Source organism: Pseudorca crassidens, chromosome 13, assembly GCF_039906515.1.
Source record: "Pseudorca crassidens isolate mPseCra1 chromosome 13, mPseCra1.hap1, whole genome shotgun sequence".
Lineage (NCBI taxonomy): Eukaryota > Metazoa > Chordata > Mammalia > Artiodactyla > Delphinidae > Pseudorca > Pseudorca crassidens.
This window is the reverse complement of record NC_090308.1, coordinates 34,479,220-34,623,398: the sequence shown is the minus strand read 5'-3', so window position 1 is coordinate 34,623,398 and position 144,179 is coordinate 34,479,220. Positions and strand designations below refer to the sequence as shown.

At 37.6% G+C, this 144,179-nt stretch overlaps 1 protein-coding gene across 1 annotated transcript; it reads left to right on the top strand.

The window, feature by feature from the left end:
• The first annotated feature begins 54,151 nt into the window (after positions 1-54,151).
• On the top strand, positions 54,152-131,629 carry RSPO3 (R-spondin 3). Its single transcript, XM_067702167.1, has 5 exons — positions 54,152-54,756; positions 86,297-86,488; positions 88,059-88,205; positions 92,834-93,031; positions 130,385-131,629. Exons 1-5 carry the CDS (start codon positions 54,660-54,662, stop codon positions 130,576-130,578), a joined length of 828 nt encoding a protein of 275 aa, XP_067558268.1. The 5' UTR covers positions 54,152-54,659; the 3' UTR covers positions 130,579-131,629.
• The last annotated feature ends 12,550 nt before the right edge of the window (positions 131,630-144,179 follow it).

Sequence of the window (144,179 nt, the reverse complement as noted above, 5' to 3'; positions counted from 1 at the left end):
TTTGTCCTTTTTCACCCTATTCATATTAGCAAATACTCATTTTAAGTTGACAGCACTAACCACCACCTAGTGGCTAGGATGGGGAACTATATGATTTGATATATGTTACCTGGCACCTTTAAGGAATTTGGGAGGTCCAAATAGTTGGAAATAGAGGTTACCAATGACATCAGAAGCAGCAAGTAAACCCCAGCAGAATCCAATCAAGGCTCTGGATAGTCTTGCTCCTGGACTCCCCTGTCCTAGGTTTAGATCATTTAATCCTCTTTTAAGATGTCTGCATACAACAGTGAGGGACCCAATACCAGACTTCCCAGGTTCAAGTCTCATATCTGACATTTACCCTCTGAATGATCTTAGACAAGTTATTTAATCTCCTTATGTCATAGTTTTTTTATCTATAAAATTGGGATAATAATATTACTGTATGGGCCTTCATGATGGTACTATCCACATTGAGGTTCTTGTGAGGAATAACTACAATAACTCATGTGAAGAAATTAACACAGTGCCGGGCACTTAATTAGAGCTCAATAATTGGGTATGGTTTCTATATTGAGCTAGTTCATCTTCCTGGCTGGGTTTGAAACCACCCTTGATTATACTCATTACACTCAGGCAATCTTTCTCCAGTTCAGGTCCTGGTTTCTATTTTCTTCTTTGTCGGCACTGTTATCTGCTTCTGGCCTACCCTGGCCTTGTCCCTTTGTAAGTCCGATGCTTGACTCATCATCTCCTCCCCACAATCTACTTCTTTTCTGAGAAGATTTCTGCCTGCAGTGAAATTCCCATATTTTCATTTCTGTGGCAATAGACATAATTCCATCTTAGATAATTTTCCTCGTTTATAAATATACCACTTTGACCCCTTTACCCCTTCTTATATATCTCTCATTGCACTCTCTGTTTCTTCAGAAAAAAGAAATCATCTCTTTCTCCTACTCTTTTCTTCTGTTGTATTGTCATAACAAATAACACAGGTGTGGGTCTGTGGAATATTACAGGAACCAAGGAAAGAGGAAAGTTAAAATTTAAAAATAAAATTAGGCCTAAATTATATGAATGCTGTTAATCTTTAAATATCTTGAAAATGCCCATAAATCCACCTAAAAACCTGCGCAAACTTGCCATTTTCTAGCTTCTCGTATGATTGAAATAACTTTTCTTCAAGCACCAATCTATGAAGAAATATTTTTAAACATTTTTTATATTTTATTGTGAAAAACTGAAAACATCTTCTGTAAATGTTTATACTTCAAGCATATGTTTTATAAAGTGGGCATTTGTACCAATCCTGGAAACCTAACCACCACCATAAATATTGTTATCATAGGATAATGTAAGCCAAATGAACTTATGGTACACAATTCATTTCTAAGTTAAGAACTGAATAGAAGAAGAATGAATATGATATCCAAGCTGAATTATTCTGCTTAGCATGTCCTCCTGTTATCTAAGTTATTGAGTAATTTGATACTAGTTGTTTTTTTTTCCTCTCCTTGGTGAAACAACTATGCTTTGAAATTTAGAATAATCAGAACAGCACAATCAGATACTTTTCACTCAGATTCCATCGAATATATCCTAAATATATTACTTAGTGATGACAGTCTTTTGTTTGGGCTGTTCACAGTATGTTGGGCACTGGAAACATCACTCGTGGTGATATTATATGTCTCAGTAACAGGTCAGACTCTGGGTATTTCCTGGTTTGTTACCCTCACTCAGGTAAGATAATTTGTTCTCAAACATTTGGATGAAGGGGCAATCTGTCTCTTTTGATAACTGCAGCTGGACAGATATAAGGCCTTATTCAGTTGGTTCCATTCTCAAACTGAACATTCTCCTACAAATCAGGTAAAAAGGTGAGAGAATAGACGCCAGCCCCCCTTCCTTCTGATTTTGGTCTGTTGTGGTTTCCGCATCTTCACTTGGTCCTCTCAAAATGCACTGGCAAGTGGTCCCAGAGTAGACACAGAGCAATCAGCCAGAGGTCTGCTCAGATCACAATAGGTAAAACATAGCTACCTACAGTGCAGTGTTCTTGGCTTGTGGCTCTTACTTTTGAATATAATATGGAGTTTGAAAATTTTTATTTTGTGATTTAAGCTTATTTATTCTGTGATCCTAGATAAATCATTAAAATCATGAAAGGAAAGAAATCCTCAATGCTGGAACTAGAATCCTTATGTTATACATCATGGCTATTAGAAATGAGTTTAGTCACAAGGTTTCTCTGATGTTAGATAATTTTTAAGTGTCAGAATTTTGCACCCAAGGTCCCATACTGTAGAAATGAAGGAAGGAAATTGACACTTTAATAACACTTCTATTAATATCTAAAGCAAGGGGTCTCTTCTGAGGTGCTAGTACTAGGTTCTCCAGGTTTTACCAGGTCCTATTCATTTACTGCCTAGAATTTGAAGATTTTTAAAAAATTGTTCTTCTTTCCTAAAATTACAAAAGGAAATGAGTTCATTTACCTGGACACCTCTCATTACTCTTGGAAAAAAATTCCCACTAAGTTTACACCTGCTTTAGAAATATTCAAATTCATGCACTCATGACACATATGCATTTATTTAAAGCACTTTTTTCTAAATGTCTGTCAAACTGTGCAAGTTTTAAAAGTAGGCTGTCTCACTCACAGGAAGGGAAATAATGCAAAAACTTGTAATGTAACCAGACAATTATAAATCAACACAGATGTAAGAATAAGATAATATAAAGCAGTAATCTGAACACAGTATTCATTTTCAGAAAACAAACTATAGAAGGACAGTTAAGTGGTATCCAGGTCAACACTGGACCATGTGAGACTTTAAGGACTCTGGGAAAGGGAATCTAAGAAAAGGAGGTCATGAATTGTATGACAGTGCAACTAGGGAGTGAAATACAAAACCACCGTGTTATATGCAAGACAAGGATGAAAGAGTAGTTAAGGTAAAATTCCATTAATTAATACGGAGTCCCTCAGAATCAAGTTCTTCAGGAAAATTATCACTGGTCTCAGAGTAACTAGAGATGTTTTCTTTATAACTCAAGAGAGAAAATATTTCATTACTTGGAATGTTGTAGGTTACTCTAAACAATAGAATGTAGAGAAGTTTTCATCTGTTGAATGTTCTGAAAGGTTTAGGTAGGGTTCTTCACTATGAGGGTTCTTTAATATGTTAAAATCTAATACTAAAAAAACTTAGACACAAATATTTAATCCTGGAGATTAAACATTAAGACATTAAGACTAAATGTGAGAGAAATATGTTAAGACATTGTGAAAGTTAAGGGAGAAAATGAGGCTTTTGGTCAATAAAGAGCAGTAATCAATCAAACAAACAGAACTCTACCAAGATGAAGCACACTGCCATCACTTTTGTGAGCGGGGTAATATTAATTGACTAACTTAACAATAAATTTCTTCTAAAGAGCTGATGGAAAAATTACTTGGGAATCAAAGAGTTTTCCAGAACAGAAGCTAGTAAAATCTCTGTTTCAATAGGAAGTGATATAAACATCCAGAGGAGACGTTCTCATTAGAGACAAGGGAAAGGCAACACGTCATAGGAAAGTTCCCTAATTCTGGCTTTGATCCATTTGATTTAAAGTGCCACTATTTAAAATCTTGATTTCTCAACAGAAGTTGTTATTCCCATCTTCCTTTTTTGTAGAAGGCTTCTTTGAGGACATTTGATCCCCATCACCCTCATCATTCGACATCTAAAAGAATAATTACTTCATCTTTGCTCCACCTTGAATCTATCTCTGTCATAACATTATTACCCATTATCACATATTAACAACCAACAAACAACACTTGTAACAGACGGGGAGCTCCTTGGGACCAATGTTCATTATATCACTATTGCCTCACACAGTGCCTGGCATCTACTAGGGATGTAAAAAACTGTTAATAAAGAAAAGTAGAAGTTAAAATTTTCCTTAAAACTAATATTAGCTGTTTGGATAGAGTTTATTATCTTCCTTTGTAGCATTTTGAACTTTTTCTTCTTATCCCTTAAAACATTTGTCATAAAATAATTACCAATGCAAACAATTTTTAATGACTGCCGTCCCCATATATTAAGATGCATGGGAGCAGCGATGTGATCTGTCACATCCATTGTTGTGAATCTCTAGTTTCTAGGACAACTTAATAGGAGCACAATAAATGTGGGAAATTATGAATAAAGGTATGAATGAAGAGATGAATTCATATAATTTTTTAAACTACCTGCTGGTTTCTCTTAATTAACTCTGATACATTTACATATATAAAAATTACATTATGTAGCCTGAGCCAATGACATAATTTGTAGGGCTCAGCACAAAATGTCAATGTGGAGTCCTTTGTTCATAAAGCAGGAAAAAAATTCCATAAAATTAGTCAAATATAAAACTTTTTCCTTTCTTCTGAAGTTTCTCTCTTAAATTGTCATGGCATTTTTATTTCCTATTTAATGCCATTCTAAGTAAAGAAAAATTTGAAACTAAATCATTATCATGTGTTACTGTTAATTTTATATTGTTCAATGCCAGTATTAAAGGCAAATATAAAAAATCTAACTCTTGCAGAATCATTGAAATTACACAATTCCTATTTTGTAGCTTGTACATGCATATGTATTTTGATATTGTTAGCACAAAAGATGCTCTGCACAAAACTAATTCAACTGTTTTATTTCACTTCTTATACATCCTCTACCCACACTATTTGTGGCTTACCCATGAGTAGGGGAGGACTGAAAGGAAAAGGAACTATGGGTTGCCCTACCTTTCCTTTTCCTTCTATAATACAAGAGCTTCCATAACATGCTTGTCTTGTATTTGCTTTGAATCTTTCTGAACTCCAACACATTGCGAATCCAGTGGAATTCTGCATGGATGGGACATCACGAAGGCTATAGGCAAATGGGATGGGGAGGAATGTGGACATACATACTGCTCGTATCTTCTCTGCTCATGTGCATGCTCTATTTTCCCATCAAACTCCACTTACAAACACAAGTCCTAAGATAAAAGTAGTAAGAATTGAATGCACACAAGAGGGCATTAAACCAAACACAGGGCATTTCTGAGGGCAAAGCCTCGTGTGACCTGCACAGGTCATAAGCCCATGAGGCCAGCCCTATCTGGGGCCCTTCTTGCCCTTTAGACAACAACTCAACCATCAGAATTGGCCTATAAATGTCACTAGCATCAGAAGGCAAGTGACTGAAGTTTTGCTGTAAGTTGGAACTTGAAGATTTGGGTAGTTGATTAGTTTGCGTCAAAAAATAATGTTATCTTTTAGACTGAGGAGAGGAGAACTAATAACGTGATTGCCAAAAATCTCATGAAATTTAAACTTATATAGATGTTATTTGTGGGAGTACAATCAGACAAAGGCTCTGTTACAGAGATGCTTCATATCTGAAGTAAAAAATGGGATAGCACTCCATCAGTGGATCTTAAGATCAAATTACTAGGTTATAACCACTATTTCTTAAAATAATGAAATAGACTAGACAGGAGTAGAAAAGAGTAGACGGCTGCACATATGGCAAATATATGTATAATTTTATGAAACTGTTTCATATATACATGTAAGTATAATACATATTATATATATATGAATGAAAGTATAGGTTGCAAAATAAGATTATTTCTTACTGTGGGTCATCATTAAAAAAGCCACTGTCCTAAAAATCTGTGTCCTCAAATGAAGTCTATGGTTTTTAAACTCACAAACCATCTTTCTATATTACAATTAACTTAATATCAGAAAAGGAAGAGCAAGTTCATATAAGACAATCTGAAAATTACTTCCTACAAAATGTTGCCTTTCCAAGCTTAGATTTTTGTAGATGATTATGTTCTCGAAGATTCATAGACAATGTACCCAGCAATTCTAACATTTGCAGCATCCATCGAAGACTGGGCATTTGGAAGTAAAGAAAGAAAAAACGCATTTATTCATTTTAATTATGTGATTTGATCGTCACAGTAATCTCTCAAGGGAATATTACGTCTCTCTTTTATAAGTGGGGAAGGTGAAACTCTGAGCATTTAAGTAATTTTCCCAGTCACATACCTTATTAGTGGCAAAATGAGACTTGGGACTAGGCTGTCTGTGTCAAAGTCCAGCATTTAAGTCTCCTGAGGTGCTATAATCTTATAAAAATGCTGAAAAATTCAAATTAAAAAGTGAAATAATATAACTGATGCACAGTTATAACACAATCAAGGTTTGATTGTGTTACACAAATAATATAACTGATGCACAGTTATAACACAGTTATAATATAACTGATGCACAGTTATAACACAATCAAGGTTTGATTGTGTTACAGTCTAGTGAAATATAATTTAATTTTGGACTCCATTTTCCCACTGAACCATACCATAACTAATAGGCAATATTCTTTTGTGAATCAGAGCCTCAGCATTTGCGTTTTCTTGTGGTTACATTATAAGAAATAATGTGCAGTGTTTTGATTTCTTTGTACCCACAATCTAAGCCATTCAAAAACAACAAAATTCCGCAAAGGAGGAGGAAAAAATAAATCTTAGAGAATTTCAGAAAGAACAGTATCAACTTTTTATAGCAATCATAAGAAAATCATCTACATTCATATCAATATAAGGTTTCCAGCACAGGAAAAGAAAACTGCAGTACCTGCCATTTTAAATTACTCCCTGTCATGTTTTTGTTCCTCCTCCTCCCCTGGGATGTTAACGTCTTGAAGAAGTATGTGTGCACTCTGAAAATATTTCCTGAAGTCAGTGGATTCCATATGTTCCTAGGGAAACAAATTATTCACTCCATGGGTCATTCCTGGTGACATTTAGATCATCTAATCAGTAGATTTAGGCCCTACGTACTTTGTATTTTCAGAGCTCTCTTATGTAGACCTACATAGAACTCAAGAAATATTCTTGAATCAAACCCTCACTTAACCTAAAAGAACACACATGAGCATATACATACGCTCTCTTTCATACATACTTACACATACAAGCCCATATACAAAGCTACACAAATATATATTCTTTATAGTGTAACTATATTGGATATTGGTTTTTGAAAATTAAAACAGTTATTGTGAACTAAATAAATGATAGTCCCAAATGCAAAGAAAAAATTAGAAATGTACAAGAAAATATACTCAATACCTTTAGTTCATAAATAAAATTGATCATAGAGAGGAAGGCAAAAATAATAAATTATAAGAGACTACTTCTGTTTGATTTGTGGGTTTTTTCATTTTTTGTTTTGTTTTGTTTCTTTACAAAACAAAGAGCAAGAATTGGAGTGTGACTTTTGCTTTCCTTTGAACAGCAAAAACAAAAGGTGTTGTTCTTGAAATACATTCCACATTTGGTTTCAGGACCCTGCTCTCTTCCTGTTCTCGAAAATCTATAACGATTCTTCTCTTTTCTAACTCTGATGTTAGAGCTTCCCCAGATTATTTTATTGGTCCTCTTCTTTGCTGTCCTTAGCAATTTCAATACTATCTCAGGATTCAATTGTCATTAATATGCTCTAAACTCCCAAATATATATCTTATTCATTTATGGTACATATATTTGTTGATTGCTTATATATCCCAGAAAGTCGTGTTATTTAGTTGGGACAAAATAGTCATCACCATCTTGCAACTTAAAGTAAAGTACGGGAGCAATTTATTAAATATGTAAATAACCACCAAAATGTGATCAAATAACAATAATACCAGGAAGGAAAAAAACAGGACAAAAAGTAAGAGAATAAGGTAGGAGGAGGGAAAGTCATAAGGAAGTCACAATTAAGTTGAGATCTATAGAATAAGAATATCCAGTCTAGCAAAGATCAAGGAGGAAACTATTCCTGAGTTTCTGGCATGGAACCCCTCATATCCTGATTCTCTCTGAGCTCTGAACATGCTCCAAAAATTACCCAATAGACAAACATTGGAATATATAACTTCTTTGATTTTAATATGTATGTAAATGAACTCTCTAATTTCCACATAAATCCAGTTGCTTCTCCTCCAGGCTGTTTCTGTCTTGGTTAATGGCACCTCCATTCACCCAAGCTAAATACTTCAGAAGAGACTTGCAAGAATCTTCCTTGTACCTCACTTTTTATATAATCACTCGTCAAATTCTATGAATTCCACTCCACATAGAAGGTGCTTAACAAATGTTTTTCGTAAATGAATGAATCAATAAACCAACGAGCGAAAATCTTTGGGCTTCTGCCTACGGATGAGAAGCTTTTAAGTGTTATCACTAAATCTGTCTTAATAACAAAGTACCTGATTCTTCTTCATTTAGAATGTATACTCTGCCTTTCAAAGGAACTTTGAAACTACTTTTTGTTGAACATATTACATTATTGCAAAACGGGGGAGAGAAATTAATTCTTATCTTGCCACTAACCTCACTCAGTCTAAAATCAGTTCTTGATAAAGGGGATTTGGTAGAGGTCACATCTTTATATTTGGAAGTATTGTTCTTGGGGAAGAGCATCAAAAAAGGGGAAAATAAGGCTCATCTTTCCTCGTCTTTTACTATTTATACAGACAGCTCACCGATTTGTATTTCTGCCCATGACTCTTCTCTGAATTACTCATCTATAGATTTATATATCCAACTGCCTACTTGGAATTTCCACTTAGATGTCCAATTAACTTCCTGAACATATATATCCAAAATGAACCCCTGATATTCTCCCTCAAACCCTGCTCCTCCAACAGTCTTCATTATCTGTGGTAATAACAACTCCATCCATCCAGTTGCTCAAGACAAAATGTTCTTGACCCTCCATTCTTAACACTTCTCTTTTCTTATATCCCACATCCAATCTTTCAGAAAATCTTGTTGGCTCTGCCTTCTAAGTAGATCCAGAATCTGAAGAGTTATCACCACCCTCACCCCTACACATTGTCCTAAATCAACACTGTCTTTCTTGGATTATTGTAAAATCTTCCCAAAGCGTTTCTGTTTTTACACTTGCTCCCCTACAGTCCTTTCTCAAAAGAGCAATCAGAATAATACTTTTTGCTCAGCACTCTTCAATGGCACCATCTCACTTGGAATAAAATACCCTAATGAGCCCCATGTGACCTGCCCAGTTGCTGTTCACCTCTGATATCTACTCATCTCTGAGGACTGTCCCCCCACTCCCTCTCTTCTTACCACACCAACCTATATATCCTTTCTCCGTTGTGTGTTCTTGGCACGCTTGTCCAAGATTAGTTGACTGTGTATATGCGTGGATTTATTTCTGATTCTCTATGCTATTCTGTTGTGCCTATTGTTATGCCAGTACCATACTCATGGCTACTATAGCTTTGTAATATAGTTTGAAGTGAGGAACTGGTGCCTCTAGATTTGTTGTTCTTTCTCAAGATCGTTGTGGATATTTGGAGTCTTTTGTGGTTCCATATGAATTTCAACTACTTTTTGTTTCTGTTTCTGTGAAAAATGCCATTAGAACTTTGATCGGAATTTCATTGAATCTGTAGGCTGATTAGGGTAGTATCAGACCTTTAATTTTCTCATACAGCACATTCTCATAATTCATAGCGTATTTGTAAATTTGCCTACTCACTAACATTTATTTGTAACCCCAAAATCAATATCTACATTGCTTTCCCTGTCATTCACATACATATACAGAATAGCGAAAAATTTGAGTCCCTGTCTGGCATGTTTCCCAGCTACAGTGGAATAAGGAGATGCTCTGCCTTCTTGTTTCAGCTCTCAGAGTGTAAACAAGTGTCTTTTTCACAGTCTATTTGGTACCAAATTTGTTGCATTTTTGTTTGGTTGGTGATTCTGCTATTGAAAAGGCCACCAAATATAGTGTTGACATGCTGTATAGTCTCCCTAAGTGCAAGAGACTGTGATGTGCATTATAAAGAAAATATGTGCACTGGATAGCCTCATCCCAGGCATGAGTTATCATAAGTTAGAGTGCTGTTGGGTGTGAATTCAATGTTATTCGTCAATAATATATATTAAATAAGGTGCCTTTAAACAGAAACATGCATAAATCAAGATTACGTATCGATCAATTGTCAGAAATATTGTGACCAGAGGAACTTAACTAGTGTTAGGAGCAATATTTTTAGGAGCATTTCTTTTAGGAGCAATGTTCAGTATTCACTAAATCAGTGTTTGCAGTAACTTTCTAGAACATAACTACCACAAATAATAAGAATCAACTATGTATAGTCAAAGTGTGCAATACAAGCTTTGGAAGAGACTTTCGAATGTAAAGCTTACGCTATTCCACAGAGCTGACTTGCTAGATATAGTCGATCTAAAAGATCACATAAAATAGCTACATGTCTCCATGCTGCTAATCACTGATTCATTTTGGATATATATGTTCAGGAAGTTTCTAAGGAATCAAAGAGAACATGTATATAACTCCTCTTTGCTTCTGGACACTCCCCTTTATTGGACAGCATGACAGAGGGGACCTTTCTAAGCAAAAGTTGGAGCCCATTTTCACCAAGAACTTTATTGAACAACGTATTCACCGTTTCGTTCCACTACCTTCTGCCATTTTTCAGGCAACTTCATAATTCCATCTTCCCAAAACTTCTTACACTTTTGAGCAAAGAACTGTTCCAGGTGCCTTTTACAGTCTTGCAGGCAATTGAATTTTTCCATTAAGAGATTTTGGGTTTTTTTGTTTTTTGTTTCTTTTCACACCTTTATTGGAGTATAAATGCTTTACAATGTTGTGTTAGTTTCTGCTGTACAACAAAGTGAATCAGCTATATGTATACATATATCCCCACATCGCCTCCCTCTTGAGTCTCCCTCCCACCCTCCCTGTCCCACCCCTCTAGGTCATCACAAAGTACCGAGCTGATCTCCCTGTGCTATGCAGCAGCTTCCCACTAGCCATCCATTTTACATTTGGTAGTATACATACATCAATGCTACTCTCTCACTTCATCCCAGCTTCCCCTTCCCCACTCCGTGCCCTCAAGTCTGTTCTCTATGTCTGCATCTTTATTCCAGCCCTGCCACTAGGTTCATCAGTACCGCTTTTTAAAATTCTATATATATGCGTTAGCATATGGTATTTGTTTTTCTCTTTCTGACTTACTTCCTTCTGTATGACAGATTCTAGGTCCTCACTACAAATAACTCACTACAAATAACTCAATTTCATTCCTTTTTATGGCTGAGTAATATTCCATTGTATACATGTGCCACAACTTCTTTATGCAGTCATCTGTTGATGGACATTTATGTTGCTTCCATGTCCTGGCTATTGTAAATGGTGCTGCACTGAATATTGTGGTACATGTCTCTTTTTGAATTATGGTTTTCTCAGAATATATGCCCAGTAGTGGGATTGCTGCATCATATGGTAGTTCTATGTTTAGTTTTTAAAGGAACCTCCATAGTAGCTGTATCAATTTACATTCCCACCAACAGGGCAGGAGGGTTCCCTTTTCTCCACACCCTCTCCAGTGTTTATTGTTTGTAGATTTTTTGATGATGGCCATTCTGACTGGTGTGAGGCGATACCTCATTGTGGTTTTGATTGGCATTTCTCTAACGATTAGTGATGTTGAGCATATTTTCATGCATTTGTTGGCCATCTATATGTCTTCTTTGGAGAAATGTCTATTTAGGTCTTCTGCCCATTTTGGGACTGGGTTGTTTGTTTTTTGTTGTTTTTGTTTTCTGCTTTAATTTCTACAGCTGCTTCTTTATTTTACTTTTTTAACATCTTTATTGGAGTATAATTGCTTTACAATTTTTTACAATGTTGTGTTAGTTTCTGGATTGTTTGTTTTTGTGATATTGAGCTGCATGAGCTGTTTGTATATTTTGGAGATTAATCCTTTGTCAGTTGCTTCATTTGCAAATATTTTCTCCTATTCTGAGGGTTGTATTTTCATCTTGTTTATGGTTTCCTTTGCTGTGCAAAAGATTTGAAGTTTCATTAGGCTCCATTTGTTTTTATTTCCCTTACTCTAGGACGTAGGTCAAAAAGGGTCTTGCTGTGATTTATGTCATAGAGTGTTCTGCCTATGTTTTCCTCTAAGAGTTTTATAGGGTCTGGCCTTACATTGAGGTCTTTAATCAATTTTGAGTTTATTTTTGTGTATGGTGTTGGGGTCTGTCCTAGTTTCATTCTTTTGCATGTAGCTGTCCATTTTTCCCAGCACCACTTATTGAAGAGGCTGTCTTTTCTCCATTGTATATTCTTGCCTCCTTTATCAAAGATAAGGTGACCATTATGTACGTGAGTTTATCTCTGGGCTTTCTGTCCTGTTCCATTGATCTACATTTCTGTTTTTGTGCCAGTACCATACTGTCTTGATTACTGTAGCTTTGTAGTATAGTCTGAAGTCAGGGAATCTGATTCCTCCAGCTCTGTTTTTCTTTCTCAAGATTGCTTTGGCTCTTTGGGGTCTTTTGTGTTTCCATACAAATTGTAAAATTTCTTGTTCTAGTTCTGTGAAAAATGCCACTGGTAGTTTGACAGGGATTGCATTGAATCTGTAGATTGCTTTGGGTAGTATAGTCATTTTCACAATATTGATTCTTCCAATCCAGGAGCATGATGTCTTTCATCAGTGTTTTATAGTTTTCTGAGTACAGGTCTTTTGTCTCCTTAAGTAGGCTGATTCCCAGGTATTTTATTCTTTTTGTTGCAATGGCAAACGAGTGTTTCTTTAATTTCTCTTTCAGGTTTTTCATCATTAGTGTATAGGAATGCAAGAGATTTCTGTGCATTAATTTTGTATCTTGCAACCTTACCAAATTCACTGATTAGTCCTTGCAGTTTTCTGGTGGCGTCTTTAGGATTTTCTATATATATTACCATTTCATTGGCAAACAGTGACAGTTTTACTTCTTCTTTTCCAATTTGTATTCCTTTTATTTCTTTTTTTCTCTGATTGCTGTGGCTAAAACTTCCAATACTATGTTGAATAATAGTGGTGAGAGTGGACATTCTTGTCTTGTTCCTGATCTTAGAGGAAATGCTTTCAGTTTTTCACCATTGATAATGATGTTTGCTGTGGGTTTGTTGTATATGCCTTTTATTATGTTGAGGTAGGTTCCCTCTCTGCCCACTTTCTGGAGGGTTTTTTCATAAATGGGTGCCGAATTTTGTGGAAAGCTTTTTCTGCATCTATTGAGAAGATCATATGGTTTTTATTCTTTAATGTGTTAATATGGTGTATCACATTGATTGTTTTGCGTATATTGAAGAATCTTTGCATCCCTGGGATAAATCCCACTTGATCATGGTGTATGATCCTTTTAATGTGTTGTTGGATTCCGTTTACTAGTATTTTGTTGAGGATTTTTGCGTCCATGTTCATCAGTGATAGTGGTATATTATTTTCTTTTTTTGTGATATCTTTGTCTGGTTTTGGTATCAGGGTGATGTTGGCCTCATAGAACGAGTTTGGGAGTGCTCCTCCCTCTGCAATTGTTTGGAAGAGTTTGAGAAGGATGGGTGTTAACTCTTCTCTAAATGTTTGATAGAATTCGCCTGTGAAGCCAATGTGGTCCTGGGCTTTTGTTTGTTGGAAGATTTTTAATTACAGTTTCAATTTCATTACCTCTGATTGATTTGTTTATATCTTCTAATTCTTCCTGGTTCAGTCTTGGAAGGTTGTACTTTTCCAAGAATTTGTCCATTTCTTCCAGGTTGTCCTTTTTATTGGCATATAGTTGCTTGTAGTAGTCTCTTATGATCTTTTGTATTTCTGCAGTGTCAGTTGTAATCTCTCCTTTTTCATTTCTAATTTTATTGATTTGCGTCCTCTCCCTTTTTTTCTTGATAAGTCTAACTAAAGGTTTATCAATTTTATCTTCTCAAAGAACCAGCGTTTAGTTTTATTGATCTTTGCTGTTTTCTTTGTTTCTATTTCATTTATTTCTGCTCTGATCTTTATGATTTCTTTCCTTCTACTAATTTTGGGTTTACTTTGTTCTTCTTTTTCTAGTTGCTTTAGGTGTAAGGTTAGATTGTTTATTTGAGATTTTTCTTGTTTCTTGAGGTGAGTTTGAATTAAGAGAATTTGTAAAGAGAAAAATATATGGAAACCCGAAGGTGCAATGTCTGGTGAATCAGAACTTCCCAGCCAAGCTGTAACAGTTTTTGCCTTGTCATCAAAGAAACATGCGGTCTTGTGTTATTCTGATGGAAGATCGTGTTTTCTGTTGACTAATTCAGGATGCTTTTCATCTAGTGCTGTTTCAGTTGGTCTAATAGGGATCAGTACTTGTTGGAATTAATCGTTTGGTTTTCCAGAAGGAGATCACAATAGAGGACTCCTTTCCAGTCCCACCATATACACAACATCACCTTCTTTGGATGAAGACCAGCCTTTGGTGTGGTCAGTGGTGGTTCATTTCACTTGCCCCATGATCTCTTCCATTCCACATTATTGTACAGTATCCACTTTTCATCACCCATCACAATTTGTTTTAAAACGGAACGTTTTTGTTACTTTTAAGTAGAGAATCGCATGCAGAAGTACAGTCAAGAAAGTTTTTTTCACTTAACTTATGAGGAGCCCAAACATCAAAGCAATGAATATAACCAAGCTGGTGCAAATGATTTTCATTGCTTGATTTGGATATTTTGAGTATGTCAGCTACCTTCCACGTGGTATAACATTGATTGTTCTCAATTAATGTCTCAATTTGATCACTATCAACTTCAGCTGGTCTACCTGACCTTGGAGCATCGGTCAGTGAGAAAGTTCCAGCATGAGACTTAACGAACCACTTTTGATACGTTTGATCAGTCGCAGCACCTTCTCCATACACTGCACAAATCTTTTTTTGTGTTTCAGTTGCATTTTTACTTTTCTTGAAGTAATAAAGTAATATAATATTACTTAAAATAATAAGTAAAATAAAAAGTATAATAAAAAATGTTGCTTTTTCTTGCATTTTCAATATTAAAATGGCTACACAAAAATTCACCAATTTTGATGTTTTTTTTTAAATGCACGCTGATATGACAGCTGTCACAATACAATCTAACAAAATCGTTTCGAACGAAGTTAAAGACAACTAAGCATTACTAGAGCCATCTTATGGAAAAAACCCCGACTAAGTTTTTGGCCAACCCAATATTACATGGGATTCTGCAGGCATTAGATCTGCTAGTATAACTGAAATCTTGAAAGATTTTTCTTTATTTGTTTTTATTTTCAGGGATTTTGGAAAGGGAACAGGACTTGAATTCAGAAGACATGTTTGGAAGCCTTGCTCTACCACTTTCTAGCTGTAGTTATTCTATGAATCTGAGTTTCCCCATGCAAGATAGAGAAATATCTTCTTCACAAGCCTGTTATTAACATAAGAGGATATCATATAGAGAGCACTCTGCAGTCTGTAAGGGTTATACAATCCTGCTATATCTGATCTAATCTAGTCTAATGAAACACATCATAGTTAAATGGAAAGGTTTTTCCTTTGTCTTCATTATTCTTGATTTGGCTGAAACATTTTACTCTGTTGATCAACTTCTTCCTGAAACAACCTCCTGTGTTTTTTAAAAGAATGCATCATCTCATTTCTACTTCTTTCCTTCATCATGGTACTTTCTTGATCTCCTCTGACAGGATCATGATTTGAAGGAGGAGAGAGGGGGAGAAGGGGAAGGAAGAGGGAAGAAAAAGTATCTGAATCAGAAAACCCACTTTCAAATAAGACTCCACTGCTTGGTACAAGGCCTTATACCAGTTATTACTTTGTTTTTAATTTTCTTCATCTGTATATCTATACAAAAAATATGTATCTGATAGAATTCTTGTGAGTGTTAAATAGGTAATACAACTGATTATCTACATCCCCTATGACATGACTAGGTTGAACATCACCATGCCCTACATTCTGGTTTAACTCAATATCACCACTCCGTGTGCATCAACTAGACTTATCTCCCAATTTAGATCTTTATATCCTTTAGTTTAACTCAAGCTTCCACATCTTGTCAACATCTTGCACTGTGCCCCCTGGAACTCACGGTTTGTCATCATCAATAAACCCAATATTCTCAACCTCTTCTCCACCAGCTCTCTTCATCATCAGATTCACTGTACCTTGCATATCCCTCAGTTGATGTTTTTTTCTTCTACCCCCAGGGATGAGGTAGATATTCTCTCTGCCTTTTATTGCCACTTCCAGCTTCCAAAAAAAGTTCTGGTTACTTCCAAGTACATGCTATCAGACTCTGATATGTGATAACCCTTCCTTATTGCTGATGCCTATCATCATCCAGGTTGCTCCCTCTCCTTCACTGAATATTTTATCACCTTTCTTTTTACCACCAGCTCTGTATTATGGGGATTTCAATATCTATCCAACAGTTGGTGACTTGGTTCATTGACCTCCCACTCATTCTATGCTGTTCTTATATTATAACCTTGAAACAAGCTAAACTACGTAATGTTTCCCAAATATACACTGTTTTCCAGCCTCAGAATATTTGCTTAAGCTCTTTTTTCTGTTATAGAGCACCATCCTTTTTCATTTCTACCTAACAAATTTCTACTCATCATTCATTGCCTACCCTTAATAACATTTTCTTCATGCAGCTTCTCTTGATCATTTAATTTGGCTCTGAATTCTCCTTTCTTAAAATCTTGTGTCACTTTTATTAAAGTTAGTTTTTAATTATATCCTTTTGCATTCTTGCCTTATCTGTCTAGTCTTACACAGGTGTTTATTTTATGGTAAGCCCTTAGATAGCAGGAACTACTTTTTACCAATGGTGGCATTACTTGATGGATCTAATACAGACATTTTCCTAAATATATACTAAAGAATCCTTGTTTAATTGGAGAATTATTGCTTCTTAATTATAGTTAATAATTAAAAATTTTTTTTCATCTCAATAGACTGCTGGTTCCCATAAAGAATATGGAGTCAGGCAAAGGGCTAAAGTAGCATCTTTTTCAGATTCTGATTGCCTAAAACAGTGCTTTTATATTCAAATAATTTTTGTTGAATGAACGAATTGTTCTGTTTTTTTAGGTCAGGGTTTCCTGTGCCCAATACATCTGAAGCAAGACAGACCCTTGCAAGAGGCAAACAACCTGCAAAAGTCTTGCAAGAAAAAAATAATCCTGAGTAAAAGTGGTGACAATTCTCTAAAACTGTAATTCAAAAACTTTACCAGTCATAAGAATCATCTGCAGAATATTATAAAAAATGTAAATGCCTAAGCCCCATCCCAGACATACTAATTAAAATCTCAGCAAGTGAAACCAACCATCCAAATAACTTAACGATCTGGGGATGAGACAATTTTGGAAACACCTCTTGTAGGAAACATGGCTGAGAGCTGGTTCCATTTCCTACCAGTAAATATAACTTCTGTACTCCATCCAAAGTAATTATATATAACATATTTTTAAAAATATGAGTGTTTGTAATCTGTGCATTGAATAGGCATTTAGGAAATATAATTGAGGCAGAATAATTGAATAAATCTGCAGGTCAGTGATAATTACAAGTAAATACTTTAAATGTGGAAAATTTAATGTGGCTCTACTTCATTTAAAATAGATTTATATAATATTCGTAACCCAATTTTGGCATATGAAAAAGGAATTTCCAATTTAGTGTTTTTCTGGAGATTTGCTGAATACAAAAAGACTAGGCAATGTTAGTATGTATTTGATATTGTCTGTTCTTGGCTTGTCATGTATAATTGTGTCATATGGACAGGTCCAAGCCAAGTAGACATAATTTAGCCATGTAACAGTAACATGACAGCTAGGAAAGATTATTTATGATTACGTAAGATAGCCAATTGTAATTTCTGTTTGTGATTCGTGGGGTTAATCACAGTGGGATAACACTAACTTTTACTTAGCTAATCAACATCTCCTCTATTTTCAGAGAAAACTGAGCACCACACCTTGTTCTCAGAAAAGATTTAATAACTGAGAACTGAAGTGAGATTGAAATGTCAAGTTGTATTTCTCATATTAAAATTAAAAGCATTAGACTAGGAGCAGAAACACTGGACGTTGTTGAGTCAACTAATCTAAGTTCTTCTGCTAATTCTATCTACTGAATTGCTGTGGGGAAAAGGAGAGCTGTTTTAAATACTGAAACTATATTTTTATTTAAATAGCAATGAATAGGGACTTCCCTGGAGGTCCGGTGGTTCAGAATCCGCCTTCCAATGCAGGGGACGTGGGTTCGATTCCTGGTCAGGGAACTAAGATCTCACATGCCGTGGGGCAACTAAGCCTGTGCACCACAACTACTGAGCCTGCACACTCTAGAGCCCATGCACCACAACTAGACAGCCTGCCTGCCACAACTACTGAGCCCGTGCACCACAACTAGAGAAGAGCCCACGTGCTGCAATGAAGATCCCGTGTGCTGCAACTAAGACCCGATGCGGCCAAATAAATAGCAATTAATAATAATAATAAAGACAAGAGAAAAACCTTGCTTCATTTGTGCTAGACACAGGAAACTTTGACCTATAAAGATAGAAGTCATTCATTCAACAAAAATAATTTGAGCATCAAACGATTGTAGTAGACACTCAGAAGCCAAAAAAAAAAAGAAAGAAAGAAAAAGCAGCCACTCCAGCCCTTTGGATTCATGGTCTAACAGAGAAGCCAAAAATATTAAGAGATAAACAATGAACATATTTATTAAGCATCTATTGCATAGTCATCTAATATGGGATGAGTTCTCCGTGGGCTTTTCTAACCATAGGAAACTTTAAGGAAGAGAGAAAATTTAGTTGGGCTTGAATAATAAATGAAAAGATAATCAGGCATCGGAAAGCATTATAAGCAGTGTTCTGAAGTAATAAACACCATATTTGCAATCACAAGACTTTGGTTCCATTGAGAGTCATGTAATTTTTGAAAGCCAGTTAACCTTTCCAAAACTCAGGTTTCTTACCTGAGAAATGGGGAAAATAATAATATCTACCTACCTCTTATCATATAGGAAGGATCAAATAAAATAGTACCTGCAGAAGTGCTCTGGAAGATGCAAAGAGCCATGAATACGCTTCGGATGCTTTGAGCTGGGGAAATGATGTGACTGGAAGATCCAGAGGCCCAGTGAGCCTGGTGTGTGGAAGAAGGAATGTCGACAGTAAGAAAGCCACCTTAGCTGAAGTGGAAGACTTACTGGGAGTAATGTAAAGTCAAGTTAAATAGACATAATTAGGGTCAAACGATTTTGTTTGCAATCTTGAGAAGCTGTTTGGAGTCATTTTACTAAGCAATATAAAAGCACTCCTTAGAGAGCTTGCAGTTGAGGGGAAAGGGGGCAAGTCAAAGCTGACTTATTTTCTGCCAAAGCTATGCAGATGGCTCAAAAGAGGGAGAACATATCAAATAGTGAAAAACTGTAGCATTTTAGAAATGACTTCCTAGCAATCTGTGCTAGAATATTGTCTATGATAATGGAAAGGAAGGGCTGTGTAATGACAGAAACAACTTGTCAGAGTAGCTGACTTGTTGCTAATGTGAGATATTCCAAAAGGATACCCAAGATTTATATTGTTGTTGGGCCATGAATAGAAATGGAATACAGGAAAATAAAATCAGTTTAAATGTTTATGGGAGTAGAGAACCAGAGAGGCAGGGAACTGCCAAAATAACAAAGTTTGTTTTAATCATGTTGAGATACTTTGAAAAAAATGAATGGAAAATTTGGGTAAAATACTGAAGTCATGAGTATAGAGTTGATAATGGAAATGCTAAGAAATTTGATTTATATGTATAAGGGAGAGGGGTGTAGGATATGCCCATAAATAAGGGAGTTGGTAAAAATGAGAATGTTTAAGAAATAAATAAAGGATGAGAAACAAGGGACAAGTAAAGATTACTACTCTTTTAGTTGTTTTAGCAATTAAAATTTTTTAATATTAAAATTATTAAAATATTAATAATTAATTAAAAAGAAGCCCTTGAGTGAAACTTTAAAGGTATTGGGACAACAAATTGTAACGGTGTTGGGTGTGTTTGTAGACAAAGGGAAAACAGGAAATTTAAGAAAGAAGTTCCCGAGGGACTGAAAGATGAGATCAATTTTTTTTTCATTTTGTTTATGATATAAATATTTCCTTTTCCTTTCTCTCTTTCTTACTAAGTAATGCTTATTTTTTCACAATGGCACCTCGAGCTACAGTGTGCTATTCGCATTCTTCGAATAGCCTCACAGGAGTTAATTTGCCAAAAGTCAAATATCTAGCAAGTAACAATCATAGTGATTTAAATGTAGATATGTCTGACTACAAAACTTGTGATCTTTCTTTATCCCACTCTTTCCTTATCTGTAAAATGAAATTATCAGACTAGGTACTCTCTAATTCTTCCAATTCTAACATTCTCTGCATCTCCATGGTATAACCACTTCACTGGACAACTCACCTTATTCTTTCATTGCTGGCAAAGCAGGGTTTTAAAATGAGCCCTTGGACTGGTACTATGACTGCCTGATCTTCCCCAAGTTGCATTTCTTTCATTTAAAAATGCATACTTAATTTAGTAAATATGTCATATTTAATTTTGAAAAAAAGAAAATCCCTGTCTGAATCTTTGCCTATTCTTTGAAAAGTACTAGTAGAAGTTAGACATTAAATGGGAAATGATCCAGATGGTAATGAATTATGTTCAGGTGATATTACTTCCTCTTTTATTTACTCCAGAGGTGTAGAATACTCCAAGTGTGCTTTAAGAATTCTGTGTTCTGCAACCAAATTTTAAAAATATCTACAAAATGATGGAGTTTGAATAAAATTGATAAGACTCTACCCTAATCCTTTCACTTCGTAGATGAAATAACCCAGGCACAGAAACATGAAGGCAACGGAGTATTCAGTAAACACACGGGCTTTGGAATGAGACTGCCAAGACTAAATCTTGGCTCAAGAGCAATGGTTTCTAGGAATCATTCTTGGTCTGATTCTCAGATAATTATCTGTAAAATGAGGATAATTATAGTATCTACATGATAAAGTAGTTGAGATAATTAAATAATTTAATGTATATAAAGCATTTACCATAGTGCCTGACCCAGAATAACTGCTCAATAAAAAGTTATTGTTAAAAATATACTGTATAACTCATTTATTTCCATTCAAAAACAAGCAAAAATAACCCATGGTTATAAGTCAGGAAAGCTATTTCCTTTGGAGAGGAAAAAGTGAGTAGAGATTAAAAATGGGATGTGACGGAAAAAGGTAGAGATGGAGAGATACTGGAAACATTCTGGTTTTAGACTTGTGTGGTGATTACACGTGTATCACTCTGATAATTCATTCAGCTGTATACTTGAAGTTATGTAGTTTTCTGCATGTATTATTTTGATTAAAATGTTTACAGTAAAAAACAGTTATTGTTATTACTACTATCATCTTCATCATCAACAGCATAGTCAATATCAGCAGCATCAGCCTTGTTATTCAGGATTAGTCAGAGGCAAAACTCGAACCCAGGTCTCATGAGTCCTACTCAGTATTCTTTCACTTTAGTTTCAAAGTTCTCCACAGAATTTTAAGTTAATAATACTGCACAAAATTCTTTAAAAAGTGCCTTCTTCTTGGGTACCTCTCTCAACACTGGTAACTCTGTTTTAGTAAACGTCACTATATATGTAGTTTCCACAACCCGACCCAGACCACAGTCAATTAGGATGAATGTCCCGATAAAAAGCAATACTAACTCTTCATCACAAGTGCAAATAGCAATATTACAGAGCGGAGATAATTCAATACACAATCATTTGAAGACAAATTGAAGTTGACATTTTTCATCAGTCTGGCTGTTTGTGGCACAACTGTTCTCTAATCCTCCCACATTCTTCAGATGGTAGTAATGATAACTCCCATTTGCATAGAGCTATACAGTTTTTGGAAAAGTTTTCAACTCACATCTTCCTGTTTGATTCTCATTATCTCATTTTACAGGTGAGGACAGTGAAGCTAAGGAGTGACTTGCTTAAGGCGACCCAGTTGGCAAGCAGCTGAGTCTGCACTGAAACCCAGAAATTCTGTCCCCAAGTATAAATGTGCCCTCCCAGCTAGAAAGCACTCTCCCCTTAGCTTGACTTCTTACGTATACAGGCAATTATTTACAAGACTGTCAAAACGAGATTTTTATTTCCAGACCAGGTTCAAGTACAAAAGAGTTGCCAAGTGAGTTCTTAGAGTAACTGCAAGGCACTAGCATCTTACAAAATAAGTTAGTCTTATTCAGACAGAAATATTAATCTGGTTTTCTGGAGCATTACTACTTGTACTCCTGCCAGAGAGAATTAGATACCTGTGAAGATAAAACTCAGAATCTTTCTTTAAAGCCTGGAAACATACACAGTAAACTTTCCAGTGGAAAAAAGAAACCTAACAGAACAAGTAAGCAAGCAACGGTCATCTTTCTAAGTTGTTATCAAGACTTCTGTGCAACATTTGATTCTGTAATCTGTCATTGCCCAAAGCCAAGAAATAAAGAGACAGTGGGAGTCAAGTCCTTTGTAGAAAGCAGTGGAGCTGTTGGGGGCTTTGTTCCGTTCCTTCTGCCAAATGGGACGGGACTCTGGCAGCAAAATTTTGAATAAATCGTGAAAACAGTTTTAAGGGCCAAGAAATTACTTCATAAGGGAGAGGGAAGGAGATAGAGAAGGAGGTGCTGGATCCCTGGAGCAATCAATTTATGTGCTGTGATATGAGCACATAAATTATCTTTATCTTTATAAAGATATAAAATATCTTTATCTGATGTTTATAACTTCAAATGCTATTGGTCACCAAATACCTTGCATTTTTAAGATCTCTGACTCATTTTTTACCCTGGTGACCTGTCTCTACATACTGGTTATTAGTTCCATTTTTCCCAAGTAATTCAGTATGCATCACCTCCACATTCCCTGAGGGTATTATCTTGTCTTTTGTTAACTAGCATTGGTTTTCATTTTTCATTCTTCAATTCCAATTCATTTCTCAATATCAAGCTAAAATAATCACAGCAAGTTGTAGTGAAAAAACTGTTGGATTTAATATAGGGAGACTTGAATTGAGGTCCTGGCTTCGTCATTAATTGTATGACTGTATCAAGCTTAATTGTATCAAGCCATTTTTACTCCTGAGGAGCTCAGTTTTCTCCTTCATTCAGAAAAAGAAAATGTTTATTTCTAATTTCTAAGGCTTTAATATCTTCTATAGTTCTACAGATTTCTGACTTCCAAACAATCCACAGGAATTCCTATGTTGCCAAACACTGAGGTAGTATTTCTAAGTAAAATACACTCTCCTCGCACTCTGGTAGGAGAGTAAAAGAATCTATAGGCTATAGCACATATAGCTAAGGTCACATTTTATTCCGAAGTATTTCCGTCCAGGTGAATTAAATGAGCAGATACAAAAGCAGTTAAGATGTTATGTATTTGTTCATATCTTGCTTTAATGTGCAATTTAAAAATATATAAAAAATAATATGGAAAAATTAATATATCAAAAATTAAAATAAGGAAATTGCGAGTCAAATAGAAGACCAAGACCATAAGGGTAGACAGAACAAAGACTTGTTTAGATTGACAAGGTCCTTTACTGTTATTAACGTTGATCTTCATGTCAGTCTTCACATTATGTTTTCCCCATGCTTAAAGATCACAAACTTTTGTATGGGGCAGTGAAGTTATGTTTATTATTTTCAAAGTCAAATATTTTTAAATATTTGTGGTCTTTTCTTACAAAATATCTACCTTATTCAGGAAAAGCCCTGTCTCACACCATATTTCCTAAGTCCCAGATCATATCTGAAGCACTCAGGATTGGGCAATTCTACATGTCTTATGAAAATAATGTATTCGCTATGCTTTTTAATGCATATATATCTGATCCATACTTAAACAGGTTTTAAATCCAAGGTCTGGATCTTTATTGAAATGGTTTTCCCAGTTATATACTACGATTTGATTCTTTTGACCCCACTGTCAACCCAGAAAACACAAATCGAGTAAAAGCTTGATGGCCATCTTGTGGGGATCTTACAGAGGGTGTTCATGTTTTGGGCAGAGTCTGGCTTTTTTTTCATAAAAGCTGGTGAAAACTGGGTGTGGACTTCAACCCTATGGACCAGTTCTCAGGAATGAGACAGAATCCCAGAGGCCTGGTTAGATCAAATTTGTTTTGCAGAGCACTAGACAGCAGATATAAACCAAGGAGCAAGCACTAGTTTTATCACAGGGATTACCAGTCACTATCTGAAGAGTATTATTAAACAGAAGATCCAAGAGAAAAATGTAAAGACGTAGACAGGAAATAAGGCAAAAACTCAGGAGCTACAGCGATCATGAGCAGGTCAGAAATCAGTGTGGATGGTGGCATGTAGTGAAATGTTTATGATATTGCTATCTGGTCCATGAATGAGTGAGGCAACGCCGCCAGGACCTTTTTTTTCGGGGGTGGGGAGGGGATGTTGAATGGTACATAGATTAGTGAGCTTAAAGGAGCATTAGGTTGGATATATACCACCACAGCTATCCAGTAGAAAAGACAAAAGTGTCAAACCCTCTTTAGATGTTCTGTATCCTCTGAGGCCACCTTAGCCCCATTGCTTTGGCAAAGTAATCATAATAGGCCTCTCAGATCACTCAATAATTTAAGTGTAGAATATCGAGAGAAGAAGCATGTTATTGTCAAATTCTGTTTTAGGAGACAATTCTCCATGAGCCTCTTCCATTTTTCCACATCTTATGAGCTGAGGCACTTTCTATTATTGGTCCAGACTGTCTTTTCAAGGATATTTGTAAAACAAAGAGGCTTTGGAAGATAAAGACAGGTTACACACCAGAGCAAAGGTCAGGTTTGCCTATTGTCTCCTGTAACAAAAACTGTGTCCATTTTCAGAGTAAAAGGCAGGAATGGTTACTGTCCATTATAAAAGATTCGGGTCTCCTCATTTCAGGACCTCTCTCCTTTAATACAACCCACTGCATGGACAGGTATTACCTAATATTTGCACTGTCTTATGAGAATGGGGTGTGGGGAACCACTGCAAGTAAATGCTCGATACTCTGGCTGTTGCTGTTACTGCCAATAAGGTCCTTTGTCTCTGAAGCAGGAGTCCTGTATCTTCTGCCAGCATCTATGAAACTGTGGCAGGTTAACTTAGCTTGCAAGGAGTATAAAATCTCAAACAGAATAAAGATTAATTTAAAATAACTTGCTTGCAAAAGAAGTATCTTAAGAGAGACTCATCTCTGTTAACTGCTTCCATGTGAAAAGTGATACTTTACCATAGGCTCTGAAGAATTTAAAAGCTTGAATTTCATGTGATGTTTATCTATTATATTTTATACACCAAAAATATTGGCTTTATATAACCTTACTTCAGAAGCATAGGCATACCTACTGAAAAGAAACCCATTCATACCTATAGATACATTGAATACATTATCTCTACCCTAAATGAGATTTCCTCTTAACTGATAAAACTTGGATTTAGAAATCTCATAAACTTTCCCCTTTGACTTTGAGTTTCACCTCAGTTATCCTTGATCTCTACTCCAATTTGCAATGAATTTTTATTTATGTCCTTAAGATATTCAGTACATTTGCAAGTCTCAAATGGTAACCATTTATAATTGAAGCATCCCAACCTATTGTTTTTCAGTTATCACATCTACAGCATTTATTTGTCCGAGTCAGTACTGTAAGCCTTTCATTAAACACTGGAGGAAACATGAGCCACATCTACATGGTACTCTTTACAGAGGTCCCTTGTAATTTGTTAAATTCATTTTTTTTAATGTTATTGGCATTATAGCTGGATTGGGGATGTCATCCTGGAATACAGTTTGAGAAAGATGCAGAAGGGGAGGAAGAAGGATCATAAAATACAGACATGAAAGAAGAAACAAAATGTAGGGTCTTACATTTAATTTTAAGCAAAGAGGTCAGTAAATTCAAGAGGAGTCCATGATGGGAGGAAATAGAAGGAGCAGAGGTGACAGGGCAGGTGGTGGCCTGAGGCAGACATGCTAGTACACCCCAAACTTAGGTTATTCTATTTTATCATTTTACTGTCCCAAACAACTCCATCAATACAAATGCACTACCCTATTCACTTCAGCAAATCTTGCCAACACTCAGTAAGTTTTAGTTTAAACACATCACACAGATGTTTCCATTCAGCAGAGAAATTTGAGAATTTTCATCAGGATATACAAAAATTGAGTCTGGAAGTTTGTGGTCTAACAAGCCCTCCCACTCAAAAGCAAAGGCATTATTGCTGAAAAGGCTGTTGACGAGGGGACAGAAGGACTGAGAGCTTTCCTAGATGATGGGAAATATCACACCCACCCAACTAATCTGTGTTATGAATCAAGTCATCTTTCTGGCCACACCAAATTGTCCAAAACCAGATTTTTGTGCTTCCTCGACTTGGTGTCACAAAAAAGAGGAACTGTTTATTTCAATAACTGCACATTGGAATTCACGGTTTTGGTTTTTTCTAGGAATGCATGACAGGGCCCTGAGTAAGCAGGGCTCTTATTTCTATCAATGGAAGTTTTCCCCTAGAATATACATTTTAAACTATAATTTTTCTTTTCGTCTCTAATTTTTCACTTTCTGCTATTTATGCAAAAAAAGTCATTGATCACCTACTATATTTAAAGCATTTTACACAGCAGAGTACCAAATGATGAATAAAACAAAATCTTTGCCTTAAAGGAACTTAAAGGGGGCAGTTATCTTTGGAAACATACCATCATAGAAACAAACACATATTGCCACGCCAACAAAAATATTTAGGTTGTTAGTTGGTTTAACTTGCCGCATTTATTAAGTGATTTCACCTACCAGAATGAAAGACATTTTATGAATATTACATATATAAAAAATTGTTACTATACTTTTGCAAAGTTGAAAGTGATATAGAATCACAAGTGGCTAGGCTCATTCTTGTCATTCATTTTTATTAAACTAGAAATATAAAGGTACTATAAATACAAAAACTAGCTTGGATTAAACAAATAATAACAATAATAGCTTGTGGTTTTTCTATAACCACCATAAACCCCATTCTCCAGTCATGCATCCAGCACTTGGTCACTCTTTTCTGCCTGTATAAAGGAGCAGCTAAGTCATTCTTATCTTATTGTGAATTTACTGCCATCATGAGGTTTGCATTTTTTAAAACGTGAATCCAAGGAAAGTAATCCAAGGAAGGTTTCAGACAGCTTGGCCAGGATAGAGATAATATAGGTGCTGAAGACCCATCCTACAGCCATCAAACAGCATTACACAGTCATCTGATAAATTTATTGTTGGGGTTTATCCTTTCGACAGCCACCCTCTGTTGTTGCCCACAGGATAATTATTACAGTGACATTGCAGGCTGTAGACAAACTGCAATTGAGAAATCTGTATCAGATCTGTTAGGAGATACGGACAAAAATTCAAAGATCATATGCTCGGATGTACCGCTATCCTATCGCCCTCTGCTTCAGACAGTAAAGCCACCTTACGTTCATTCATATATGGTCTGCACTTAATATCTGGAGCAGCCCTAGAGGAGAAGAGAATCAGTACATGAAATCTAAATACAAGCCTCTAATTCTCACCAGTCATTGTGACTCTTACCTCCTCTACACTTATTTTACAAAAGCGAAGATACCTCATCTTCAACCGGCCTTCAACCGGTCTCATCTTCAAATCTGGTCTCTGTTCCCTTTACCCATCTTTTCTCTCCTAGAATATTAACTCCCTCTCCCTACCTCCAGCGTGTGCATTATTTCAGTTGCTTCTGAACACAGCCTATGCGCCCATGGCCTCACCCTTTTGTTTTCGCCCATTCATGGTCCCTAGTCCTCCTGTGGTTCCTAGCTGGAAAACCTCCAAACTTGTATCAAGGCAAAAAATCCCCCTTCTTATTTCTTGGCAACAAATCCACCTTCTTATTTCTTAACACCCAGGAAACAAGGAGAAAGTCACTTACTGTGGAAACTGTGGCCTCTACCTGTTTCTGGTTTCTGGCCTCATCTGGGCCTGCGATGTTTCACTTGACCCTGGCCTTTGCCTCTCCCTCCTGGTTGCTCGTGTTAGGCATCCTAATTTTCACATCTTTCCTTGCCTTTATGCTTCATCCCACTCGCCCCAGCCCCAGCCCATGGTTTCTTCCTAACTACCGCCCCACCTTATTCTTAACTGCACATTCACAGTGAGCTTCCTGAAATGTGATCTTTCCTTCCTTTTACTTTGTTGCTGTTCTGAAGAAATCAGTGATCATTTCTTTCCTGGACTAATGCAACTTTCTAACTGCTCTCCCTGCCCGCAGTCTTGCCTTTCCCTAGCATCTGCCCCCTTATATACAACATATTTTCACTCGAATCCTATTTCCATATGCTGGTAACTCCCAAACCCCTATATCCTGTCCTGACTGATCTTCTAAACTGCAGGTCCATAGTTACAACTACCTTCTGAATATTTCCAAGGGGACATTCAGCAGATTTCACATGCTTAACATGTCAAAAACAAACTTTTAAATTCCCACCCTGTAACCTACTCTCCCCTGCACTAAGGTATTGAATCACTAGTGCAAGTTAGAATCTGTTACTCATTGTAGGCCCCTTCCTCTCATTTACTAGTCTCCCCCAGACATCACATAAAATCTACTGCTAAGCATTGTTACTAAACCTCTCAAATACTTTTTGAATCTATTCTCTTCTCTGTAATCCTCTTACTAATGTTCAAGTTTTGACATTTTGGGTCAGAATCATGAAAGTATCCAACTAACGACTCTCGCTTCCTCAACCCCACTCCCCATCAATGCACCTGCCATGGTGATGCCAGAGCAATATTTCTAAAACATACATGGGTAATTCAGTGTGAAAAGGCTGGAAGTCTCGGACAAACTTCCCACCCTTCACCATCTAAAAGAAATGAAAAGATGACACACACTGGAACTTAAGACCAACAGTGAACTAACACCAGAATTTAGGAAGCATTTGAGAAGAATCCTCACTAAAAGGAAAGTCAGTGGCACTGCCCACCATAAGGAGGAGGAAAGACTATACATTTGTTGAGTACCTACCATGTGTCCAGTCATCTAGCGGGGGCTTTAGACAGGAATCTAATTCATCGCAACTCACTGGATCCAATGTGTACTCTCCAGAGGGAACACCTATATATCCCTGGTGGTAGGTGCACGTTTTCGAAGCAGGCAGGGGGCTTCTTTCCACTTCTACTGCCCAGTCAACCATTGGGACCTCCTTTTCTACATCTGGTCTAATCCTGAAAATCTAGGAAACTGGGTAGGAAATAGAGTGTGAGCACGGTGGTGACGGCACATTTATTTCTAGAATGGATACTTCTTACAAGTGAGTCATTATAGACATAGGTAGAGACAAGATTTGTGGAAGCAGAGTATATTGAAGATTGTAGTTTTTAATGTACTTATGTGCTCAAAATGACATATAGCAGACAGTGGAATGTAAAGGTAGATTAGATCTTAGATAACGACACTAGATAAACAGTTGCATAGTGAAAACTAGGCAAGAACTCTCTGTACCAACCAGACATTATGGCCAGAAGTCTAAGAAGTAGACTTAACCATCACTAAAGTAAACAGACTCTGAAGCCCAAGGGGAACGCATATACCCAGTGTGTTAGCAAACACCAAGAGTAAATAAACAGAAAACTAAAACAAAAATAAAGAAAGCTGTACTTCAGGAAAAAGCAATAAAAAGTAATGGTAACCTGAGAGAAGTTACATCAAATTTAACGCCCAATGAAAGAAAGAGAACTTTGAAAGAATAAATTTAAAATGTGTATATTTGGTATTTTAAATTAAGATACAAGAAATTAGAACATTTATGGAATAGAGGAGAAAGCCATAAGGGTGAGATGAAAACCAGCAGAGTAAGAATCACAAAAACAAAGATATAGGTAAGATAAGAGAGGATTGCTTTCTTAAGCTAAAATGCAAAAACAGAATTAAAATTTGCATTGGAAGACACAAATTATGATATTAACACTGTGAGAAATAAAACCAGTAATATAGTGGACATCCTTGAAGCAGTCTTCCAAAATACTATGAAAAAAGAAAAAACCTAAATGGTGGGTATGTAAGCAAGGTAACAAATATCTAAACAACCAACAAAAGTTAACACTTACAGAGTAGCTTCCAAAGCACTTTACATGCATTCCATCCACTCAGTTCTCTCAACAATCCATCCCCATATTTACAGATTTCGAAACTGAGAGGAAATGACTAGCCCATGGTCACAAAGCTAGTAAGGAGAGACTTACAACTAAGGACATTTGGCATCAAAGTCTGCTGTTTATTCATTGCTATGCTATAATATCCAGGGAAAAAAACAGTCACATAAAAAAGAGAATTTAACTGATAAGGGATTTAAAAAGTTACATTATGGATTTATTATCCATAAAGATAAACATAACCCAGACAAGAAATTTACGTGATGACTACAAAGAAAAAGAATAGCTGACATAGATCTTTTCTGTAATAATAACTGGCAAAAAGAGTAGAGGGAAAACTTTTTGTCCCAATAATTTAATATTCAGCCAAGTTAGTATTCATCTGTGAAGGTAACTGAAGACAGGCAAAGGTTCAGAAACATACCTTCCTTACAACACTTATTAAAAAAATATATAAAGATGCTTAAGAAATGTTTGCATCATACAGTTAAGTGAGAAAAGTAGATTATAAAACAACAGGTATCATGTGTCTTTTTTTGAAAAAATGTATGTCATTACAAACATATTCACAGAAAATATTTCAAAAGTTATATAGCAAAATGTAACATGTATGAAAGGGTTTTTTTTAATGTGAATTTCCTGTTTGTATTATATAATTGCTCGTGTCATAAAAGAATAATAAAAGGTAAAATTAAAAAAGGTTTCTGGAAACCAAGAGCTGAATCAAAACTTCATAGGTAATCATATTATTTTTAAAAGATGGTTAAGTGCTAAACTCTATTAAGCATAGAATCAAATTGAAATACTCACTTGATAATAAAACATAATGAGAAACCACATGAAAAAATAATTATTTGCTAATAAAAATCTTATATAAAAGTCAATATTTTTTAAAACATCAGTACCTCAGTAGCAGGAAGAGTTAAAGAGTAAAATATTCCCATAGTTCATAACACATGCGGGTCCAAAAGCTATCATGAGGAAAGAATAAAAGCAAGCACTTTTAGAAGAAGAAATTTTAGTGGCTGGGAAACATGGAAAGCTAATTGTCTTCTTCAATTAAGGAAAAAAAAATTAAAACAGCAATGAAATTTTTTTTCACACATGGGCTTGGCATAAAATAAAGATTTATACTATCCAGTGCTGTTGAGCTTAAAATTGTTGAAACTGATCACAGTAAAAATATGTGTAGAAGGGGCTTCCCTGGTGGCGCAGTGGTTGAGAGTCTGCCTGCCAGTGCAGGGGACATGGGTTCGAGCCCTGGTCTGGGAGGATCCCACATGCCGCGGAGCAACTGGGCCCGTGAGCCACAACTGCTGAGCCTGCGCGTCTGGAGCTTGTGCTCTGCAACAAGAGAGCCCGCGGCAGTGAGAGGCCCGCGCACCGTGATGAAGAGTGGCCCCCGCTCGCCGCAACTGGAGAAAGCCCTCGCACAGAAACGAAGACCCAGTACAGCCATAAATAAATAAATTAATTAATTAATTAATTAATTAATTTTTTAAAAATGTGTGCGGATGATGGGAGATGTAGGATTTGGGAGTAACCAGCAAAATTTACAGTGTGCATAACATTCATCTCCAGCAATCTCACTCAGTACTTCTGTATCACAGAGAAATATTTGAACATGAGCACATAGCACATAGAAGCACCTGCAACATATTTATTGCAGCATTATTTGCAATAGCAAAAAATTGGAAGCATGTAAATGTAAGTTAAAAGGGAATGGGTTACAGCAATCCCACCCCTGGGCATATACCCATAATTCAAAAAGAGTCATGTACCACAGTGTTCATTGCAGCACTATTTACAATAGCCAGGACATGGAAGCAACCTAAGTGTCCATCGACAGATGAATGGATAAAGAAGATGTGGCACATATATACAATGGAATATTACTCAGCCATAAAAAGAAATGAAATTGAGTTATTTGTAGTGAGGTGGATGGACTTAGAGACTGTCATACAGAGTGAGGTAAGTCAGAAAGAGAAAATCAAATACCGTATGCTAACACATATATATGGAATCTTAAAAAAAAAAATGGTTCTGAAGAACATAGGGGCAAGACGGGAATACAGACGCAGATGTAGAGAATGGACTTGAGGACACAGGGAGGGGGGCGGGTAAGCTGGGACGAAGTGAGAGAGTGGCATGGACATATATACACTACCAAATGTAAAATAGATACCTAGTGGGAAGCAGCCACATAGCACAGGGAGATCAGCTCAGTGCTTTGTGTGCACCTAGAGGGGTGGGATAGGGAGGGTGGGAGGGAGACACAAGAGGGAGGAGAAATGGGGATATATGTATATGTATAGCTGATTCACTTTGTTATAAAGCACAAACTAACACACCATTGTAAAGCAATTATACTCCAATAAAAAATTTTTTTAGAAAAAGGGAATGGGTTAGATCTTTATGGTACATCCATATTCTGGAGTACTGTGTTTGAAAGAATGAGATAGAACACTGTGTACTGGCATACAACAATGTCCAAAAATCATAGTTTATGAAGAGATCAAAACCCAGAAAAATGTATACAAGCTTATTTCATTTATTACAAAACTCCACAGAGCAAAAAATGTGTGTGTGTATATATATATATGTTCATCTGTCCTAAATGTATGAAAATGTCTATTAAAAATCTGGAAAAAGGAAAAAAAATGTGAATTTTTAAAAATTCCTACATTTTTATAGTTCTATATGGGATTTATTTTAAAATAAATAAATAAATATATATATATATATATATATATATATATATATATGTCAAAACCAAGGTTTCCTATAAAACAGAGGCTATGTTAAAGATTAAATCTTTGGGACTTCCCTGGTGGCACAGTGGTTAAGAATCTGCCTGCCAATGCAGGGGACACGGGTTCGAGCCCTGGTCCGGGAACATCTCACACACAGCGGAGCAACTAAGCTGATGCGCCACAACTACTGAAGCCTGCGCACCTAGAGCCCATGCTCTGCAGCAGGAGAAGCCACCATAATGAGAAGTCCGTGCACTGCAACAAAGAATAGCCCCTGCTCACCGCAACTAGAGAAAGCCCAGGAGCAGCAATGAAGACCCAATGCAGCCAAAAATAAAATTAATTAATTAATTAATTAAAAAAATCTTAATGCTTCACTTGGGAAAGAGTGCAATCAATGACTGCAAGAGTGAATGAGAGAAACCAGAAAATGAAGCAAGGAAGCAGGGAAAGCAAAGACAACATGGGACTGTATGGAGCTGGCACAGTTTCACAGGAAAGGATAGCCAGGGACATGTCCTGGCAGGCCACATGGAACATCCATCCCACATTGGAACAGCTGGGGGTGGGACGAGGAATGAACTAGAGAATCAGCTCTCTCTCATCTCCTATTCCTCATTGGTCAACTTTTCCCTCACAAGTTAACTCTGTACTTCTAGGTTGTATTAGTCATGACATCTGACGAGTCTTTGGGAAAGGCAAATCTCATGCCCAATGCTCAGTGCTCAACTGAACGCAAAACCAGTGGGGGGGGGGGGAACCAGTGGGAAGAGATAAAATTGTCATGCATTTAGTTGAGTTGAGCCTGGTTTAGATGCTGCTGTAGTTCTGCCATCATCAGGTGCAGTAAAATCTGACATCTTGCCAGGGAAACCTGAGACAGTAAGGGATATTTGGGGATGAGGTAACTCCACAGTATAATGGCCAAAGATCTCCACTGAGCAAGTAGCCAAGACCCCAGGAAGTACATGACATCAAGTGAATGTGGGAAGATGCATGTATGTTTAATTCTACCACAGATATATTAAATTATGTAAGTATACTAATTACAGAAATAAAAATAAATAAACAAACCAAAAAGTTACTAATACATTTTTACCTTCAATATAAGGGAAACTAAGAAACTAAAGCATATTTGAAAGTGTTTTAATTCTACTAGTTAACCAGGAGTAAAATTTAAAATGGGATGCTTACTTTCCAAATTCATGGACAAGTAAAAACCAAAATATAGTTCATCACTAATAAAAGGAGACTCCCAGGAAGCACAAAAATCAGAAAATATAAAACAAAATACTAAAAAGGAAAAATCATACATTTAAATTATGCTAAATGGTCAACTTCCCTATTAGAAGACAAGGATACATAATATTAAAGCAAACAAACAACCAACTAATATCCAAATATTTATTGGAAAAACCTTCCTCATCAGTTCTGAGACCTCTCAGAGCACAAACTAAGATATTAACTTCATTTCATGCAAAACATCTCCAACTGTCAATAGAAGAAGAGCCCCCAAATGAGTAGATGAATATAGATGAATAGTCTTAGAGTCCGTGCATGAAATCTAACGGCCAGAACTGAGTAATTTGGAAGTTTGAATATAAAAGCTTCATTTAATTATTTTAATGGAATTTATCTTATCTATAGTTATAGAAATATGATTCTATTTCCTTGTTTTCTAGTATGAAAAAAATTATTTTATAAATCATGGAAACGACAGTGCATTGAGATTTTTTTGGTGGGGTGAGGAGAGAAAAAGTGAAGGAAGAGTGTGAATCCTTATGCTTATGGAGAAGATTCTTTGAGAGCTTTACTTCTCTATGTGTTTTGCATTTTTTAAAATCTTGGCACAAAATTGAACAGAAGTATAAAGGCAACAAGAGAAATCTACCAGTAATATTTCAGATAAGACTTTTGAGAGAGTTCATTATGATTAAGATAAGTTCCTTATTTCTGTGCATCTGCCCCAACATAGCTTTTTTCCCTACAAACGTTTTATATATTTTTCTGCATTATTGTAAATAAAACTTAATCTTTTTTTTCCTCTCTAGTTCAAAGATCTTTAGTGGGTTTTCCAAAGCCATATCTAAATGTTTGAGATAATTATTGCACTACAGAAATTTACATATGCCATCAAAGTCTTTACATTTATCCTCAGGAAATACTACAGTTAAAAGAAAAGATATTTTTTTCTGTTCCATTATTTCTATCCTTGATATAAACTGCACCCCAAAACATACAAAATATGAAGAATTAAAACCATATATCCAGCATAAAGGCAACAGAGACTCATGACTATAAGTAGTGTATAGGTTACTATGAAGACTACTCTTCTGGCCCCAATTTTTTCCCAAGGAATGGTCTTGGCACTGGCTTTATAAGTCTTTATAGATAAACACATTCGCTATGATGTGTTCAGTTCTAGATTCTGAACATTTTTATGGTATTAGTGTCTTTATTCCAAGATATTCAAGCACTAGCTTTATCAGCCATTCATTTTAAGAGCTTCCAAAAAGATTTGAGTTCAGTACACATAAACACATCCATTTGTCAGTTAATCCATACTTTTCAGACATTAAAAGAAAAAGAAATGAAGAAAGAAGAGAAGAAAGAAGGAAAGAAGATGATGACACAATCTAAAATCCTGAAATACTGAAAGTAGGTCAATTCTATGACAATATCATAAAATTTATGTTCACTTTATCAATATTGGTCATAAATATGTTATACGTTACCACCTATATTATTATCAATAGCATAAAGTGCAAGCCTGAAATCCAAGTCAGCCCTGAAGCCAAGAGAAAAGAATGACACCAACCACATCATGAGGGCAGAGAGCCAGCTGCTCCTTAGTAGAGTCACAATGGCTTTTTAATATTTAAAATATTCCTCTATCATTTAAAGGTACACCTCAAACTGTGAAAGGAATCATCAAAGAAGATACAGAAACTGAGACTCTAAAATCATAGATGATACTAATTACCTCTATTGTGAAATTCTGTTCAGAGTTTTGAGGTAAGGGATAAAAATGTTTTGTTTTGTTTTCTACCATATCAATAGTTTGATTTCATAAATGAAAACATCTTCATTCTACAATGAAGACCTAGCAATTGCACAGGGAGATCAGCTCGGTGCTTAGAGGGCTGGGATAGGGAGGGTGGGAGCGAGATGCAAAGAAGGAGGAGATATGGAGATATATGTATACGTAGAGCTGATTCACTTTGTTATACAGCAGCAACTAACACAACATTGTAAAGCAACTATACTCCAGTAAAGATGTTAAAAAAAAAAAAGACTTAGAAATTAACCTGGAAGATAAGTTATCACAAAGCCTCTGCAGTCTACGTGCGACATTGCACACTCCACACTGCTCAGCCTTATAGAACTCCAAAAAAGAGCAGCTGAACAAAACATAAATCCAAAGGACAAAACTAAAATACAGAGTGCCATGAACTCCTACCAGAGCTCATCCTTGCAAATGGCATTTATCCCTCTTTAATACTGTGTTTCAATCTGGCCTTTAACATCAATCTTTTTGACACTACTGACTCTAGTCTACTATATTACCATTAATATAACAATTTTCAGATATATTTTTAAATGGAGATAAAGTTTTCTTACCCTAGTCATCACATCAGTCCAGAGGAGGCAAAAAGAATTGGGGGGGAGGGGGGAATGGAGGGATTGGAATTAAGCAACATGGATAAGAACTCTGCCTTCCGCCCTGAGCTGAGCTGAGAGGTGAGGAGGCCACCCCTACGTGAAAGAGATTCAATATCAGAGTAGAAGGAAGAACACTCTGCCCACGCCCATTGGTAAAGCCATATATGTTCATGGCATAATACGAAGGACATGATGATGCACAAGGCCCTCATGTCCAGAAATCTCAACCCCACCACTTAACATTTTATCATCAGGGATTTATGCCTTTGCAATTACCAAGGGAAGGGATCCCGCAGCGTAAGCTGACACCCAAGAGGAAAGAAATGGCAGCCACTTGAAGAAAGAAATCCAGAAAAGCTAACATACAGGATGAAAGGTTTGTGATGAAAAAGGCCACTGAGAGAGCAGGTAATTGTAAGTTACAAAAAAAAAAAAAAAAGACAAATTCCACATGTGTCACTCTTTTCCCTGGATAAAATTCCATTTCCTAGTAGAGAAGAAGGACCAGTAAGAATCAAAGCAAATAAAATACATATTGAACACCTAGCATATAAATGTCTTGTTGTAGCTGTGGGCTGTAAGGAAGAAACAAAATGTAGAAATCAAAGTAGGAAGATAAGAAGGAGACATAATAATAGAAATCAAGGTTACAATAATTAAGAAACTGTGAAGTAAAATTCTAATACACATTTTGGACTAAATGTGAGAATTTCTAATTCCACGTTCAGCTCTATTTAGAGATGTGATCCTGTTGTGATATGGAAATAAATTGGTACCTGATGAGAAAAATGCTGGCAACTCTTCATCTCCAAGAGCTACATCTACAGGAAATTAACTATGTGGAAACGTTATGCAGATCTTAAAAAGCATTCACGGAAAATCTGCTTTGAGTAGATACCAATTTATAGTTGCCAGAGAATAAAATCAAAGCTGTGTGATTTCTTAGAAATAAATATGTAAAGGACAAAGAAATACAAAATAATTTTTCCTCCCTCAATCCCTAAAGAGAAAATTTCCTAAAACTATTTCCTCACAGATACAAGAGCTGTCTCATCATTCAAGCATGAAGCCTGAAGAATTTCAATTAGTGATACTAAAACATGTCTTCTTAAATAAATAAGTGATACTAAAACATGTCTTCTTAAATAAGTTTTTTATTCAATAGCATTCTTTTTTTCATGTTTAAATAAATGTTTGTTGAGCATGTCCCATGAGCAAGCCATGTTGCTTAAAATGAAGAATATAACCAGATCACTTGATCCCTACACTTAGGGGGCTTTAATGTGTGTTGAGGTAAGACATGTCAAAAAAACAATTCTAAGGCAAGGTAGAAGATGATAATGCCAAAAGAAAAATGAAAGCAAAATGCCAGGAAAGTTCAGAGGAAGCAGAAAGCTTTCCCGTAATGTTGGAAGGTACAAGACGTTTTTCATGGAGCACGCACCAGCTGAGTAGGACCTTGAAGAACATGTAGGATTTCTATAGTTGTAGAGAGCACTGGAGGAATTCCAAATGAACGAAATAGTGCAATAAAAGGAGAAAATGTGAAAGAACCCAAGAAGTGTTTAAGGGAAGAACATGTAGTCCAGTTGTGTATGTTTAATGATGGTACAAGTATTGTAAGAACAAAACTCTAGACTTCACAATTCTTCTAGAAGTTCCTGGCTCATACTCAGATTTTCAAGGCATGCTTTTATACAAACAAGAAACTATCTTCTATTGAAATAACATCATAAAATTTAGATCTGGGCCTTTCTAACTCAACCCTCTATTTTAGCAGAATTGAAAAACTGACTTTCAAAGAAGATAAGTGGCATTTCCAAGTTCATACAGCTAATTAATGGCAGCGCTGAGACTCATAGTGGAGCTTATATTCTGGTCTGGAAGGAAAGATTTTTCCTGGTCCATAAATACTCTCTCACTCCACACCTTCCCTCCCCATTCATGCCAAAATATGCACTGGTTCACAGGCTGACCCATGCAGTCTGTAAGGGAGGGACAGGGTATTTTCTCTGTAAGATGCTAATTGGCTCACACAAGGAGCCATTCCCTACCTTGGCCTCATTAGCTCCAGCTTCTCACCAACTCCTGGACGGGACCCTTATTAACAAAGAGGGTCAAACAACGATGTCAGCAAGAAAAGGAATTTCTAAAAAGAACCAATAGCAGTTGAAATGCATGAAATATAACTTTCTTAGATTTGACTCCCTCTAGAGTATGTTGGAGGGAAAGACTTGATCCAGGGAATTCTTTTTCAATACACATTTTAAAACATGGAAAGTTCTTGATACAATACTCCCCCTCCTCCACAAAATCTACAAGTTTTCTTTAAAAAGAAAAGCCAAAGCAATTCAGTCATTCTTAATGGAGAGAGCTAAAATGTTTCCGGCTGAGTAAACTCCTGATTTATATCTCTAACTCATCACCTGCTGATACCAGGACCAGAGACCTCTAAAGTCAAGTCATTAAATACTGGCTCTGTGATTTAAAGTATTAAAATTCCAAATTCACAGTAATAGCTTTAGTGTGAGGCAGCTAGTGTTTTTTTCTAATGGGCTAGCATTTAATAAATGCTATCAAGTAAACCTATCATGAAGCCTTTATTTCTACAACTTCAAGTTCACTAACCAAATTCAAATGATATTCAGCTTTTTCACATGTATAACGAACATACATTCATTTGTAAAATGTGTAAATGCTATGTGTTGTTTCATGGCAAGATATATATGTATGGTTTCCATACTGCAAAAAGGAAAATCCGGGACTTGCTTAATTCTCCGAAAATCATAACATCTGAATACATTTAAGAGATTCTTTCACCCGTTTTGCATTCTCAATCTCAGGTAGGCTTATTCAACATAGAAGTTTTCTCAAGGTCACTGAGTCATTAAGTATCATACATCAATAACAATGGAGGTATTTATGAAATCCCTCAAGGGAATGATACTTATGCTAGGATAATCAAGTTACATCTAATCATTTTTGTTCTTTCTAGCAGGAAACCTACATTAAGTACATATATATATATGTGTACATATATATGTATACAGATATCGATGTATTGTAGTTATGGATATAGATAGATATTTTAGTGACCTGTTTAATGAGCTTCTGCTATTCTAGGTTGGTAACCCTATTAAAGTGTTATTTTAGTATCTACCACCCCAAAATTTAAATAGCATATTTTTGGGAGAGGCATGCTATGCAGCTTGTGGGATCTTAGTTCCTGGACCAGGGATCGAACCTGGGCCCCAGCAGTGAAAGCGCCGAGTCCCAACCACTGGACTGCCAGGGAATTCCCTAAAAAGAGTATTTAAAGAAACTTGAAAATAACATGAGAGAAGAAACCATAAGATCTTAATTTGAAAATACCTTAACAGTCACCTGAATTTATGTAGGAATTCTACTCTGCAGGAAAACACATTCCACTTTAGGCAGCTCTCATGGTCCAAGACGGCCCTTATGTCCTTCTCTCTCAAAAATGCTCCTCTCAGTGAAGAAATTTCTCATTAGGCCTTGGGTCCCCAGCTATTAGCTGATTAGTAAAGTACTTTGGCTTGTCTACTAATATTAATAATTAACTTGATTGATTAATATACATTAAAGGTGCAGAGGAAAGTCAGGCTGGTGGGAACCTGTAACGAACTGCTTATTTATTTGGACACTCTGGTACATTGAGAGTTCATTTTGACTTCATTGAATACTGCAAAGCAGATAATTTCTCACTTTCTGCAGGAGTGAGAGAGAACTCCTTTTTTGACAAGTTGCAAAATGTAGTGACTAATCTTTATTATATTGTATTACACAGTTATGTGACGACTCCTGACGTCCACAGACCATTTTCCATTCCACAGACTGGACTCACTTGACTTTCTGTTTATTTAAGTGACACTTTTGTTTGAAATTCTGGGTGCTTCTTACCCCTTTGAGTCACACACTGTGTCTGGGAGCCTCTGCTCTGGCACTTTTAGCACCTCATTAATTACTAACTGTAGCAAAGTCCTGCTGTTTTGCAACTCCTCTGCCTTTCTTGGGAAAATCACAACCCCTTGTTAGAATGAGAAGGCAGGACAATAGTTATCTGCCAAATGTCCAGTTTGGAAGCATATTACAAAGGCTAATTATCTTAAGGTCTTGTAATTTCCCTAGATATTCAAACTTAGTAAGATAACTCATTGTGTCTCTGAAGTACGTTTAAGTTTAGCAACAGGGGAAATCCAGGGAGCTTTTGCATTCAGCTAACTAAGATTAAGAGAAGTTAAATGATTGTTAAAGCTATAAGTGAGAAAAAGTGATGAAATAGAATATAGTCTCCTCGTTCACATAGGCATCTTTTAGCAGGAGAGGCCCAGAGCTCAATACCCACAGGCATAATAGCACTCCCAACTTCTTTAGCACTTATTGTCTGAATCTCCAGTTTGGCTTTCAGTATGTGCTCTGCTTCAATGTTGTTTATTTTCTTATGCATACAAGTTCTGACCATCCGCCCCACCTCCCTCAGAGGCAGGGGCTGTATCCTTTAATATTCTTTTTTTTTTTTAATCTGTAGCACATAGCAGAGCACTCCACACATTTCTCTATGTAGGTATTTAAAATACACGGTATTTTCCTACTACAAAACTATAACAAATAAAAATCTAATCATATAAATCAATGCAAGGTCTTAGAAAGAACAAGTTCTTAAATGACAGCTAACAATTTTATGAAGGATTAATCTGTCAGACCAATTTGGTGTTCTATGTTAAGAGGGCAGATATATTGAACAGATGCAATGAGCATACTCCACACCAGTATTAGAAACGTGTTGTTGCACTTTGCGTCACATATACCAATAAAAAGACTACATATTCTTGAAATCAGTATTCCTCAATTTGGGGGTTAAATAAAAGAAATCCAAAGGATAGCTTTCCACAGTACTGAAGAACACCTACTCATTCCCTTCACGTTGAACCCTAAGACTCTCAGTCATGTTAACCATTCTGATTTGCTCTCTTGTCTTCCCCGAAATACTCTGGTTATCTTCTCTGAAATGTTCCCTTTCAGCACCACCCCTTTCCCAAACAAAGAGATTTAGAGTTGTTGAAAATTATTCACTGATCTAGATGCAGCAGGGGCTCTTGATAAAGTTAAGGGGACACAGACTGATTTGAGCTCTACCCACCTCCACCTCTGCTTAGACTCTATCAGATATTTTGGAACGTATATCTCATCCCACATTCTCTCCTTTCCATGTTTACCTCCCTGCTTTGTGGGTCTATTCCCTCTCGTCATCTGGTAAAAGGATATAGGGGCACTGACTAGAACCTCCTGGGAAATGTTGAAATCATACAGATGCCCAACAACCAGAGATTCTGCTTTAATTGTGTTGAAATAGAGCTCGTTCATCAGTACTTTGAAAAGCTCCCTCAAACGATTATATTGTGAAGCAGCTTCTCAAACCTTAATGTACATGCAAATCACCCAGGAACATGGTTGAAATGATTCAGTAGATTGATTCAGCAGGTCTAGAGTGGGTCCTGAGATTCTGCATTTCTAGCAAGGTAATCTCTGGGGTGCTGCTCTGTGGACCACATGTGAGCAGCAAGGCTTATTAAACTGACATCTTTGGGAACGGAGCCAGAGCTAGAGCTAGCACTTACTCACCCGCCTTCCCTTCCGCTCTCCTTCTCCCCCACATACATTACTTATATATTTTAGATTCCAGTGGTGAGTAAGACTAATAGCATGGAGGGGAAGATTGAGAATAACCTGGCAACCTGCCTCGTTGGAAAAACGATTAGGTGAACAAATGTGACAACACGCCATAGCGCCTTGTGTGGACACTGGAACGTGAGCTCTCAGGAATTGCTGCTGAAAGAGAATCTGAATGTTCTGAAGGGGCAGATGTACAGACTGGGTCATTCAATTGGTCTCAAAGGAGAGAGAGAAAAATTCAAGCGTAAGTCTTTCTTTTGAACAGGAAGAACTTCAACACCTGAACTACCCTTTCCCTATATCTTCATCAGATTTGCTTCAGAATCTGGCTTAACACCCAAGTCTTTAAAGACTGATACCTTGACTGCACTGACCTAGTTCTGCTCATTTCTCTGTAGTCTAAAGAGGAAACTTTGTAACCTTTTTATGTCCTCCTCACAACTAAATTATGAGCCCCTGGAGACCTGTGTCCATCATTTCTTTGGTATAATTTTCACAAAAGTTAATACATTTATGTTTATTGTCCACATAGCAGACATTCATCATTCTCACTAATCGTTAGTCTGGAAGCAGAATCCAAGTGATTTTCATACATTGAAGTAATTTGAAAATAAGTGACAATTTCAGCAGTACAAGTATAGGGTATTACATGGAATAAACACATTGCCTTATTTAATTGAGGAGGGTATATTTTTTTTTCCTTAAGTACAACTGAAAAATAAAAAAACAGAACAGGGCCACTTGTATAGCAAATCCATATTGGAATTCTCTATTATAAAAACAAATATGGGCTTCAGTTAGGAAAGTAAATACAAAAATATTAGATCTTCCTTCTATTATATTCAGAATTCATCTAACCCTAGACTTTGCAAATGCAAGTAAATGAAAGTCTATGAGGAATTATTAAAAGAACCAGAATTAAAATGTTTAACTCAAGGAAATGGGTAAATTCATAATATTTTAAACTGTATTAAGAGTTCTTCCTTTGAAAATGGTAATGAGAAACAAAGGCAATGCCCACAGAAGGTAGTAAAGGAATGTTGAATAAATGTGAGTGAACAAAAGAATGAACTAGTGAATGAATGAGTTGTTCTCAGACTCCACTGATGTGAAACAAAAGGATACAGATTTCTAAAACAGCACAAGTGATGAAACACTGAATGCTAAATGAAACTGTGTTCAGAATCTTGGTGTGGTCAAAAATATCCTAGTAATGAGAGTGACTGGGCTTTAGTCTCAGCTTTACCAGTGTGACCTTGGGCAGGTCATCTCATCTTTCAGGTCTCAGTTTCCTCATCTACAAAACAAAATAATATATATAGGGCTTCCCTGGTGGCGCAGTGGTTGGGAGTCTGCCTGCCGATACAAGGGACATGGGTTTGTGCCCCGGTCCGGGAGGATCCCACATGCCGTGGAACAGCTGGGCCCGTGAGCCATGGCCGCTGAGCCTGCGCGTCTGGAGCCTGTGCTCTGCAACAGGAGAGGCCACAACAGTGAGAGGCCCACGTACCACAAAAAAAAAAAAAAAATATATATATATATATATATATATATATATACTAAGTGATCTCTAAGAGCCCTTCCAGTTCTAGAATTCCATGAATTTGGGGAGTCAAATTAAACTAAAACTTTCATTAAGAACCAGAAGTTTTACCAGTTTTTAAGCAAAGATTCTAGTTTGCTTTTGAAATTTCAATTCAGTACAGAAAACTTATGTTGGCATAAGCTGCATTAGAGTGAAATAAAATTTGTTCTGTATTTTTTAAAGCTTGCAAAGAAGATTGTAAATTCCTCCCCACAAGGTCTTTAAAAACAATGCAGACTTTTGCATCTCAAGGATGCCTTTTGTGTTCTCCTGCCTCAAGTTCAAGTGTCAAACAGGTTCCCCTATTGTATTCCAGCTCCCATCTAATGGCGGTCACAGCAGAGAGCCCTGTATGTAAAGCAGCCTGAAGCCCCTTAGGACTTGGTGTTCCAGGGTGCCACAGTCACAGCAATAAGGTACACTTCAGTGGGAGGGAGTTGCAGCACCAGACTGAAATATTGGCCAAGTATGAAAAATTAGATTAACTACCAAACCCTTCAAGTTCTCTAAAACACATATATATTAATTCATCAATAGCAAACATATCTTACTCCAGGGGATTCAGCTGTGCCATCTTTCAGTCAATTTTGCCCGTTATCAGTAAGAGCCTATTGAATCTTACCTTGTAAATTATCCATTATTTTTATTATGATGGAAATTGTCTATTTTAATTCTCTTATTTATTCCCCTTCTGCACACTTGTCTTGACTTACATATGCTAAGACCTATATTGACTGAAGGAATCAGAATTTGACTTAAGGGAAGTCTCAGTAGCCCAATAACTACAAAGCTGTATTTCTCACTCATGCTGTATATCCAACATAGCCAACAGCGCGTAGAGAATGAGAGGGCTGTTCACCATAGTCCCCCAGGGACCTAGTCTGAAGAAGGCTTCATTTTGTCCTGTGCTTCCATGAACATCACAGCACTAGAAAGAAAATGTGGTAAACCTGACTCTGGTTCTTAAAGCTTTTATCTTGAAGTGACTTAGTGTCACTTCTACTCTCATTTCTTTCCACGTATACATTCTATGCCTAACTTTAAAGGGAGGGAGAGGGAGGGATATGAAATCTCTGTACATGGCTAGAAAGCATAGCGAACGGAGATAAGACTATTTGCTGAACATTCATGTGGCTACCACATGAAGCCATGCCAGGGCTGGCATTACAATTATTATAGGGAAACTCCTGTGCTCACTTTCAACCCATACTTGAGTGCTGTACAAGATGTCTCCGGCTCCCAAGAAGGTCTGTCCTTGAACTATTATGTTAGGTCCCACCAGCATAGGGAGGAATTTTAGTTCATCCTCTGATCTTTGATTATAAGTTCCTTATGGACTTTTTACACAAGGCCCTAGATATCCGTAACAATTGTATCCCTCCTATATGAAAAGAGACATGAATGATTGCCTGTCAAGAGGAGACTAGACTATGACTTCTTTGTCCTACTCTCCTACTGTATTTCTTCCTGTTCCAGAAGAATTCTCCATGTCCTCTTCCTTCTGACAGGGAAATCTTTAGTGACTACACTGTGACTTTCAGTGGAACTCTGTATTTGTATCTCCAACTTTGCTTGTATACATAAAGGGAAGTTTTAAAGTATAGAAATATCTTGACTCTCAAAAAATCTATGGCAAGGTGAATATTACTGGGAATTCAAGAAAGGCAACATTGAGACTCAAAGCAGAACAATGAAATTGTGGTCTAGGTGATATCTGCCCTAACCCACAAATAATAAATAGCCTTGATCCAATAGATACAGTAGCCGTAGGGCAGCATAATTTTCAAGAGAATGAAAAGTTCATGTGCTTAACATTTTCAAAATTGGTATCTTCAAATTAAGCAACGTGGAATATTAAACTTCAGGGCTATAAACTAAAATGCTTTTCACTAGCTGGTACAGTCTTTATTTAAAATGTAGCATGGGTCCTAGTATACAATCAGAAATATCTATGTTGCCATTGAGGGTTCCCCCAGTTAAGCATTTAGAAGTTGTTCATATCAGAGAAAATCCTTTCATATAATTCTCACTAAGAGGTACCAACAATAGCAGCAATTTTGATAACAATTAATTTTTCAAAGAAAATGGATAAAACGTAAAAATGGCGTAGTATGTTTTGCCTCACCTTTTTGTGTTCAAGAGTATATACTCATCTATTTTCAATCATCAGAGCACTTTCTGTACAATTTTTCTTCTTTCCTAAGTCATAGGACATGCCTACTCTCAGGTGAAGCTGTATCAGGGAATTTTAAATTACTTTCAGAACAATCCATTGTTTAATCTTTGCCATAATCTCCTCCTATGGTAAGGGGATTGCAGTAAGGTGTCTAATTTACATTTTTGTTAATGCTTCTTTGGGGTCACTCCTAGAAAACTAAGTTCATCCTTGAAACAGTCACACTTCCCCTTCTGCTGCTTTTTCTTTCAGCTTCTGTTTCTGCCCTTACTTTTCAACCTCCCATAGTCACTGAGCATCCTTATTCAACACAAGTCTCCACATACTCATGTTTCATAATGCCCTGCACATGTTGGACCTTCTTCCCTTGCCACATGTCAGAGATCTGTTAAGAAAAAACAATCTAATTAAAATAATTCACTCCTTCTTAACTTTCTTGGGAATACTTGCCTTTAAATAAATTTTTAATTATGAGGATTTCAAGTAGTATACATGTGAACAATTTCAACAATGGGACTAGACAGATGAAAAATATGTACAGTCATATGCACACATAGAGAAAAAGTAGCCTTACATCTTCCCTACATCTGGGGCATACCACCCAGGCCAACATGAAATCAAAATCAAAATATGTTTCTAGAAAGAAAGGTTTACGTGAGGGTAGAGCAGAAAGAAAGAATGGCAGAGCTAAGCTAATCCTTTACAGCGGTCCCCCGCCTTTTTGGCACCAGGGACCAGTTTGGTGGAAGACAAGTTTTCCACGGTCGCAGCGGGGGAGAGGCAGATGAAGCTTTGCTCGCCCCTACTCACCTCCTGCTGTGCGGCCAGTACCTAACAGGCCGCAGTTGGGGACCCCTGCCATCACTAACGTGTGAACTAGGGTTAGGTTTCAGAGTAGGGCGCTTCTAAAGTGGGGAGGGGGCTTCCCTGGTGGCGCAGTGGTTCAGAGTCCGCCTGCTGATGCAGGGAACACGGGTTCGTGCCCCGGTCCGGGAGGATCCCACATGTCGCAGAGCGGCTGGGCCCGTGAGCCATGGCTGCTGAGCCTGCGCGTCCAGAGCCTGTGCTCCGCAACGGGAGAGGCCAAAACAGTGAAAGGCCCACGTACCGCAAAAAATAAAAATAAAAATAAAATAAAATAAAGCGGGGAGGGCTAGATTGCCCAATGGATGAGACTCAGCAGGGGACGTTTGGGTAAGATTGGGTGACCAAAATCCTGTCTGGGAGAACATGTTGCAAAGAAATACCAGAATGTGTAGCGGATGGTGGAGCGTTGGGGCTAGGGTGGGAGAATGAGAGCAGCCAGACACCTAGAAAGGCTGACCTTCATTTTTTTGTTGGTTACTATAAATATACTCAAACACTTATAAGAAATTGGAGAAATGAAACGTCATTTTTCTCCCATGAGAGGAATCCACCCACAGTGCAGCTACAGTAAACTGGTCAAATCATTAACCCACAAAGACCCCTGCATAGGTATCAGCCATTAACAACACTCCCACATAGTCAATATTGAGCCACATTGAATTGCCGGAGGAGGAGGCCTGATACCATTCCAGGAGCATGGCTGCCTCCCTAGCAAGCGGGCAGCCAACCTTGACCACCGACCTTCACAAAACAAGATAGAAGGAGAGCTTATCCTTCCACCTCGGAATTAGGGCCAATCTAAGCAAGGGAAGGAATCCCTCCTTATCCACATTTTAAGACTCACCATTAGTTCTTTAAATGCTGCCCATCTTAGACACAGAGTTTGTCTCCCCTCACCTTTCCCCAAAGCATTGTTCCTTTTTCCTCTTCCCACAACATACCACCAGCCTTATCACATAGCATTTATCTCGTGGAAGCTTTAATGGTTTATGTGGCTGTCTCCCTCACTGAGGGTGTTCCACTGGAAGGCAAGGCCCTAATCCTCATAGTTTTGTATCCCTGGAGCCTAGCGTGGTGCTTGCCACATGTCCAGTGAATGCTGAAATAAGGGTAACCAGCTGACCAAAAGTAGCTACCCAAATGCATTGGTAACAACAAATGTAAACCATAAATGATAGGTAAATATATAGGTAGAGAGAGGTTGTTTTTGTTTTGTTTTTTAAGAGTTGCTTTGATGAATGTTTCCTTAAAGCTTGTTGTTGCACATGCCCTTATGTGCCTCTACATGCCATTTTATTTCTGTCATAAACCATAACATTGTTTTTAACCAGAGCACCAATACAACCTATAAAGTCATCCCTTGCATGTTCTTATCTTAAAGACCTCGCATAAGTCTCTGCTTCTTTGTCCAGCCCGGAGTTCACTCATAGCAGGCACCATCAACATACATTTCTGGAATGAAGGGATGACTGACTTACCTTAGCTGCCACCCTTCACTACCCTTTCCAATAAAGTACCCTCACTCACCTATGGAATGTAAAAGACTGGTTTTAGACCTAGCAGGAAAAAATAAATATAAAAAATGACTTATTCAAAACAGCCTTAAAATCAACATCATCTTTTGCTACTGCTGTATCCTGACTACTTTGCTCCTTCCCTTCCTACGTATCACCTTGTTGCTGACGCCTGGCTACAATTTTGAACAGGAACTTCGCTTTGCTCCTTGCCATTCTGATTCTAGTTTTTCCCTCTGGTTTAGCCCACAGCCATGCTCTGATGTCTGTTGTATGCCTGCTTCTTTACTTGCGAAGCCTTCCTGGCTTGTAACCCTGCAGCCTCCTCTATTTCCCTCCCCTTCACCCAACTCAGTTTTAATCAGAGTGCATTCCTCTGGAAAGGCCAGACAACATGGTAGAAAAAGCACTGGCTTTGGGCTTCCCTGGTGGCGCAGTGGTTGAGAGTCTGCCTGCCGATGCAGGGGACACGGGTTCGTGCCCCGGTCCGGGAAGATCCCACATGCTGCAGAGCGGCTGGGCCCGTGAGCCATGGCTGCTGAGCCTGCGCGTCCGGAGCCTGTGCTCCGCAACGGGAGAGGCCACAACAGTGAGAGGCCCGCATACCGCAAAAAAAAAAAAAAAAAAAAAAAAAGCACTGGCTTTAAGTCAGACAACCTGGTTTCGAGACCCAGCTCTGACACTTATGCATCACTTCAGGACCCCGCAAGAATTTTTGGAAGATACTTTTAAAAAGGACTATTTATAATAGCACAAAGTGAAGGGAAACAACAGGAGATGTTAAGGCACCCAGGAACTAGTCATTTCCACTCCTAGGTAAAGAGGCAGGGAGAGTCAATGGTGTTATTGAAACCTGGTTAAGAACTAGGGCCACAGAAAAGGGGCTGCTTGACGGAGCTGTGGTCACCCCTAGGGATACAGCCATTTCCAGAACTATGTCGAAGAAGCGAGGGAGCAGAATCACTCTTTCCTCCCATACTCTGATCTCCTGCTGGTGCCCTCACTGATTGAACTCAACCAGGAATCAGAGGAAGAAAGTTCTGGGGATTTGTCCATAGAAATCAACATCCTGGGGGTCAGGGAAGGCAGAGAAAATAGATGTTGGGGTAATATAACCAGAGTAGTTTCTATATAAGTTTAGGCAAGCAACTTTATCTTTCTGGCTTACGTTGTCTCATCTAGGAAACAATGTGTTTTGAGGCTGTTTTGAGGTAACACATGCAAGAGCAACTGCAAAAGTGTTGCTCATTAAAATTATCCCTCATGTAGCCTTGCCCACGACATCTTATCGGACTTGTATGTCGTCGACAGTAATCCTTCAGCCTAAGTCTGGGACCACAGCCACTCAAGCTTCACTGTTGACTTTCTGAAGCGTTTCCTGGGACAAAGGAGACATGGATATCAGTCCTCATCCAAAAATATAAGTAGGAAAAAGAAAGGACTAACACAGAATAAAAAGGAAAGGCTGTGCTCAGTAAAATCCATGTTCCTTCCTCACTTACAATTCCTAAAAACAAAAGCAGATTGAGTGGTATCTCCATGAGGTGCAAAAGTCCTTTACTCTAATCTCTATGGGCGTCTGCCCAGAATCTGAGGTTTAAAATGTGTTCCTCCTTGTCCCAAAGTCTAGAGACATCTAGACAGATTAAACTAGTCCTGGACCTAATTTGCCAGGCCAGCGTCATCTAGGATTCTTGTAAGGGTTTAGGCATTTCCAGAAAATCAACGCGTTTACAGGCAGATTTCTAAATCTGGACCTATTCAGTTAAACATAATTCCGTAAGTGAAAGATGTGATGTCACGTAACTAGAAATAGCGTTGACATTTGCAATTACAAGTCTGTCTTTCTTTTTTGGATATATTGCCATTATTTTCAGAGCTGAAAGGGACTTTGGAGATGATTTACTTGAATTCCCTCATTTTTCAGATAAAGAAAGCTGAAACACAACAATAAATTCAGAACAAGGACTCACCTTGATCCCTAGATTCTTGCCCTTCTTACCACAACACACAGCCTCTTTCTGTTAAAACTCTGTAGTCAAACAAAATTTTCTGAGGTAGTAAATAATTTATATTAAGTACTACCAGATATTCACTTTTTAAATGAGCCCAGCAAAGAACTGATTTGTGAAAGTTTTTAAAAATAGGCACACCAGACAGTGCTCACCACAATTTTATAAGTGTCCCATAACTTCATCTGGGAGGAAGAACATTCTTTCTTGTTGACAGAAAGTAATTCATCATGGGTCTTGATTTTCTCATGTTCTTAATGCTATATAACCATTTAATCATTTTTAAAATCGCTATAATAATTCTGTCTCCTTTATTTCTCTTTCTAAAAATAGTAGTTTCCTTCATCTACTCATTTCAATGGCTTTTAAATACTGCTGTCTGCTCTCTATTTCAGGGATGACTTCTAGCTGCATCAGTTAGTTACACAGACACCACCCGGAGGACCCTGCTTGACTTACTCACTCAGATGCCTCCAGATCTGAGTAACTGGAGGGTTGAGCATTTTCAGGATCTGCATGTTAGCTCTGTGGTATAATGACTGATGTCAGCCCGAACTTTGCCAAACAACTCTCATCACTACCAGTTATGTACCATTCCAAACTATTGGGCTTGCTCTCTCTTTCTGGAGCACACCCCCCTTTCACATATTTGCAGTATGGATTCAACAATATGACAATCATTTTCTTTCCTTAAAGTGGCACTGCTGCAAGTGACAAAAATAACTTGTTACTGTTGTCACTGCCTGGTGGGGGAGGTAGAAAAGGAGAGATGAGAAGTTACGGTAACTAGTCTGGATGTGTTTAACCCTCTATCTTTATCCAAAACTATTCTATTCTCCTGGCTGACTCAAACTCCTGGTTATCTAAACTCCCTGGGACTTTGATGTTTTCTGGAGAAAAATAGCAAGGAAATGTTGACTTCTATGCTGAGCCTATGGTTTTTAACTTGCTTTAGGCTTGGGCCCTGGAATTCATTGGCAGCCACAGGCTTCTGTGAGCACTGTTTTCTTGATTAAAAAAAAAAAAAGTGCTATGTTGCACAAAATAGGCCATGGCAAGCTTTCCATAAGCTGTAAGGACAGTCGAGGGACGCAAGGCTCAGCCAGGGAAGTAAATACACACTTAATAGAACGGTAACATGGATCAGGAAAAAGTTATTCTAAAGCATAGTGTCAAGAGAGAAAGAATACACTCGCCGTTTATTTAATGTTTTCCTTATGTTTCCTCAGAGCAGCACTTATTCCTTGACAAGCTTTTCCTGCCCACTGCATCTAGTTCTTTTCTGGGATGGCTCAAGAACTGCAGCTTCTCACTGTGTTTGTTTATTTATTTACACGCCCATTCCTGTCCTCATCCAAACTAACATATGTCTGCACAACACACAGTGAAAAAAGTAAATTCTTTCTTCGTGTTTATTTCCCTGAACTTGTTCACCAAATTGCTTTTTTACATCCCCTTTTGCAATCTCATCCCATCCGGCTCAAGTATCCCGGATTAGAAAGGCCGTCTCTGGAGTCCTTTTCAAAGGGAGCCTCCCACAGCCTTTAAATCCCCCACGTTTTATGGTGCAGATATTCAGGATCTGAGGTATTAAGAAGGAAAGCAAAGCTGACTGAGACGGGCATAGAAAAGTAGAGTAGCTTCTTTTCTGGATAATCATTATGGGAATTGTCCTGTTGTCTGCAACTTTTCTGGTTCAAAGTAATAAACTCGGTCATTCTCAACTGGACATTATGCAACAGATAAAGGAAGGGAGTGTGTGTGTGATGTATGGAAAATACAGTTCCATCACAGAAACAGAAATCTTGCAAATGGGAATTTTTAAATAAGCCCCAAATCATAATCTTGATGGGTTGTTGTCTTCCCCATAATAAAGAACCTAAAGAAAACTATTCCTGCCTCCAAAATTCCAATACAGGAATGCAAAGTAATAAATGATATTTAATTAAGGAATTCATATGGGAAGACCCAGTCTCTCAGATTCTAATTTTTAGCACCTTGACAAGAGTGCCTATTTCATGTTCCCTTCCTTTGGCTTCCAGGCCATTTCCCCTCCTCAATCCTCACTTTTGGGATGTATAACAGCTACAGCATAGAAGTCGTCATAGACACAACAATTTGAAGCACTGCAAGCTTGAAAATGGAATGGCTAGATGCAATCACTTTTTCTCCTCTCATTTATCAACACAGAAATTAAGGCAATCTGGTAATAGGGGTTACAAATAGATAAAAGAGAGAGAAACACAAATCTTAATTGTTCCTGCAAGGCTTTAGCGATTTTCGAAACCGAAATTATTTGAGCATAAGAATTAGCAAGGTGTCTTTGAATCAGGGACTTTTAAAAAGCCACCTCTCAGAAGTCTGGGGCTGTGTAAAACTGTAATGCTGTAGAGTGCAGTCCTTGAGGCAGTCTGTGTAATACAACACATAGGACAGATTTATGTTAAAAATCACTTCGGGGGCTTGTGACTTTCAACTAAATACTTCTTCAGAAACTACTGGAAGCTCTTCGACTTGTGCTACTGGAGAAAAGAGGTGGGAAGCTACCACCGACTAATAAGAGCCAGGGTGTACGCTCTGAAGGGCCGGCCCTCGGCCTTCCCACCCCGGGGTGGACCAACGAACCTTATTTTTCGCTGCCAAGGGCCCCTGGACCCTCTCCTCTCCTCCCCAAGCCGGGAAAAATCTTTCCAAATCTCATTCCCAGTCCCCCAGGTGAGAAACCAAATTGCACAAGAGATCTCGAGAAGATTTGAGAGACGGAGAGTGAGAGAGAGAGAGAGAGAGCGGCGCTGGGCGAGGGCAAGCAAACTGCGGAGGGAACGCCTGAGGGGAGGAGGAATCTTCCAGAGCCTCAGCAAAGACTCCGTTTGGGAGAAAGTCTCAGCACAGTTGGATTTCCAAAGGTGTGTGAGCGCACACACCTCTGAGTCCTACCCGCTCCGGGCAGGTAACGGGCGGCCGACCTGACCACCAGTGCCCACTGAGCTTCCCCAGGACCACCCGCCCGGCGCCCAGCTGCAGCTACTTCTACTGAAAGAAAGAAAGGAGAAAAGCAACAGAGGAGGGGCTCAAGAAAGCTGGGAAGGAGTCCGCAGCCAGAAACCCTGCAGCGATCTGCCAAGGGGGCGAGAAGCGAGTTGCCCTGGGGCAGTGGTTGCGCGCCGGCGCCGGGAGTGGAGGCGCGAGGGAGCCGGGACGCAGGCCCCCGGGAGCGGGGTGCGCCCAGCCTGAGGCGGTTGAGACCGGCCGGAGTCGGGGGCGGGGAGGGGGGCGTCCCGCGGCCGCTGGACCGTCCACCTCCACGGTCCCAGCCCGAGCGCGCCTGCCTCTCCCTGCGACCGCGACCGTTCTGAAGAGGGGCTCTTCTGGGCACGCTGTGCCTCCCCCCACTCCCTCCGGCTCCCGTTCTCCCGCCTTCTTTGCAGTGTCCACAGATGCTCCGCCGCAGACCCGGGACCCCTTAGGCGCCTCTTCCCGTCCCTCTGCCAAATCGCGACGCCTGTACTTTTCCAGCTCCCTCTTTCCCTCTTGAAATTGAAAGTTATTGAGGTCGCTCAGGGTTGTTGCTCCAGCAGTTTCCTTCCCCGCCCCCGAGCTCCCCCCGCCCCCAGCAGCCATCCCCCTCCCCTCCCCCCTCCCTCGCCCCGTCCCTCCCTCCCTCCCTCCCACCCACCCTCTCGCCCTCCCTCCACCACTGGAGCGGCTCCTGCTCGCGAACAGCAGAAGCAGCTCGGGGTCTCTCCGCCGCCCCTTGGCCATGGCCGCGGTGCTGACGGCGCCCGCTCCCCTCCGCTCCCGGGGCCCCAGCCGCTGCCGCAGCAACCTCTAAGCCCAAGGGGCCGCCACCGTCGCCACCGCCCACCCGGATCCCGCCCGCGGCCGCCGCCGCCGCGCACCATGCTACCTGCGGCCGCCCTGGCGAGGCCGCTCGCTGCTTCTGGAACCCTCACTTGCGGCACTGACAGCCACCGTACAGGAGCCCCCGCAGCTCAGGGCTCGGACAGTTTGAAAGTACAGTAGTTGGTTTCCCTGACCACCCGACCCGCTTCGTTTGCCATCCCAGCTCGCCTATCGGATCTGAGTGGAGGAGTCCGCTGCTTGGATTCTCTCTTGCTCTCCATATACGCCTAACACCTACGTGTATTTCTAAAACATTCAATATTAATTAACAATCAAAAGAAAAAGGAGAAAAGGAAGGGAAATATTACTGGGTTACTATGCACTTGCGACTGATTTCTTGTTTTTTTATCATTTTGAACTTTTTGGAATACATCGGCAGCCAAAACGCCTCCCGGGGAAGGCGCCAGCGAAGAAGTAAGTGCAGGCTTTTTTACGCATTTGCTCCCTCCCGCCGCGTTCACCTGTCGGGTCGCTTTGCCTGTCCTGAGTCGGCTCCCAGAGGCAGCGGTCCTCCCACCCAGCACCCCACGCCTCGAGAGGAGGTAACCGTTTAGGCTCCTGTGTTGGCGTCTTTCACGCCTTCCTCTCCGCGCCCCTCTCTTCCCCCGCATCCTTCTGGGTGCCAGAGTCCGGTGGACCCGGCGCTAAGGTGGCTCCCGCACCCTCATAATTTCAGGTTCGCGGAAAAGTTCGGCCCTTCGTTAGACTAGCTCGAGGGATTTGTGCTTTCCCCCCGAGACGTGGACGGGTGTCTCGAGCCCCCAGGCATCACGGACTCCCGGCCGGCTGGATGCCCCTGACCACTGAGTTCCCGCCGGGGAAGGCGCGGCCGCGGCGCCCGCTCACCTTGCGTCGCCGCCTTGCTTGGGGAGACCTCGCAGGGTCCTCCCGCGGCGCTGGGGTCGCGAGGAACTCTCCCGCCCCTCGAGAAATGGCGAGCGAGTGCCTGCGCGGCCGCTATACCCCCAGCCACGCACGAGTGGAACCGAAGGGCGCGCGGGGCGCTCGGGGTTCGCGTGCCTGCGCGCTTAAGGAGACGCTCTGCGTCCCAGTACGAGGGATGTGAGGGCTGCCGAACCGGCCGCTGGGAGCTGGAGGTGCCAGGTTTCCAGTTACAATCTTGCCTGTCACGCGTGAGCGCTTTTACCGTCTCAGGCCCTTTAAAGTGGGTCCCCTGGGGCAAACACACACTGAGGGTGGGGTTCCCCTAAAGACTCAGGCTCGCCTCGCTGCCCCTTTTCCCGATTCCAGTTACTTGGAAGGTTGGCTTGTGAAGACTTCCTAGGACAGTGCCCTAGCTGGTATGAAACGGGCACCGCCCCCCCACCAGGGCACCCTCAACCCGGGTTGGTCTGTTTCAAGGTGGCGTCTTCCATAGATGAGGAGACAGACCCGAGAAAGGCACCTCTCACTGCCCCTGCGTAGCCCAGCGCGCTGGCCGCTCCGCTCCGGCGTATGTGCAGGCGTGGGGAGTTCCTTCGCAGATAGAGCCGAGGGCGACACTGGCTCCAACGTGGGGGGCGCTGGCGGGGACTGGGAGGGAGAAAACTTCCCGGGGCGCAGAGAGCGATGCTATTGCTTTGACCAACTCGGACCTCCGCCGCCCAGGAGCCAATGACGCTTGGCGGCGCCCGGTCCCGTGCGCAGAGCCACCTCGGATCGCTGGCCCGCGAAGCCCCTGGGGGCAAGCTCGGGTACAGCGCAAAGGACACAGCACAGTCTTGTGTGAGATGGAGATTTTAGTAATCGCTTCTCCGCCACTGTTTGTGCCCTGCTTCTGGACGTGAGGGACCGCTGAAAGCTCCCTTTGTGCCGCTTGCCTAGGGCAAACAAGGTTTGATTCACCTGAAAATTGCCTCTAAGAAACGCTGTACCAAAGCGCCAGGGGCTCCCGCCCGGCCTCAGCGCCTCTAGGATCGCGTAGCCGGGGGGCAGGAGGGCCTAATTTAAGCACGTCGGGGGCATCCGATTTATTATGTTTGGCCTCTGGATGGTTGTATTCTTCGAAACTCCTCCACTCACCCTTTCACTCGAGACTTGCGGCCGCCTCCCAAAAGAAGTGGCTTGGAGCTCGAGTCTTGTCCTCGTTGCTGGCGGTCCCCAGGTCCCCTTCTCGCAGAGTCCGGCCAGGGGAACTGAATCGCAGGTCGGTGAGGAGAGAGAGGGATGCTGGGCACAAGCGCAGCCTCCTGCTTTCCATCCCTCTTCCAGCCAGTGCCCACCCGGCGCCCATGGCCCACACCCTCCTTCACCCCACTGAGGACCCCAGGGCCAGGAGCCACACAATCGCAGGGCAGGGACGGGGTCCTGAGTGTCAGAGTGGTCTCCGATTGCAGTTTGGGGGCCCCTGTTTCTGATGGAAGACACCGGAAAGAAAGCTGGCCATCCATTCGTTCTCACTTCCCCCCAGCAAGGACAGCGTGCAGTAAGCTGCCCAGTGGTGCGGCCCCAAGTCTTCTGGGAGCAGAGGGGGGATGGAGCACCCTTAGGCTCCGATTAGAGAGGATTTACAGAGTCCAAAGGCGAGCTGCTTTTTGATCTGCCTTAATCTTCTCAAGGCCAAGTCAAAGGCGCCCTCTTGTTGAGTAGTGGGGATGAGAAAGGGAGTGGGTGGAATTGTGTTGAAATTCCGATTGTTCTGTGGGTGTGGGGCCGGGAGAGAGCTCCCCTAGCAGGGGATGCTCCTTGCTCCTTCACACTTGAGTCTGCCTTTGCTCCTGGGGTTTGCTGATGCAATCCTGGGAGAGGGGCGACCCCTTGCGTTCTCCGAGGAGACAGAGGAGACTCTTGGCAGGTGCAGCATGGGATTTGTTGTTGTTGTTTGTTTGTTCGTTTTTTCTAGAATGGGGAAGGAGTAGAGGGTAAGGTCCAGAAAATCAAGGTCAAACTGCAGGTGTACAAACTCGTTTCTTTGGAAATCTCTGAAAAAAACTTTTTCTCAAATAGGGACTGGGAAAAAGTTGTTTAAATGAAAAATAAGATAGTAGTCAAAGGTATTCTAGAAAGAAACGGTCTTTCCTATTTTTGCTTCAAGAGACAATTAAGGTATTTAACCTTTTGGCCTATAGTTAAATAGCTTCACTCTCCTAAACTTTTAAATCTTAACTAATGATAGAAATTTGGGGTGTAAGAACTATTTTTCAGAGTTTTTAAAGTGGGCTCTTGAATGTTTTGGTAGAAAAGTTTCTTGCAAAAACACATTCATTTGCAGTGTTAGATATTATCAATTCTAAGGAACCATGGCTTATCCGCAGATAAAGCAGATAGAGCTATCTATATCAGTAATCTCCTGTTTCCCTCAAGGAACTGCTATACCATTTATCTCTACTTTGTTGCAAACTAGTGATGCTGTTTCCTCTTATAGAAAAAATAACATTTTAAACAGGAATTTTGTACTTTAAAAAAATATCTGTTATGTTACGGATGAATAAATACTCAATAACTTTTTTACCTGCTTGGATTCATATACAGCTCCTAGAGTTGACTCAGTTGAATTTACTCAAGATAAAAATGAAATGCAATCCTTATTCAAAAATCCTGAGCAAGAAATGTTTTCAGAGGATGTTAAATAAAGAATCCTGAACGAGTTTTAAACTCACTTCCAGCTCAGCCTTTGCTGCTTGGTACAGTCAGCTTCTGAATTCTAGCTTATCTGCTAATAAAAGTAAAGGTTATATGTGCCGTAATAACCGCAGTACCTTTCAATTGCACCACACTTTCACTTGAGTTATTCACTTGGGTCCCTAAATAGCCACTTGAAGTTTGGAGGCAGGTATTAATATCCCCATTTTACAGGGAAAGAACCCAAAAAACAGAGGCTAAGTAACCTATACAAAGCCATACAGCTACTAAGTGGAACTTATCTCCTGCCGTTTATGCTATATGTTGGCCCATGTCAGAGAGAAGATGTCAGGCGTGTTAAATAATAAATCTGATGGTCTCAAAACCATCATTTATCCTATGTTTGTAGAATAAGCTGTTCTAATTGACTGGAAATTTTTGAACTGATGTTTATATGTATCATACATTAATGACCAATGTCAAAGAGTTAAATACCTGATAATGATCATGAAGCTTGCTAAATATAATATTATTTAGTTATTAAGAAGACATTGTAGGATCATATTATGCCAGAAGACTATTGTGAGAAACATCAGATGCCATTGTAGTACCCTTTTAATTTGATGCCGTCTATTAATTGGTTTTTAAATGCTTAGATTCCAGATAGATCCAACTTTTGAAAAGCCATTGTAGGCATAATAATTACCAAGCACTCACTGCACAATCTATAAAACTTTTAAAAATCTTTCATAAAGATGTTTGAAATAAAGGAGTAAGAACATAAGAGAAATCATTTTAATGGTGATAAAATGAAAACCGATTTATTGGAATACAGTGGCCATTGCTCATGATACCGTTTTGGATGTTAAGCCATTCTTTGAGATTCTGATACACTCTTTTTTTAAAAAAATTTATTTTGTTTATTTATTTTTGGTTGCATTGGGTCTTTGCTGCTGTGCGTGGGCTTTCTCTAGTGTGGCAAGCGTGGGCTACTCTTCGTTGTGGTGCGCGGGCTTCTCATCACAGTGGCTTCTCTTGTTGCGGAGCACGGGCTCTAGGCGCGCGGGCTCAGTAGTTGTGTCTTGAGGGCTCTAGAGCGCAGGTTCAGTAGTTGTGGTGCATGGGCTTAGTTGCTCCGTGGCATGTGGGATCTTCCCAGAGCAGGGATGGAACCTGTGATCCCTGCATTGGCAGGCGGACTCTCAACCACTGTGCCACCAGGGAAGCCCCTGATACACTCTTACACAGCTAACCTGGAAAATAATAGGTTAACTACAAGACAGAAAAATCTTTCATTCTATTATGCATTTTGTCATATTAATTTTGAATGGAAGTGTATAGTGTGGATATTGGCTACAACGCATTTTTTCACCTGTCTACTTTTGTCACCAGTCTACCTTGTTTTTGAGTGAAACACTGTTTAATAGATGAAGATATGAGTAAAATTTGCTAGAGAAAGTATATTCTGCAACATATTATGTGATATCTGTATGAATCCAAGCCCCAAATTCAAACTCTTAGGCATTGATGGCAACATCTAAATATAAACAAAAGACACTTATTTTTGTGAATTCTAATTTAATCATCATTACACTATCAAAATTGTTTCTTAAAATATCTCTTTGTTATACTATTTTAATTATTTATTACTTCAATAAAAGGATTTTATTAAAAACATTAAGAATGATAATTTTTGAATATTGTCTTTTTAGTCCCAAGTTATTCTATGTAAAGTAATTGAGAATATAATAATCATAAAATTGATTTAATGGCATTACTTCAATTTTTTTTTTTTTTTGGTGGTACGCGGGCCTCTCACTGTTGTGGCCTCTCCCGTTGCGGAGCACAGGCTCCGGACTCGCAGGCTCAGCGGCCAGGGCTCACGGGCCCAGCCGCTCCGCGGCATGTGAGATCTTCCCGGACCGGGGCACGAACCCGTGTCCCCTGCATCGGCAGGCAGACTCTCAACCACTGTGCCACCAGGGAAGCCCTACTTCAATATTTTTAAGCATGAAATATGAACGGTATTTTAACTTGCAAGTAGATAAGTTTTGTTGAATCATTTCTCCGTTAAATATTTCCTGGAACTTAATATTCTACAAATTAGGTCCCCAGAAAGTGATGAATGGGAAATTACAGCATGTAGTTAAATTTGATTTTCAAGTTATTATGGGGAAACTCTTGCCACACTACTACAAAACAACTTTATTAGTCATCTGATCATTTTAGTCTATTTTAATCTGGACAGAGATCTCCAGATTGCTACTGAGTATCTCAAATATTTTCTAGTTAAATGGTTAATCTTTTTTAAAAAAATGCAATAGTTCTTTTGAATTTTATAAATTATTGATAGAATACTGTGTGTTGTCAGAAACCTTTGTAGAGTTAAGACCACATGATCTCTTTGCAATTATAAGAATGAACTATCAAAAAATAAAACTATTCCACATACAGCAATTTTCTAAATCGTCTTTCCCCCCTTTATCTCTATCCAAATGTTTCATTTTGGACGTTGTCCTAACCTCTCTTCCCACTTCCTCACTATTCACTCTCCCCAGCCCCCAAAACATCCTTTTCCAAGCAGTGAATTCTTGAAATGCCATCAGAGTGGGTATTATGTTTCATGAAATGTAAGAATCAACTTTGGTTACCATTAGGAAAACATCATTCAGTTTTGAGACCATGGTAAGGATCATGTAAGACAGTGTGTTGAAATTATATGTTTTACTTGGTTAAGACTATTTCTTCTCTGAACCGTGCATCATACACTGGCATTCTTTTGAGAATGATCATTTGAAAAATTGTCGCATCATAAGTTATATAGATATTTTTTGCCTTGCTTTTGATTTTGAGGAAAAACGTGGGTTGCTTTCTTGATTGTGAATTTTTTCTTAAGGTTTAAAATTATTTGATTATCTTAAAATTTACCATTTGTTGGCCAACCTAGTAAGTTTGAAATGCTTTGCAGTTACACCTTAACAAAACATATAAAGTATAAAATACACATCTGTAAAAGACGCTGCCCATTTTTTCTATTTGTTTAATTCTGTCCATCAGATCTTTCCATTCAGGACTATTACTAGCATTACGACTAAAGTACTTAACCCAGCAATGATGAAAAGAATGGAATGTTCCATTCTCAAGGCTTGTCGGGGTGCTGAGGATGCCATTGAGTGCTAAGAAATCCAATTTTCTGCTCCAAAGATGTTTCAACAACATGCAGCTTTTAGGCAAAATACCTGAATTCTTTTTACATATAAAAAGTTTGAATACTTTCAAAAACTCATTAAAAACAACATGGCTGCAGGTGCCTCTTCTCTGATAATATTTCTGCCTTATTTATATTCTTGGCGAGGTAACTAGGTAACTGGGTAACCTAGGTAACTAGGTCTAGTTACCATCTGCTGTCACTAAAACTGTTCTGGAAGTTTTTAGGGAAAATTCAATGGTACTGAAGGAGATGATTGCCCAGTTAAATACATATTTAATGGCCTTTAACTGCTTTTATGCTTTATGCCTTATGCAAGTATCTAACCCAGTCTTCAAAATACTACCTTATTCGGTTTCCATCTGACCTTTAAGAATTTGATGGATAGCAGCAAACATCATAAATTCATGGTACAGACTGAGACCTAAGAAGTCATTGAAGGAGAATTCCCAGTGTATGTTGAGAAAAGTAGGCTAAGAAGTAGAAGACCTGGGTTCTACGTCTAGCACTGCTAGTAATATCTGAATAACCCAGACAAGTCCCTTTACCACACTAAGCTGCAGTTCCTCATCTGTGAAGTGAGGTGGTTGGTTAAAAGTTTAGATCTAAGCAATTCTTATAGGTTCTTCAACTTTTAATCTTTTGGTATAAGAACATGAACCAGGAGTAGCGAGTAGTAGAAAGTTGCTGATTTTATTTTTCATTAGAAGCAATAGAGTAGCACAGTTTATATGAAATAATCTAAGATTATTCTTCCCATCTATGGTGCATAATACCAAGAGAAGACTAACTAAGGCATGAGAATGTGGGCAAAGTCTAAGTTCTTCTAAACTTAGTTGTTTTATTCAACCAAGTTTAGTGGATGAAGATTAAGAATACAAACAGGGACTTCCCTGGTGGTCCAGTGGTGAAGAATCCACCTTCCAATGCAGGGGATGCCAGTTCAATCCCTGGTCGGGGAACTAAGATCCCACATGCCGCAGGGCAACTAAGCCCTCAGTCCGCAGCTAGAGAAGCCCGCGCGCCACAGTGAAGAGCCCGCGTGCAGCAATGAAAGACCCCATGTGCAGCAAATAAGACACGATGCAGCCATTAAATAAATAAATAAATAAATAAAGAGTCAGAGGAGGAAAGAGGTCATCTTAAAAAAAAGGAATACAAACAAATATAAGTATTCACTTATTATAAGTAAATCCATCATATAAAGATTAATAAGTAACTTATCAACATAGAGACTGAATTAATTATGATATTCCTCACCCATCACAATATCTAGTGCCTGAAAACCATAGCCATAGTGTCAATCCACATACTCCATTTTTGGCAAGGCCGTTTTGTCCTTGGGCTTAGAGTCACAGGGAGCTGGTTTGGAATCCCAGCTAGAGAGATGCATCATGACAGGATTTTAGAAGTGGGCCTGTAATGGAATGGAAGCGGCAATTACAAAGGCCCAGGTTTAAGCTTATAAGACCCTGTGCTATGACAGTGACTGACTGAGCACAAGAGGGCATATGAAGGGAAAAGAGGAAGAGAGCCATATTTGGCACTAAACTTTGGCTTATAAGGACTCATGTCTGGGTGAAAAACAATTATCTCTATCTTTTTGATTAGAGATGATCAAAAAGAACAGGAAAGTAAGACAAGCAGATTTGTTAGGAAACTTATTTTCCTTTTGTGCTGCCTTTGAGGGCCACCAGGGCATTTAGTAACACTGAATCAAAGTTGCAGAGAGATTCCGGAGCTGAAAATAGCATTTTTGAGTTACTCCCATAGAAGGGATAGTTGAATACATGAGATAAAAATCTGGCAGTGTCTTGTTTATTGTTACTAAAATGTTTGCTGTGCTGACATTGAGACTCACTCTTACTGGTAGTATCAAAATAAGATTAATTACATTAAGGTACTTTGTCTACAGAATCGAATATATCATTTTCAACTGTGGTTTCTCATGCTTATAGCCCTTTTTGTGCTACGTAAGAAAATGGTCACTGGTATCAGGAGCGGTAATTTTACGTTGCCAAGTCTTCCACTTGAAGGTCATACTTGGAAGTCTCATCACCTGTGGAACGATATTCCTTTCCCACAGGATCTTAGGAGACCTGAAAAACTTTATAGTAAGGAAAGATTAGTTTCCTTAAGGTGTAAAAATGATTTTTTATATCATTCCACTTGGATCTAGCATCTACTCATAGCATTCCACTTTCAAGCAGATTTCTCAACAAAGTGTGCTCTCTTAAAATAAGAAATTCTCGGGTTTCCCTGGTGGCACAGTGGTTGAGAGTCCTCCTGCCGATGCAGAGGACGCGGGTTCGTGCCCCGGTCCGGGGGGATCCCACATGCCGCAGAGCAACTGGGCCCGTGAGCCATGGCCGCTGAGCCTGCGCGTCCGGAGCCTGTGCTCCACAACGGGAGAGGCCACAACAGTGAGAGGCCCGCATACCGCAAAAAAAAAAAAAAAAAAGAAATTCTCAGGATGGAATGAAACTTGAAGGAATTCAGTCCATCTATATGATACGTGAACTACTTCTGCAACATCCCCACGAGTAATTGTCTAGCCTCGGTAACAACCAGGTTCCACGCCCTCGCTTGCTGCTTCTAGACAAGTTGGGTCTTCCGAATCAGGAAGCAGGTTATATTTTCTAATGGTCTGTTCTCCTACTTCTCTTCTGAGCACTTGGCTGGGGCATGGGATTACATTTAGTTACCTTAAAACCTCTTTCTAAAATGAATACACAATAAGTCAATGCACTATATTCACTCCCAAAAATTGTCCTTAGAAAACTAGCTGGTAAGCATATTTATAATTATACCCCAATACAAAGCACATTCCTGAGAGTAAGTGGTAAAGCAGCCCCCATTTTATAACCACATAATACAAACCACCACCACACAATATGAAATAACAGAATTTGTGAAATGCTTATTTTAGAACACTGTTTTCTTAACATATGCTTGATAAGCTAGTAAGAAAAAGTGCCCCTAGTTTCTCATTGTTAGGTACCCTCATACAATGGGACCTCACATATATGAACACACAGTCATCTCGACAAAAGCTGTCATATAAGAAGAGACAGTATCAGCCACATTGAGATGAAAAGAAAGAGGTACCATAGTTCTCAGAACCACTGTTATATTCACATACATTCTATCTTAATATGCATTTATATTTATATGTTAAAGTGAGTATTGTGATAATGATTATTGTTTAAATAGCTGCCGTGTTTTGGTCACCTGTGAGTGCCAGACTCTGTCCTTGATGTTTTTGCATATATTATCTCAATTAGTCCTCCCACTTACCTTGTAAGGCAGGTGCCAGTAGTCCCATATCAGTCGCCTGAGGTCATTCAACAAAGATATGGTGGACCTGGGATCCCAGCCGAGGACTGACGCCAAAGCCCATATCCTTCCTTGATTTTTTCATGTCACTTCAACTATTGGGATTGGTACTTGAAGCAATCATGGGAGTGTTTTCTCAAACGCTACCCCACTTTTTCTTTCCTTTACTCTCTGCTCATTATCTCTTCCTCCTCATTTAACAAACCACAAGTCTTCTTCAAACATTTGCTCTAGAGGTTGCTTCTGGTATTCTAATACTCCTTCCCACATCTCTTTCTTTTCTCTGTCCTTTTTCCTCTTTCCGTAAACCTGCCTTATTGATGGTTTTTAAACATAGAAAGTTGCTGATTTTATTTTTCATTAGAAGCAATAGAGTAGCACAGTTTATATGAAATAATCTAAGATTATTCTTCCCATCTATGGTGCATAATACCAAGAGAAGACTAACTAAGGCATGAGAATGTGGGCAAAGTCTATAATTTTGCAGTTAAATATCAAAATCCTTCTCTGTAATTTATAACCACAATAGATATTTCACTGGCTAGTTTTTGCTGTCCAGAAAAGTTATCTTTATGGTACTTCATAAAATCTCTTATTTATATTACTTTTACTATGAGCATTAACAGTAACCTCCACTCTGAATTCTTGCTTTATGGGCCTTGGTACAGTGATTTTTCAACCCTGATTTCCAGTTAGAATCACCTCGGGATCTTAAAAAAACAAAGCCAGACTCTATCTTAGACCAAATGAAGCAATCTCTGGGAATGGGGCCTGGAATTCTGCATTTTCAAAAGTAGTCCTGGTGATTCTAAGGTACAGCCAAGACTGAGAAGTACCATTGGACCCTTAATTCAAGGATAACTCTTACAGCTAAGCAACTGTTGAAAACAATGCCAGTTTCATGAGAGTTCGACAAAAAAAATAGGCTTGTGTGGAGTATGATAAGAGATGAGATATGTGTCGTTTGAACAGATAGTAGTTTAAAATATAAAGCAGTCTGATAGCCCCAGATTGTTTATCAGTTGAGTACTGTTTAACTTGTGGCACTGACTGGTGCAGACAAGACCATCTGATTGAGAATCGTCTCAGCCAGAGGGTCTAAGAAGACATAGCAGAGAGCACACAGTAGAACATGATGGTGAGTTTAACAGCTACTGCTGCTGTTCTCACAGATAAGACCCCTGCTGCTAGGAGAGGTGCGATCAGGAGGGAGGGTGCTTGCGCTGAACTATACCAGGGGTTAGGGAGGCAGTGAATAGAAGATGAGGTATCAGCCATACCCCCAATTTTTTTTCAAAGCTACATAATCATAAACAACTGTTTTCATGTCTTACCAGATGACTGTGCCCTAGAGTCCTCTTTGTTTTCAGGAAAAATGAAATGGTTAGAAAATGGCCTCTAATAAGAAATAAACATCCTTTTCTTTTATGGTTTCTACAATTACTGACCAACTTTATATTGACTACTGGTGATCAGTAAAACTACTATAAATAGCATAGTTGTAACTCTATCTTAATGGGTTAAGTTTTGCAGTAGGTTGTTTATTCTTGAACTTACTGTTCTTACTTCTCTCCTAATGTGCTCTTCTTTAAGTGGTTATCTTCATTAAATCTTGTTTGTTATTCTTTTCTAGTCCATGAACGATGTTCAAACCTTGCCATAAACCAGGGAAAGCTCCATGTAAAAGTGAGGTGGAAGTCTGGGCTTCCTGTCAGACTTAATTCTGTTTGTTAAGGGGGCTCCTTGGGAGAATTTGGGTTCCAGTGAGCCACTAGGCCAAATCCCAATAACCACAATTGCCAAAAGTAATTAGACTGAGGAAAGCCAGGCTTCTGGAGAGGAGGGTCATCACAGCACGCTTGAGCCATTGCTCCGTGGTCAGACCTAGTTAGTTGTCCCTAGGGATTGGGAGCAATCATGAGTTACAGAGAGCAGGAAACCCACCAGAAAACAATGCTTTTCCACCAATTTTTTTTTTCCTCAATAGGTTATTCATCCTAAGCATGCAAGAGATGGGAATGTGCCGCCAGTATACGTGCGCAGTGCAAATCACCGTCATCTTATAAACCACCTTGTCTGCCTGCATGAGGGCAAACGCACACATACAGAACTCCTGCTGTCATCACTGCAAGTTCTCCTCCTCCCTTCCTGAGTAGATAAAAAGAACCCAAGGAATGTAGTCTGAGTCTTTGTATGAGAGGTGTCTGATTAGGATGGGAAGGGAAGGGGGAAAGGATCTTTGTAAACACCCTAAGGTCAATTTAGATATAATATTCCTGACGTAACATTTGGAAATAAGAAAATAGTATATTGCACAGGACAGGAGCTCTAAAACCTCCAGATCTAGGAAAAGGCCAAGAGCAAGCTTAGGATTTCTTTTACTGAAGACAATACCATTTTGAAATATGGTGCTGTAAGCAGCTAAATGGAAATTATTAAGAACTAAGCGGTGCTTTGATTTTAAGCTTTCACTATGCTAGAAATTAGAAGATTGTTAAGCCTTTCTATAGGAAAATACTCAAGTAGCACAAATATATCTATGCTTAATAACCTCAGTGAAAGTTCACCTTTGAAACTATTGACACTGCCTCAAATAACCTGCAAGGTTACTCTGTCACCTCCTGTATTGGATCTTTAATTGAACAAAGTCACAGAGTTCCCACTGTCCTTAATGTGGTAAGTTTCACATTCTCTTATGATTCAGAATGATGTCAGTATATTTTAGTACTCCTATGACCTTAGACCTTAGACTCCTGTGACCTTAGACTCTCTTTGTTTAAACATGTGGATGGGTGATATTGCTTATTTTAAATCCACAGAAAGGCTCGCAGTCAGATTCTTATTCTGGCCAGCCTTCTGTGGCAACTGGCAATCTCCAGGTAACACTGGGCAAATAAACCCTGACCTCGTGCCCTGTGTACATCAAAGAGTTATAATGATCTGCTATCAATATGATATTACCAGTTCAGTGGAATCATATATTTGATTTCATTTGGTCTTAAATTTGACCACGAGCTGATTTAAGAATTGAAGAATCTTAACTTTTGGAAATTTAGCAGCAAAACGGTGACCTTGCATTTACTTGTATCACTCACTACCTTCTGATGGCATGTAGTTTCTGCCATGCAATACAGAAGATGTAGACAAGTGCTGCTTGGCCACAAACTAAATGAGCACCTACTGAGCTGCTGAAGATTTGTTTCGTACAGAATTCAGTCTTGTTTTCCAATTTATGAGCAATTTGTTGTTCTAAGTTTAACAGGACCCTCATTACTGTTTGGTAACAAGAAATAAAGCCCGAAGGCGGTATCCTTAGCGGCCTCAATTCACAGACTCATTTCATGCCACCCTCAAGATGTTAACTCTTAGCCCTCTCCACAAAGACTAGTACAATTTAAAAGGGGAAGTCTCTCCTATAGCATATTTCTAAGACACCCATCCAACATTCCAGTTCTGTCCAGAGCTTGATGTAAATCTAAGCTTTTAACATAGATCAGTGGGATTCCCTTGGAAGCCAATTAGACTTGCAAGATCATGTCGATGCCTCCTTGGCCCTAGTACAATCAATAGCATGTACCATTCTACCTAGCACTGAGCCTCCAGGGCCCAGCCCTGATTCATGTGTGTTTTCAGACTTGTGAGCATTATGTGCCCATACCTCAACGTTTAATTTCTAATAGAATAAGGGAGGTTTCCAGCAAGCATAGGTCCAGACCATTTCAGGCTACTTCTACCATTTTCAGTACCCATGTGGACACCTCATTGACGTTCTAGGAATTCATCATGAACTGTTTGCCTCTGAACTTAATATCTTGCCCATACTATAAATGGAGAGCTTACAAACCCAGAAATCTTTGTGTAATAATTTTTTAACCAAACTACTTAATTCACCGACTTTGGGGCAGAAGTACCATCGTTCATCAGATAAGAACATATTTCAAATGAAAATTGCCAAGATTTTCCAATGCAGGATATTTTCTCTACCCTTCCTAGCCCAAACTTACTTTCTCATCCATTCCTCAAATTCTAAACCACTACTAAGATGAGTCGAACAGCCTTAATTTTAGGCTCTTCCAAAGAAAAAACAAACACACAGACAGCCGAGTTAATTTATGAAACACTGCTGCATTTATCTTGGCATTTATCTTGGCAGATTTCACTTCTCTCCTGTCTAACTCTTGCATGCTGACTCTCGCGCTCAGCAATTCATGGAAGGGACAAGTCATTTCTATATATTAAGCACCTTGGGCTTCCCTGGTAGCGCAGTGGTTGACAGTCCGCCTGCCGATGCATGGGACACGGGTTCGTGCCCCGGTCTGGGAAGATCCCACGTGCCGTGGAGCGGCTGGGCCTGTGAGCCATGGCCGCTGAGCCTGCGCGTCCGGAGCCTGTGCTCCACAACGGGAGAGGCCACAACAGTGAGAGGCGTACCGCAAAAAAAATAAAATAAATAAAATACAATTAAGCACCTTGAGGGCCACTGCACAGAATGATTTTGGTGTTCCTTCACACTTCCTATACAAGTTTCTTTCCTCATATACAATTTATTTGCTGGGTCTCTGAAACTGAATCCATCCCTTTACTTTAAACCTGAAGCAAATGGAGAGCCATTTTTATAAGAGCAATAAATGAAGGTGGCTGTTCAGATACTTTACTTGAATTTGTCTACACACTGAAGTACCTTTTTGTTAATACAAACCCTTCATATTCTAGCAAGCAGCTTCCTGAAAATCTAGGGCTGCTTAAAATTATATGACCAGGAACCAGGAATCCCCCCTTCCCCCGACACCAGCCCCTGTTCCTGGGAGTATGCCAGCAGTTTTGCAGGATTCATTCTGACAACTGTTCTGGTGTAAATATTTAGAGAAATCCTTTCCATTAGAGATGAAACAAAGTGTAAGTAACTGTTCCCAAAAGATATATCTTATTAATGTTTGCAACAACAGGCCTTATGCTATCTGATGCACAGATTCCAATATTGTACACTGGAGAAAAGACTAAGGGAAAAAAGAATCCAGATAGGAAGTAGATTGAACTCTATGTAACCTGAACTGAAAAATATAAGTTATCACCAGAGAGATGAAATGTTTTAATGTGTACAGAAAGTAGGGGAAATGAGTTAAATTAAATTGAAAATAGTAAAAATTGGCTACTAGTGTTTTAATGGTTTAATAAAAAGTGAGGGGCAGTTACAGATTTTTCTATCACCCTGCCAGTTCAGTGTAGTTCTTAGCTATTTCTCCATATTCCCCACAAAATGAAGTAATACATCTGAGATCCTATCTGATGTAAGTTCTGGTTTCTGTGTTGTTATTCAAGAACTATTAAAAGGGATAATAGCTAAGCTCTAATACTTGTATCAAATATCACTTGTTAAAACAGGGTGGTAACCTAGCCTCAAGGGGTAGAAGTGCACCAGCGTTCCACTTCTGCACTTTCCTGTCTGCATGGCATTTTCAAGTGCTTTATATACTAGGGGATTACACAGCTAAGTCATTTAAAACATCAGAAGCTTCATTGACTGAATTTCAAATTAATTCTAGTGTATTGATGATTACTGTGATACTTGACTAGAAAAGGTATACATCCTTTACACTACTTATTGTTTCCTCCTTTGCTTGATGATTTAAGGCCTACACTAAAATATAAAAAGCCAAGAATTTTAATTCAGTTTCTTTATTGATAAGTCACAATATAAGATTTCTCATTAGTATATGTAATTTTTTCTTCTTTACAGGAGTAAGATTTTTCTTTTTACTTTACATAGAATCTTTTTTCTGCTGAAAAGCATTTTAGAGAAAAGATGCTATATAAATAATGTTGTTAAAATATCTACAATGGGATTTTATTCCTCCTTGTTTTGCTTCTAACTTATAGTGACAATCATTCACTGCTGAGTCTCCAGTTGGATCCCACTTGAATCCTATATTTGTTGGTGATTTTGCAAAGAAAATAAAAAGAGGTTTAAGGGAGATGGCATGGAAACTTCATAAACTTCATTGTAGGAGAATAACATCTTTCTCATTGCCTTTTTAGAATCTTGATCTTTTTGTGTTTGGACTATAGCTAGAGAAATGCCACATTAGAGGGTAGGTGGGTTGATTTCTAATTAACACTCTGCTGTATAATTTAGACAAATCATTTAGTTTGTGATTCAGTTGCATCCACTATAAAATCTGACTCTTAATCTTTCATTTATTTGAAAGCAAGAGACTGATCTTGAAGTCCCTGCAACAGTAAGATCAAAGAGCTTTCCCTTTCCTTCTTGAAGCATGCTCTGTCCTTAGACAACTATCCGTCAAAACTTCAAGAATGTGGAGTTAGAGCTTGAATTCAAAAGCATGAGATTCTCTTTGTACTTTCATGGAGTTTTTTAGATCATATTTTTAAAAAGCTAACAAATGAAAAAGAAGTTCTGTTGGGGGGGAAAGTACAGGGAAAATTGAAATTAAACTTAGCCTAAAATAACATAAATTCATTCATTCATTCAACAGCTATTTATTGAACATTTAGTATGTGCCGAGATTGCAAAAGTGAACAAAACATACGTGATTTGTAGCATGTCACAGTGGTTAAGGAAAAAAAATTAAAAAAACGTGAAACCAAAATTAAACAGTATTTGGCCTAAGATAAGTGAGAACTGTTAGGCACTCTTTCTAAGCTGTATAACTTTTCTTTTTAAGTATTGTTTAAATAGAACTGGAAAACAGATTGTTTACAAATAAGCCTAATGAACACCCAGATTTTTCTCTGGAAAACAAGGGTACTAGACATCATGTGGGGAAGACACAGGAAGGTAGAGGAAAGATCAACTGAAAACACTGGAATTTATTGGGCCTCCCAGTATTTTCTTGCTTGAAAATTTATGACCGATGAATAGGAGTCATGGCTTAGCATGACGTTTGTGACAATCATAGGAAGTTTGCTATGCAAACTATAAACGTGGTTGGCATTGTTAGGTAAAGCTTGTAATGGAGCGGCATGGTTTAGCTGAGCGAATTTCCTTTTTGGGCGCTGAATAATTCCTATAGTTGAACTTTTACACTAGTTCATTAACTGGAATTACTTTTATCAAACAGACAAACATTAAAATATTGTATGTTTAAACATTAGTGCACTTTTGTCCATCTCTCAGAGGCATTTTTCAAACCTTTTATGGTAACCCTTGACCACTACATGGAACATACAATCCGATCTACTTAAAGCTCCAGTTTGGCAAATGCATGTCAACAGGTTATTTGGATTTCTTATGTGATCTTTCCTAACATCAACTGAAAGCTTTAAATGTCAGTTGCCAGAATTCAGAGGCTTGAAAATAATATGATCCAGTTCTTTTCTGTATGTTATTACTAACTTGTGAAGGATTTTGCGTAAGGAGAGGTGACTATCAAGTGTTTTTATATATGTTATCTCATGTAGCCTTCACACCAATCTCGCGATATATAGTTAACTATTTTAGAAATGAAGAAACTGAGGCTTAAACTAATTAGGAAACGGATCAAAATGACATAGTCAGAAAGGGTAGAATTAAGTGTATACCCAGATCTTATGGCCTAAAGCACAGCTTTCCCCATTACACTCTGCTTTTCATTAAGCCCATTAACGGAGAAGGCCAGAGGAGGTTTAAATGAGGGAAATTCTCTTTCTGCTCCTGAGACAGAACTACTGATGCCTCCTTAGACAAGAGAGTAAACTGGGCTAATTGACAGAAGTGGTTAGTTGGGAAGTATAATGAGAAGCCTTTAAACTGTTGTTAAAGCAGGGGCCTGATAAGATCACAACTACTGTTCTTAAAAGTTCACTGTAGTTGCTCAATGGGAGCAGAAGTGGTGGTAGGAAATGGAAAGATGTGAGCTCCGTTCATAGGAAAGGGTGATTGGAGGTGAGGGTGGGGAGGGCACCCGGCTGTCTGGCTTTAGCCAATGAATGGTGCCATTTACTGAAATAGAAAATACTGGAGAAAGAGCCATGTGGATTAGGTGTACATGTTTTATTTTATTTTATTTTTTTCTAAATTTATTTATTTATTTTTGGCTGCGTTGGGTCTTCATTGCTGCTCGTGGGCTTTCTCTAGTTACGGTGAGTGGGGGCTACTCTTCATTGCAGTGCACAGGCTTCTCATTGCAGTGGCTTCTCTCGTTGCGGAGCATGAGCTCTAGGTGCGTGGGCTTCAGTAGTTGTAGCACGTGGGCTCAGCAGTTGTGGCACACGGGCTTAGTTGCTCCGCAGCATGTGGAATCTTCCTGAACCAGGGATCGAACCCGTGTCCCCTGCACTGGCAGGCAGATTCTTAACCACAGCGCCACCAGCGAAGTCCTACAGCATGTTTTAATAACTAGGAAGATTGCAGGGAATACTGCATGCAGCATAATTCCCTCACGTAACTGAAGAGGAAAAAGAGAGGCCAGAGAAGTGAATTACTTGACTGAAGTCACTTTGCAGTGGAGCCAGGAGTAGAAACAACTCCTGTGGCCATTCTGTTACACCAGACACCACACGGCAGATGGTTCCAAGGACTGACGTTCCAGAGAAGTGCTCTGTGGATCTTCTGGCAATCTGATTTCTTATTTGTTTAATTAACGGTCGTTTCAAAGAGAATTATTTGTTCGCTGGATACTTATTTCACAATCTCTTCATTTTCTTACTCCATGAGATCTAAACACTAAAAAGTTTCTATAACCTGTTGTCCTAGTGTAGCAAGACTCACAATAGGGCACAATTTTTAAAAAACAAACCAATGATACATACTCTCATCAAATACAGTTGTCAGTTTCCTCATCAAATATATTCTTATTCTATTCCTGGGAATGGTTAAGTTCAGATCTGGCCCTGAGATGGTAAAGTACCATTATGCCCATTATTAACAATAACATATCCATATAATTTTGTACAGCTTATAAACACATGCATATTTGTACGCATATTTGTCTTACAAGTTCATGGCCATTCCTGCATTACCAGAATCCCCATTTATCTCCTGTGAAGTTCCTACTATTAGTTTAATTTCTTTGAGTCTGACAATAAAGGCATGTAGATTAGGGGAAATCTTTGTTATGGATGAGATGATTCTTATTGGCTGACAAGGTGAATGGGTGGCTCTTTAAGGTTCTTTCCCATTTAAATACCCATGTATGAACTCATCCTGGAAGGTGGGGTGGGGGAAATTCCAAGGGAAAGGGGTACCAAATAAGCTATTTTAAAGACAGAACAGAAATGCTTTTAAATCTAAGAATAAAATTCTAAGCCCATGGCTCCCCTGATAGTCCTTATAAGCTAAAATAAATTAAAAATAAAGATTCATAGTGATACATTATTTGATAAAATATTAAGGAAAAAAACTTTCCCATTTTGTTATTTCACTATAATCATTTATTTTTGTTATATATCGGGTAATGAATTAGGATCTTGAAATTTGCTCCCTGATTAATATTCTGGTGATACAGTATCCAAAGGAACAAGCCTATAGAGGGTATGATGGAAGATGAGCCAAGTTGGATCTCTTTTTGTTACTAAAGATTTGGCTGTATAGTCTCAATGTAGAGTGATCATTATCATGGACCACAGGAACATTTATTTCATCCAGTGAGGAAGATGGAAAATCAGAGGAATAACAGGCAGGTGTCTCTGCTCCTACTCTATGCAAGATTCATGACTAACTTTCCAGGACCTGTCTCCACAATGCCTAAGCATGAAGAAATGAACATCAGGGAATGATCTTAAACCCTGGAAATGTAATGGGATATCGATGCTGTAAGAAATCACGCTTAGCTTCAGCATTTTAGTTCTCTTTGGCTTTGGAGAACTCTTAGATTCCATACCTAAACTCGTGCACGCTCAGGTGTAATGATTGAACTGCCAGGTTGCAAGCATTCCCCCCAACTTTGTTTTCTGAACTCCTATTATGCATGAACAACTTTTCCTAAAGTCCCATCACCTTTCAAAACCATGACTTTTCCTTGTTATCGGCACAGCCAACTCCTTGGCCTGCTATTCATGCTCCTTATGTTTAGTCATAACTTTCTCAAGCCTCTAATTCTCTCCATAAATTTCACATTCCAGTCAAACCCCCCCCAAAAAAAAAAACCTGAAAAGTGCCACTAATGCTAGGTGATCCTTGTCAAGGCACCAAAAATCCATAAGCCTCAGCTTTTGTTTTTGGGGAGTTTGGGGTTTTTTTAATAAAATGAAGGGGTTTAGGGTTTTATTCTTTATGATGCATTATGAACCTGTTAATGTGCCTTGTCCTGGGCTATGTGTTTGGGATACAGAAGGGAAATAAGACAAGTCCAAGCCCCAGGACCTCAAAATAAAACAAGCATTTTCACCTGCTTTTCTCCCTCCCTCAATCACCTATCCTTCTAGTTTGATATCTGAATTCCCTTATCTCAGTTAACCACATCATTTTATGCCTAGTTTCCCAAGTTAGAAACCCCCAACTCAACATTTATTACTCTTTCATTTTCCCATTGAAAATTGCTTGTCAAATCCTGTCAATCCTGTCCAATCTTCTTTGAAAATAACTTTAAAATCCATGCTCTCTTTTTGCATCCCATTAATACTATTCTAATTCAGCTAACAGCAATGCCAGATACAGAACATAATATCCTATTGACTCTCTCAACTTTTAGTCTCTCCTTCCCAGTGATTCTTTTCTCCACCATCAGAGATGATTTACTTAGAACCAAATTAGATCATGTCACTGATTTGTCCATAAACAGTTCATCTAAATTACGTGTAAGATTAAATTCAAATCCCCACCCAGTTTCTCCTTATTTCTCAATATCCAGCTCAAATGTCAGGTCTCCCAAGTAGGTGTTTCCAGGTGGTTAGTTGTTTCCTTTCTCCCTGGCCTTGTACACAGTGTTTACCATGGTGGCTTGACCTTGTTTATAGTCTCTGGCCATACTTGGAACTCCTAGGTCTTATCCATCTTTTCATCCAAAGCACCAAGCATTGTTTGACAAACTGTCTGAAGGAAAACAGAAAGCATAGTGGGTGTGCTCTATGGTAGTAGAACTTTCTGAAAGACAGATTAATGTTCACTGTGGGGAGATGTTTTAAGATGTTCAATATGAGGGGATGCAGTAAAATAATTATGTTGGCTGCCCCCAAATATCATAAGATTTGTTTTACTAAACATGATTAAATAGACTGTTCTGGGGAAGCTGTTTGAACTAAATCCCTCTAAAGTTCCAAAGGTTTATGATTCTATCAGCTGGAAGCTAATTAACTGTGTGGATGTCAGTGTTCTCATCTGAAATCTAAGATCCCATAAAATTCCACAGTTTTATATTCACGATTATCCCAAATGTTCTTTATATATCCCTACATAAACATTACTGCTCATAACATTCCCTCTCTTTCCATTTGTCTAAGTTCTTCGCTTCCTTCAAGTGCCATAACTATTCCTAATCGTTCTCTACAGTCTTCAGATACCTCAGCCATCAATAATTGCTCCTACCTTTTGGTTTCTGTTGTAAATTTCTAAACTATGTATTTACAGCCCTCGGAATATAAACAGACTATTCTACTAACTGTATTGTAGAATTCTTGAGCCAGGGACCGTGTTTTGTCTCTCAGTCCCTGCTAGAGAATTCCCAGTAATCACTGAATAAATATTTAGTTGTGAGGATGGCCATGATGTGACACTGAGAGTGTGGTATTTGTATCACCTGCATCACATTCACCTGGGGTGCTTCTTATAAATGTAGCTACCTAGGCCCACCTCTTCATTCCCAAATCAAAATCTTCTGGAGTAAAACCTATGCATCTGCATTATTAACAAGTACTTCAGGTCGTTTTCATATACAGTAAAGTTTGAGAACCACAGGCATAGACCTTCACGTTCTCTATACCATTCTAGTACCATTTCCATGGCATGCCTGACCTCCTTCAGTCTGTTTAAGCAGTTTCTTGTCGTCAGTGTGTTGCTGGAGTCCCAGAGGACTTCTTGCTCAGAATGTTGTTTGAGACCACCATTGATAGCCATTAAAAGCTGTGTCTGCAAGTCCTTAAAATGTAGCCCCTCTCTATGACTGTTCGTGAATCCTCGGTTCCTCGAGGTTCCCCAAATCTGTGTTAGAAAGAAGCTTCAGCATCTGCCCTCTCTCCTGTCTCCTTGCTTGGAGGCTCTTGAGGAGTTATTATTGACTAAAGCTTCCAGCTGCCTTGAATAAGAGTGGAAATAGTACAAGGATGTGTTTGGTACTTCTTGAGTAAAACAAAATGTCTTATACTTACTGATTTGTAACGAGTGCCTGTAAGAGTGCTAGGTGCTTACACATGGTCTCGCTTAGTCCCCCCAGTGTCTATCGAGTAGATATTTTCGGGTTGCAGATGAGGAAGCTTAGGCTCAAAGAGGTTACCCAACTATTGTCTAAATAAATAATCAGACTCTTATTTGTGAACTCTTCGACAGATTATTGGTTTTTTTCATCTTTGGATGTTCACCAACTAGCCCAGTGTCTGGATGTTAGAAAACTTAATTGTTTAAATGAATAGCTAGTTGAAGAGGTACCTTCTGGTTTTTCAGTTAGTAAACGTCAGCACTCTGAGTCCAAAGCCAGTTCTCCACCGCCCAGTTCCTGTTCTCCTCTAGGAAACATGCAAGGCCCATTTCTGAATGAGGGGGTACCACAGTGAATCATGCACATAAATACAAAAATGAATCATACTCACAAAGGTGCATTTCAGCTCCTTCTGTTCTGTCAGCAATTTTGTGAATCTAGGAGAAAAATCCACTTATTTTTTTCTGCTCAGGACTTTAGATGTCACACATAAAGCTGGATTTATTTAATGGTATACCCACTATTTGTACATCTTGTGCCTGTTAAAATATCACAAGTCCCTTGCCTGCTGTTTGCTTATGCTAAGACTTCAGCCATCAGATATGTTACTTTAGCATGCTATGTGGTGAGAAGATTTAGGTTTATTCAGAATATAACAAAGTGGAGCTTGTTTTTCGGACAAACTGAAGTTTGTTTCATTCAAGAATATGAACTCAGTAGTTATAGAATCATACCCATGCAGATTCATTACCATTAAACTATCACATTTTCTGTTTATGTTGATTTCTAATTAATTCTTTCCTTAAAAAAAAAAAAAACAGAATGGCTCTCTCAGCCAGACCGGAGCACATAATGATTCCCACTGTTGGATGAACACTGTTGGATCTGTCTCATGAAAAACGCTGTTATTACCACCCACTAACTCATCAACAGGTCCTGGCTCTCTACAGAATCTGGGTCTCCATTACCCCTGTCCACGGCCTCCTATCCTCTATTCACCTCCACTTGGGAACATGGCCACTTGGAGAAGGGGAAGCTTTCCCCCCAATTAGCAGCAGCTGGAGATGCTGATTCAGTCAGTACCTTACATTTTACACCCGTAGCAGAGTACTTCATGATAGATTTTCTACTTGTAGTTAGGAAAAATACCCACTATTTTTGGTTCTACAAATGCTTTCTGTTGCAGTTTCAGCAGTAGTGTCAACTATAGCTATCTGGTAGCTCATAGGAAAACTAATATGGTTTTCAGTACTTTTGAAGAATCAACTTTGGAATTAGCCCTTAGGTTATTTAAGTCATTTAATGGAAAAAAAAACCATAATAGTGAGATTCTAAAAGGAAGGTTATAAGTGAAAACTATAATGCTGTTGCTCTAAATTATTTAGACTGTCAGTAGGCGTCACTAATGGCAAGAATTCAGAAAAATACAAAAAGGATTATATTCAAGATTGCAAAATGTTTTACTCTTTTTATTTATTCTTATGACGTCTTACATATTTCATAACTTTCCTGTTTCTTCTCACCACCACCAACGCCCCCTCCCCCTCCACACACACACTCCAGTACAAGAGAATGAAAATTTAAAACCCCAAAACAAACTAAAATTACTGCTAGAGGGAGGTGGGAGGAACAAAAGAGAAATAACATGTTCCCAAGAGCAAAGTACAGGTAGATCAATGTACAGTCTCTTCCAAGATTGCAATCTGAATGTAAATTCCCTATTTATGTCTAGTTAGAACATTATCCTCTAATATAAAAATTAATAGGAAAACATGTTTTCGTGGAATACAAGATGCTGGTTCTGTTCCATGACCCATAAAATTAACAAAAATTAAAGTGAATAACTAAATCAGGCAAAAATGTGTTCTTTCCTTTCCCTCTAATATCTGCTTACCAATGCAGAGTCTGAAGGTACTTGGTAGATAATCCCAGCTATTTACTTTAGTCGAAAAGGGTCTGTAGGATCTGGCTTTATCCTCCTTTTCTAACCTCATCTCATACCAGTCACAGCACTGCAGCCTCATTGGTGTCCCTTGTGCTGTTCCTCATGCCCTGGTCCTTCCCACAGTCTGTGCACTGGCTGATGCTGCACCTGGGGTGCTCTCCCTCAGGTTTTCATGGCCGAGTCCTTCTCACCCTCCAGGTCTCAGCTAAAGGGTAAATTTCTTAAAGGGACCTTTCCTGACCAGCATATTTAAAATAACTTCCCAGAGTTATTCTCTGCTTTACCCACCTGTTTATTTCCCGCACAACACTCATCACAATCTTTAATCATTTAATTTTTTGTTTACTTGCTTATTAACTGATTAACGTCATGAGATCGGGAACCAGATGTCTTATTCATTCCTACGATTTCTGCACCATGTGTTGTGTTGGGCACATAGTAGTTATCAGAAATTTTTGTTAAAAACCTTAATACTAGTCTCCACTATATATATATATATATACACATATATATGTACACACACATATATGTGTATATATGTGTGTATAATATATATAATGTATGTATATTAAATATATATTACATATAATATATATACTATATATAATATTATGTATATAATATACATATATATATACACACAATGCAACCCACTTTCATCTTTCACTTCTAGTTCTGATGCTATAGCCTGTGCATAGAAAAAGCACAGCCATTGTCCACCAACTTGGCATCTAGTTCCAAATATTCATCATATCTTAGATTTCGGGAATTCTATATCTGCCATCATTTGCTAGCCATGTTCTTAATATTTTGAGCTGGCTTGATTTTAGTGGAAAGTCTAGCTAATTGCTACTTAATGTTAGGCCTGTTTTATTGCGTGGTTTTATTTTAAAGTATTTATAGAATATAAATATTAGACTCCCTTCAGGAAATTATTATTCAGTAAGAGAAAAAGAAAGATTTTCCAAGTTTTCAAAGAAATAGTTTCCATTAAAAACAGTGTGTTTCCCACATAATAATGGTGGAGCCCTAACTGGGCTGTATTCAGCAGCTGGTGAATACATTCCTCTCTGAGACTATTAGGAATTTTGTGAACCCATTGGTCTGGGCACAAACTTTCAGAGTATCAGAAGTTGATTCACTGGGACAAAAGATGTGGCAGACTCAATGATTTTAACTGCTTCAGGTCAGTCCATGTCTGTGCTATTGATTTGACAAAAGACCAAAGAGAATGTGTGGGTGTCATGTGTCTAATACAGGCGCACACTCACACACACACACACACACACACACACGTGTGCATACATTTATATATTTAAATAGCATAGGTGAATTTTAATTCATTTAATGATTAAAACATTGGTATATGAAGACATTAAAATCATCAGATGATACACAGTACTTCAAAAGTAGCAAAATCTATATATGTATATATATAAACATGTTGCTCTTTTAACAAATTATTAGTCAAAAATAATAATAGAGGACTATGATAGACCTCTGTTCATCCAGGTATCATTGTTTAAGAATGTAAAGGAGTATTGTGTACCAGTAAGCGATTATATTTATTTAAGCAGCTTTTGATATTTTGCTGTCTATACCTAATACTCCCAAGTTGCCCAGATGGTTCTAGAGATCTTAGCCATTGTCAATTCTGCCCTAAAAGCTTTAACCTATGAACAAATAAGAAACATTGACTCTCAATATTTCCTGGGGTTGATTCAATAGAATTTGAAAGAGACTGCCAAGTTATTCAAGTTTTTAACATTAGATTTTTCTTAAAGTGAATATTGCCAAACATTCCAAAGGAAACATGAAACATCTCTTTCCATGACCAAAAGATTACATTAAACTTAAAAATGATTTTATAACAATCAAGTCCCAAGATCTGATAGAAATATGCTGTCCTTACTTAGGCAAGAAAAAAGTCTCCATTTTCACCAGGTGAATGGATAACTGAAGTAAATGACACCTAGAAAAGCTTTCATTATGTTATTTTGAATGATTTATTTCATAATTAAGCATCTTCAAAATGTATGTGATTTAAACTTGGTTTCTTTACTATGTGTTCATAGATGCAGTTCACTAAAGTCAATTATTATAGGTACTTTCCGTTAAATATTTACTGCTTTAACATCGTTATTTTTTTAAAAAAACACAAATAAATGGCTTATATTTTATATTTATTGCTTTCATCCATTCAATAATCAAACACTCTTTAATGAAGGGACTTCCCTGGCAGTCCAGTGGTTGAGACTCCGCGCTTCCCCTGCACGGGGTGCGGGTTCGATCCCTAGCCGGGGAACTAAGAGCTTGCATGCTGTATGGCCAAAGGGGGAAAAAAAAAAAAACACCTCTAATGAGGACCTATTCAGTAAGCAGCTACCCTGTGTAGAAGCTGAGAATTATCCAGAAAATTACGAAGAAATTATCTAGACCGACTATATTTCTGCCTTCGAGAAGCTTCCAGTCAATGCGAACGTCCTTGTAAAAGGAGAGGACATGGATGAAAGGATAGATGTAAAAGTAACTTTGATTATAGAATTTCACCTGTCTCTTCTCCCTACCCTGTCTCCTAAGGCCACTACATGGAGAAGAGCAGACAGTGAATGTTGTAAAGACAAGAATGCTTTAGGGAGAATCTGTATGTTTCATTGGTTAAAAATAAATTTATCAAATTGGTTAATTTATTAACTTTTGATTATCTGAATTATAAAATCAATGTTACCTTCATGTGTTTAGCACTTCCTTTGAACTTAGTCGAACCTATTATAAACCTAAAGTCTGTTAAATTTTGTACTTCTGGAAATTCTCTAGCCACAGATAAATGACTCTCAGGTAATTGGCAGCATGCAATAATGGATTTCTTCTGCATAGCAATTTACAGTAGATGTTAATATTTGCAGTTGGGCTGTAGAAAGGGATTAAAGTAAGGGAAATCCTTGAAGTTTACACTTAAATTGTTACAGAAACAGAACTTAGATTCCAATGCTGCAGTTGGTTTGGTATATCATAAACATTGAAAATAGCAAAGATTGTGTATTTTCCAAATGCTCTAGTACCGTTTAAAACTCTATGTTCTGCACCTTTTATCAAAAAAGTTGAATTAACTATCATGACAATAGCCTTTAGGAACAGTTGCATCAGTTACACATCACAAGATTCAAACAGAAATAGTAGGAAGACTTGCCTAACAGCTAGAGAAATTGAAGTCACTTACACAGGGAGTATCGACAATTCAGATACTGAAAATTGGTTTAAGTTATGCATTAAGGTATACTCTTCACTTTTAACTTTCGTATACAAATTAAGAAAAGATACTTTCCTCTTTCCCAATTTTAGGAAAAGATATACAAATTTGACCATGTATTTGAAGCATTTGTAATCAGAAGTTCCCAATTTAAAGTTCCCATGAATTCTGCCCATTTATTCACTTTATATATACCCATGTTACACATCTAGAGTTTACTTATATATAAACAGATTGGTACCAGATATCAAAGATATAGGTTCTAACCTTTGATCTAAGTTCACTATTTGTCCAGCAGTTTACAGCATTTCTTTGGGTCCTAGTTTGGGGTTCCAAAATAAATAATTGTGATAGCTTCTACCCTTACTAACGGCAGTTTCCACGGTTAATTTAGCTTTCTATGAGATGCATGCAAAAAGTGGTAAAAATTGAAAGCAAAAGTGGTATAGAAACACGGAGTATTACTAAAATTAGCTGATAATATATATTTTCCTTATTTGGACTACAATTCCTTCTTCTGGCATCTTCGGCACCTCGCCCTTTCAAGATCTCTTCTCTAATTAAAAGACGCTCACGTACATCTCCAGCAACCATCACGATATTAAGCTCCATCTACTAAGCATCACTTTTTGGACAGTTCACAAAATCTGCAAAATCAGTGATCCCAAACCACGTTTATATTTGTAGACCTTCTTATTCTATGTACCTTGCCACAGCCCTTCAACTGTGGCTTTTATTCAGCCGTCCCTTTCCTTTCTCTTCACTGGCCAGACGTAAAACACAAATCCTCTTACTTATTCAGTCCACATTCTGTTGATCAGCATATTTGATTGAGTCCACCTCCTAAATATCCTTGGAATATGCATCCCTCTCTCACCACATTGCACTGTCTCTGCTATATTTTAAGCTCTCATCAGTCTCTTTTTTTTTTTTTTTGCGGTACGCGGGCCTCTCACTGTTGTGGCCTCTCCCGTTGTGGAGCACAGGCTCCGGACGCGCAGGCTCAGCCGCCATGGCTCACGGGCCCAGCCGTTCCGCGGCATGTGGGATCTTCCCGGACCGGGGCACGAATCCGTGTCCCCTGCATCGGCAGGTGGACTCTCAACCACTGCGCCACCAGGGAAGCCCTCATCAGTCTTTTTACCTTGATCCTTACATTAGTCTTCTCCTAGCTTCCATGCCTGCCATGCTGCCAGGGAAATTGCCTTTCTGATGCAGGTGGGATCGTATCACTCACCAGATTGAAGTCCTCCAAAGCTACAGAATAATTTCTTTGGCAGAGCCCACAAGGGGTTTCATAATCTAGATCTATCCTGTGCTTCCAATTTTCTTGATGTGCCTCATACCTCCATTCACCACTACTTAAGCATAAGTTGCATGGAACGCGTGCCAGTCTCCTTGATGGGGTAATTGTGGTGTTCCTGCTTCCAGTCCCATCATGACCACTTACATGCTCATAACGTCAACACATTTTCTAAGATTAAGTTCAAATGTTAGATATTCTGTGAAACCTCCCCACCACCAACCCCTCGAATGCTCATATAAAATAGTAGTACAGAACATTGTTTGCAAAAAAAGTGATTCAGAAATAGAAAATGAAGGTATAACTAGAGTGGGGGAAAAAGAAGCAGCATGACAAAGTAGAATTCTATTTTCTCTCTTAGAATTATAAGATTTTAAGACTGAAAGGGCTGTTACAGTCAATCCAGACCAAAGTTTTCTGTGGTTTCCATATAAAAAGTAAAAACTCTTGCCTTAAGATGAAGTTTGGGAAATTTGTATCTAGTTGTGTCATACCAACTGCATAATTTGAGTGATCCTTGTACAGGGTTCAAGAAAGCAAAATGTCATGCTACTCAACTGTAAAAGAATCTAGAATCATAGAATCTGAGCTTCATAGTCTCAATTTTTCTTACTTCCCACAGCATAACACTTAACCCTTCCAGAAGAAGTAAAGTTTGCCATTATTTGTACGTGCCCATATTCAAAATTCCCTGATTAAAAACAAACAGAAATTTTCTTTGCCAGTTAGGACAATTATATCTTCTTTAATTTTTCGACACTCTGTTTCGTCAAAACTTTTGTCTAAAAAGGCAAAATATGGGGAAAAAAGAGTGATTGTAGTACCATGTGTGAGTTGAATGTGCTACAGTTCATCAGCAAAAGTGTTAAAGAGGGAATTAAGCAAGATACTTTGGCACATCTCATAATTTGGGGCAAAATTGTTACTAATCCTGGGACCCATACAGAGGTCTCTCTGGCAGAAGTTTCCAGGCATTCAAAACCCAAATTTTTAAATAAAATTTATTTCAAGATATATCAGTTTTTGAGGCTCAGAATATGTAAGTCATATTTATTTTCATAACTTATCAATTTAAAGTTATAATTGACAAAAGTTTCAAGGGGCTTACACTTACAATTGTGTTCCTTTGAGCAATTGCGTTTCAGAGATGAGATAGATTGATGTGGGTCAATCCAGTCCATCTTCATTTAAATTCAGTCACTTAATTTCCTGAGCTTGGAGTGATTTTCTTTCAAACTGAGGTCCCGTTTTCCATCAGTAATTCTTATGAAAAGGTTTTACAGGTTTTGACCTACACCTCTCACTTTTTGAAATGGGTCGATTAAATTCCGAACACATGGAACTCTCTTCACCCCTTTCTTTTTTAGGGTCTTTCCCAGATTAAAATATGTACACATTTTCTGTAAGTCTCCAATGCTGGAGTTCCTGGCATGAAAAATGACCCTGTTCCTTGGAAGGCAGTATTCACTTACAAGTCCCCCAGGTCCTGTAATGTCTAAACCTCCTGTGCCACTTTAGATGTCTGCCCCACCCCGCAGAGGAGCATGTACAGGAAGAGCAGACTTCCCTTCCCCCACACATTTCCTCAGTTTATTTACAAAACGTCTTGGAATGAGAATGAGCTGCTTGTGGTTCCTGTGGCTGATTCAGGGATGGTTTCCTCCAGGCAGAGAATGCTGGTCAACCAAATGACCTTTCTGCAGCTAACCCGTGCGCCCCTGTGGGAAGGCTGATCGGGCTTATGGGTACCCCTTCTAACTAAGCCTGGTGGGATCTGTTTTTGCAGTAAAGAACTTAGCAATAATCAAACATCACTGTGAAGATAGACTTAGTCATTGCAAGCTCCCTCCCCACACCAACAGTAGTCAGAGAAACACGGGGATGCCTTTGCACTCTTGTGCCTCAACCTTGCTTCTCATAGGGTCAGGATTATTCCTTTCTGAATTCCTGAAGGGACCATAGAGCTATTAATATTGTATATGAATAGAGAATACCTTAGGAGAAGAAATCATCCCAAACACCCGCTACATGAGAGATGCACGTCAGTCAGCAATTTTCCATGAGCTCACACATAGGTGTCTGTGACCAGTTAATAGTCATAAAAAAAGGTTTAAAGTTGTGAAGATCTCAAGTAAACATGAATCTTCCAAATGTTTGTATTTGTTCAGACTTGCTAATGAATATTCTCACCACACATATGGGTGACTCATAGAAACCTTGGGATTCTCAGGGATATGTATAGTAGTAGCCCTTAGAACAGACTGGTCATGTCCTCACCAAATATATATTTCACTTAAGTAAATGAAAGATGAGGGCACAAAAACTGTAAGACTTCTCTCCCAAAAGATCGAATATTGAACATAACTTATAGTAAATATTATTATAAATACTTACATATGATCCACGTGGCACTACTGATAAGATAAATCACATTTTCACCTTTGTATCAATTTGAACTGATAAATATTAAACTCATGTGAGAAGAAATGTTTCAGGAAAGCATTGGCAGGGAGTGAGGTGCTGAATAGCTACATAGTTGCAGAATCAGTTTGCTTTGAATCAGAGAGTGAAATGGTGTTCTGTAATAGACCAGAGTTGAAAAAGATATCTTAAAAATTAGTGTCATTACTCAGATTAAGCCCCAGTCTATGCTGTCATCCTTATTTGAAGACATTAGAGACATCCACCACACAAATGAAAAGCAAAACTAATACGTATTGATTTCAATGAGTGAGCACAAAATACCCGTCTCTAATCTGCCAGGGTGCTAGTTCAGTGAGAATACTTCCACTAGGTATATACTATCTATAACTATTTTGGGGCAATATATTCTTATTTTTCAGATGCTCAAATTTTTAAAACTTTGAAATTAAAACAATATATGTATGTATTAAAGGGAAATACCAGATCACAGAAAAGAGGGGAAAATTCCCAACTTATTCACCCATTACCACCAAGTTGAAAGCTAATAAAAGAAAACGTGTATCCTGCCCAGAGAATGTCATTGAACTTCTATATCTATGATTTAACTTTCATTTTTGTCTTTCTACATTTGTCCCCCTAGTGCATCCTAACGTCAGTCAAGGCTGCCAAGGAGGCTGTGCAACATGTTCAGATTACAATGGATGTTTGTCATGTAAGCCCAAACTATTTTTTGTTCTGGAAAGAATTGGCATGAAGCAGATTGGAGTGTGTCTCTCTTCATGTCCAAGTGGATATTATGGAACTCGTTATCCAGATATAAATAAGTGTACAAGTAAGTGTCTACACAAAATTATGTTTTTATCTCATCCTTGGGGAACTTTCCAAATTTGAAATGGCCTCTAGCCGTATTTGTAATATTCAATGTTAAGTAAATAATATTTACCTGACACTTAGGCTAAACCATACTTGAACTCAGCCCTTAGGGCAGGAAGATTTTCACCACTATAAAAAATACTCCAGTTTTGAGGGGTGTTTTTTTCATCATAAAAACAAAAACTGAGAACGTGGTTATCATTCATTGAACCTGTAGAAAGGTACCACAAGCACCAGTGCCACCTGAGTTCCCACCACCATCACAAAATCCAAGTATTTAATGACTGAAAGAAGTAATTCAGCTATTTTCGCTTCAAGAAGGATTCCAGTACAGCAACTGAAACATTTATTTATCAATTGGAATTAAATGTTGGAAACACTCTCAGATCACATCTCATCTGGACTGAAAGTTTACTCTCCACACCGTAGACCCAGTAACCTTTCGAAATGTAAATTAGGAAATATCGCTACTCTAGCATACATCACATGTGGCCCTGCCTTCCTCTGCATACTCAGCTCCTACGACTGCCCCTCAACCACTTTGCACTAACCTCACCGGCCTTCTTGCAAGATCTTCCTACTTCAAGGCTTTTGAAATGACTGTTGTACGCTCACCGTCCTGGCAGTTTGGAAAACTCTTTGCCCACACCTTTGCTTGGCGGGCTCTCTCCTTTCATTCAAGATTCTGCTCAGATGTCACCTTCTCACAGAGGCACTCCATGACCATCTTGTCCAAAATAATCAACCTCTTCCCCTCATCAGTCACTTTTTATATCTTTTTCCTACCTTTTGTTTTTGTCGTTATTTTTTCCAGAGCACTTATCACTCTGGAAGTAGACTGCTTAGTTTCAAAGACCACTCTGCTCTGTGGTCCTGAGCTAATTACCTAACCTTTCTGAATCAGTTTCCTTCTCTGTAAAATGAGAATCATAATAGGGGCTACCTCACTGGGTTATTGTAAGGTTTAAATGACAATATTGTAAAATACTTGTAGCAGTGTGTGACATACAGTAATCACCATATAAGGATCAACTATCATTATTGTTTATTGTATCTCCCCTCCTAGAATGTAAACTTTGTGAGGTATGGGCCTTATCTCTCTTTTGTATGCTGCTGTCAATGTACCTAGAATAGGGCTTGGCAGACAGTAGGCAACGAAATATTTGTTAAATTAAAAAATAGACCTCAAGAGCAGCACAAAGGCAACATCCTAGTACGTTTCATCAAAGTTCTAATGAAACATTTTCACTATCATTTAATATAAATAGACACTTGGTCTTATAAGCATCCTTGTCAAAATTTTTTTCATAAGGCAATAAATACAATAATTTTGAAATCAATGACTGGTGTACCTCAACTAAATGACTATGGAGGAATCTTTAATTTGGTTTGGCAAAATAATTTTGAGCCTAAGTGTTTGACATACAAGTTGCATGTGCCTGTGTTGTAAGCATACAGAACTGGACCAACAATATATAGTTAACTGACGCTAATGGAAGCATATTTCTCTTTTCTTTTTTTGTTTTCAGAATGCAAAGCTGACTGTGATACCTGTTTCAACAAAAATTTCTGCACAAAGTGTAAAAGTGGATTTTACTTACACCTTGGAAAGTGCCTTGACAATTGCCCAGAAGGGTTGGAAGCCAATAACCATACCATGGAGTGCGTCAGTATTGGTGAGGAGGAGCTCTAAGACTTAGGAGGGATGAGAAACACCAGAGATGATAATGTCAGTCTCCATGGAAACGCTGCTCAAAGTGCTGTCTCACAAGAGCCTGAGGGACCACCTCTAAGAGGCTTGCTCCCTCCTTCTTTACAAAGATACCATGCTAATGGGCCTTACTCAGCATGTATCACAGTAAATTTAACACCCTGTGCGTGCACTGTTATTTCTTAGGAACCGTCGATAACTATTTCAACTATTGTGATCATTACAGATTTATTTTGTATCATTATCTAATGAAGTTTTACTTATAGTAATTTATATGTATACATGCACACTTCCATATATATACACACACACACACACACACACACACACAGAAATTTGATCTTGAACTAAATTTCCACCTTAGAGTAAGAGTTTCCACCTAGATCTAATGTCAACCAATGACCAAACTTATTTTCCAAAAGGAGGAAACATATTCTCTGGATACAGCCCTTTAATACTCAGTAGATGGATCAAAGACTTCGAGAACTGGATCTGATATGGTTAAAAAAATTCTCACTTTTTTCTCTCACACTGCTTTGCTGAAACACCCTGCTTGCACAGGTATTCAGACACAAGGAGAGGATTTTGGACTTAGACTGACAGAAGGACACAGTCCCAGGGCCTGATTAATTGCAGGCTGAGTTTCCTGGAGGAGAGGTTCCTCAGACAAGTTGTTTGCCTAATAACGGATCACTGTCAGGCTATATTTTCCCTGTTTTAAATGGTGTGCAGCTACTACAGCTACGAGCTTGGTGAACAGTTGGGGAGCAGATGCTAAACCAAATGGGGAAACAGCATACTAAATCTCAGAATCCCCTGGGCAAGAGCTGCAAGAACCTTTTGATACTGCAGTGCTGTTGGCAAATGCACACAATTGTCCCCTTGATTCAGTGCAAGATAGTCTCCAGGACACCCCTGGGCTCCCCACAGACATATCCATTAGAATCTTAAGTACTGGAGAAATAACTCTAAAGTGGTGGTTTAACCATTTCAGGTCCACATGAGACATTTATTTCTAAACAAAGTGTTTGTGAGAAGGAAACAAATGGATGATATTTTAAAGATAATCTCAGAAGCATCTGGAAAACAACTTTCCTGAAACAGCTCATGGCTCAATTTGGTTCAGTCTTATTTTTTCCTCTAGTCAATAAAAACACAGAAAAATAAATTAGAAATAGGGTAAAAGGTACATGAGAAAGCACTTCAAGTTCATCTCTCTGTAGGTCCTGAGGGCTGATGATTAGAGGTGATAACTTCCATACTGTGGAGAAAATAGGAAACAGTTCTGAAAATATTCAAGGACAGAAATTCAGGATAAGTTGCAGAAAGTCTGTGATATTGCTCTACCCAGGAAAGGGGCGAATGTTTAGATTTTCTTAGTTGTTGAAGGTGTAGCATCAGTCCTTCAAAGTCCATTTATTTAAATGTGTTAATGCTTTCCTATCAGAGAGCATTTAACACCTGGCACTGTTGGATTAGCTATTAAGGCTTCCTGGTAATTTATAATACTATTTAGACAAAGACTGTTTGGTTAACACAATTACGTTTAAGAAATTTATATATTTTAGAATAGGGGTTAGCAATCTAAAAGCCATTTAGTGAATCAGGCTCATTGAACAGATAGGTGTAAATGACCTAGGACATAGGAATAGGCAAATCAACTTTAGTTCCCAGCTGGCTCTTGTTGCTTGCTGCGTAAGGGCTGTCTCCCGTCACGTGGTATCTGGCCTACAAGCACTTGTGTGGACCATGCCTGTGGGATTGCCTCAGAATTTCACAAAAAATGATGACTTGCTTGATGATCACAAAGGACCATTAAAGGCTGTTCCTTTAACAAATATGAAAACTAGGACCCAGAGAGCTGAAATGGTGATCCCAAGGACACAATGTGAGTTATTGTCAGTGCTATAATTAGTACCTCTACTCTAGCTCTCTACGGCAGAAGTTGAAGAATGTGTCTCTCCCTTTGCTAAAATCTATACTGCTTGACTTGTTTCTTACCCAGATTTTAAATTGAGAGAACATGTCATAAACAGAGAATACACCACCTTCATACAGAGCTAGGGTAAAAGATTTATGTCACAACATACCCACTCCTCATGGTTTGCAAGTCAAATTAAGCAAAAATGTCGACTGAATCCAATTTTATAGGAGAATGTATTTCTTCCACTTTGTGCTCCAGAAATTTGCTTGCTTTCTGCACTGTCATTCTGCCATCCTCATTGCTCTTCTTGGAGAGTTGGTGCTGTTCAACTAGTCACAGAGGGAAGATATCTAGCTCCAAAGAGTGAGTAGCAAAGAACATGGCCTTGCTATGTTCTCTCTGGAACCATGCAGTCAGGCAGCAAGAATGAGAACAAATGAATAATGTTGTAAGACCATTACTGGTGAAATATCCAATTCAACTTTCCTTCCAGTTCAAGAATCCCTTTTACAGCATTCCAGGCTGACGATCAACCACACCATGACCACTTCCAGGGACAAGGAGCTAACAACATTTTTTGAGACACTTGTTTCATTAGTGAACAGTTAAATGTTCCAATGTTAAGATTGTTCTTAATACAGAGGATAGAAGAAATGAAGTTTCTGTTGAGCAGTTCTGTTTCTTTCTTAATTACCTCTTAACCAAATAGTGCCCCAGATCTATATTGTTCATTTAATGACCTGAATACCACTTAAATCAACCTATTTGCTGTCTTTACATGATCAACAAAGTTTCCATTCTTTCCAAAAATATTTTTTGGATACTAACATTAAAGGTTCATTTGAAAGTATTTAGCTAAGAAAATTTCTTCTCCTCTCAAGGCCTTTTAACTATCCCATCTTATTAGAGCTCTTTATATCTGAACTCGCTAGTTGTGAATATTTTTCCTCCTTCTTCAATGGAATAATCTAAGATTGGCACTAAAATTTCATTTTTAGAACCATTCATCATCTGACTAAAGACTCATAGCTACCTATGTTGTAATTTTTTAAATCTGTTTTTCTTAAGTCTAGGTGTACATTTGCCTAGACCACCTTTGCTTTTATGAAAATCACAAAAGTTTGGGTGATTTCCACATCACGTAATTTTTTTCTAATTTAGTCCATGTAGTTCTGGCATTAAATGAATACTGAACAAAGTTACAGCTCACAAACTTGGATTTTTATTTTTCCATTTGCTTTCTTGGAGGTGTTTTTATTTGTATGTGCAAAGCTCCCCTACTTTTTAATGACTAATATTGGGATCAGAGATATGACCTTAACTGGCAAGAGATTATGATATCATTAAGTGATTTGGTTGCTCTGTTCTTTAACCAACTGAACATGAAGACTCCTTTGAAAGTGGTTCAGTAGAGTTCATTTAAGTTCATAGAAACTTAAATTCACTTATCTAATCATTTCCATTCAACTCTGTGTTGCGTTCAGATACCTGAAAGTGACTGAAAAAGCATGTGAAAAAAATGTATTGTGCATGGTTTTAAATTTCTGAAACATTTAGGTTATATTTCTTGAGGTTGTATGAAAAATAGTATTCTGCTCTAAAATAAGAATTCGTTAAATCAGAAGGCAGCAAGGTTACTGGGAATTTGTTTTTGTGGAAAGAGAGTCATATCATCTGAAAGAGTTACTGTTGCAAGCCGTTTCCTTTGTAAGTCAGGAAATTTTATGAACATAAATATAAGAATATCACCTTGCAGGTGTTTATTTTTATTAGAAGTGCAAAAATCTGTTATAATACCTTGTAAAGCCAAAACTGAAAAGATTGATACACACAGAAAAAGGGAAACATCTACAAAAGAAGTTTTAGAAAAAGTATATCAGTTCATCCTAAAAGTCAGCCTGTCAGGTGACTTCTAGAAGCAGTTTATCAGCTGAAATTGACCCAGAATTCACTTAAAACAGATACTGCTATGCCTGATCTACACCCATGAATAAATGACAATATTTAAGTACTCAAGAAAAGGCACATGAAGTAGAAAAAGCACTGAGTTGTAGGCCAAGCACCTGAATTCATTTTTTGCTTAATCATTCTCTAGCACAGAAGTTCTCAAAGTGTGTTCTCACTACCTGCAAATGTGCATCACGTGTATCATTAGAAATGCAAATTCCCAGGCCCCACCGCAGGCAACTGAATTGGAAACTCTGGACGGGGAGAGGTCCAGCATTCTTTGTTTTAGCAAGTCCTCCCTGCGGGTGATTCTGTTGCACACTAAACTTTGAGAATCAATTCTCGAGTATGTAATAATGACTAACCTATCAAGTTATGGTCAGGATCTATCAATAATTGTAGCAGTGCTCTAGAAATTGTAAAGCATTGGTCAGTTGTGAATAATTATATTCATGCCTGGGTTAATCAAATCTACAGTGAAAAGTAAACCCAATGCAAGAGTGAGTTTACCTGATAATATGAGGACCAAAAAGTGGAAAACATTCTATTCCTGCTTTCACTTTCTCTTTGTTTTATCTTTAAGTCATCTTGCCCAACTTTGTTCTGCAGGATTTCTGCTCAGAATTTGGGCAAGTATTGATGGAAGCATGCCTTCTTGTTTATTTAACAATTGTGAAACTATGTGTGAGCGAACTGAGGCTGTTTCTGGTGTTCTGTTTCAGTGCACTGTGAGGCCAGTGAATGGAGTCCTTGGAGTCCATGCACGAAAAAAGGAAAAACATGTGGCTTCAAAAGAGGGACTGAAACACGGGTCCGAGAAATAATACAGCATCCATCAGCAAAGGGTAACCTGTGTCCCCCCACCAGTGAGACAAGGAAGTGTACAGTGCAAAGAAAGAAGTGTCAGAAGGGAGAACGAGGTACAATCATACTAACATGTGCTTGTTTGAATCCTCATGATTTGATGCAAAATTCACTTTATTTCTTAGGAAACATTTATTATTATCACTCACGTCTGAAAACCCTAAAATGTGTACCAAACAAAGAATATGTTGGCTGTAAATTACAGAATATCGATGTGGTAATTTTTTTAAATGGAGCTTGATATCAGAACTTTAAACTACACAAAAGTGTGCTAATTGAATCTTAGGGAAGGGGGCTGCATTATAAGCATATAATATATGCCTATATCTTCCTTTTGGGCCATTATCTTTCCTATCGTCTACCTTCCTAGTACCTGGAAAACTTAGGGGAAGCCTCAGAAACACAAGGTCTAATAATAACATTTGATACACGAGCATGGTGAATACCAGCCATCAGCTTACTCCTTTCTTCATTGCCTACAAACCAAAGTAGTGCAATTAGGTGTTAAACTTTTGTAGCTAAACATGTTTTAAAGGTTACATATTTTATAAGTATAATACAAGCATTCGTGACATTTTATCCCCAGATTTTTTTTTCATATTACAGTAATTTCATACATCAGATTATAGAACCTACCAAATCAATATTAAATAACTCTGTGTAAGGGCTGTTCTGAAGTCGTATGAGTGCCAAGGAAAAATATATCATTTAATCTGATGCTTTAAGGTGATTAAACTTCCATATAGAAGATCTGCAGTTGTTGACTTTTAAAATATAATTTTTCCATCTTTCTCACTAATCCTCAGCACCACTGCCTACAAATATGTTATGTAGCTATTGGTGAGCCTATAAATGATCCTCTCAATTAATTGCAGCTTGGCTGACTCTGTAGTTGAACTTCCTTTGTTTATGTCATTCATTCATTCATTCAACATCATTTTATTGAATTTTTATTTTATGGCCACACATAGTGCTAAGCCCTGGGGATTCACAACTGAATAGAGTACCATCCCTATCCTGAAGTTATACTCAGAGTCCAGTGAAAGGTTGAGATGTTTAAGCAGATAATCACAATATCACATAGTAAGGGAGGTTTGGTGTGTGGAAAATTTCGATGGAAACACAGAAGACGGTGCTGTGAAAACTTGAACTTTGCTCGTACAAGAAAGGACTTGGGTCCCCCGTACTTTGCAGTGTCTTTCACTGTACCGAAAGACCAAACTGACCATCATCAGGATGGATACAGCATGTCGTTGCCATTAGTAATCAAGTAGTTAATGTGATAAGCTTTTTGAATACATGGATTATTTTAAGGGAACTTCAAGTTTTTGTAAATTTATAGGAGGTTTTGATTAAAATTAGGTTTAAGGAATGAAAGTTGGCTAGTGAAAAAGGTCTTTCTGGCATTTGTTACCAATTAATTTAAAACATCTTAGATTTTAAAAGTTGGATTTGGAAATAAAATATTTCATCACTCTACTTGTTGGTAAGCTCCCATCCGTACATTTACTTATGTTTACTAAATTTTCTTAAAATTTAATGACTTACAGGTGGTCTTTGTTCATATTATTCTTTCCACAAAGATTCTACATTACTAATCAGTATTTAGTATACTTTGCTTTTAAAATATAAGTGAAGAAAATCTCATCCAATAGAAAAATTAAATTATGATACTAATTACATTTTTTTCTTTTATTTGAGGATGTGGTCTTCTAATATATTTTGCTAGCACTGACTTAAACATTAACATTGAAAATGTTAGTTTTTAAACTAGCAACAACTAAGATAAGTAATGCCATAAGAAGTTTAAAATAGTAACCTGTAACATAAGCTTGACTTAAAAATTTCTTTCTGGTCCTTGTTTCTTCTCCTCTGAGTAGGATACATTGGCATTTTATGTTTACAAAGAAAATGTTATACAACTAGAAAATTTTAGGTGCTTTATTCTTTTTCAAATTTGATAATCCATAGACTACTAAGTAGGAAATGTGGATTACATGTATAATTAAATTCAAGATTTAGTTCCATTTTTATTTAATTTTCATTCATCTTTTTATATGTCTGTCAAAAATAATTTCTCAAGTAGCCTAGAAATTTAAGATAGGAAGGTAACCACTTCTCCCTTCATTCCTTACTTCTCTAACCTATTAGTTTTCTAAACTTCTCTTAATGGTAACTCAAATATCAAAAATATATCTATTTGAATATGAAGAAACCAAATAGAAAAGTAATTATGACCCCTGGATATGCCACTGTATCAAATATCACATCAAAATAATAACACTACCCAGAGTCTTCTTGTTTATATTGTATATCTCAGAGCTATACAATAGTGATAAATATAAACACAATAAAGTGATGAAGACATGATTTCTCCTACCACTAGAATAGCTATTACTTGAGCTGCACCTAAATGATTGTAGATTCATAAAATAACATCATTTAGATTCATGGCTGAGCATTTTCAGATGAGAAAGCTAAAAGATAAGGTTTTTTTAAAAAAAAATTTAGCCTGAAAATCTTGAATTTAAACTTACATCTATCTTCCCTGCCCAAGAGGTTAACAATAGACAGAAGTAGATAACTCATATTTGGAAAAGGTATGGAGCATGTGTTCAGGAATTTTTCTGCTGTGTTGTAATTGCCAAAGGCAAGGTCTCCAGGGAAGAATGATAAGATCCAGAAATGACTTTCTAAAATGTACACAAAGAAGAAGCTGAATAGGAGGAACTAGTTTTTAGTAACAGAATGGATTATTCTAGTTGTGAGATGCATATTTGTATATATGAAATTTTCATATATATATGAAAAATTGGTTGCAAAATCTTACACATACACACATTTTTCTTTACTAATATTCTTCTCATGCTTAGAATAGTTATAGTTAGTTAATCTGAGGAGATAAATGTCATTTCTGTAGCCCCAAATCTAAACTTTTATCTGATGTACTACTTGTTTGCACATTTCGGATTATTTCCCTTTACCTGGCATGCTGCCTTTTAATATCTTAACTTCTCCATCAATTACTAGCTTTAATAAGAAGTTATTACCAATGCAGTAGTTTCTAGCTTGAGCCTATCTCAATTGAATTATATATCTTAAATGTCAAAGATATATAACGTTTATTTTAAGAGATTATGAAGGCTAACATGTATACTAGTATCACATATGCCTTAAAACAATATATTGTAAATAGAAGTAAACAAGGAGAAAATGCACTTTTAATGGCTGCCAACTCATACTTATTAACTCTTTTGATATATTGCTTGTAACCATTTTAGATAAGGGGAAGTGAAACAGAACAGGGGAGCATATATTTGTCCGCGTTTGATGCAAAAGAGTGATTTTTTTTGTTTGGGTTGGAAGGCAGGGTGCAAAGAAAGGAAGATCACCAAAATGTTTTTCATTCATTTGTACATTCCTTTAATTAACTGAAGAGAATTTCCTGTAGGTAATGGGTTTTGAGGCAATTCACAAAGAATGAAAGAAATTTTGTTCTTTGGTGAATTGCATGAATAAGATCCTAATTAATTACATGTAGTACATGATCTCGGGATAGAAAGGAGAGAGAAGAACAGAGTCATGGAAGAAATGGGGCAGGGTCTACTTTCTTGGTGTGAAGAAGAAATAGCATCCTTCCTAGCAGAGAAGGAGAAAAAGAATCCATTAAAATATAAATAAATAAAATGTCCAGAGACATTTCCAGGGAAGAAACAAGTGTGGGAATTACTGCATTATTTGAACATACTGAAGGTCACCTTATGTGCCTTCCCAAAATTAAAAGTACAGTTGTAAAATCTACTAGGTTTTACATAGAAGAAAAGTGTTATATGTTAACTTACAAATTGCTATTAATCATGTTTTCAAATACCAGTATTATAAATATGCATTATATTTATCATGAGCACTATATTTAAAGTTACAGTAAACTTTGTTTTTAAAAAAGGAAACATAAAAAATGAGCCCACTTTGTTCCCAGGTTTGCACCTCTGTCTTTTAGTTAGCTTCTTAAGATCTTTATAACAGCTACTCCAGTGATGAAGAGTTGAGTTTTATACAGGAAGGATTCATATTAAAGCTTCAGTCAAATTCAAAACGAGACATTTAGCCAAGATTTTCAGAACAGTTCTCAAAATCCAAATAGAAGGAGTCATTAGCTCAAAATTGTAGGATGCCAACTGGCTTGGAGAATTTTGATGATGGCCTCTCACCACCATCACCTCATGCAGGAGGACCAGCTGGCCTACAGACACTGATCCTGTTTAAGCACTGGAGGATGGGAGCTTTCTGCTCTCTCCCTACACCCAATCAGTACACTAGCCCTTTAACATAGGTCAGAGAAAACTCGACAAAGTACAGAGCTGAGATAAGAGTGGCATTAAAGACTGTGGTTTTCAACCAGGCATGATTTTGCTCCCCAGGGCACACTTCTCATTGTCACACTTGGAGGAGGGGGATGCTACAGGCATCTAGTGGGGAGAGGCTGCTAAATATTTCACAACGCACAGGACAGCCTCGCACATCAAAAATTATCTGCCAGTAGTGCCAAAGATGAGAAACCCTGGTATAAACTCAACAATCTCTCTTTGAGGCCATGTTAGTCCTTACCCAAATGGGTTTTTTGTTTAGATTTTGGGAAGGACCAGTGAAAACCTTTCATTGCCACCAATGGAAGCCTGCACATGGTGCAGACCTTTGGTAACAAGAACAATTTGGTGAAACAGAGGGGAAATTTTTGCCCCCCAATCATTACAAAGGTAATCATCAATTTTATTAAAAATTAATATTATTTGAATTTCAAATATTCCAGTACCACACGAAAATATTTAGCTATGTTTAAAACCTCCAAGAAAGGTAGTCTATTGCAAATAAATAATGCCTTTCACTCTGAGCAATGTTCCTTAATACAAATGTATGGACTTTCTCTTAAAGGCTAAGCCCAGTTTTTCATTTAATGTCCCCAATGGAGAGGGCTGTCGTTTGTTTAATCACTATTTAGCTCTCTCTCCACTGAGACAAATTATGTGGCTACAGTCATCTCTTGTTCTTTAATACACTCCTATCTACTAGGTTAAACCATATGAAACTGCCATTTTTGTTGATTATAAATGGTCAAATATAAGCAGTTTCATAGGGTTCAACCTAATACTCCAAAATTTTATCTCTCTGAATTTTGTAAATACTAGAACTAGACCTAGAGTACCATTGTTACTGATGAAAACATTACAGTTTGTATATGCCACAACTTAATTTAAATATTAGGCTTTTAATATTAATACAGGTATGCTATTGTTTTTGAAGGATGTAGGCACTCCTAACCTCTGAAGATCCTCATAAAAACATGGTTCATCTTTGGGTCCTTTTCAGTTATGCTCACTCATGGCCTATGCACTGATTTATTTGATTACATATTTTCTCCTTTGCCATATTACTCAACTCTTACTCTTCTTTGTTTCTTTCCCACCAATTACAGCTTAATCTTTGAAGCATCAAATCAGCTTGCAAATTTCACAGCTATGTGTCCGAATTTATTATCCACATAGTTAAAAGAGTGTTATCACCTCTGTGACAGGCGCCAATTTCTTTCATTGATTCCTCTGACATTGACATTACAATGGCAGGATCTTTGCAAGCATTCTCTGTTGCCCAGGTTTGTGGGTTGAAGACCATGCTAAGATTGTTTATATATGCACAGTTTACTTCCCTCTGTAATAATGGAGCTGAAGGATCACATCCAGCACCTAGATAGATTTTGAAAAAAGTAAAATGACAGTTACTAGGTTTCTCGCCTTGAGCACATTTGACAATTACATTGTATGTTCTTAAATTTCTCAGTGTTAATGAAAAAGTTCTGCAGAAAATAAGAAGCCTTTTATTTCATGTTTTGCAATCCCAGGTACTATACTATTTTTTATAATTCAACCAGCAGTTTTTATCTTTTTATAATCAATATCAAGTTCATACCATTCCATTTTCGTAGGCTCTCTAAGATTTTGGGGACATTCATAGTCGTTAAAATTCACGGTGGGCTTTATTCACAGTGGGAAAATACTTAAGTGTTGTTATTATCTTTGTAGTCCCTACCTTGCTTTGGTGGTAGAAAAATCATTTTTAGGCTTCTGTGCTGTGTTGGTGTGTATACTGCAGCATCTCTATTCTAAAACAATCTTTATAATAAATTATTCTTGCAAATGCTTATACTTTCTGAGATTTCCTTTTTGTGATTTTTTTTTTTTTTTTTTTTTTTGCGGTACGTGGGCCTCTCACTGTTGTGGCCCCTCCCGTTGCGGAGCACAGGCTCCAGACGCACAGGCTCAGCGGCCATGGCTCATGGGCCCAGCTGCTCCGCAGCATGTGGGATCTTCCCGGACCGGGGCGCGAACCCGTGTCCCCTGCATCGGCAGGCGGACTCTCAACCACTGCGCCACCAGGGAAGCCCCCTTTTTGTGATTTTTATAAATACCTAATGCTTTTCAACCCATTGGTATATGTAACATAACACACACTGGTCAGTCTGTTGAATAGAGTAGTAGCTGTGGTAAACAAAGCATTCTTCAGCCCCCAACCAAACAATGATCTTGACATTGTTTAGCTCCTGTGCATCGGGGTGAAGTTGTTTCAAGTTAGCTTTTGCTGCATAAGTAAGAAATAACCCCAAAACATACAGACTTAAAACAACCACCATTTATTTAACAGTAAATGTGGGTGGGTAATATGGGCTGGGATTCACTGTGCAGTTCTGGCTGGCTCCCTAATGTGGTAGACTGGTTGAGGACGGAGGAAACTGCTGTTTCTATCATCCTCAAGGTGGCTAGGGGTTCTACAAGGTTCTAAGAGGGAGAGAAGAAGCAGTTCCTCTTGAGTTTGGGCTCAGAACTGGCACAATTTTACTCCCACCATGTTCTGTTATTCTATGCAAGTTACAAGGCCAGTCCTGATTCAAAAGTTGAAATAGATTTCACCTCTTGGGGGAGAAGTCCCATAGTTACTTTGCAACTTGGCATGCACATACAGGGATGAGTGGAGAATTGTAACCATTTTCTCCATCTACCACAGAGGTCTTTCTCTTGTTTGCAATTAGATGAGTGTGATTGCTCGTTTATTCACCATTCTCTTCCTATCTAATGTAGTGTCTCTTCCTTTGTAAAAACACTCAGTGGTTGATGCAGGAGATGGTATATAGGAGATTATTTCTATTGTATTTTCCAGTTTGTAAAGGGCAGCATAGGAAGAATAAATAAAAGGCCAGGCCAGGATACCTTCATACACTCAACACATGTTTATTAAAGCACCAGCTATGTGCTAGGCACTTTTAGGTGCTGAAGATATAGCAATGGACAAGAAAGACAAAAGTCCCTGCCATCATGAATCTAGATATTGGTGTCATGGTTTATGTTGGCCCACAAAGTAAAGACAATCGATGATCAGCTCACTTGTAGCATATGCTTGTGTGGACAGTTTTCATCTTTGTGATTTTCTTCTGTCGGTAGCTGCAGTTTCATTAGCTTGCTAACACATTTACAAAGACATTTGTTTATGCTGGCAAAAACGAAATATCTCTGCCTACTTTTTGTTTTGGTCTCAAGGCAAATCTGTTTTTCTGTGACCACCATGTTGATATGCTAATGTGTTTTTGTGAGATGGCTAAGTAGGGTTAAAGGTACAGCTTGTGGCTGTGGAACAGAGCTGAGTTAACAGGCCCTTTGGAGAAATGACCCTGAGACCCTGGCTTCATGTGCAGCCTGTTCTAGCCAACTGAGATCCCTGCCAATTAGGAGGGTTCCCTAGAGAGAGCCTCAGAGAGCATCAGCATAAATTTAAATTCTGGACCCCCAAGTATAGTTTCCAAAAGGGCCTTCTTGTCCTTTGCTAATTACAAAGTAAACATTTCTCCACCAAAAAAGACACTTCCTCCTTTCATGCTCCTGTCCTCCTTCCCACCTCCCTAACACAGTCACTCCTTGAAACTGCTGGTGTTGCTGAAACCTCTTTGGCAAAGAAGACACCCCACATTTGAAGGCACAAAAGAATTATTCTTTCCATAGATCATTATCTTATTCTCTTTTTATCTACTCCAGTAACTTCTTCATAGAAGTGTTACAGACTAACTTTGTAGATTGTTACAGCCTGACAGAAAAGACTGGTTACCTCTGCCACAGGCCTCCCAAGAGGTGTGACCAAGCAAATACAGCCAGGTTACAATTAAATTCCCTGACCTCATTGAAACAGAAACATCCTCAAACTTGCTTATATTAAAACCGTATCATTTTTAGCATCACCGAAAGGGAAAGACCACTCTAATGGTTTAATTCTTGTACATTGCTGTCAAAGCAGACCCCAAATAGAATGTGGTATATTTTTGTACTAATGGACAAATCCAAGCATAAAGTTTTCGGCACAGTGGCTGGCATCAGTGTACATTAACATGTACAAAATGGGTGTAAATGAGAAATTCTTCAAAACTTGTTATTCCACTGTTTCTGCTCTCTTCCCCAGGTACTTCACTTTCCATTTAATTTTCTATTCAGTTCCCTTTTCCTTTTGGTTAAAGCACCCCATTCCTCATGTCCTAAATTGGAAATGCTTTTCTATCATTTTTCTTACTGTTTTTCAGTTTTTCTAAAAAATTATTTGCAAATGTATGTAATTATTATTTTAACAGAAAAACAATATCTGAGTGTTTATCTTTCATTGACAGTCCTTTTTCACCAAGATCACTGTTACCTTCTGTATATTCATCAGGATATTTGAAAAGACAGATTTCAAATTACCGTAAGCAAAAAGTAAACTATTTGCTGAAGACACAGTTTGCTCTAAGTGCTCGAACAGTATCATTGGCTCCATCTTCTTCTCTCTTCTTTCTTTCTTGCCATTTCAAGTCATCCTGCCTCTGTGTCTGTTTATTGGCCTTGTTCTCCCCTGCTACTGTGAGTCTGTCTCTACTCACAGGGAAAGCTGGCTCTGGGAAGCCCTAAATCTATATCCACGCTGCTCTTGGTCCAAAAGGATAGTGCGCTCTCTCCTTCAGAGTCCATTCATCCAATCTCGTGGAAGGTGAAAATTGACCCAGCTTGGCTCACATGTCTACCCTTGAACCCATCGCTGTGGCAGAGGAAATGGAGTACTGTGATTGGTCTGCCTCAGTCACATGCTCACTATTGAAGCCAAGGGACACGTGAGCCACTTTGAGTAGCAGTTCTGTGTAGAAATGAGTGCTAGGCTGACAAAACAACAGATGCAAATGATCTTCTTCCAAAAAAAAAAAAAAAAAGCTCAAAATCTAGAAGCTTGTACTCTTCTATAGGGTAATCCCTGTCCAATACTATTTATGGCAAAAAACATTTAAGTGAGAAAGTGTAACCAAAGTTTTACTCCATCTGTTTTAGACTAGAGAGGCATGTCTAGCATAATGCTAATAATATTTTAACTAATTTTTTTTTCTGATTTCTCTGGTTTGCTAGAAAACTTTTTTTGTGAGTAAACTGGCTCTGAAATGAATAGAAAAAGAATCCAGTACTCATATGAAGGCTTTCTGGGATTGATTTGTGCAAGCTTAAGTAAAGACATGTCCATTTCCATTTCTAGCTGCTGAGGTTCTGTGTGAAATGTACCAGTGTGGGTAATGACCTTTTGCTTGATTATACATCAGGCCAGTGAAACTTTAAAATTAACTCAAACCTAATTACTGAACTCTTGTGTTTATACTGTGTATACACCACCCGGTCATAACTCTAGCCTCTGTGAGCCCAAGCTGCCATAATTGAAAAATATATCTTGTAAAGGCTTGTTTTGTTTATTTGTTGTTTCTGCTGGAAAAGCCTGCTTTTCTTATTTTTGCAAGAGATCAGATTTAGGAAATAGTTTATGAACAGAGTCCAATTACATTTTATATCTCAATGCAAAACATACATTTTAAAATGAGATATCCCTTTTACTTTTGTATGATGTGAAATCTAATGTCTGGAAGTACAATGCAACTTATTTTTCACTGAGTTTTGAATAATATCACATTTTAGGCAAGGAAATATCAACATACTGAACTCATACTTGGAAAATATGAATAATTGCTAATTCCAAAAATGAGTCATAGAAAAATGTATGCATACTCAGGATCAGTAGTTAAAATATCTAATTAATTACAACCTGTGAACAAAAATTATTATCCTAATTTATAGAACGCTAATTAGATAGCTAATTACTTTTTTATGGACCATGGACGTATGAAATAGTGAAATATTCCTCAAAATAATAAGTACAAACTGTTAACATCTGATGTCATGCTCCTCTGGTTTCCAACCAACACCAAAATCATAAAGGAATTTTGGTTTGTTTCAAATTGGTTTGTTTCAATAGCTGAGATGCAGTTTACTAAAGTATTTCTTGGGCAAACTTTTGGTGGATTCACGCTTGTCCAGTTTTTCTAATTTTGCTTTGAAATGTGTAGGAGAGGCAGTTTTCCTAGTTAATGTCTCTCCCTCGCCCTTCGGCTTCCTACCATGTTGTGTGCCCGTAGTGCCCCTCCTCCTGCTTTGTTTCCTGCCTTAACACCCTTTCCTTCCATTCCTGCAGGTTTCCTCCATTTTCAAAGGATTATATGTTCACAGAATCATTGTTTCTTCTTGTGTTCACAGTCTTCAAAGTAGTTTAATAGTTGCAGTGCCAGCCTAGTTAAGTAAAAGAGTACTAAACTAGTTTGGAAACCAAAACCATCTCAGTTCAACGCTAGATTTGGTGTTTATTTTTTTCTTTGTTTAATTTTCAAAAAAGCATAATTTTTTTTTTTTTGCGGTACGCAGGCTTCTCACTGTTGTGGCCTCTCCCGTTGCGGAGCACAGGCTCCGGACGCGCAGGGTCAGCGGCCATGGCTCACGGGCCTAGCCGCTCCGTGGCATGTGGGATCTTCCCGGACTGGGGCACGAACCCGTGTCCCCTGCATCGGCAGGCGGACTCTCAACCACTGCGCCACCAGGGAAGCCCCCAAAAAGCATTATTTTTAACGTCAGTGATGGTATATATGATATGGTACGAATGGATACCATAATGGCATACTACCAATATAACATAATGGTACACATGGATAGCAAAATGCTTTCCCCTTTTTGCTCTTAGTACTACAGTAAAAATCTCTATAATGTTAATGAACTGATGCACTCCCTTTCTATCAGAGGTTAAAGACGTAGTATCGATACATCGTAGTATTTAGAACACAGGCTCTGGAACCAGAGTACCTGTTTTCAAATCTTAATTGTGCTTTTAACTAGCTGTATGACTTTAAGCAAATTACTTAGGCTTTGTATATCCCATTTTCCTCATCTGTAAAGTGGGGATGATAACAGTAACTACCTCACAGAGTTGTAGTGGAGGAGTAATGTAGCAAGGAGTTAATGTGTGTATAAAACTCTTGAGACTTGTGTCTGGCATCTGGTAAGTGCTCAGTAGTTGTGAGATCTAATATAAAATAGAGTCCCAAACACTGGATGGAAAAACCAAAGGATGTGCACATTTTAAAAATTAATGTATTCTACCAGATTACTTTTCAAAAAGGTTTGAACAGTTCACATTTGCAGTGTATCAGAAATGCCTATTTCCTTATAAATAGGAAATGCCTATTTCCTGATGCCCAAACTGGATGTTATCAGTCCTTTGAAGACTTGCCATTCTGATGGATTAAAAATGGTATCCTTTTGCTTTCCTGACTACTAGTAAGGCTGATCATGTAAAATGACAGAGCTGCTATGGAAAACATCATGGTGGTTTGGCAAAAAATTTAAAAACAGAATTACCATATGATCCACCGATTCCAAGTATGTAGGTATATACCCAACATAAATGAAAGCAGGGTCTCAAAGAGATATTTGTACATCCATGTTCATAGTAGTATTATTCACAATAGCCAAAAGGTGGAAGCAATCCAGATGTCCATCAATAGATGAATAGATAACAAAAAGTGGTATATAGACGTACAATGGAATATTATTCACCTTAGAAAGGAAGGAAATTCTATCACATGCTACAACATGAATGGACCTTAAGAATATAAAGCTAAGTAAAATAATCCTATCACAAAGACAAATACTGTATGATTCCACCTATATGAAGTACCCAGAATCAGCAAATTCATAGAGATAGAAAGTATTGGGTTGGCAAAACAGTTCCTTCGGCTTTTTCCGTAACATCTTATAAAAAACCTGAACGAACTTTTTGGCCAACCCAATAGAATGGTGGTTTCATGGAGGGGGGAATGGAAATTGCTATTTAATGGATACAGAGTTTCAGTTTTACAAAAGGAAAAGATTTCTGGAGAGTGACGGTGGTGATGGTTGCACAAAAATGTGAATATACTAAATGCCATTAATCTGTGCACTTAAACATGGTTAAGAAGGTAAGTTTTATGTTATGCACTTTTACCACAAGTTAAAATAATAAAAGAAAATAGCAGTGCTCGTATTGAAGTAAGGGCTAACCAACCAGTAGCCCTCTGCTAGGGTATTTTATTTGAAACCGTTAAACAAGATGGTTTATAAAATCTTTTACGTTTTTCAATTAGACTCAGGTAAAACCTGAACTTGACATTTCTATGAACCCTCTGCTACAGTATAGCACAATATTTTTTCTTTGGAAAATTGCTTGAATCTCAAAAAGGAAAAATATGTCAGTGTGGCCCCCAAGGCATTGTGCGGAGGTCATGTCAGATGTCTTAGGGTATATGTTGCTGTAGCTGTAGGATATTTAGGGTGACAAGAAATAAGTAGCTGTGAACGCTAGCTCTCTTGGGAGATACTAATATGCCTGGCTTTGTATTTGTTTGTTTCTTGACTTTCTCCCCAAATTTGTATTCTCTTATACTAATTTATGGAAGTGTGGCTTCCATATTTGTCATCTGAAGCAACAAAACTATGGAAAAGGGACATGACATTTTTAATGTTCCTAACACATACACTGTACACATAACCTTTAGCTTGTAGTAATAGTTAATGAACGGCACCATATCATTTTGAGCATCTTTTCTTGTCATTTGTCCCACCTAATCCCCTAGCACAATGCTTTTTTCAGGATTTTTGTCATTTATCATTTTTGTCAGTTTGTCATTTTTCATTGCTAGATGCAGAATCTAAAACACTAGGTTGCAAACCAGGCTTAAATTGGCTAGGAGCTTAGGAGAAGTACTCTGAACACTTTTTGTATAAACTCTAAGGAGGTCAGATTTAGAAAAATCTCAGCTGCTGTACTTGGATCCCATGAGCCACTGACTATTTATAATTAATATTAATAAATGGCAGATGACAGATGTTTATTGCTTAACTAAAAATGTGTGTGCAATACTAAATTTAAAAAAAACAAGTTAGTTTGAGACCCAAAGGACTTGAATATATGTATTTAGAATACTGAAAAGAATAAAACTACCAACATGTGATCCAGAATCTTCTAACTGCAAAAACCCAAAGTTCCATAGGAAACATAAAACTATTTTTAATTAATGATATTAAATATTCGATTTGCCATGAAATGCTATTCCTTTAAACTAAAAGGCCTGTTTCACAAGCCTACATTTCTCTGGAAAGGAAGCTTATGAATAATTAAAAAGCCCTTAACTATTGATCTTACTCTCTAAAATCAAGTTGTTTAACATATACAGCTTTTATAGTCAAATTAAAAAAAAAATCCAAATTCTGAGTGGGTTTAAATCCTAATATTCCATGGAGCCCCACTAAATAGTACAACAACTAGAAGGGAATTTTCTCACCACTGGACCCTAAGGGGTAAAGCTAGAGTAGTTGTTACCTAGTTACATTATTCCTGGGAACTTGATAAGACAATTAAAATGGAGATGAGACTTCTAGTTATTAAAGAAGAAGTAAAAATGGTTTTCCAGGGTAATTATAGTGGACCCCAAATCACCTTACAAAAAGCCAAAGAAAATACTTTGCTTGGGTTGTATATCCTTACTCAAATCCAATAACCATAACCATTGACATAGATTCTTTATGATTGGGCTGTGATTTAAGAATATGATTTGTCAGAATCTTGGCAGTTTTGCATAATTATCTTATGTAGTTCTTCAAATATTTTGGGCATGTCTGCATTGTTGTTATCTACTCCATTTTAAAAATGAGGAAATTGAGGCTTTGAGTGTGAGTAGTTGACTTTAAATCACACATAGGAAGCAACAGACACAGGACTCAAACCCAGACCTGACTCCAAGTCCAGTGAGATTTCAAGTAACTGAGGCTGAAGAAAGTTTATAACAACCTTAAGAGTGTTAGCTAGTAAACAGATGAATCAGAACTAGAATGTGGACCTTTTGTCTATTAATCCAGTCTTCTTTCTACACTGTCTCTCTCAACACTTCTGACACATATTCAAGATGACCATTTATTTCTATTTTTCCGACCTTTTAAAATTATACACACCACACATGTGGTTGGCATTAGCCATTATTATTATTGTCATTTTGTTGCTGATAAAATTGAGAACCTTCTATTTCTATCACGAAATCTGCTAAATCTTTCTTTCTGTTTTACAATCATTTTGTTGTTCAAAGAACAAACTTGAACTTAATGAGCAAATTGGCCTTTTGCCTCAAATCACACTGCTGTTTTAAAGCCAAATGGTTTTCACAAATTGCCAACATCGTATTCAAATGGAGTAAATGGTTATGTTAGCAGCATCACACTGTCTAAACAAAGACACTGCCAGTCAGTAGAGTCAGTGACCTTCAGGCTCTAAGTGCCATGTGCAATTTTCACAGGGTTATGTTTAAATATGGGACCTAATGAAGATCCTCATTTGGTTTTTTAAAAGGTTATGAAAATTAATACTCCATCCAACTACTATAAATTAACAATGAAGACGTAAAATGAAATTTACTAAAAAATGTATTTCGGAGGTTCAGATTTTCAACTCAATTTACGAAGTATACATGGTCTCCTAAGTGTCGTGTGAATCAGTGGATATGCCAGACATGGAGCAAAGTTCCCAGCCCAGGAGGTTTCCAAGCCTGAAGCAAGCTGTAAGAGGACAGAGTTCCAAGAGAGAACACAATGTGCATGTACGAATAAAGCAGATGCAGCATGACTTTTGGTTTGTTCTTTGGGAACTCACGACTATATGGAAAAATCACATGCTGCTCTCAGTTGCTGTAGACATCTGCTGAAGGCACGTGAGATTGAGGCTAGGGCGCTGGTGCAAAATTCCTCCTAGAATATAGTAGCTTAACTTTGAAAACAAGGGAAACTGACTGTTAGCAGAATATGAGTTTCACTATAACGTTATAAATATATATATATAGCATGCTCCTCCAAATAGGCAAAGAGAGGGCAGGAAGCTATTTGTTTGCAAAAAGATGGGAGCATGTATTTCCTCTAGTAGTATTATTAGATAGCTATTTACAGACTTTAGTTTGGGCTGTCAAAGACCAACCCATAAACAGTGTGTGTGTTTATGATACCTTGTTCTTGGCAAAAGCTTAACAATTTAAAGAGGCTTTTAACTATTTTTTAGACATGAAATTGAGCTTACAAAATAAGCTTAATGGCAAGTTAGAAACACATGGATATGTTTTCTTTAAATTATATACAGATTTTCAGAATTAAGATGTGGTAAAACCTACTAGTGATCTATTAAGCCTTCTAAAGCACTTGAAACATAATTAGAGATTTTCGAATTCAAGGATGGCCTAATGGAAATAAGAACAAATTGGTGGCTGCCATTTTGGCCTTGCCTGTGTGTTTTTACAAACACTTCACTAAATCTCGTTTTTGAATAGTGGATATGCTCCCATCAGGAAAAGACCAAGAGGTGTGAAGAGAGCAAAAGAAACATGGGACGTTAAGAAATCGGGGTTACAGATACATAATGAAACTGCTTATATGCTGGATTTTATTTTGTTGCTGCTGTCCTGTGGGAACATGAGGACCATGGCTTTACAAGCTGACCTCACTGACACCATATTCTCTAGAGCCATTAGAATGTAACTAGTCTAACTTCATTCTCCTCAAACTTTAAGTATGTGTGTGCTACACGGTAATTAAAACTAATAACATACGGAGTCAGAGAACTGGGAACATAGTCACCAACACATTTTTCTTTAACAAAGCCCATTTTGTGATCTATTTGTGTTTATTCTCAGCCATACAATAGATTTACATTTGAAGTACTCAGTAAAATTTTCCTAGGCCAGTTTGCAAGGATGTCTGATAGAAATAGTGTTTAGATTTATAGAGACGCTTCTACCTTTGGGCAGCTTTATCTTAACTCTTTAAACTAGCCATGGAATCATATGAGTGAGTAACTCTTTCATTTGTATTCCTGAATTTAGGTACAAATGCATGAAGATTTATTCAATTTTAAAACTTCATAGTCAATAGATCTTGTAGCACATTTCAATACAAAAAGAAGTGACCATCCCAGCTTGTTGAAAACACTCACTCTCCCTCTCTTTATGTTCTATAATTCATTTGTCCTCTAACATATATATTTTCCTAGTATGAGTTATTTATTGATTTGTGGTTTTATCCCTATAATTGACACTTAGCGTCTCTTATCTTGGGTATGCGCATTTGTTTTGTTTTGTTCATCTGTCTAACTTAGAAAATTGAGTTCCTTTACTGAAGACAAAGTTCCAAAGCATAGTATTCAGTTTTTGTTAGGTTTGGAGGGATGCATCTTGCTTAATATTGAAAATTCAGAAAATCCAAAGGAATAGCTTTGCTAGTGTTTACAGAATATGTTTGAAAAACATGCAATTGTGATACTTTCCTCAACTGCATATGATTAATCTATTGCAGTCAAGTGGAAAATTGTTTAGGTGACTGCTTCAGTTATCAAATAATACTTCCTCGTAACATTGATTTTTTTCATAAATGATATAAAGGGCTGGAAAATTTTATACTTTTTGATCATTTAAACACCTCTAAAAACAACTGTTTGTTCCAATATTAATTTGCATAACAAATCCTTTTTCTCCCTGAAGGTATTACAAAGGTCAATTTTAGCACATTTATCATAGTCCATTCTAAATCATAGATCCAAATTCATGGACTTGAGCTGATTTTTTTTTTATTACTTTGCCTGATTTCTGTTACCTCCATACTGGTCTCAATCGAAAACTAGTAGGAACAGATCTAGTATTAAACCCTGAATATTCTTAAATACTGTATTAAAACTGGCTCACCAAATTTTCTAATACTGGTGAGTGAAGATACTTCATATTGAATGAGGGTATGGTTAGCTGCATTCTCTCCAAGATTCATCTTAAATTTTTTTGTTATAAGCAGTGTGTATTTATAATCAAGAAACATCGCTATTATTTTAAAACACTTATAAAGTGCCCATTTGAAAATGATATGCTGTTGGATGCTTCGTAATGTTAAACAGATGCAGACATAAAGACAAAAGCAAATTCCAGGGTATTTTTGCAGCCATGAAACCACCATAAAAAGAGGTTTGTGACCCCAATGTTACCTTAACATTGTCTTCAGCATTTCATATTTAATTATAGTAGATTACTCACCAATATAATAAATATAGATTTATGAGATACTTTAATGTTCTTAAAACAAATGAAAACCACCCAAGAGGAGCCTCACCAACCCTGAGGTTGTCCAGATTGCATTGGCTAAGATTAAGTGGAAGATCATTCATCTCCAAGGGTCATGCAATTAATCTCAGAGTGGGAGTTAAAGCAATGACTAAGCAGAAAAAGAAGCTGAAGTACAAGCCTGTAACAAAGGAATTGAAGCTCCAGTGTCAGGGAACTTGTTATCTCCTTTTTCTTGGTGAATAGACCTAAATGCTCACTCCTTACTATTAGCTTCTTTGGGTCCTAAAATCCCACTTGTTTTAGGTCAGCCAGTTTTCATGACTATTCTTAATATGGTCAAGCAGATGGAAAGAATAAGCCTTTAAAAGAGCACAATGTGGGGCTTCCTTGGTGGCGCAGTGGTTGAGAGTCCGCCTGCCGATGCAGCGGATACGGGTTCGTGCTCCGGTTTGGGAAGATCCCACATGCCGCGGAGCGGCTGGGCCCGTGAGCCATGGCCGCTGAGCCTGCGCGTCTGAGCCTGCGCGTCCGGAGCCTGCGCTCCGCAACGGGAGAGGCTGCAACAGTGAGAGGCCCGCGTACCGCAAAAAAAAAAAAAAAAAAGAGTGAAATGTGTTTTAATGTCTAGGAAAGGGGAAAAAAAAGCACTTTATCTTAGGAGTCACCGGAAAGAAATTTAGGATGAATTTACGATAATCCAGGGTTTGGATAATGAAAAACCTCAAGACACATTTTAAAGAAGAAATATTTTACTCTAGGGTTTATATATTTATTTAATTTTAAATAAAAGTCAAAGTTCATCTTCATTTAACTCAGGTGACACCCGTTACAAGGTATGAATTCCTTGTAGCTGAATTACTATACTCTTGATAATCCCTGTGCTTCTCTGTGGCAGCAGAGAAATTTTTTATTCTCTTTTTTATTAGAAATTTTTATTTCTAATAAACACTACCTGTTTCCACCCCTTCCACTCTACTAAGATTCTCAAACCTTACATTTTAAGCCAAGACTCTTTCTGAACTTGCTCTTTTCCTTCATGGTAGAGTCTTCCTCTAACTGGGGAGAATTCTGACCCAAGGTTGGCCTGCGTTTGGGGTTTTTAATGTGATGTGCCACGGCTGGTGGCTCACAAAAGTGACTGCTAAGTCTGTTGCTCATGTCAGTGTTCCCACTGGATATTTTGCTCATTCTTTGGGAATTTAGAAGAATAACAAATAACCAACAAGTCATCAAATACTATAACATGTTACCCAATTCTTGGGAATAAGCCAATGAGACTAAAATCTGCTTAAATATCACAAATGTGAATTCCCAGCCTTTCAAGCTACCAAATTGTACCAAACACTCACTGATGACAATTCCTTACCTCAGCTGTACAGAAGAGGCACATTCATCTGGTTAGCTGTCAACCATGAGAGTCCGTCTCCTTCTTAAACCCAGCTGGTCTTCCAGCAGACAGGACCTGTGTATTTGCCCAGAGACAGCAGAAGATAGTACCCTGTCAAAAAGAGGACGTGGATACAAATGTAATCTGGGATTCGTTGGAGGTTGGCACCAAATGTTCCATGCCAGTAATAAGTTCTGGTCACAAGAACTTAACTCTATATTCTATTAGAATTTTTGATAAGGTGTGAACATAGTAAGTCAGGAACTATAAAGATGAATAATCAAAGCTAGGTGAAAAACTAAATTGGTGAAACAGGAACTGAAAAGAAGTTTTTAAAAATGTAAATTAAAAAGATTTGCATCTACTTTCTCTTTTTTTATAACTTGAGTAAAAGAGATGAAAGACAAAGGGAGAAAGGACTCACAAGAAGCCAGACTTTTTACAAATGTGCTTGTTTTTCCTCAAAAGTCAATTATTTAATGGCTGTCCAGGGAAGGGAGTCAGAGAGAGCCAAGTAGTGGTCTTAAAGTTTTGTTTTTGTTATTGGCGTTTTGCTGGGTTTTTTAATGATAGAATAGAATAATAAATTTTATTTCACTAGTATTAGTCTCAATCTGTTGGATACAGTCCTTTGACTCATTTCTGAAATAGAAATGAAGTGTGAAATGAAACTGGTATTAATAGAATATTAATAGGTATTTACTTAGCTGCTCTTCTAGGGCTTTACATCCTATGAGAGGGTCTATAGTCATCTTTAATCCAAATATTGAAATGTTAACTAATTCTATTTCACTGTATAGATTTTTAAGCAGTAGATGGTATATTATAGTTAAGTAGTAACATTTTATAGAATTTGGGTTGGACAACAACTTTAAATATTACAAACAACTCCTTGAGATTCTCTAACATATACACACATGCTTTTTAGTTACTAAACTCATAACAAAATATATGTCTTAAGGCAACTTTAATTTGAGTCCTACTTTTTTCACATAATAATAAAAATGAAAGATAAGTAATATGATTAAATTTGGGGCAACTTAATTTTTAGGTACCTTTTCGAGATTTTCCTAAAATGATTGGAAGTCTGATAAATTAAAAATATTCTCCATGCTATAAATATGCTCAATTATAAGTCAGAATAAATAGTAGAATATCTGTTTACTATACATTTTCAAAGAAAGACATTCTGGACTAAGGGTCAACATCACCATGATACAACATTTATTGCCTTGTATTACATATTATGTATAATATAATAATATTATATATATAATCTTAGGCATTTCCAAAAGATATTTATCTTTTGTGAGCTTCTATAAATCAATAAAATACATGGATATACAAAATACATGTTGTTCTAGATTTCAACTAGATTTTTTCATATTATACTTCAAAAGTATGAAAATATCACTGAGAAAGGAGCATCTGTGTCTTTTCACATATAACTTTTCTTGATTATTCCTAAGAAAGCAGACTAAACATGCAGTTCTGACAAAATGCAGCATCCCATTTTGATTTCTGGTTAGCTCAGAAGCCTTCACTGGCTGAAAAAAGTCTCTGAAAAGGGCAAAACTTTCTGACCTCAGGAGGTTCTGATAGGAAGAACTGAAGCAATGAACACCATGAGTACAGAAAACATTGGAATAAATTCCCCAAAGTTCTGTAACCACATTGGTGTGGCGCATGGAGGAAGGCATAATTTCATTCTTAAAGAATCTCCCTGTCTTCACATTTTTTTCATTTCTCTTAAAGCTGATCTTGCAGATGATACACTCCAGATGAATTTCTGCTTAATAGGAATCCTTGTTCACAAATTGACACTGAAAATGTAGGCACCGTATACAAAAAAATAAGATGGGAAGGACCCATCTTGTTTCACAATTTGTCTTATAATTAATCAGATCATTTTTAGGAAAAGCAAATTTTGGGTTCTCACAAGAATTGGATAAGTATTAGAGGTATGACTTTTTAAAAAATTAGTATTTCTGACACAGCTGCTTTTTGCAGGCTTGGTCACCAGTAAATTCTATTTCTCCAAATTTTGAGGAATAAAGTTGCCAGAAAGAAATCTGTGGTGCTTATGTTCTAACAGTCTGTCTAGACAAGTTAGATGCTATTCAGAGCCAAGATGATCCATTCAGGTTACCTAGAGCATCTGAATAGTAGGATAGTGGTCTTCAAAACCATTTTTGGCATATATTTATGAACTGAAATATAAGAAAACCATTACAAAGTTTGGGCTCATATTAGTTTTCTACTGCTGCCATAAATTACCAAAAATATAGTATCTTAAACAACACAAATTTATCATCTTACAGTTCTATATGTCAGAAGACAAACACATGCCTAGTTAGGTTAAAATCAGTGTGTCCACAGAGCAGTGTTTGTTTCTAGTAGCGCTGGGGAAAATTCACTTCCTTGCCTTTTCCAGCCTGTATAGACGGCCCACATTCCTTGGCTCAGGGCCTCTTCCTTCTCCTTCAAAGCTACAAATGGCAGGGTGAGCCCTTTGCACATAGCATCTCTCTGGCCCTCTCTTCTGCCTCTTCTTCCTTGTAAGTTCTTTTAAGGACTCATGAAATTAGACTGGGCCTACCTAGATAATCCCAGATACTCTATCCATCTCAAAGTCAGCTGATTAGCAACTTTAATTCCATCTGCAACCTTAATTCCCATCTGCCATGTAAAGTAGCATATTCATAGGTTCCAGCATTAGGACATGGACATCTTTGGGAGGCTATTATTCTGCCTGCCACACGGCTGTTCCAGTAAAGTAGATCATGCTTCTTAGAAATTTGAAGGGCTCCCAATTTACATAATGCTCTCTGAATGGACCCTGGGTAAATAAATGATTACCAAGCCAAGGACCAAACATCAACTAGCATTGCTTCTTTTTATGAAGTGAACATTTACGGTGATGATTTCCTCCATACGAAATTGTTGACAGATTCGGCTAAGTCTGCCCAGTTCTTTCATTACTCTGCCTGTGTGTCCCCTCTGACTATCTCTCACTGATTTAAAAAGGAAAGTTAATCCTTCTCATAAACAGACTGTAGAAAATATGACTAAATCCATCATCCCTAACTCATCATGCATGTGTTGTGCATATTAATCAGTGGACAAACCGAAGCTTAGAAAATTGGAAGCTGGATGTGATGGAACCATGAGTAAGCCTTGTATCCTTACTGCTTCCAGCTGGGGTGACGTAATGATGCCATGCCTCATATAGAACAGTTTTATTTACTGGATCACATCATCACCAAAAGCAAAGATTCCTTTACTAAAAAGAATATAAAGAAACTGACAAAGCAATATAATTGTGGCAAAGGCAAACTAAGTCTGATAAATAACTTGATGTCCTACTAGAAAATCTGTTTTTATGAATAGAATTGTCGTTAAACTCTTTTGCTGTTTAAGCCTTGTGGTATCACCACTTGTCTAGCTCTGTATGATTCTGGCATTGAACACTCTGCCTATTCATCCTTTCTTGTGACTTTATGTGTTGAGTAACTACTGTATGCCAGGAACCATGCTAGATGCAAGAAGTGAAAATGACAAGGAAGATACACAAATCTGTATGAGACTCACTTAAGAGTTCACAATTTCATGTGAGAGTTAGTTGTAAACAAATAATGGCAAAATAGACAGATGGGTACAGTGTTCTGGAAACAGAGGAGGTAAAGTGTTATTGGCTCTTGAAAAGCACGTAGAATTCTTCCAGCTAAAGAAGCTTTCCATTAAGGACGAGCATCTAAGGCACAAAAGCAAGAAAGAATGTGATGTGATCAGATATTCATGAGACATGTGGTATAGCTGAAGCAAAGGCAAATTAGGGTAAAAAATAACACTATAAAATAGACTGGAGTCAGATTCTGAAGGGCCTTCTAAGCTATGTATTCCCAACTTTGGAAATACAGGCACAGGGGAGATTAAAAAAACAAGAGACCAACAGGAACAGCAGAGCAGCCCTCCGTGCTATAAGGGGGTAACCTGACAGCAAAGTGGAAAACAGCTGGAAGCAAAAAAATGCAGTGTCCCTAGTTTTGCAGAATTACACTCTGGAGATGGTAAGAGGCTTGAACTAAATGAGAATGAAGAGACAATAACATGTTTGAGCAATACATAAGGAGTAAGATTTTTAAAATTTTAAAGCAGATGGACTTGAGTGGGTTAAGGACTTCCACCAAAAGTCTTAAAAAATTAAGGTTTTATTTTAGTCAAATTAGGGCTCTTCTGTTTTCAAAGGTGATTTGATTTACTCAACTGTTTTATATCTTCATAGAGACCACCACCACCATCATATCATCATTATTTTAGGGGTTATAATTTTATTATTTTTTCAATTTTCTAAGTAGTTATATATCATTTGTTCCTCACACCTATCCCAAGTAGTGAGAAGAATAGGAATTATCTGTTCGTGTTTATAAATGAGTCAACTGAATCACAGAAAGCGCTTCACTTAAGGTCACGTTGCTGTTAAGTAATATAGCCAAGTCTAAAATATACATTCTCTGATACCCATTTCAGATGTTTGACATTTAATTGAATGCCACACATTTTTAAGCACATATTTTTTTAAATGAGGTCTTGAGAGTTTAAGCAACATCCCCCAAGGATAGAAAATGACTAAATGGTTTGGCAGAGAATCAGACTCAGATCTTTCTAACTTCAAAGTCCAAGGTCATAGAAGCTATACTTGACTGCATCCCTACTCACCTGCTGGAGAATAACTGGGGAAGGCTTCATGGAGAAAGCAGCCTTTGAAATGTATCTTAAAGGATGTATATAGGCAAGGAGTGATTTTCAAAACATTTAACAACTAGTACAGCAAAATATGTTAATATATTAATCCATGTATGAATCAAAAATGTAAAATATATTAACATACATAAAGAATACAATGCTTATTATGTGTTGTGAGCAGTAGCAAAAATCATCTATTAGAGCATTCAGTGATCTCTGAAATATTTGCTGATTTTTAGAAATCATGGGTATTGTTTTCTGTTAGGAGAGATTCATCACCCACACCTAGACCTGTTCATACTCAGGGAAGGCTGCCCAGGAGACAGCCTTCTGTGCTTCACTCCTCAAGGCCTGTGCATCTAAAAAGTACCAAGAGAGTTTACAGGGCCCCAAAATGTACTTGATTAAGGGTGGCCAAGGTGTAATAGAGAAGAAAGGATTCTTCTTCCCATCCCCTCAACCCCCAGCACAGCAGAGAGATAAATCTGCCAATCTTACTCCTGCCATCCTTAAATATTCTTACTCCTCAGCATTTTTAATCACCTCCTGACTACTACCCTTTTTCCTAAAAGTTCCCTGGAGATAAGGGAAGGGTTTATATCAATCATTGGTCATATATTCCCCTTTCTACCTTCATATGGTCTCCAGGGACACAGGAAGATTGTGCACTTTGCTCAGAAGGTAAAAAACCAAAACATGGAATATTAAAAACTATTTATTCCTTTAGAACATTTTTTTTCTATTTCATTTGGCCTTTTTATTTCCAAGAGCATCTTATTTGATTCTTAAATTCTCAATTAAACAATAAGGATTCATTTTTGTGGAGATGGTGTAAGACAGATTTCATTCCTTCAGAAACTGTTACAGTTTATTTCATTTTCAGCTCATTTGCTTAAGTCCTTCCTAGGACTTTCTCTCGTTAATTGCATTACACGTGCCATTTGCTGCCCTTGCTACACCCTCTTAAATTGACAGTTTCATCATATTACCCAAGGGCCCTTCCTTTTGGTGGAATTCCACCGAACACAAAATTCAATGGATTACAACAAAAGCCACAGTCAGTCAAAACTCAAGGGGAAATCACACTTCTGAGACTGTGCAGTACCACTTCAAAAGCCCTAAGATTGGGCCAAGATGAGCCAGGGTCATATTTCATTATTTTAAAAGAAGACAACATTCCCTACTCCACCAAATAAAGCATAATTTGTGCCTGCTATAGGAGATAATTTAAGGAAGAAAAAAGCTATTTTGCCATCTTTCAACTTTTCATAATCATCCAAGTCCCTTCCTCTCCTCCTCCATTTCCCCACTCTCTCCCTGACCACCTCTTATTCTCCAGTCTCAGAAAAATTTTCTTAGGCCACTCTTTCCCAGTTTTGGGCTGAGAGGTTGTCCACATTCCCAGTCTCAGGGAAACCTTAGAGCCCTCAAATCCCTAAAACTGTTCTAGAATTTAAGTTCCTTCTCACAATAGAAGAGAGGATGCTCTGTAACCTCTGTCGCAACCTGGACTTCTAAGTTCTCTACTTGAAACAGCCTTAGGGATACTCTAGTTATTCATCATTGGTTTGATCCCAAAGATGATCTTCTAGAGCATGACAAGTTAAAATTATTTCCCTGCAACCATGATGCAGCTCTCTGGAGTGGATTGTAGTCACTTGAAACCAATATTGTATGGAAGTGGCTAACTGGCAGAGGACTCCATAATAATAAATGTCATTCATTAAGACAAGTTGTTCAAAATACTGGGTAATCACAGCATGCTTGCATATGTGATAATAACACCAAAAGCATCTCTCTCTATGTCTGTCCTTCCCCGTCTCTCCCTCAAATAGAATGACAAGCATTAAATCAAGAAAAGAGAGCATTATTCATCTTTTCATTTAATTTTTTTAACCAATATTTATTGAGTCACAACTGTGTACAGGCTTGTGCCAAAGAGAAAGGCAAAACTGCCACATTCTTTGGAGCAATGGTAGCAGTGCTTACCTGTGTACCAGGTATGGAGGCCTCCTATGCCTCCAGGTTCTCTGTGCACAAAATTAAGCAAATGAATCAGGAACCCACTGCTGGAAGCCCCAACGTTATCCACCCGACCTGAAATAACCCATCCTGTGAATTGTATTTTCTTTCTAAATATTTTTATAGGGAAACAAAATTAAGGTTGAGTTTCTACAAAGGTAAGTCCATCATATTTACAGTTATTACTACAATGTTATTCCTATTTTATAAAAAGTAGAAGCATAATTCAATATCATCATGACATATTAAAAAGGGCCTGGAAATATAGATCAAAATTCAGTAGATAATATATGTAGATAATACATAAAATATACACTTAGGGACCCAATCAAAACAATGGAAGGAAATGGACTAATTAGTAGCAAAGAAAGAAGAGGGAAATTGGACTTCTCATGATAATGTCAATGTTAGGAGGGGAAGTCCACATGTAAAAGTTTGAGTATCCAAAGAATGAACATAATTCTTTAAATTCTTCTGCATTAATCAGATGCTTATTAGAGCAACATATTTTGTTTTTCCCACAACATTTTGAAAGTTTGCAAAGAAAAGAAAGGGTGCAACTTAATTTAAGTTAAATTAAATTTAACATATGGAAAATATGTTTGATAAGAAAAAGGTAAAAGTCACATAACTTAGCAGAGTCTCTTAATTTTAAAGGTTCGGGTTTCTGAAGAACTCTTGTAATTGGCTAAATCTCCTTTCAGACTTACTGAAAATTAAATTGGAAAACAGGCTTTCTGTCTTTGAATTAATATTTTTAAATCCACCAGAAAAATAGAACTTTTCCATCTGTGGTGGGAAGGGGCCTATAAATAAATATGTGCATATGTATTTATATGTATACACAAACATACACACACATTTGTTGCACATGTGTCTACTCTCCCAACTCCTCCCCCACACTAACATGCATCAATACCATGAGAAAGGAAGTACAATGAAAAACTGTAAAATGAGATGTGGTAAAATATTACTAATCTCAATTATAGGGTGGATATTTCTAGATTAGTGAACGCTCAACTGCCCAAAACTTTTAAAGAAATTAAATTATTTGTATTCCATTCAAGTATATGTAACCACTGTTGATGAAATAATTACAAGGAGCTACCTTGTTGCTTATGGAAATGCATGTGAAAAGTATTTCTAATTAAGAACAGATATTCACACGAACAGAGTGAGAGAAAAAGTACTTAAAACAGCTTGTGTTATCTGCTACAGGTGAAATACACCCCTTATTATCTTATTTACATTAATGAAGAAACTTTATTTCTTGCAAATTTTAATATAGTAGAGGCTACATGGGGTACTCTATGTTTTCTAAGCTAGTTAAGAAGTCAATAGTTTGAGATAGAATCTGTAACAAAAAAAGAAAGAAAATACTAAAACTAGTATTACTGAAACTAGTATTAATAGTGAAAACATTTGAGAATGTACTGAAGTTGCATTAAAAAAATTAGCTTTACATAAGTAATCAATAAATTGCTGAAAATACTAAATTATAACTATAAAAGAGTGTGACATCTTTACTAAAAATATGGAGTAACACACTAGATAAAACGCTTGGTAGTTGTTTTCCCCCCTGTGATGTAATTCCAGATTAGAGTTACATTTTTCCTCCATCAAGCAGTAAAAAGCTTCAAAGGAAAGAAAGAGTGGGATGTGGTAGAATGAGAATTAGACAGCACAGTCAACTCGTGCATAAAATGATAAAAGTGACTAGAATAATATCAACATTTCTTGTATAATCAATCACTGCCAATGTGTCAGCAAGTATGAGGCCATCTCCTCCTGTCAATACAACCGAGTACACAATTTGGGTAAGGGAGGAAGTACAGCACAGTCAAACATGCCTATCAACACTTCTTTTTTTGTCTCAGAAGAGCAAAATTCTGAGACAAGTTCTTGGACCAAATGGAAATTTATCCAAATGAAAGTCAAATGATAAATGCCAAGAGAATATTCTTTCTTTGGAATTCTTTCAGTTCTTCAATTTAACCAGCTGGAATGAATTTTCAAGTAGCATTCTGTTCAGACTTTTGAAATGAAGGACTTTCCTGTTAATTGGAAAACTATATTTCATGAAAGATGAAGACAGTGCTCTTGGCTCAGTGACTCTCTTTAAAAAAAAAAAAAAGGCGTTTGGTAGATATTTACCATAAACAGATTCCAGAACCTGTATTTCAAGTATGAAAGACTGAACTGTGAACCTACACACCTAACTGAAGAAAAATGGGAAAATTCAAATACCAGTGTTATTCTGACTAAGCTCTACATGAAAACACACTGTCATTGTGTTCTCTCATGAGAGGAATATGTGAGGATGAAAAACAGTTTTAAAATATCAATTGTTAATTTTCAGAATCAAATATTGATATAACTGAGGTTTTTGGTTCTCTAAGGTAAATGAATTGGGTAAGTCAACAAATTTAAGCGTTCTTTATTGTGTTACTTTAGCATGTGTTAGTGGGACTGGGGTAGGATGATTGTCAACTCAGAAAGATTTAGAGCAAGAGAATGAAAATTCACCAAGAAAAGTTCACCAAGAAAAACATTTTTAAGACTCAGATTTTCAAAGCAGTCTACACTTCAGGCAGTACTTTCAACTTATTGTTGACTAGTGGTATATTAAATAAAGTTGTTACATTTAAAATTTAAATTGAGGACTTCCCTGGTGGTCCAGTGGTTAAGACTCTGCATTTCCACTGCAGGGAGCCCAGGTTCGATCCCTGATCGGGGAACTAAGATCCCACATGCCGCACAGCTCAGTCAAAAGAAAAAAAAAAAATTTAATGACACAAACGTAGGAAAAATAATTTATCACAAAAATATGAAATGTTTTTTAAACATTCATTATAGTGAAGTATTAAAGAAATCATTGCCCATACTTCTTAAAGGAATCACTCAAAAGATGGTCTGACAATTGTGTATTCTGCTTTTAAAATAATTTTGTAGGAAATCCTGTCCATAATAAACTCTTACATACTTTAAGTCTGGCAATATGCATATGATAGGAATTTTCAAAGAGGCTATTCCTAGAAAAAAACTGGGTGGTATTTTTTATATTTAAATTGCTGCAATAAATTTTTTAAAGGATGATATGAAAAAATTTTGATGTAAACATTCCATAGACTCATACATATTCTCTACCTTGATGTATAAGATGGTAGCCTATAGCAGCAGTCAACATGAGTTGAGGGTGGGCTGTGAGGAGGGAGACAAGGTAGAGAATGAGTGTTACAACAAAGATAAACACATAAATTAATTTCCAAGATACTCATTAATACTTCGAGAAGACTGGTCTCTACTGAAAATTTTGGGAGGACACTCGACAATGCTACTAGGCAGGTTTCAACGGTTTTTGAAATAGCGGTGTCAGCCACATCACTGTCTAATTTCTGAAGATAAGCAATATACACATATCCTCGTAAATTCATAAACAGTATGTGAAACAATCAAAATATCATATGCAGAGTCATTTTTTGTAAAGAGAGCAGTAATAGTCATTTCACAAGCTAGTCATGAATTTCATGGCAAAAGTAATGAACAAAATTTGACTGATTTAATAGGTGAAATTTACCAACACGTTCTTTGACAGCAAATGAAAATCAGAATAAGTTTACTTGCTTATCCAATAGATGAAATTGTATACGACCCAAGATCTAGTTCAAAACACACTATGCAAACATGCTTAGATCAGGAAATTTTCAACATGTAAATTGTATGTGATTTAGTTTCTAAGAATTTTGTAATCTAACCTAATATGCTGGGTAGAATTTCAAAGTGAAGTTAAGAAATTTTGCACTGAAAAAAAAAAACAACACTGAACTTACTAATTTCAAGTGAACTTTCAAACAAAAGGTAGTTGATTCAAAAGAAATTAGCCCACATAAAAGAATACTAAGCTTAAAATAGTTATGTAATGTAAATCGTAATGCACTGTTATATTTTTTAAATATTATAAAATAAAATACAGGGTACCCTTTACTTTTATAATGAGTAAATTGTAAATATTGCAAATAGTAAAACATTTTGGGTTTCTTTTTTCTCCTTGCACTTTTAACTGTTCTTTTAATACTGACGACTTACAACAAGAAGGCATCACAGTATGCAGTATCCAGTATCTCTGACAGTTCCCTTGGCACTCTAGGTAATGTCCCTTTTGAGTGCAAGAAGTCCAGGGTAGCATTCTAGGCATCAGAACCATGAAGATGGACTGGAGTTGCGTTTGGGGGAAAGGCACATGGAAAGTTCTGTTAGGACGTGGAGCGAGAATTCAAAATTTCAGATCTTGAATCTTCAGTGAGTAATGAAACTATTTAAGCAACACAGGGGAAAAAAATCTGTAAAGGCCTACTGACAACAATCAATTCATAAGGAAAGTATTTGATTTGGCAAAAGCAAGTTGATTATGCTGAAGCATATTATGGAAATATAGATTCTGAAAAGTTGTTATTATTGGCGTTTATGATATCTGCCATAAAATGAAATTATTTATAATGGGACTGCCTTCAAGCCTCAGTGGGATTGTGAAATTTAAATTCATACAGTTTTTCTTTCTCTTTTTCTGATATTAAATGTAACAAAATATAAAAATCCCTGATAATTTTATTAGAATTTCAAAAATGTAATAGTGGTAGTTTTAAAAGTCAAAGTTTCTAAGTTAGATATGAATGGTAAGATATATATATGTATGCAATATCCTACCTCTATGTGATTGGGAGACGAGTGGAAATAATGAAAACTAAACAGACTTGTAGCAATAAAACAGAAGAGGGTAGAGCATGAGGTAACTGGATGGTGAAGACACAAAACATCTACTGCAAAGTGCTCTTAGGTTCTGAGGAACAACTGGCAGCTCAGGAAACTGAAGTTTCAAGAGGTCAAGTAAGTATGTTCTAATATTTACAAAACCTCTATGTTTTCCTATGTTAGTCCACACCCGCACACTGTCTTTTCTTTTTTGTTTTTTTGTATTCAGTAGTTTAAGTGTGAAATAAAACAAGAATACAAGGATGTCGTGTCACATTGTGCTCTATTGAGACACAGTTGTGGAGGCAGAGGAACACGGTGGTTAAGAAGAGCCCTCGTTTTCCTCATCTTCCCATGGAGGTTATAATAGAGCTTATAGACACAGTGCTCGCTCTTAGAAGTATGCCTGGCACATGGAAGTGTTCATTAATTTTTAGTTATCTGTCATTGCTCTTACTATTTTTAAAAACAGACAGCTCAAGTCATCTTCTCCTTGATTATTGCAACAGGATTACTAATTGGGAGTTTAAGGAGCAAAGAGAGGAGAAACATAAATAATCCAGCTTAAGAGAAAGTTAGAAGAGTGAGGAAGATTTCCCTGAAGGGGTGACATGTGAGTACTTAAGTCTGAGTTAGAGCAAGGGATACTAGAGAATGCATTCTAGGGAAATGAATCAAACATACGGGATCTGTAAACACTGTGAGTGTGGCAGGTGAAGTGCAGAGGTGACTAGGAAGAGAAGGATGAGGTCTTCAAGGTTGCTGACTACATAAGCAGGGGCCAGGTTACAGGACAAGCATCCTGGGCGCCATGGCAAGAAGTTTGGGTTTATCTTCTTTCACGTCAGAAAATTTACACTCAGTGCCTTTCAGTCAGGACAGACTTGTTTCAGAATCCCCAAAAGAATGACACAAATAGATTAACATCTCTTACATTAACCATTTTCAATTGGTGGCAAAATGTTATTTCAGTCTTAATATCTTTGCAAAAATGGGCTCAAGGTAACTCCCCAAATTACAGCACTTAGCAGAGCATGTAATGATACATCAAATTATTTTTCTGCGAATAGTTACTCAGAAGCATCTTGGAAGCTAAATGGAAGTACAATTGAACTAATTCATGTATTAAATGATGGTTGACCCTTAAACAACTTCAGAGGGTTAATCCAAGTATAATTTATTGTTGCCCTCCATATCCATGGTTCCTCTGCATCTGGGGATTTAACCAACCAGAAGCTATAGTACTGTAATATTACTGTTGAAAAATATCCATGTATAAGTGGATCTTCACAGTTCAAACCTGTGTTGTTTAAGGATCACCTGTACAGAGTAGATAAATCAAGTAGCTTAAATTTCCATTTGGAGAAATTGTCGCCTATTTTTTTTTTAAACCTATCATTCTTTCATATTTTCCCTTTATTTGGAATAAATTCCTGAGTTAAAATAATAGCAAAGAAATAAGTGTTTCTATTTTATTAAAACAAAAACAAAACAAAAGGTTTTAATGCATTTCTCAAGTCAGTTCTATTTGGTAATAATATAGCTGAGAAGGAATTTGGCCTTGCTGACTTTCAGCTCTGTTCTTCACCACTGGGTCAGGCTGTCCTGTCCTGTGCCCACAGTTCAAAGACCCTTAAATATGTATTTACACGATAAATCATATTTGCTGAAGAAGTTATACCGTAGCAATTTCCCCTCCGTTGTGAAATTTCTTCAGTGATGTCTTAACAAAAAGGAAAAAAGTTGGAATTTTCATCCTCTATACATAAATTTCAGGTCCAACTCTAGATCCAAAATTCATCAGATTAACCCCATTTTCACACCACTTGTGTTCTTTTGAAGGTATAAAGCCTTGCCTTTCCAGTCGAATTTCCTTCTACACCCAATAAAGAGAAACTACCTAGCAATAAATTTTGTACTTTTGATGGGATATTTATTTAATTGGTTTGAATCATAGATTCAGTCATATTTAGTCCTCAGTTTAGAGTGTAGGATACATTCTCAGCTTTTTGAAAAAGTCTTGGAAGTGGAGCTGCTTAAGCTCAATAGCTCCCCTTAGTGGTATCTTGCAAGAAATTCACCAAGAAGCTGCTTTTATAAAGACTTAGATATTTCTAAACATCTGGAAAACTGTGAACTGATATTCATAATTCGAATAATTCTCAATAAATAAATTATATTTGTGATTCTAAGGAGAACAACTCTTTTATTTATAACCGCATTATATTTAAAAGGGTGATTGAGCATTTTCTGTGGTTTTTATTTTTACTTGGAACTTAAAATATGTTATATGTAATTTAGGAAATATAATTCAGGATCATTTCCTTCTCTCTTTGTTCTTTTTAATATGTTTATTCTTTTCAGTTCATATTTCCTTGATATATTTTAAAAAGACTATCTGCAGCTAATTTTTGTTTTGTATCTAGGTGTCTATTCCAAATGTACCTAATCAGAAAACTTGACTTAAAAATTAGTAGCTACAGTAAGTTAAAAAACATATTTGATATCCATGGGAAAAAATATAAGAAAAGAAATGATAAGCCATGTGATATGAAATGAACTTTTTGAGAGTATATGTTTAAGGAAATTGGATCTTCTGTTGATCTACAGCTATGGTTCTTAAATGAAGCTGCACATAAGAATAAACTGGGGGTGAACATGTTTTTAACTGTAGGTTCCTGGGCCCATCATGAAAACTACTGAATCATGATCTCCAGGAGTGGCACTAGGAATCTGTATTTTTCAGAGTCATCTGCGCTTGGAAACCTGGTCTGCAGAAGGCCCTAGGAGGTGTTTACATAAATGGCTATATACTACTGTATTAATAGAAAGTAACTTCAGGATCTCAAAAAGGTCAATCACCTACTCAATTATGTGACACTGTCTTGCAACAGAATCTTAAATAATACGCGGCTATATGGTCTTCACATAGACTTTAGCTACTCTTTTAAAAGTTAAGGCTCAAAAATAAATACCAGTCATTACCAATACTCACTTTATGGGTTCTTATGACTTACAGAAGTGTTTCTGAAATAGAAAATAAGGTCACATGTTAAACTAGTCACAGAAACACCCAAACTCTGCTTTGCTCTCAGATTCTGATACTTGCCCTTCTCCAGTTTTCAGTACCACTGGTCCTCAGGACAAACTCCCCAAATGGCAATCAAGTCCTGTCTATTGTTCCAGCTTCTCTGGGTAATATACTGTATATAAACTCTGATCAAACCAAGGAAGTCTACTTCAGTTCCCCAGATTCACCATGTCCTTGCATGCCTTCATGCCATTGACATATTGTTCTCTGCCTACCATGCCCTTTTCCCCTCTTCAGCCTGGCAAACTCTCACTAATTCTTTAAAGCTCAGCTCAAACATCACCCCATCTGGGGAATCTTTTTCGATCTCCATTGGCAGAGTTCAATGCTTTTCTTGGTCTGCAACCAGTAGATCTTGTGCATGCTTCAAATTTTGCATTAGTGTGTGACTATATCTATTGTGTCTGTCTCTATATCTCACTTGTATCCCCAGGTTTTAGCCCACTCTTTGACATGGGATAGAGGTTTAATTTGTGTTTGTGTAATGAGTTATTAACATTCGCTTTCATTTCTCCCATGGTTAATGTGTGCCATGCACTATGCTAAGTGTTTTACAAGCATCTCACGCAATCCTTAAAAAGTTTAGCAAGTAGTAATGATTATCCACATTTTAAATATCAGACAATTAATCCCGAGAGATATCAACAACTTGCCAAAAGTCACACAAATAGCTGGTGGCAGACCTAGAATTTGAACACCATGTTTTTTTGACTCTAAAGACAGTGTTTTTTTTTTAATTTAATTTTATTTTTTCTTATACAGCTGGTTCCTATTAGTTATCTGTTTTATACATATTAGTGTATATATGTCAATCCCAATCTCCCAATTCATCCCACCACCACCACCCCTGCCCCCCGCTTTCCCCGCTTGGTGCCCATACATTTGTTCTCTACATATGTAAGACAGTGTTCTTAAACATTACATTTCTATGCAAAGGCTCAGATTGTACTTGATTGCTAATAGCAATTTCTTTTTGATGGTTTCTATGCAAAGTCCGCCCATGAGGATGGAACATCGAGGGAAGATGAACATTCTTTTAATCATTGGAACACTCTACAACACAATTCTGGTGCGCGTGTGTATGTGCACACACATAATCAATGAATGACAAAACACAAACTTATATATGTAAGATTGTGATAACTGGAATGCTTAGTTTGCACAATTACCCAAAAAAGTATAAAAATAACTATTGACCACATCAATGAAAAGTCACCAGAATAGAAAAAGAAATCCTCTTTAATGAAAACCTTACCAAATTTCCCAAATTGCATGTGATTTTTTAATGGACTAGAGCCACTCTTCTGCATTTTTATTTCTTGGACAAGAGGAAAATATATTACTTACGCAAAAGGGTAGTTAGCATTTCCAACCACTAACACATGGCCTGTAAAAAGTAATAATCACATTCTTCTATTGTGCAATAGCCCTCTGTTGGGCAACAACAATGTACAATGTGCTAGTTTCCTGTTACTTTAGTAGAACCTCCCTTTTCACTCACCGCCCAGACTAAATAGTTATTCCTTGGATAATAAAACTATGATACTGGGTTTCAAGCTATTTCCAAGAATGTTTCTGCCCATATTAAGAAATAATCATATCAGTTTGCTAATAAGCAGAAATGCACTGTAAGTTGAGTACATTGTCACATGTAGCTAGAAAACATATAAATCAATCTCTGACCAAGAAAGAAACAATATATTTTTTACATGTCCAAAACTTTATGGTTGGGATCACAGCTGTAAGATGTTGGACCATCATCAAGAGAACAATGTTAAACACTGAACTTTTGGATAATTTCCATAAAAATAACATTTTGTTTGGGGTCAGTAGTTTTTTTGGAACTTTGGAATGATTTTCACTGACAATATTTTTAGAGTTGAGCTTGAACACCTCCAAAATGCTCTTCAGAATGGAAATATTATGTAATCTAACCTTTGCAGCCATGTCCTTCAGAAAATCAAGCATACACCATAAAAACCAGCATTGCTCTCTTTCGGTTCATGCAGACTTGTGAAAACTAAATTATGGTACATATTCAAGAAAGTAAATTAACTCTTCAGTTTTCTCTATTTAGTTAATAAGTTTATGTCAGCTCTTCAAATGTGTAAAGCCAGCATAAAAAAAAAAACAAAACACCCTGAATTTCTTCTGTAGAAATCTTATCAATCCAGGATTATTCTTTTAAGTGAAAAGAATAATGGAATGGGTGAATCAGTATACAACTAGTCAACCCTAGACATACAGTCAACTCTAATATTGTTTGCTCATCTCTACATATCCAAAATAATTTGACTGATATTTATTTTACGTGGTCTGAGTTCTCATTTTTGTTAACTGTCCTTTTAGAGTCCAAAATCTGGAGGTGTGTTATGTTGAGCCCAACAAGGCAAGTTTTCATAAAGTAACTGGAAGGTTTTGTAAATATAGTCTCAGGCAAAGCTAGCTGCGGCATAAAATCCGAGGAGACTGTGTTGGCCGAGTTTACGAATGCAGTATTAATATTGGTTCCTAGAATTCCATAACCAGAGCTCAAGAAAAGGAAAGCCAAACCACTGAATTCAATATTTGCAGCCTATTTCAGGACGTGAAAATATTTTGGTTCTGTCATGCAAATAATTTATCCAAAATACTTTTGTCCAAAGTGACTTTTTGTAGACCAAAACTAATTTCAGATTTTACATGGCTCAGTGTGTAGGGATACAGCCAATCAGAATTTCTCCCACACCAAGGAGTAGTTTGTTCCTAGTGTTCATTTACTATATTGATTTGAATCAGTAATTTTTCACTGGGATGTGGGTATGAATGGAGGTTACTAAAATCATGCCCTTGAAATTATTTTACGCTGTAGGTTGTATATGTAAAATGTTAACGTGATAATAAAATATCTAGTTAATTCACTAATTTGAAATTTGAAAAAACGATTCATCTAATTTGGTGCCAGACTCATGCATTTTGATCAAATTACTCTCTTCTAAAACTGTTAACAGTTCCGCGAGTCCAATAGAATAAAATCCATTTCTTCACCCTGGCTCCAGTCTTTCTTGCAATATGCTTTTCTGCATCAAAACCTTTAAAGTCGTGTTGATTCCACTTTTCAAAATGCCTCAGAGTGTGAATCTGAATAAATCTGTGCTTCAAACCCAGTTCAAGGTCAAGGTCCTCCATGGAATCCAGTATATTCCAATAAATATCTACTCATTTGGTTGATAGAGACACAAAGTCCCTGCCCTGGTAGCTAATACCATAGGGTTATCGATAAGTTATAGACACAGCTACCCCTGCATGTAGAGAATTTGTGATGGAAATTAATTTCAACATATAAATACTTGCATTAAAATATAGTTATCCTGGTATTCCTCATGAACCTTTATTTACATATTTTTTATGCAAATTAATTCTCTTTTAGTAGATGACATGTAGATATATCAGCATATTGCAAGTATGTAACTGCTACTTGGACAATTTTGAAAACAAAATAGTGCCTTATGTAGGAGCCAGATAATGTATAGACATTAATAAATTTCTTAGATGGCAAGAAATCTATTCAATAATTTCTATTAAATATCCATAAAGAGCTATCATGTAAAATAATATTCATATCAAACTTATAGCAATAGAACCATCTGGAATTCAGAACTATCATATATTAATTGCTTCATTATATGTTGTATGTGTTTCATGCTTACATTGCTTAAAATATAGCACAGCCTTCATAAAGACTAGTTGAATGAATGATTTAAATAGTAGATATTTGGTATCTGTGGGCATGGTATGCAACCTAAGAGAAATTCAACTAGTTTTTAAAAACTTAGAATAACCAAATAGAACATGATTCAATGTTTTTTTAAAGGTGTATCCTTTCATTTCAGGAAAAAAAGGAAGGGAGAGAAAAAGAAAAAAACTTAATAAAGAAGAAAGTAAGGATGCAATACCTGATAACAAAGGTCTGGAGCCCAGCAGAGAAACTCCAGAGCAACAAGAAAACAAAGACAAACAGCAGCAGAAGAAGCGAAAGGTCCAAGATAAACAACAGAAATCGGTATCAGTCAGCACTGTACACTAGAGAGTCCCATGAGATTGTTGTAAACTCGTGATGCTGCTATCTCCACCAGATGCCCAGGACAGGTGCTCTAGCCATTAGGACCACAAATGGACAAAGTGTCAGTTACTGCTCAGTCTAAACAACATTCCAGATAGTTGCTATATTCTTCATACAAGCATAGTTAACAACAAAGAGCCGGAAGTTCAAAGAAGGGATGTTTTTGAATGGTTATCTTACGCGCTTCTGTGCATTTTTAAGAGACAAGAAATTTTGTACATAATCATCAATAGGCTATAAGATGTAACAACATAATGACGACATCTGGAGAAGCAACATCTTTTTCCTATAAAAGTATTTTTTTGAGCTATTTGTTTAAAGAAGCAAATGATAGTTCTGCAAATTCAAAGATGTGGTATCCCTTCAAAAGAAACAGGAGATCAGAGGAGAGAAACATCTTTCAAAGGACGGTGTTGTTTTGTGCAGGAAATCTAGAGAGTGCTCAAATTTTAGGGCCTGGCATTTGGAATCATAGGAATTATCACCACAGAAACAACTGTTATAAGCTTGGTTCTCTTGCCCTCATTTGTCCTTCTGCAAGAAGCATGAGAGTGCACATATTTACAGAATTAAATATACTGTATGGGATTGGCAAAATGTGGAAGAAACCATAGAGTTGGAGATGACTTTTGTGCTTTCCAAAACTGTGAAGGGTTGTGATTACCTGGAACAGGTCTCCAGTCTATGTCAGCACTGTGTGGTTCAGCCTCTGCTACCCCTTGGGTTATGTAAGTCTGTAAACATGTACCTGTAAGTTACTTCCAAAAACAAATCATACTTATTAGAAGAAAATTCTGATTTCATAGAAAATGAAAACTAGAGCAAGGAAAATATAACATGTTTGCAAAGTCATGTGTTTTCTTTCTCTCTCAATGGAGTGGGGGTGGGGGTGGGGAGCAATCTTATTACCTGCTTAATGGTCCACCTGGAACTGAAAGGGATACTACTTCCTAACAAAGTGTATCTAATGGGGGGAAAGCCACCACAATAAATATATTTGTTGATAGTTTTTAAAGCTTTGTTCATTTTGTTTTTTTAGAAAATTGTTACTCTTAGAGACTCCTGAATTAGGGAAGAGGATTCTGTATCCTATGTAATTCAGAACATATTACATTTCTCAGTGTTTGCTTTTGGAATCCACTGTTATCTGAGCCATTGCAGATTTACTTACAAGGTATTAGGAGATATTTATTCAATTTTTTTTCTTATTTTGATCAAAACATTCTAGTTATAGGTGCAGGGGCCTCCCTAAATGATTTCACTACTCCCCCTTCATTGCTTCACAATTAGCATCTTTTCTTGTGTGTCAGCTCCTCCTGCATCGTGAACATTTGGCCTTTTCTTCTCCATATTTTCTAAGTCTGTGGATCCCTTTTAGGGGTTGAAGTCACCCTAGCTGGAGGCCTCACCAGTATTTCAAAGAGGACACAGCCAGCCCAGGGCAGAAGGAGGCATGTGCCACAGAATCTCATGACCCACCATAAACTTCCTGTTGTCATGGAAGGACACACAGCTCGCCTGTCCACCAGGCTTCCTAGCTCTCTAAAGATCAGTGCTTTCTGAAGACCTGGCAATGAATCTGGTTTCTGGCTGCTTATTTCTGGTCATTCTTTCTCCACCAGCTGTACTGTTCATATGGACTATTTGGCTTAATTCTCTTTTCCTCTTCCAAGATATAAAATTTCTGAATGATGTGTTCCTGTTTCTTACCCTGGTGTTTTCTTTTCTTATCCACATGAGATGTGTTTCAACTAACTAGATATATTCCCAATGTATAAAAATAATTCTATCTTCACCTACAATTTATGTCACTAAGGAGAAACAAATCTTTTCCTACTGAGCTATATTAGGTGGAAGTATATTCCCATCTTCTAGAACTTTGGGGTGGTCTCTATCACCATCTTTGTCCTCGATCTTATGTAGTCAAGCATACGTGGCCAAATTATTTTTGTGTATTTTCTATGTTTACCACTGTCTTCATTCTTTCAACAAGCAATTACTGGGAAGATCTACGCCTGCATATGCAGTACTGGGATAAAGGTTAAATAAACTAGGACACAACAATCGTGGCAAATGACTATCATGTCTTCCCAGGTGTTTTGACTCAAGACTTTTACCCTGTGGTCCCCCAGACAATGGCAGATAATCTAAATCCTTGAAGCAGCATGTAATTACAGGTAGAAATATTACAAAGGAAAAAGAAATGAAAACTAGCATTAATGGTCACACGTTGGGGAAATATAAGTGAAGACAAAGATAACATCAATTTTGACTGCAATTCTCAGTCCACACGTAATAGATCTTTAGGCACATGGAATCATTATCATCTTCAAACTAGCAGCCTACTCAACTTTGAGCAAAATCTCCTGTTTAACTTCTGGTAAAATTCCTGCGCTAGTCACAGAAGGCATTAACTTTCTGCTCTGATTCTGTCTCTAAGATCTGGTAAACTGTTAATGGTAACAGATGGCTGGTAAATTCTTGATACAAAGAAAATCGAGGGAGTGCAGCAATGGAAATCCATGTCTGATCCACACTCCTGTTCTAGTCTCCAGATTCTACTTTATAATAGAGACTATGTCTCTCTTCTATCCAGTCATAGGTGTTAACCACTTACAAGTTACTTAACTGCTCTGGGTCCCCATTTCTTATGTGCAGCATGAAAGAGGTAGACTAGAGATGATCATTGGCAGGGAAGCATGTGACATTTCTGTTAGTTCAGGGTGCTATCCCTAATGACTCTGCATTAGTGACAGTGTTCTTTGGGTTCCCCAGCCCTGCTTTTCCAAAAAGTGGGAATGTGTAGGCTCTTAGATGAGAATTAAAAGGTTCCCTACTCAATATAATAATAATTCTACATATAAATAAATATCAATAAAAATAATTCCACAAGCCACACGCATAAATCAATTTTATCTTGATTAATATATGATAGTATCCATATAGATGCACACATGTAATAATTTCAAGGAATAAGTATATATGTGAGAATCATGGAAATGAAATGAATAATAGGAACCAAAATGTAAATACAAGTTTTGTCTTGGATCTTCTTAAAATTAAAAAATCACCTATTCTTTAAAGTATGCATTTTTTATAAATGGACATAAAGATACTATGTCTTTCTCATAAATATATTTTAATAGAAGAACTGACTAGACTCTATCTCAGTCAGACTGAAACTATTTCTGGGCAAAGTAGTTGGGGACAAGGCCTCTTTCTAAGGCTGATTTGTTACTTCTTGTAACACAGAGTTGGTCTGGAAGCCAATATAAATTTACCCTCCACTGAAAGAGTAAGATTACATAAAGCTGGTGGTTGGATCAACTGAGACTGTTCCTGTTGCAAACAATGACATTTCATCTCGCTAACTTAGTAGTATTAACATTTTTGTATTATATTCCTACTTCTAGATTAATTAGAAAAAGAAACAAAACCTAAAAATTGTACCTCCTTTGTGCTAGCCACTTACCCTTTGACTAAGTTACATCATGTAATTATCCCTAAAGCCCTCTGAGCAGGTTATTGATATCTTTGTTTTTAAATTGAGGAAACTGAGGCCCAGCGAAGCACCCAAAGTCACAGAACCAGCAACCAGTAAGCCTGGAAGTCTCTCCAGCTCTGCCCCTGCTCCTTCCCCTACCTCATAGCTCTTAAAATCCTATTTATTCTTAGCTCCAAAAATGTCCACGAACACATTATGGGAGTATTTTCTTGTGATCTGAACTAGTATCTCATAAAGAAGAAGCTGAGAAGTCAAATCGCAGAGGCCTTAACCCAGGGTAAGACTCAACTCTGAATCTGAACTCAAATGTGACTACATGTGTGAGTGTGAGTGTGAGAGTGTGTGTGTCTGTCAGAGGGCCTGTAGGCTAGCTAGTAGGAGAGTTGATGGGAAAAGGAGAAGTGATAATTATGTTCCATCAGTAAAAGACCAACTTTCAGACAAAAAGGGAACAGCAAGTGTGGCTCCTTGGGAAAGTTCTGGATTGCTATAGCTCTTCATGACTGTGGAATGACTCACAATTCAATTCTCTTTCAGTGTAAGCAGAATATTGGTCCGCTCTATCATCTTTTCCCTGAGTCCTTGTTCAGAGTTAAAATAATACAGGAAGAAACATAAACAGGTCTTTTTCAGTATTGGAATTGCCAAAACAACTTATTCAGATAATGCCTCACTTTCTCCCAGCTACATCAGACATTCAGTATCAATATTTCAATTGTCACATACCTTTTCTTGCCCATCCTGTCTCTCAAATGTAGCATGTCCATCATATAAACAGGTTTTAAAAAATGAAGGAAAGAAAGAAGACATGTATGGAGGAAAGGAAAGGGGGAGGCAGAAAAATAGTAAACACAACTTTATTCATAGTTCTCAAAATATAGTTGTAAGAGAACCTCAACTAATAAGAATATTCCACTAGCTGGAAAATTGGCAACATGATAATTTTAGAAGACAGAATTACATGACCATAAAATAATCTGATATATAAACAGTTTGAGAAAATATCTTACACTTTTATATCTGCATTGATGCAATGAAAAATACTGTTCAAAATGATGTTGAGACAATCCAAGATATTGAATCATCTACTAAAGATTAAGTTTTACTTATAAAAACAGAAAATTAGTAAATACATATTAGAAAAGTTTTTAAAGAAAAGTGAATAATAACTTTAATTACAAAAGATTTCTGGCTAACTGAGGTTTAACTGGTATGCTAGCTTTTATACTATTAATACCAGTTGCTATTTTAGTTATCCTTATCAAATTTCCATCACGAATAGATTTTAAGCAAGAGAGAGTTTTGTTCAACCAACTCAACAACCTGCTAAAAATGTTACAGAGGCACCTACTTTTATAATAAAATCTGAAAGAATACAGTACATTTATAAGTGCTTTGAAATTATAAAGCACGATAAATATATACACCACTATTGTTGCTAGCTAGTCACTAACTAAAGCAACACATTGCCTTTTCTTTCTCCATTCCTCACACTGTTGATCCCACTGGAGAGTTTATTCTTAGAGGAAATTATCCATATCACTCCCAAAAAGGGATTAATAAAAGCACAAATTCCTGAGTCGACCCCATGTTTGAGAATTCAGCATGCAGTTTTTCCTTCTGGCTTATTTTTCTGTAGCTGCTGTCAGTGGAGCGACATCAAAGGTGGGGCAGGAAACACCAATTCACTTTGTAAATTTTGTGGTAGCCAAATACAATAACATAGGCTACCACTAAATATTGATTTTATACCAGGCACATTTTTGAGTCAGTTAATGCTACCATGTGTGCTCTCTGTTCCCGGACTGACCATGCACACTCTTGGTGAGTCCCAGCCTCCCAAGAGGTAGAAAGTTCTTTAACAGATCAGTCAACCATCTGGCCATGACAGTCTCAAGGTTTGAAAAAAAGAAAATAAAAGAAAGCTTAAGATCCCAAAAGAATGGGGACCCTTAGCTACTCAGTGACAACCATGTACTGCCTAACCCCTCTCTCCCAGAATGCTATACAAAAAAAAAAAAGGCCACATTCCTAGCGTTGGGGCATGGATACTGGGGTCTCCATGATGGCAGTACCAATCATCCTAGCCAGTAGCCTCTTTCCTTGCTTTGGTCCTGTACTTTGCTTGATTATGTTTTTTGGTTGGCTAGTTTGAGAAGGAAAAAATGATTTTTAAATCATTAAGTAGTGATGCTTTAATGACTTGATTTAAAAAATTAATCTCGGAATAAGTTGGAGGAGACGTAATTTAGTAAGTTCCTCTACTCAATATAAAACTAAGGAAAGACATTATTTTACACTTCTTAAAGAAGTAGTTTAATAAAATCAAAACAAGGAACCCAGAAAAACAAAAATAAAACACTAGGTATTTAACACCCAAGGGGTTTTCCTCATGTGGTAACTATTTAGAAGCAGATCCTATTTATCACTAAGTTTGCCCCTACTGATCTTTTTCCCATAACTATTAAGAAACGGTTATGACTCATTTTAGGAACACACCAAATACTACAGGAAAATAGATTATAGTTTTATCCAAACCAGCAGTGAGAATAATTTATGAATCCAAAAAGTCATAGACAAGCAGAGTCAGTTTAGGAAAGTGGGTCATTTTCATGCAAATGAGTCCTAACTTCCTTGATTGCCATCTTAGTCTCCTTTTAAATGTTGAAGTTTTTAGGGTGGGAGGGGGGGAAAATGAATTATTGTGGTAAACCAATATTTCCGCTTGTTGACTGTGGAATGTTTAACGCATAGCTTAATATGCAACATGTGAAAGGAAGGGTCAAGAGAATAGAGCTTAATTTGTATCCATATAATCCAATCAAATGCGAAATGCTACGATTTATAGAAAGGAAGAGATCATTAGAATGTGCTGCTCCAGGTCTCCAGATTTTTCAAATTTATTATGAAAATTGTCCTTTCCACAATCATCAAAATAGATTGTTTGGTCACAGCCATTCCTGCAGGCCAAAGTAATTTGAAATTCAGGGCCAGTATCAATTTCCTTGCCTCTACAACCCCGTGCTTAACAACCAGTCAATTAGATAATAAATAAATTAAGACTAAATTAACAAAGAATAATTAAAAATTAATGAGTTTAAAGAAAAATTATTGTAGAAAAGCATCAATTGTTTTAGGTTTAATATAGTCACTGTGGGAGAGTAATATAAAACTAGTCAGTAGATGTATTTCCTGTCTGTCTTAGTCCATTTGGATGCTATAACAAAATAGCAGAGTCTAGTAGCTTATAGATAACAGTTCTGGAGGCTAGAAGTTCAAGATGAAGGCCCTGGCAGATTTTGTGTCTAGTGAGGGCCCGCTTTGTGGTTAATAGATGGAAACTTCTTGTTGGGTCCTCACATGGTGGAACAAGCTGGGAACTTTCTGGAGCCTCTTTTACAAGGGCACTAATCCCAATCATGACGGCTCCACCCACATGACCTAATAACCCTGTCTCCTAATACCATTACAGCAGGCATTAGGATTTCAAGATATGAATTTGGAGGGGGACACATTCAGACCATAGCACCATCCACTAATTAGGTATCATTTAAATGAATAGTCAAATGATAGATTCCACCATCCTTATTGTATTGCTAATTAGCAACAGTGCTTTGAGGGGCCAATAGAACTACCCAATTAGATTTAGTATTTCCATGTGTATAGGTTACATATTCTCTTAAAATTTTCTGTCAGATCTCCAGGTAGAGGTTAAAGCCTTATATTATTTTGTAATAATTGCTCTACAATCCCTGGCATCTATAGTAAACATTAATGTTTTCCAGCCTGTAAAAATGATAAGAAAACATATTATTGCTTTTGTAGTTATATAACTTTATAAGTTTTGATACCAAAAAAAAGAAAATTTGAAAATACAGAACTCTAACTTTGCAAAGAAAGTGATTTAATTATGAGTTTGAAGGAAAAGTCTTTATCTATGAAAATAAGACTGAACTACCGAACTAGCTAGCAAAACTAAGCACTATCCAAGCAGTGCTTCAAAAGACTGAAAAAAATAAAATACACCTTTGAGTAGCATTTCAAATGGAGAAGTAGGTGGGTGTAAGATTATTTTGGACCCTCAGAGAAAAGTAGCATATTGTCCTGCTTTTCCTTGTGTCACTTAATACACTATACAAAACTCAAATATTAAGTTAAAAGTGAATTGAGAAGACAAATTCATTCCCAAATCACTTCTTAAAGCTTGGAAAGAAAAATAATGCTAAAGTAGAAGAAAATAATTAAAAGTGGAATCCCCTGTACATTCTAATTTGCAAGATGAAACTTCAGTTTTACTACAAAGTGCTGCATTATGATTCTAAAGACACCTCACCAGCCCTAATCCATAACTGTCCTCAGTGCTTCCCCAGCCTTCATTGTATACCACATTCCCAGCTTCTTCTTTGCACGGCGTCCAACCTGTACTCCCAGAAACTCAGTGCTAGATTTCCCAATAGAAAGTCTAAGGGATTTGCAAAGCAGAGGTAAAGAAAAGCAATCTTTGAAAAAAAATTGCTGTTTTATATTGCAAAACAATTTTTGAAGGAAAAATGCTATTCAATATTACCGAAGTGGCTGTGAAGTAGTCACAATGAGAAAAATGAGAACTTTGTGGGACTTTCTCACCCTTGTTTTACAGTTTAATATTGTTTTACTTTGCAACACATAAAGGAAAGGGATGACAGCATTGTTCAGCACAGGAAGCCTCCACAACCTTGATCCAGCCCGACTGCACAGTCATAACCACCTTCTGCCCACCCTCCTCCACACCTCCCTGGTCCTAAGCCTGGTTTGAGAAGCACCAGTGATGCTATCCAAACACGAGGAACTGCTCTCCATCCTGGGCGCCTTGGGAAAATCTCCAGCTATTCCAGTTTCAACCTGGATAGGAGCCAGATTTGTAAGCAAATCCTCGAAGTCCCAGTCACCCCTTCTGCCTTGTGTTTCTTTCATTTCCTCTGCAGGATAACTGGTCCAGAAGCTCAGATTTTCCTCCCAGGATGAATCATGTAAAACCTTACAGGACTGGAAAAGATAAGGAAAAGAAAGAAAAAACGGAAAAGAAAATTCCAGAGTCCCCATAATGAAAGAACATGAGAGGAATGAGAGAGAACATACTGGAGGTTACCAGACGCCCCCATTCTTTCTAGTGCTGGGTAGCTTTAACCCACACCCGCGTCAATTGTCTTTACTTCAAGAAGCTCTCTCTCTATAAATAAACTGACCAATGTATCTTTAAAACACAAATGGCTTGGACTGTAAAAATAAACTTTGCAAAATAAATACCAAATAACATCTGGAGGCACAGCTTTGGAGGGGATGGGGTGAGAGAGAGTGCTGACTTTTCTTAGTTCTATTACTAAAGTATGGGCTTCATTTTTTAAACTTAGGACATGCTTTCCATTATTAACCAAACACAAACCAAAAATGTACTAATTTTACTTTAAAATCCCAAATAATGTAATACTGTCTGTAATTATGTCTTTGAGCTGATCTTAGTGATATTTTAACTCTCTTGTTTTCTACTATTTGAAACTAAGTGTTCAGTTACTAAGCCACTTCATTTAGATATGAAAATGGTTTGTATTTAGCTCTAATTATTATTGGTGCTGGTAGACAAGAAAAATACCCCCTTTTGCCTTGGGAAACTAAAATCTCCAATGTAATGTACTAGGAAGATGCAACATTTCCATCCTAAAAGAATACAATAGTTATTATTACATTAAATTATTTCTCCTTGCAATGACAAGCAAAAAGACCATGTTCCATTTGCTTCTCATATGCATCAAACCTGTGGGTAGTGATCCCATTCAGTTAATATTTATAAAGACAGCAACTGGTCAGACGCTCTTCATATGCAAGATAATTAAAAGGAATGCTTGAGTCTCTCCTACTGAATTTAAGGATTATCGTGTGGATACTTGCCCCAGAGTCACTTTGCTTATTTTGTGTAAAGCTCTCATAAAATTTTTGTAGGTGACATAGGCATTGTATGTCCAATGCCAAAGAAAAAAAACATTAGAAACTTCTGTAACTTTGTAAGTAAATTGTAAGACCTCCAAAAAATATATATCTTCATGCCTAATTTATAGTGAATAATAATCATCAGCTTAATTATTCCGAACTTATATACCCTCAGTTATTTCTTCTTCCTAGTTCATAAATCTTGATTTTTTTAAAATAATGAAACAAACCTGTTCACTACTAGTGGGATAATAAATATTTCTCATTAGTCAAATAAATATGTAAGGATGTTTAATCTCACATAAGAGTTTTGTAAAAGTGCACTCATTTCTCTTTCCATAGGGGCTAGAGCTTGGCAGAGAATGTTGCTGAGATATGGCCTGAGATATCATCTCATCTGCGAACAGTCTGCTCCTGATGACACATATTCTATTTTTCACATATGGCCTAAACTATACCAGCAAAATGGGGAACTCAGTTTTCCTATCTAAAAAAAAAAGACCCCATTTGACTGCATCACGAAACACTCCAAATGCACTTCAGAAGAAACAGCCAAGATGAATAGTTAGATGGACTCGCTGGAGAACACCAGGCGATAAGTCATCAGACATTTCATTACTTTTTTTTTCTTTCTTTTTCTGATTAACCAAAATGCCAGTTTTAGGCAGGCTGCGTAAAGGATGTTTTAAATTCCAGTCTCTTCTATCAGGAACTGTAAATGTTGGCAGTAGGTCAAATTTACCCAGGCTACAAGTTGTAATAAATTTAAAAGACTCTTCCTCAGCTTTGATGATTAACCATTTCCTCTCTTTAACAAACAAAACTTCAGCAAACAAAAATAAAAACTTATTCATATTGCAAGTTTCAAAAAGAGCATTTGCTTTTCATTCTACAAGTTTTTAAATGTCACAAAGTAAAACATATTTAAGCAAAAACAAATATCCCATAGCTCCACAGAAGGGAAGAGGAAGTGCAAACATGGGGGGCACAGTGCTGGCCATTTTGCCATCTGTCTACATCCACTGCCCCTTGACTGCCCTCTTCAGTGACTCCTGGCTCCTGTTTCTCTCCCGATCAACAGACGTCCACTTGTCGGCATCAAGAAACAATCCAAATGTGCTTCAGAAGAAAAAGCCAAGAAGAATAGTTAGATGGAATCATTGGTGAGCACTAGGAAATAAGTCTGGGGTTACTTTGTTGAGTGAAAGTTAATGGAAAGGGCACAGTCTTTGGAGAGTGGAAGAGTTACCATTAAATCCCTCCATCACAGACTAACTGTGCAATCCTGGAAAAATAATAATTTAAGTTCTTTCATTCTCATTATCTTCTTGTATAAAATGAATATATTATTCCAGACTATACAGACTTGTTGTGAGGATTAAAGGAAGCAAAGTATATGGCTTGCAAAATAAATAAATGAATTAAAATAAAGTTTTAAAAAAGTATATGACTTGCCAGGCACATAGTGGGTACTCAGTAAGTTGTTGCTGTTATTGTAAGATCTTATATATGCTTTGTTTAAAATATTTAGAATTTCCAAATCACTCGAAACGGAAGTTCTTATATATACAGGCATGTTCTATTGCACTTTGCTTCACAGCAGTTCACAGATACTGGTTTTTGGTATTTTTTTTGCGGTGGCCTCTCACAGCTGTGGCCTCTCCCGCTGCGGAGCACAGGCTCTGGACGCGCAGGCTCAGCGGTCATGGCTCACGGGCCCAGCCGCTCTGCGGCATGTGGGATCCTCCCGGACCGAGGCATGAACCCGTGTCCCCTGCATCGGCAGGCGGACTCTCAACCACTGTGCCACCAGGGAAGCCCAGATATTGCGTTTTTGACAAACAAGGTTTGTGGCAACCCTACTTTGTCAGATGATGGTTAGCATTTTTTAGTAATAAGATATTTTTGTTTTGTAGATATCAGCAATGTATTTCTAAATATTCTTTTATTTTATTTTATTTTTTTATTGAAGTATAGTTGATTTACAATGTGTTAGTTTCAGGGGTACAGCAAAGTGATTCAGTTATACGTATATATATATCTATTATTTTTCAGATTTTTTCCTTTATAGGTTATTACAAAATATTGAGTAGAGTTCCCTGTACTATACAGTAGGTCCTTATTGGGTATCTATTTTATGTGTAGTAGTGTGTATACATTAATCCCAAACTCCTAATTTATCCCTCCCCCCTTTCCTGTTTGGTAATTGGTAACCATAAGTTTGTTTTCTATGTCTGTGGGTCTATTTCTGTTTTGTATATAAGTTCATTTGTATCTTTTTTTTTTTTTTTAGATTCCACATATAAGCGATATCATATGATACCTCTGTCTCGGTATCACAGTGCTTGTGTTCAAGTCACCCTTATCGTACTTAATAACAGCCCCGCAGCACAAGAGTAGTGATGCTGGCAATTCAGATACACCAAAGAGAAGCCGTAAAGTGCTTCCTTTAAGTGAAAAGGTGACAGTTCTCAATAAGGAAAGAAAAAACATTGTATGCTGAGGTTGCTAACTTCTATGGTAAGAACAAATCTTCTACCTGTGAAATTGTGCAGAAGGAAAAAGAAATTCGTGTTAGTTTTGCTGTCCCACCTCAAACTACAAAAGTTATAGGCACAGTGGGTAATAAGTGCTTAGTTAAGATAAAAAAGGCATTAAGTTTGCACAAGATACAAAAGGCATTAAGTTTGCACAATAAGATGTTCAGAGAGAAAGAGGGAATAATCACATTCATTTAACTTTTATTACAGTATATTGTTACAATTATTTGATTTTATTATGTTATTGCTTTTAATCTCTTACTGTGCCTAATTTATAGATTAAACTTTATCATAGGTATGTATGTATAGGAAAAAAAACATAGTATATATAGGGTTTGGTACTATCTGCAGTTTCAGGCATCCCCTGTGAATAAGGGGAGACTACTGTAGTTCTTTGCCAGTGAAACAAGGTAGGAGAGAAGTGATGGAGTCACAGGCCATGAGAAGAGTCTGGCATAAAAGAGCATACATATGCTGTTTGCAGAAATCCAAGTAGCTTTTGTGTTCCCTGGCAAGAGATTTGGTGGGTGTGTGGGCAGGGAACAGGTGACAAATGGCCTTATAAGCTATGTGAAAGACTTAGGACTTTATCTTGAAAAGAGTGATGAGTCTGGGAAGGGTTGTAAGAAGGGCAATGGAATGATTCTATTTGGCTTACAAAGATGCCTTTGATGACAAAGAAAGGATGAACTTTTTAAAAGAATGAACAAAAGAAGACTCAGATGAGCAGCAGTTTTAAGTATGGGGTATAAAATTATATTACTGAACTCAAAAATAAATAGAGCCTGAATTAATGAAGAGAGAAAGTTGAAGGAGAGTAGGGAATAGGTATCAAACATCATTTGAAAGTAGGAGCTACAAAATGCAGTGACCAGTAGGGAGAAGCTGGTGAGTGAAGTGAATCCCATGTTTCTCTTGGTGTGTCTGAGGATAGAGGTGTCACTGCCCAGAGAATTGACCACAGGTAAAAGTGGATTGCTTCTTTGCCTTGTTGATTTTGAGATGTGTGAGGCATTCAATAGGGATGAACTCAAGGTAGTCTGAAATATAGGTCTGTCTCATTAAAATGTATAAAATGTAGAAATATCGAGTTAGGAGTAATTATCAAATAAATAAACCAGAGGGCATGAGTGAGTGGATCTGAGCAGAATACATTAAAAGAAAAGATAAAAGATTGAACACACTCAGCAATATTTAAAGAGTGAGTAGAGAAAAGGGAAGTTATGAAGGGAACTGTGAAAGTCAGTCTGTGAGGTAAATAAAGAACAAAGAAAGTGACAACACAGAAACATTTAGGGGTGGAAATCAAAAGAAGCTGTGATAATATCAAACGCTGCAACAAAATCAGTTAATCTAAAGGCCCCATGTTGCCAGGGTTTGCAAATCTGGTAATCTTTCAACTTGTTTCCTCAAAGTTGCACGGACAGAATTCAGATTCCAATGTGTTGAGAACAGAATGGGAAGTAGGGAACTGCAGATGTGGAAGCAAAGCAGTGGGGAAGCTCTCCTCTTGGTGGATGAGAAAGGGAACCCAGAGTAGGGCCCACACAGAGTCA

Bases quoted from the DNA above. Each gene is read 5' to 3' on its own strand.
- RSPO3 (XM_067702167.1), top strand. From the start codon at position 54,660: ATGCACTTGCGACTGATTTCTTGTTTTTTTATCATTTTGAACTTTTTG. The intron at 54,757-86,296 runs GTAAGTGCAGGC...TTGTCCCCCTAG, and splicing joins GGGAAGGCGCCAGCGAAGAA to TGCATCCTAACGTCAGTCAA. The intron at 86,489-88,058 runs GTAAGTGTCTAC...TTTTGTTTTCAG, and splicing joins AGATATAAATAAGTGTACAA to AATGCAAAGCTGACTGTGAT.